At 39.1% G+C, this 108,969-nt stretch overlaps 6 protein-coding genes and 1 pseudogene across 6 annotated transcripts in view; 6 read left to right on the forward strand and 1 right to left on the reverse strand.

Annotated features, from left to right (window-relative positions):
• The window catches only part of LOC147338550 (uncharacterized), a 13,847-nt gene extending 13,709 nt beyond the window's left edge, over positions 1-138 (forward strand). Inside the window, exon 5 of the mRNA XM_086302365.1 lies at positions 1-138. This exon is cut by the window's left edge and continues 752 nt beyond it. The gene's annotated coding sequence lies outside the window, so the exon portion shown is untranslated.
• A 9,719-nt stretch (positions 139-9,857) lies between these two features.
• On the forward strand, positions 9,858-24,317 carry LOC147338551 (adhesion G protein-coupled receptor G2-like). The gene is made up of 13 exons (XM_086302455.1): positions 9,858-10,169; positions 10,297-10,360; positions 11,156-11,300; positions 11,785-11,904; positions 13,331-13,438; positions 13,583-13,628; positions 13,800-13,894; positions 15,383-15,525; positions 15,795-16,063; positions 16,141-16,237; positions 16,767-16,896; positions 17,781-17,937; positions 23,740-24,317. The coding sequence occupies exons 1-13, from the start codon at positions 10,037-10,039 to the stop codon at positions 23,832-23,834; spliced, it is 1,602 nt and encodes a 533-aa protein (XP_086158581.1). The 5' UTR covers positions 9,858-10,036; the 3' UTR covers positions 23,835-24,317.
• Positions 24,318-32,269: 7,952 nt separating this feature from the next.
• LOC147338552 (adhesion G protein-coupled receptor G1-like) lies at positions 32,270-48,957 on the forward strand. The gene is made up of 14 exons (XM_086302632.1): positions 32,270-32,351; positions 33,594-33,712; positions 35,813-35,888; positions 36,047-36,188; positions 36,894-37,013; positions 37,703-37,828; positions 37,951-37,996; positions 40,433-40,527; positions 43,033-43,151; positions 43,376-43,644; positions 43,732-43,819; positions 44,109-44,238; positions 44,396-44,552; positions 47,614-48,957. Exons 1-14 carry the CDS (start codon positions 32,344-32,346, stop codon positions 47,706-47,708), a joined length of 1,590 nt encoding a protein of 529 aa, XP_086158758.1. The 5' UTR covers positions 32,270-32,343; the 3' UTR covers positions 47,709-48,957.
• A 555-nt stretch (positions 48,958-49,512) lies between these two features.
• LOC147338553 (zinc finger BED domain-containing protein 5-like) lies at positions 49,513-50,454 on the forward strand. Its single transcript, XM_086297619.1, has one exon. The coding sequence runs from the start codon at positions 49,513-49,515 to the stop codon at positions 50,452-50,454; it is 942 nt and encodes a 313-aa protein (XP_086153745.1).
• A 114-nt stretch (positions 50,455-50,568) lies between these two features.
• On the forward strand, positions 50,569-72,149 carry LOC147338554 (adhesion G protein-coupled receptor G5-like). The gene is made up of 15 exons (XM_086297631.1): positions 50,569-51,159; positions 51,665-51,808; positions 58,255-58,384; positions 62,839-62,914; positions 63,055-63,196; positions 63,465-63,584; positions 64,335-64,460; positions 64,583-64,628; positions 64,961-65,055; positions 67,249-67,367; positions 67,709-67,977; positions 68,054-68,150; positions 68,428-68,554; positions 68,726-68,882; positions 71,481-72,149. Exons 1-15 carry the CDS (start codon positions 50,569-50,571, stop codon positions 71,573-71,575), a joined length of 2,334 nt encoding a protein of 777 aa, XP_086153757.1. The 3' UTR covers positions 71,576-72,149.
• Positions 54,337-54,451, reverse strand: LOC147338555 (5S ribosomal RNA; annotated as a pseudogene).
• A 14,356-nt stretch (positions 72,150-86,505) lies between the features above and the next one.
• On the forward strand, positions 86,506-99,169 carry LOC147338556 (adhesion G protein-coupled receptor G5-like). Its single transcript, XM_086302722.1, has 14 exons — positions 86,506-86,581; positions 87,149-87,282; positions 91,209-91,266; positions 91,490-91,634; positions 91,805-91,921; positions 93,966-94,091; positions 94,244-94,289; positions 94,459-94,553; positions 95,392-95,507; positions 95,811-96,079; positions 96,160-96,256; positions 96,513-96,642; positions 97,825-97,981; positions 98,106-99,169. Exons 1-14 carry the CDS (start codon positions 86,574-86,576, stop codon positions 98,198-98,200), a joined length of 1,593 nt encoding a protein of 530 aa, XP_086158848.1. The 5' UTR covers positions 86,506-86,573; the 3' UTR covers positions 98,201-99,169.
• Positions 99,170-108,969: the final 9,800 nt, after the last annotated feature.

Genomic DNA, 108,969 nt, shown 5'->3' on the forward strand with positions numbered 1-108,969 from the left:
TATAATGTGTGCTCAACTTACAGCACTGGTTTTGCACAGTTTGAACAGAACTTGTAAGAATTCTGTGATTCCTCACTGTTACTGTCATGGAGATAACCAGTAACTATTTGTGATTTGTTGAGTAAAAATATAAATGTTTGATGTTCAAAGCATCAAAGATGTTAAATAAAATACTTTTTTCGAAATTTAAGGTGGACATTTTTGTGTTACATTTAGTAATTTGAATAAAATCATGGTTTGTGTATTAAACTTAAAGAGTAGAAGACTTAATATGTTATTTTCATGTTAATTCTAGGGAAAAACATTTGTTCTTCAAGTTAAAACATTTTCTTCTACGGTAAAATATTGACCCTAGCACTATTTTTAACCGTAAAATAAACAATAACAATACCTTCTTACCGTTAAAGAAGAAAATGTTCCACCCGTAATTTTACGGTAGATTTCTGGCAACCACAGCTGCCAGCGTTTTACCGTAAAATCTACAGTTTGTTTTTTTACAGTGCACCTCTGCCTCCACTTTTTGTTAATTGATTTGAATCTTGTTCAGGTGTGTTGTCAGGCAGGCTGGTTTTACTGCTTTTATGTGAGGACTGATTGATTCTGATATAGTGCTTTCCTACTCTCCCAGAGTACTCAAATTCCTCTATACAACTTGCCAAATTCACCCAGTCACACCCATTGTCAAAAGCACTTTCTCTAAACATAGAGACCACATTGACACACACATTCATACTCTGATGGATGCATTGGAGAGCAACTTGGGGTTAATATCTTGCCCAAGGATACTTGGCATGCAGACTGGAGGAGCCAGGGATCGAACCACCAACCTTCCAATTAGTAGGTAGTGTTACGTAGTGATGGGCAGATGAAGCTTCATGAAGCACTGAAGCTTTTCATCCAATTGGTTCACCCCAGCGCCAAGCTTCTTGAAGCTTCATTTGCTCTAGCAGGACACCTACTGGACGTAAAAATATTAGTTGGCAAGAATTTGAAGTGTGACCTTTTGCACACAGCCTGTAAATGTCAACAACAAAAGGAGTGTGTAAAACATGTATATTGTAGCGATGGCAGTCTACTTTGTATATTTATACTGGCAGTATGGAAAATGATTATTTGGAAATGCTTAAAATGGAAATGATCATTTACTGTGAGGTGAGGTGTGGTTGGGGTGTGGACAGTGGTTGTGCTTTTGTAACGTTGAGGTATGGACAGCTACACACTGCCTGTTCACATTTTATTCTGTAAAAACTAAATTTTCACTGCTTTTATGGCCTTTTTAGTGGGGAGAACATAGCTAGGATTTAATGATTTAACAAATCTTTTAAATCCTTTGTCCTCCACAATGCTAAATGGCTGGGAGTCCTCAATCACCATGCTAACCAGGTCTTCATCTATTTGAGATTGTTCTCCTGAGGAAAGACAATAAAGACAAAGCACAAATATAACTGTCATACACGTAACTTATTACAGTTGTATAATATTGTTATATCATTTAGTAACATTACTGCATGCTATATTATCATGGCATTTGATGGCTCACCTGGTCTTGCTCAACAATCGGTGTTCCCCTTATTCTCATGCAAAGCTCTGTAGTGCCTAAGCATGGATGAGGTGTTGTTGTTATATCCCAGCTCCCTGGCACATAGCAAACACTTCACCTTGTACAAAAGTAAAGACAGCTTAACATGAATTGTATTGCACCATCAGTATTATGAAAATACATCTTCTGTAGAAATTTACATACCTTTTTGGGAGATATAAGATCAAAATGTTCCCACACAGGGGAGGACATCCTCCTCTTCTTAGCTGGCTCCATTCTCTCCTGACTTTCTCTCCTCACTCTCATAAACCTCCAAACTCTCACTAACCGCAACTCTCCATCAAAAACCCACATTTTGAATGAAGTCTGAGGGGTTTATATCGCTGTCATATCTCGCGGCAAAGTTCGAACCACTTCATGAACATCATGATCACATCTTTACGCACCCTGTCACTTTTTTACACCATGACATATATTTGGAAACATATTTGTTCTTTTACATTTATATGTATATTTATAACTACAGTATATCTCTATATTTAACTATTTATTCTAATATTTATGAATGAATGAATATTTCTGTACCATGCACTACTGATAGGGTACACTGTTGCTGCTCCTGCTGCTGATAGTGCTGGAGTGCAGGGCTGTGTTGATCTGAAACTGTGGACATTGAAAAGTCCATGGAAGAGATGGCAGCTTATTAACCCCTTAAAGCCGGTCGGAGCGGGCACGCTCCGTTTTGCGTAACTATTTTTAAATCCCTCTAGAACCGGAACCACGTAAGCTAGCACAATATTTTTTTTGCATATGAAACCGGAGGAGTTGTACTTACATCTTATGCCATCAGCTTGTCCTAGGTCACGGTTTCCTTCCACATATAGCTTTGCGAATATTGCATAAAAAGCGCTTGCAGCAACAAAAACATAATATTCAAGAAACACGCTTTGCTGATCCGATCAGCTGTTCGTAACACTTCCCACATTGAAACACATCAGCGCCAACGATCGCATGTCCGCCATTACCTGCCCGAAACCGGAAGTGACGTCATTTTCGCAGAAATGTAGTTTTTTACTTGTAGGCCTTAAAAGTCCATACTGGTGTTTTTATAAGTGATGTTTGACTTTATGCTTTTCTGAATAGTTGCTGGGATGCTTAGAACTCAAATTGCACTGCTTAAAATAGTTTATTTTCATGCACATGCTGTTTTCTTTGCAAATTTGCATCATGCATCAAACAAAAACGATTTTCAATTCTTTTGTAGTTTATTGCACTTTTTTGCAATTTATGTCGTTACTATGGACTTAATGCATACATATTATTAAAATATGGGCTATAACAGTTGTATTGCTGTGTAGCAACTTGAAATGCTCCCAAAAATGGCACTACAGCATGTAAAGATATAAAGTAAGCTCTGGCGGCCTTGGTTCTATAGTAGGTCTTAAAGGGTTAAAGTGTTATGAGATAACAATAAAATGCAAAGATTGATGTCAGCACTTGGAAACAGATTAGGCAACAGATTAAAAAAACTGTGAGACATAAACTAGGCTCTACCTGTGACTCACTCTTTGCATCTCTTTCTCCTTCTATCTATCATTCTCCACTTGCTATCCATCTAAGAACAAGGCACAATTTGCTATTGCGTCAATCTATTATTTAATTATCCACACTTAACAACTCTTACACCTAATCCAAAATTAAATAATGATGGAAAAATGACACAGAACCAAAACATTGTGATTAATAGTTAAATGAGATAGGCAGGCACAGGCAGGACTCCTTAAAAAAACACACATAAAAAAAATGCCTCAAGAAAAGGGCACTTGGCGCATCCCAGAGAAAAGTGCTCAAGCCCCTTCTATCTGTTGGTCATAGCAGTGACATACCACAATTTAGCCTCTAATGACAAATTTCTTTAAAATTCAGGATAAACTAGTTTATAAAAGGATAACTTAGTGCTTAATGTGTGAACAGAACAGTGTCTAGAACTCAGTGTAATATTTTTCAGTAGTTTAATGTTAGCCTGTATTTGCTGTACACCCAGTGGAAGATGTTAGAGTTTGTATTGTTGATTGTTATTTATGCTTAGAAATGTTTGACCCTTTGATCAGCAACACACACACACACACACACACACACACACACACACACACACACACACACAGGCAAGGTACTCTTTGTTTGTATGTAGACGTCGTATGTTAATGAACCTATGCATATTCATGTAACCTCAATAAAAGGACAGTGTATGGGAGGACGGACAAGAGCAACTGGGGTCAAGCGAAGGGACGGCGCTCTGTCCGGTCTCTCCCGTGCACGAGTAACATGAAGAACTTTACCTATTTGTGTCTTGCTTAGCAGTGTAATTATATTGTCTTCAACGTTCCAGCGGATGGGTTCAAGCTACAAACCTATCAGAAGAAGATATATATGTATTTTTAGGTTTATGTCAGCTTATGCTTCCTCTTTTTTATTCAAAAAATAATTTACATGTCAACAACTTCCTATAAACCTCTTCAGGGTTACTCATTTGCCTTTTTGTCACATCAGGTGGGCTCCGAATTCTCATTTCGCATAAAATAATTTTAACAGGGACTGAGCAACATGCAAAGGTAGGCTGTTTGGCTGTATTTATGTTAGAGATTTACTTCGTCTCTCTGAATAAATGCTAATATTACAGCTATAATATTGTAGATTTTTGAAACTCTGAATAAAAAATTATTATTCTAATGTGTAAAGATTTAAATTTTGTGAATGCCTATCTCTGTGGTTTTTGGAGGGGTTTAAGCCATGTGTACTTTTTTAAACAAACTGTTCCTTGTGCGTAAATGTTGTGTTATTTATTTTATTACACATATATTGCTGTAAGATAATTAGAATAATATATTTTGAACATGTAAATATAACTCAAATAAGAAGAGAAAACTGTCTACGAAATGTTTATCCTCAAAAAAGAGTAGGATGAAGTATACACTTTTTCTGTTCCTGTCCCCTTATTTCAAATTCCATTATTTACAAGTCAGTATTCAGAATTTGACATAATATAGTCGATACATCAAAATGAGGACAAGTCTTCAATAGAATACAATGAGACAGCTCAATCCCTGAGAGGAAAATTTCTTATATTCTTGCAATTTATTGTTTTTAAATATTCGTGCAAATTTTTGTATTGATGATCATTAACTTCATCTGTACAGGTGTTCCACACACTAAGTCTGTGATATTTTACATTTGTCCTTACCACTGGCTTGCTGAACATAAAGATTCCTCTTGGGTTATTAGTATTTGGCCTTATTTGGAACAAGTTCTGAATATTGTGAGGCAAAGATTTTTTTTTCTGCTTTGTACATTGATTGTGCAGTTCTGAGTTTAGCCAAATTCTTAAATTTAAGAATATTACATTTAATAAAAAGTGGATTTGATAGTTTTTTTTTAAGTGGTTTTATTTAAGTGTTACTTCACATCAGGCATCCCATTGCTAATATTATCATTATTAGTGGTGTAGCAGTTGTAGTATAAGGTGTAGAATTAGTATTAATATAATTGGCCTAACGGCCTTTGCCCTAGATGGGTTCAGTCTTGGACACCCCGCCTTTTCTAATCTTTGAAGCTAATATGGCCTCGTGTGTTTCCAATAAAATTAATTTGAACTCTGTTACAATATAGAAATTTGTTTTTGATTACCAATTAATAACAGTAACTTTGATAACTCGTGTCTGCTGTTAAACATGGTCATATAGCAATATGTATATAAAGCAGCAAATAATGTAAATATAAATACAAATATAAATACAATTTAATATGTAAATATTATAACACATCTCACACCTTTGAATGTGACCCATTTCCTCGCTTTTTGTGGAAACGGGAAGTATAGATCAGTGGCGTCAAACTCATTTGATGGGTCAGACCAGTAACACTCCCTTTTCTGTCAGTGTAAGGAAGTTACATACTTAATAATTTGAAATCTGTCAGCATGACTCTACCAGAAAAAGCTCTCGCAGCTCATTGCCCAGACTGTCCCGTTTTTTTGTTGTTGTTTTCTTCCTTTTTTTCACATTCAGGCCTGAGAGATTCAGTTACAATAGAATAGAATAGCATAGAAAACCTTTATTATCCTACTAATGAGAAATTTGGGTGTTACACAGCTCTTATAGCAAGAGGAATATGAAATATAGAAGGAAGACACAAAGTGGTCCTATATACATAAACAACCATTCATGCCAGCAACAGCTGCTGGTAAGAATGACCTGCAGTAGCACTCCTTCCTACGCTGTAGGCAGTGTAGGGACTAACGCGTTATTAACGAACGCGTTACAGTAACTACATTATTATTGTGGTAACGAGCACGGTAACTAGTTATTATGCCAAAATCAGCAACGCGTTTACGCTACAATATTAAAATAAAAGTCTATTCAGCATGAAGAGTGGGTATATACGATTATTTGTCTGTTGTCACTGGGTGGTGCTGAGGTCATATTCTGGGGTCAGCTTGTGTAAAGGAAGAAATACATGAGAAGTTTAATTCTCAAAGCTGAAATAAAATCTAATCCTTCCCCTCCTGACCGGTGCTTCAGGTTCTGAAGTTCTGCTTTTACATTTTTTCAGTCAACAGTTCTGCTGATGCCTGACATGCAATATACAAAAAGACAAAGCTGTCTAGACTAACAGGTTATCCAGGATAATATTTCACCTTTGATATTCAAATCAAAATTATAAAGAAGGAGACTCCTTAAATCCAAATCATTGTAATAAAAAGTGGCAGGAAACATCTTTGGGGTAGCTGTAGCTCAGGAGGTAGAGCAGGTCAGCTGCTGGTTGGTTGGCGGTTCTATCCCTGGCTACCCCTGTTTGCATGCCAAATATCCTTGGGCAAGATACTAACCCCAACTTGCTCTCTGATGCATCCATTGGAGTATGAATGCGGATGAATGATAGTTAGAAAGCACTCACCATAAAACAGTGCTTGTGTGAATGGGTGTGTATGGGGTGAATGTGGCGTGTTGTATAGAGCACTTTGAGTACTCCGGGAGAGTAAAAAAGCGCTATACAAGAACCAGTCCAAACTAGTTCACGCATTTTTTACTTCCAGGCTGGACTACTGTTTTTCATTATTATCAGGATGTCCTAAAAACTTTCTGAAAAGCCTTCAGCTAATCCAAAATGCTGCAGCAAGAGTGCTGACAGGGACTAGAAAGAGAGAGCAGATTTCTCCTGTTTTGGCTTCCCTTCATTGGCTTCCTGTTAAATCCAGAATTGAATTCAAAATCCTGCTCCTCACATACAAGGTCTTAAATAATCAGGCCCCATCTTATCTTAATGACCTTGTAGTACCATATCACCCTATTAGAGCACTTCGCTCTCACACTGCAGGCTTACTTGTTGTTCCTTCCTGTTGAGCCTTCAGTTTTCAGGCCCCTCTTCTGTGGAACCAGCTTCCAGTTTGGATTCGGGAGACAGACACTATCTCTACTTTCAAGATTAGGCTTCAAACTTTCCTTTTTGCTAAAGCATATAGTTAGGGCTGGATCAGGTGACCCTGAATCCTCCCTTAGTCATGCTGCAATAGACGTAGGCTGCCGGGGATTCCCATGATGCATTGAGTTTTTCCTTTCCAGTCACCTTTCTCACTCACTATGTATTAACAGACCTCTCTGCATTGAATCATATCTGTTATTAACCTCTGTCTCTCTTTATCCTGTCTTCCTTCTCCGGTCCCAGCAGATGGCCCCGCCCCTCCCTGAGCCTGGTTCTGCCGGAGGTTTCTTCCTGTTAAAAGGGAGTTTTTCCTTCCCACTGTTGCCAAAGTGCTTGCTCATAGGGGGTCATATGATTGTTGGGTTTTTCTCTGTATCTATTATTATAGGACATACTGAACAATATAAAGCGCCTTGAGGCGACTTTTGTTGTGATTTGGCGCTGTATATATATATTTTTTTATTCCTATTTATTCTATTTATCCCCTTCGTATATTTTATTTATATTTGTCTCTGTATTTATATATATGTGTGTGTGTGTGTGTGTGTATATATATATATATATATATATATAACATTCTGTAACTGTAACTTCTGTCGGTGCAGTGCTTTTGGAAACCGAATTTCCCAGAGGAACCCACCCGAGGGATTAATAAAGTTCTATCTTATCTTATCTCTTAATCTCTATAAATAGAATTGAATTGAATTTACCATATTTGGGAAAACTTTATCAAGGGTTAATCTAACAAAGGTTAGTTTGTCAATTTTCTACTACTTTACCCATATTTTGATTTGACTAGTGTATATTTTGGTAATAATTTTTCATTTGAATTATTATGGACAGGCGAAATGTAACCCGCTCTTGAGTAAGTACACCTCACTCTAGGTTCAGTAGTCAAGTATGAGTGCATGTGATGATAACACACATGTTTTGAGTTAACTCTAAACAATCTTAATGCAACAACAGATAACAATTGCAAGACAGAAATTACAACTGAGGCCTTCACTAAAAAGAAGAGGAACAAGAGAAAACTGTTCTTAATCTCTTGAAATGATGTTTAAAGGGTATTTGGTTAGTTGCAACTCCACCTTTCACTGGTCCTGCCCACCCACTTAAGATCAATGTAAATTAAGTTTGACACCACTGCTCTCTAGCGTTTATACTCGGGAGTTAAAGTGGGCTGGAAGGAGTTCAGGTGTCCGCAAGTTTTGGTTGTGGTACTTAAGAATCTAGCTGGAGATACAGAAGAAGATTCTGTTACACAGTGTGTTGCTAGCTAAAGGTAAAGCTGCTGTATTTAATGGAGAGAGAAAAGAGTGCGAGTTTAATTCATTCAGAGATCCAGAAAGTTGTAGAAAGACAGGACAGGAGAGGGAAAAGACAGGTCAGATTTAAAGATAAGCACTGCTCAGTGACGCTTGATAAACTGCAGGTTGCTGTCAATTGTAAAGACAGTATAAACAGTATAGTGTCAGTGTATAGGGGATGGACATCAACCATGATAGCTTGTGAAACTGCTGACATCCTGCACAAAGAAAAGCTGCTGGCAGATTCTTTGTCCAGGAAAATGCTGTGTAATTATATGACAGATTTTTGGAAAGAGGTGAAAGCTCTCAATAACTGTAAACCATCTCTACCATCAACTGTTGAAGGTGTTTCGGGGGGCAGATAACATTGCAGCATTATGGAGACAGCATTACAGTGCGTTGTTTAACTGTATAAAAAGTGAACCATACGAGGACAATTTTGACATGAGTAATGACACAATAAGTGTAAGGACACATGAAGTATATGAAGCCATTCATAGGTTATCTGATAACAAAGCTTCTGATTTGGATCACATCACTGCAGAACATTTAAAACATGCTAGTTTAAGGCTAGCTCCTCTTCTAGCACTCTGTTTCACTGGGTTTATGATTCATGGCATATTACCAGACTTAATGCTGTGTATTTTACTGGTACCAGTTATGAAGGACAAAGCTGCAAAAGTGAGCTGTTTGGATAATTATAGGCCGATACTTGCCAGTATTTTATCTAAGGTGTTAGAAAGAATCTTGTTTGACAGAATTAGTGTGTTCATCTCTTCTCTGTTTAATCTGTTTGGCTTCAAACCAAAGCACGACACTGACATGTGCATATATGCACTCAAGGAAATAGTCAGTTTGTATAGGGCTAAAAATTCATCTGTCCTCATGTGTTTCATTGATGCCTCTAAGGCTTTTGATCGAGTGAACCACAGAAAACCTTTTGATAAACTGAAGAGATGGGGAGTTCCTCAATACATCGTGAGGATTCTCTCTTACTTGTACGCTCATCAGAACATGCAGGTTAAATGGGGAAGCAGTATTTCTGCCCCCTTTGGTGTCAGCAATGGTGTCAGACAGGGTGGGATTTTATCCCCAATTTATTTATTCTATATGTTGATGATTTGTCCATACAGCTGAGAGCCTGTAACACTGGGTGTATATTAGGTAAAACATTGATAAATCATCTTATGTATGCAGATGACCTGGTTATTTTTAGTCCAAGCAGTGCTGGGTTACAGGATCTTCTCAATGTCTGTACTGAATATGGTGTGCAATATGACATAAAGTACAATGCTGTTAAAAGTGCTGTTTTGATATGTAGAACTATGTAGTACAGGAGGACATGCAGACGGTTGGTGTGAGAAAGGAGAATGCAGTGTGCCAAACCCTAAAGCAAGCAGTCAAATAATAATAATAATAATAATAATAATAATAATTGTTGGTGATGTTTCTCCATCAGTGCTGTTAAGTATTTTTCCAAAGAAAATTATCTGTGTCCTCGTAGACTTTAGACAGTTGTTAGAACCCACAGATTTCACAAAAATGTGTCTCTTAAATTCAAAAGTCTTATGTTTTAGTGCTTCTTAATAACACCTTAATCTCATCAGGCAGTATTTGCTTTGACGGAGGGTGAACTTCTTCCATAACCTAAGCCTATTATTGTTTGTAAAGCACAGATACTGTTTTAAATTAATTCTCTGCACTTCGCAGCATGAAGTGGTGGCTTCTCTTTTGGCTGGTGTTTTTCCTGTCACACCAACCTCCTGCATGTCGTAGTTCACCACCAGTCTGTAGAAACAGACCAGGTTCATCAGGTCAGTTTTCCTGCAGGGGCCAGTGCAACGGTAAGATGCTTTACTATTAATATTTAAGGCTCATGTTTCCATGTGAAACATTCTGTAGAACCTTTAATTAACTCAATGTTGTAAAAATGTGTATATGATTAATTAATTAATTAATTTATTATTACAGGCAGATGCTGTAAGGAAGTTTTAGCCAACATTTTTAAAACCGGAAGCTGTGATGACGCTGTCAAGTAAACACTTTCCTTCTAAATAACTTTTTTTGAGTTTTCTATTTTGAAAAACTGTTAGATTAAATATGTATATAGGAGCAAAATCAAAAGGGTTGAGATGGTAATGTGTTTCAGATGGTTTATGGCAGGGGTGTCAAACTCAATCAGACAAGGGGCCAAAACCCAAAGCACACTTTAGTTCGCAGGCAAACAGGATTTACTGAAGAGATTAAAACTGAAAGTTTTTTCTAACATAAATATGAACAAAAACAGGACAGGATACAATATTCTTTCTTAGAAAATGACTGAAATAACTAAAAAATACATCCTGTCAAATGTATAAAAATTTAAAATATGAAGGTGCTCCAAAAATGAAAATAAAAACAGGTCACTATTGTCCCGTTATACTGCCACTGTATCAGCTCCATTTGAACCTGTAAAAATGCAGTTCCGTCGTCAGCAGCAAATGGGTTGTGATGCAGCTTGAAATTTATTTTCTTTTTCTGGTTTACTTTCCAAAGCACAGTGTGCACTCATAAGTGCAGCTTTACTTGAAACTCCTTCACTGCATCAGCACATCAGTGATCATGCAAGTCTGCAATTGGCAGATTTCCTCATTCTGCTCACAAACTCTTTTCTCTGACTTAGTTTCTGCACCTTTGTAAAATACACCATGTTGCCAAACTTTAAATCTATTTTCCGGGATTTGACCTGCTGGCCTTGACTTTGACACCTTTGGTCTGTGGTGTGTAATTAATGTAAGATTTTTAATCAGAATGTGGCATTCTGATTTTTTTTCTTATCCTTTTCAACAAGTGCCATTAAGGAGCTGCAAGAGATTCTAGAGGAAGAAGAAATAAGCGGGGCCAGTTCATCAATTATTTCTGACACTGTTGTTGCCCTACAGTATAAACCCAATCGTACCTTTAGAGGCCTCGACATTTATGCCAGCGATAATCAGGTGTTTAAAAAATTATTTCATAGTGTAATGTGACAATGATATTTTAAGCTGTTCACAGTTTTTAGCAGCAAAACTGGCAATATCTGTTTTGTTTAAAGTTTTGGTCTTGAAAACTGCTGGGAATGGTTGAGATTGTTTATATCCTATTGATGTCCAAATGTGCATGTATTTTTAGTTACTTTTGTCCTTATTTTCCCTAAGCCACAAAACAGCTTGTTTGATATTGCTTTAGCTATGAAATATCTGAACATGTTCTTTATACTGTAGATTAAACTTTCCTGCTGCTTTGCATTTCGGAGTCTGTGAACCTTAATGACTTTCCTCAAGTTCCAGCAATTTGAGATCATTTGGACTAAAATGGCTGAAGAGTAGTTTTGGATTTCCATTAAATTTATAATGCATGTTTAGATATATGCTAAGTTGAGAATAATGTTACTCTTATTCACATCATCTTCCTGTTTTTGGCACGTTGATGCATATGCAGGTACAACCAGGCCAGTCTCCTCCCAGCAGCAGAGTGAGAGTTCAGCTGCCGAGTGAACTGCAAGCTGGACCAAACAACAAGATTGTGTTCTGCATGATTAAGTGGCCAGAAACATACCAGGTCAGAAATTAAACTCTGTTATACAAAATCTTGAATTTTATACAGACATAGATTTTACACTGTAAATTAAACTACAATCGTTTGTTGATTTAGCTTGTTTTAGCCAAGTAACATTACTAAAAAAAATCTTTTTACATAAGCAAACATTTGGTCCATATTTATTTTATCTTCCAGTCATTTAACATTATTTATTATTAAGAAACTTTTGTCTCACTATCTTGATAACAGACCTTCATCTGAGCACTCAAACCTGCCACCATTCAGCTCAAGTCACATTATTTAAAAACAAACAAACAAAAATATAAGCATATATACATAATTGACCCTTGACTTTAGAGAAGTAAAGCAGGAGACAAATAATAGATTTTTTACTTAGTGCAGACCTCTAGGAAACTAGAATAGCTAAAGTAACATCCACATAAAGGCCCCAAGGTCTCATAGTTTTTTGTAGTAAAACACTGCATTGTAATAAAATCAATTCTACACACATTACATGTCAATTGTTTAAAATTAGCTGCTTATACACCAAAAGTGCTTCAGCCTCAGCTTCATTTGGAAATATATGATAATTATCGGATAGAGTTGCTGGCAGAACAGTAAAGTGATTGCTTTTATGTTCATGTCAGGAAGACAGATGTGTAGATTTTATAAAGATTTATTTGGAACCTGCCGTGCCTCTGCACATCAAACTAGTGACAAAAATATAGCAATTTATTTTGAGTTAACTCGCACAGATATCTTCATGTGGAGAAACAGTTTTAAAACTGCAATGATTATTTACCCTGCTGTGTATTCAAAATACCTTTATGCCATATAATAGCATTTCTCCCAAGCTACAAATATTAATTCATATATGCAGTACATGAAAGCTCCAACACATGTAACAATGTACAAATAACTTTGTGTCCAGTACGTTATTGCCTCCATGATTTAATAAATGGATTGGATGTGTCTCATGAAGGAGCAATAAGTTTGGACTTAACATTGTTCTTTATGGTTTAATGTCTTCATATTTTAAACATAAAAGAATGTTTTGCCACAGGAACAATAAGTGAAATATTGTTAGTCATTTATTTATTTACATTAAATTAGTTTAATTTTATACATTAAAAGACAGCTATGGGAACTGCTCTAATCAGTAAGAGTTAATCAATTTGTTCAACTTTCAAACAGGAAGAGGATGAGTTATATATTTAAACGCAAATGTGCTGAAGGTCTTTAGCAATAATGCACAAAATATAAATGTGGTATATATTAAAGACACTTCTATGTATATTTTTATGTAGAAAAGTTGGTACACCAGGGAAAAATCACTACAACCTTTTAATAAAATGTAAATTACATTAAAATTATTTCATAATAGACAACAAATCTTAAATAAATATTTTCTCAAAAAAAAAACTGAGGAATATGTGTTTTATTGTAGACTGACGTTTATGACAGAAGACTGTTTGGCCTGAGTGTGCAGCGCAAGAGGATATCAGGACTACAGCAGCGTGTCAACATCACTATAAACCTAACCAAGGAAATAAATGTACTTAATGTTGTCATTTACTGCAGATGTGCCTTTTACAATATTATATTATTAAATATATTTTATCTTTTGTTTAGCAAAAGTTAATAAAAAAAAAAGTTAGGCATATATAGTATTTAAACATGCAATATTTCTGTGTCACAGGACACCCAAAAACCCTCGTGTCAGTTCATTAACTTCTCACCAAACAGTGAGTAACCAAGCATCACATCTGCCAAGAATAATGTAAAACATTAATATTTTTTAAATAACCTTCAGTCATTGTTGTTTGTGTTTTGTCTTAAGATCACAAAGCTGATCTGATCTGACTTGGATATAAAAACATCTTATGTATCACTGATCTCTATTTTTGATGTATCAGCTTTTAGTGAGGATGGATGCATTACTCTATGGACTCGTGGTCAGAATAATGTCACCTGTTCCTGTGACCATCTCACATACTTTGCTGTGCTTCTGGTAGGACGGACAATTTTTCATTCTAAAAAAGTGGAATTTCAGGACTTACATGTCTTTAGACTTGAGGGAAACTCGATCAACAAAATATAGACAAACACCTCAGTAATAAAATGGGAAATCTCTTTTAGCAGGTGTGTTGCTAACAATCCAACAATTTCACGCTGAGTTGGACACAGTTTAGCTATCTGGTTCTGATGCTTTGGTAAAAAGTTGTTGTGTGTAATGGCCAACTTCAGCCTTAACTCACATAGTCAAACTTTCTATTGTAATTCCTTTAAGCAGTTGTCAAATTTTTGAAGAATAACTTCTTGAAGGACATTCAAAGCTCTTTTTGGATGTTGTCTGCCTCTTGCTCCACTCTCTGTCAGGATGATTGGATAATAACGCTTCAATAATGTTGTGGTTTTTTCTTCTCTTCTACTCTTTAACTGTAGTAATAGTATCTTTGGAATCATTTTAATGCTGAAACTGTCAACACATAGTATTGCATGGACAAACAAAATCTGACAGTACCTTTACTGTGTTCATAATTACATCAACTTTGATAAGATTTTCAACACCACTGTGTAAACATAACAGAGCCCCCGCTGTGTTCTACAGACAGCTGCAGACACTCACTGTTGTATCTCTCTCCTGACCTACTCCATATAAAAAAATGTGAACCAAAAAATGTCATTCCTCCATCAGGCATGTTACCAGTGATTTTCAGTACAGTTCTTATGTAATTTAATGTGCATCAGCCTTTTCTGAAGAATTAGAAGCTAAATATAAAGACATGAGGTGTGACTCAAGACTTTCATAGTACTGACTTTACAGTATGTTTAATATATGTTAAAACAAAAAAGATTCATTTATACTGTACAACGTACAACACTCATCTCTTGCCAAAATGTTTCCTCAACTATAGTGTGTTATTAAGAGTGTAGCTGCACTGGGTGTGCCCTGCCTACGTCGTGTGATTCCTGATACTATCACTAGATGCCCCAATGTGAACAAAAGTAATCTTTTTCTGTTACAAATGCTCCCTTTACACCATGACTACAATCTTCATTCTTTTGTTAGTGTCATCTGTTCTCACGCACAGTTCATTGGCTCATTGATTTATCATTGATTATCTTATCTGTGACTTACTTTTCCTCATCTACATCTTTGTTTTACAACACCTAATTTACTGAAAACTTTCTGAAATAAAAACCGTGTTCAGGGTGTTGTGATTTTAATTTGATATAGCCAAAGACTTGAATGATGAAGAAAAGAAATACTAAAACTGGACAAACAAGACTGTATTTCCCCAATCACGTGTCTGTCTCCGGCTTATTTTATTGTATCGAACTGTACTCTTGCATACACCTCCTCTATTCCTGTTGCTTATTTTTTATTGACTTTACTGCTTCACTGTTTGCGTGTCTTATGTTTAATTTCTACTCACTGACTACTTCTCACAATCAAAATGCTGCAAAATAAAGTGAGTGTGTATTTTCTGCACAGCTGCCTGTTTCTGGCTCTGATACAAATGGCACTGGGTCCCTCTCACCTAAAGACCAGGAGATTTTAACATACATCACTCTGATTGGCTGCAGTCTCTCTCTTTTTGCCCTGGTCATCACTGTTTTGCTCTTCATCACAAATAGGTAATTAATTTAATGACATTCTTCATCCTTTCTGTCTCTGCTTTTGTTATTAGACTCCTCCTATCCCATTGACTATTCAGCATGTACTATCGCCTTCCAGTCCTGACTTTTTTAACACCACAGTCAATTAATAACCTTTTTGTCTTTTTTCTTTGTTTTAATCTTTGTTCCTTATCACATCATACATGTAGATTTGGTCTAATTGTATTCCAAACAGAATAATACTAAAAAAGATGTGACTTACCATGAATCACATCTGCATTTGCCAGAAAGGTCAGAGAAGATGTTTCTATGAAGGTCCACATCAACCTCGTGATTGCCCTGATCCTCCTCAACCTGCACTTCCTGCTAAGTTCCAGGGTGGCAGCAGTGTCCTCCACTGGGGTCTGTTTATACATGGCTCTTGCCCTTCACTACTCCCTGCTGACTACTTTCAGCTGGATGGCTTTGGAGGGATTTCATTTCTACCTTCTCTTAGTCAAAGTCTTCAACATCTACATCAAGAGATACCTGCTCAAACTCAGTGTGGTGGGATGGGGTGAGTGGAATAATTTAGGCATGAAGCTGTTTATCATCATCATCATCATCATCTAAATAACAGTTCTTGTTTTTCAGGTGTTCCTGCAGTCATTGTGTCAGTGGTGGTGATCATAGACAGAGGCTTTTACAGTCCTGTCTCTCTGGACGCATCTAAATCCAACAACACTGATATGTAAGGAAAATATCTCCAAGCATCTAAAATTGAATAAAGAAAATTTAAAATAACAATTCATATTTATTTATTAACTGTTGGTGTACGCATGTACAGTGTAGAGGGAAAAGTGTCATACAAAGGATAGGAATCAAACTCAATTTTACCAAACACTTATTTGCCTATATGGAGAAGTCTCTGGTATATTTCACCACATGCATCTAAATTATCCGTTATACCCACCCCCAAAAAAGTTAATTCTGTTCATCTGAATGTAATGTTTTCAGTAGGAGAAACGTTTCATCACTCATTCAAATGTGGGAAAGGCTGGGGAAACCTGCAGTCAGCTGAGACTGAAGAAGTCACTTGGATGAGTGACGAAAAGTTTCTTGCAATGAAAACACTACGTCCATATGAACAGAATCAAGCTTTTGGGGCGATTTCCCATCCTGGATGATTGGGCATGCATCAATACGCCTGCAATAAGATTTCTATTACAGAAAGTACTTCTTAACTGAAACATGGGTCATCTGAACTCCCTTTCTTTTAGATGCTATATAACCAATGACAAGGTCAAGATGGGGACTACACTGGGACCATTCATCTTGGTGTTCCTCTTTAACATGATCATGTTTGCGGTGACAATCAGACGAGTTTGGACTCTACGCAAAACCACAGAGGTACTGGGCAGTTTTGTGTTGCTATTGTCAACATGTCCTATGAAAGCTTACAAATAACAATAATGAATTAGTCTTATAAACAACTGGTAGTTTTATATAACAAGAAAAATAAAGGCTAACTCTAGTCATCACTATTGTTAATTTTTATTTTACATTAGTCGTTCCTTTTAAAGGATGAACTGTGGGATGGGTTGTCTGTTAGCTTTTAAGACCAAGTAAATTCTCAGAAAAAAATAAAGGAACACTTTTTATTCAGAGTGTAGCATTAAGCCAACTTGATGAAGTAAACTTCTGGGATACTGATCTGGTCAGTTAAGTAGCAGAGGGAGTGTTAATCAGCCTCAGCTGATTTGACGTTAATGAAATAAACAGCGAGAGGTATGGATGCCATTAGATATCAGGATATCCTTGATCCATTGTCAGACCCTAAATTGGATCAGTGGTTTCTTGGTTCCTCCTGGTGCATGACAATTCAAAGACTCATTTGGCAGCTCCTGAAGGAAGAAAGACCTGATACCATTAACTGCCCCCACACCTATCTGACCTAAATTCAATAGAACACCTCTGGGACATTATGTTTTGGTCCATCCGATGGTGCCAGGTTACAGCTTAACTGTCCAGAAGCTCAGTGATGCACTGGTCCAGATCTGTGAGGAGATCCTTAAAGACACCATCCAACATCTCATTTTTTTGCAATGAGATCTGTTGTGTTTTTAAAGTGTTCCTTTAAATCTTTTCAGCACTGTATTGTATTTTGTAGTCATTTATCTAAAAACAAACAAACAAAAAAAAAACATACTTTAGTATTGACTATTTAAACACATTTGTCTTACTGTGTGAGATTGTATATAATCTCCTGTGTCATTCTATATTTGGCAAATCAGTTTGGGCAGAGTAACCGTGACAGAGCCAAGAAAGACATTTGTACCCTGCTGGGAGTCATGACTCTGCTCGGCATTACCTGGGGCCTGGTCTTCTTCTCTTTTGGATACCTGACCACTCCTGGCATCTACCTCTTCTGCATCCTGAACTCACTGCAAGGTCTGTATAACCATTTTTATGTTAAGGCAAGGCAAGTTTATTTATATAGCACAATTCAACAACAAGGTGATTCAAAGTGCTTTACAGAGACATTAAATATTCTTGAGGTGGTAGTAAGCTGACTTTGTTATTGTCTTAATGTGTTTTTCTAAGTTTAGGTCTGCATCCATCACTACACCTAAATTTCTCGCCTGGTTTGTGGTTTTTAGATGTATAGATTGAAGTTCTCTGGTGACCTGTAATTGTTTTTCTTTGGCACCAAAGATTATTACTTCAGTTTTATTTTTGTTTAGCTGGAGAAAATTGTGGCACAACCAGACATTAATTTCCTCAATGCATTTACCAAGAGCCTGTACAGGGCCTCGGTCTCCTGGTGACATTGTGATATATAGTTGTGTGTCATCTGCATAGCTATGATAGTTTATTTTGTTGTTCTTTATAATCTGTGCCAGTGGGAGCATGTACATGTTAAACAGAAGGGGTCCCAAGATGGAACCTTGGGGAACTCCACATGTGATACTTGTCTGCTCAGATATGAAGTTACCTATTGATACAAAGTATTTCCTGTTTTGCAAGTATATTTTGAACCAGTTTAGTACAGTCCTGAAAGACCTGCCCAGTTCTCCAGTCGTTTGAGTAATATGTTGTGGTCAACAGTATCAAATGCTGCACTGAGATCCAGCAAAACAAAGACTGACATTTTTCCACTGTCTGTATTCAGACATATGTCATTAAACACTTTGGTCAGAGCGGTTTCAGTGCTGTGGTTCTGTCTAAAACATGACTGGAAGGCATCATATCAGTTATTCTGTGTCAAGAAGTAATTGAGCTTTTGAGAAACTCCTTTTTCAATGATCTTACTTAAAAATGGGAGATTTGAGATCGGCCTGTAGTTGTTCATTCATGTCTTGTCAAGATTGTCCGTTTTCAGTTTACCTGACACCTGACATTAAAGAAAGGTGGACGAGCTGTAACAGGTCTGACTCCAAAGCCTTTGAGACCTTTTTGAAAGAAACGTGTTGGCAGGACATCTAAACAGCAAGAGGAGTTCAGTTGACCTAAGATGTCCTCCAGGTCTTTGCTGTTAATAGGGTGAAACTGTTTCATGGTGTTTAAACAGTTTTTCGGTGGGCACAGTACACATCCTGAATCTGCTGTTGATGAACCAATTGCTTGTCTAATCTTTTGGATTTTGTCTGTGAAGAATTTGGCAAGGTCATTGCAGGCCATGGTCGAATGAAATTCAGCTGCCACTCACACAGGAGGGTTTGTTGGCCTGTCAACTGTAGCAGATAAGACCCGCGCATTATGACTGTTTTTGGTAATGATGTCAGAGAAGTAAAATCAATTAAGATCAATTCTGTCATGATTTTAGAGCTATTGTATGTCACAAGTTTCTGTGTGGCCCCCGCATGGGAAACGAAGTAATGCAGGTGGCCAGGTCATTTACAATAATTAAAAAATATATTATTTCATAGTGATTCGAGGTTTTGGAAAGTCACAGAATATTTTCAAATTTTAAAAATAGACTAAAGAATTCATAGGCTTCTAAAAGTCTACTGTATAATATTGTTTGCACTGCATTTCTGAGAGAAGCATATTACGTTTAAGGGAAAGCACTTTCTATTATACATGGAAAATAAATCCATTTAGCTCTCTCATGGTGAAAAACCCATGCTTCTGTTTATAGTTGCTAGTGTTGTATTCATCATGGTTATCTTGTGTCCCCTGTGTTTACTGTGTTAATTTCTGCCACCCTCTGTGTACTCATCCTTTTATTTCAGGAACCCTGTATTTAGTTTAGTCATGTTTCTGTATTTTCCATGGTTAGTTATCTCACTTCCTGTTTTATTTTAGAGTTTGTGTTCCTTGTTTGTAGTCATGAGTTTTACTTCCCTTGTGTTGTCTGATCATCCTGTTCAGCCATGTCTTGTTCTCCCCACCTCTCTTCGCTCCTCAAATCAACCTTCGGTATATATATTGTCACTGTCTACATGGATCCTTTTCAAAAAGCACCTGTTTCTGTTACTTGCTTCCCAGTGTTTTTGTTCTTCCTTTCTTTGCTCCTGCATCTCTCCTTGGCTTTATGTTCTAGTTAGTGTGTTTTTAAATCTGTAGACTTCAGTTTCCCTTTGTACTCATGTTAGTCAGCCTGTGGTGTTTTTGCATTGTACATGTACAATGACAATGAAGGTATATTCTATTCTATTCTATTCTATTCTACAACAACAACAACAACAACAATCTTTATTTATAGAGCACATTTAAAAGCCTTGGGCATACCAAAGTGCTTTACATAGAACAATAAAAAGGTTCAAACATTAATAACGAAAAAATAAAAATAACGAGTTATGTTCACAGATAAAAGCCACCAATAAGAATGACTACAGCACATGGGTAATAGCAAGATAAAAGCTGTAGCACCATAATAAAAGACACCAATAGAAAGATAGGAGGGGATAAATACATGAGGTCAATAGGTCACAGCAACCAAGCAAACAAACCAAACCAAACAAACAAACAAACCAGCAATTAAAAGGTGGAGAAGGCAAGTCTAAAAAAATATGTTTTAAGCTGTGATTTAAAAGAATGAATAGAATCAGATGCCCGGATGCCAATCGGGAGATTGTTCCACAGCACAGGTGCGACAAAAGCAAACGATCGATCACCTCTAGTCTTAAGTCGAGATCTGGGCTGAGCCAGCAGTAACTGTGACGATGACCTTAAAGCCCTAGCAGGAGCATAAGGGTTTAAAAGATCTTTAAGATAGCTGGGTGCAGTGTTGTTAGTAATTTTAAAAGTAAACAACAAAATTTTAAATTGAATACGATATTTGACAGGCAACCAGTGCAGATCGGCAAGGACAGGGGTAATGTGGGCAAACTTGCTGGTTTTAGTTAGAATGCGAGCTGCAGCATTCTGAACTGTCTGTAGTCTATGTAAAAGGGAAGAGTGGAGACCACAATAGAGTGAATTACAATAGTCTAGCCTCGACGTTACAAAGGCGTGGATGAGCTTTTCTAGATCTTTATACGGGATATAGCGCCTAGCCTTAGAGATAAGGCGAAGCTGGTAAAAGCTAGATCTGACAACAGCAGACACTTGTTTGTCAAGTGAAAAAGAGCTGTCAAAAAAGACACCCAGATTCCTGACAGTATCAGAGAGAGAGCTACTAAGAAAACCAAAGGCATCCCGGAGTTTGGCACGAAGGGCATTACTACCAAAAATCATAATCTCAGTTTTCTTATCATTAAGGATAAGAGTATTCGCCAACAACCACTTCCTGACCTCAGTCATGCAATCTCGGAGGTTATTCAGAGACAGAGCCAGATCGTCGTTTAGCTCAAAATAGAGCTGGATATCATCTGCATAATAGTGATAAGCAATATGGTATTTCTCAAAGATGGCACTTAAAGGAAGCATGTATAATGAGAAGAGGGTAGGGCCCAGCACAGATCCCTGGGGGACACCACAGCAAACAGGTACAGCTGAAGAAGAGGATGTAGCCAGATGTACCGTAGAGAGCCGATTGGAGAGATAGGATTTAAACCAGTCCAGGGCAGCGCCCTTAATGCCTACAGTGTGCTCTAGTCTCGCTAATAGGATATTATGATCAACCATGTCATTTATATTATTCTCATCAAGGTAGGTCTGCAGTTGGAGCAGAACCACCTTCTCAAGTATTTTAGCCAGAAAGGGAAGCTTAGAAATTGGTCTAAAATTGGCAAAATCACTAAGCTCAAGGTTACTTTTTTTTAGAACAGGTTGGATTATGGCATGCTTGAGAGCTGAAGGTACATAGCCAGAGAGCAAGGAGAAGTTCAATATGGACAATAAACAAGGTCCAATTACACTGAAACAATCCTTGACAATACGGGATGGGAGAGCATCATGTACACAGTTAGTATTGTTCAACTTATCAATTAGACGCTTCAGAGTGGAGAGGGAAACGGGTTCAAATTGATAAAAAGTGGCCGAAAAATCAGGGGTAGACATACAATCAGTCACCAGAGGAAGAGTAGATCTAAGGGATAAAACTTTATCTAAAAAATAGTTTGAGAATTTTCCACAAAGACCCGGGGAAGACAGCAGTGGCATAGAGGGACGGGGGTTCACCACAGAGTTAAAGATTTTAAATAGAATACGTGGATTATCACCATTAGTTGAAATAATTTTAGAGAGAAACGCCGCTTTAGCCGTTCTGGCAGCAGTTTGGAACTTCGAGCGGCTAATACGCAAAATATCATAAGAAGACTGAAGTCTATCACTCCTCCATTTCCTCTCATCACGCCGACATATACGTCGTAGAGCGCGAACAGAATCATTTAACCAGCATTGTGAGTAAGTACGAGGGCGTTTCATTTTGATAGGTGCAACAATGTTAAGAATCGAGGAACAGGTGTTTAAAAGAGTATTTGTAGAGTTCTCAAGTGTGAGTGGGGTAGAACAATCCAGCATACTAAGCGGGGAGTTAACAAAAGACGTAGTAAAATTGACCACAGTATCGGCATTAATAGTACGCGTAGGATAAAAAGGAGAGTTTAGGTATTGTCCAGTATCACCCAGGTCTACATCGAAGATGACCGGGGAATGATCAGAGAGACCAGTATTCCTAATTTCCTTAATGCAAATGGTATTTAGGCGGACGATAAACCACGACACACAAAGTGGTCCGAGAGCCAGTCAGTTCCAATAGCTGAACTTCAAAACTGGAATAGGTTGGAGAGGATAGCAGCCGTGCATCATGTTTATTTTTGAAAACCAAGGCTAAGCCACCACCTCTACCAGTTAGCCTAGGTGAGCTAAAGAAGGCACAGTCAGGAGGTAGAAGCTCAGAGAAGGAGATAAACTCACCCGGAGAAGTCCAGGTCTCCGTTAGGAATAGGACATCCAGTCCCGAGGTGAGAAAAAAGTCATTTAGGAGGAAGGCCTTATTTGAAAGAGACCTAACATTAAATAAGGCCAACCGAGTCCGGGGGGCCAGGACCTTAGAAGTAGCCCGTCGCAAGGAACACAGGTTGTTATGTTGAACACCGCGGCCAGACGGTGTTATCCAAGGTCGGGCAGAGTGGTAAGCCACTGGGCGAGCAGAGTAGGTTTGAGAGCCGACTGAGCAAATCCAACGGTGGGTTAGCAATCTAGCCGCAAAGCGGCTGCTGAGATAGTGGAAGAAACGGGATAGCTCACGGCTTGTAGAAGGGTAGTCCACAGCCATGGCTCTGAGATAAGCCTTAACGCGGACACGGACGCCACTCCTCCTACCCCGTTTCCTGAGGCGTTTCCTACGGAGCATGGAGAGAGGAGGATAGGTCACATAGGTAGGGAAGACAGGCATCAGGGGGATAGCGGCACCGGCGGTCCCAGGGCAGTCAGGTCGTTGAGAACAGGAAAACCGAAGATTCAGGAGCGTGTCTCTGTCATAAGTTAATAGTGTACAATCACCTAGAGAACATAAAACCAAAGATAAAACAACGAGAAGTACAACGCCAAGGCGGAGACGTGGTCGAAGACGGTCAGCCATGCACACCGGCGCCATCTTGCTTTTGACGTAATGACGTTTAATAGAATTCTATTCTATTCTATTAAACTATTCTATTAAATGAATGACTTACTTTAAGTTTCAATCAATCTGTCTCCAAGCGTCTGCGTTTTGGTCCTTCACAACTTACAATCTGCACATCCTGCAGATTCTGACACACAGATGAATTACTACTTTCATTTTCAAATGTGCGTACTCATTGCATCTCCTGTACACAGTCTAAACATTTACTTCTCTCCCTCTCTCATGCTTGTTCCATGCAGGTTTCTTCATCTTCCTGTGGTTTATGATGTCACTGAGAAAGGCTAAAACTGCAGTTACTAAGACAAGCAATGAAACACGAAGCACCAGCACCTAGCTTACACACAACTACCAATACCCCGAGAAGTTCCTTTGTGTGTGCTGTTGGAATGTTTAATGCTATATTAACTTGGAAACATTGTTGTATACATGAGTTCAAGAAGAAATTGTATCAGATAAGAGATCAGCTGACACTAAAAAAAATGTATGTGAATGTATTAAGTGTGAAGATTTTAACAGCTCAAATTTAGTTTGAAGTTTTCTTTTTATTGCAATAGACAGAGTTTTTGTGGCAAGCAGTTTATCTTATTGTTAGAGGATAGATCACCTGTCTCTTTTTACACTCGCTTTCAGAGATCAGAGGCAAAACAACATAAAATTGATATTTTGTCGCATTTTCACCAGTCTGCACATTAGATCTTAGTTTTAAATGAAACTCACCTGGCATTAGTTTAGTATTTTAAGAGGCTGTTATGTTGATTTATTGCACACACAGTATTTTGCTTTATTGTAATTGAACTGGTCTGAAAATTATTTTATATTAAAGCACATTGTGAATCACTAAAGGCTGTGGTGTTAGTAATAACAGTAATAGCTGTCTTATTACCTTCACCCTATGGACATTTACGAGTTACGGGAATTCTAAAGTGAAAATCTCAGTTTTGTTCAGTATCATTATCATATGGTAACTCATAGTTTAAAAATAAAAAGTGTACTAATTTAATGTTTACAACAAAGAATGTCAGAAAAAAACAGCGGTACCCTGCATATAGGTAGAGAACCCTTTAAAAAGTGTATTTTGGGTAAACAGTGGTCATATCACCACGTGGAACCGGTGGCTGCTCAGAGACACTTACAACATGAAAGGTTTCTTATTTACCCACACTTTGATAGCGTACGGTTACTGTACGTTAGTGAAAGACTATCTCTCCACACCATCACATATTCCATATGTACGGGGTACGACTCCCCTTGGTCGTGGCACAAGGATATTTACTTAAGACACTCCGGCACGCCCGGCTACACCCCACAGCTCATGTATAAAACAGCTGTGCAGACTTGACACCGGTGATAGTTTGATCAGAGGGCGTGTTCGAGCAGCCTGACAGTGGAGAGATAGTTTCTCACTAAAAGAACCAAAGCTACACAGTAATCGTATGTTCTCTAGCATATCAAGACTATCTCTCCACACCGTTACATATGTACGGGGTAACTCTGTAAGACACCCCGCGATGAGACAGTACAACCGAACCGCCGAGAGTGAAGGGTGCAATAAACTATTGACAAAGACGCGAAGGCCAAGCAGGGGGATTGGAGGCAGCAGTCTGCAGATGCTAGACTGGCCCGAACTGGTTGTGCAGGATGCAGGACCTCAAGTGATCAGCCGCTCAAGGTCAGCCCGGGAACCACGAGGCAGACCACCAGGGAGCGCAGCACACCGGGCTGCCAAGTACGATCCTGCAACATGCAGGCAATGCCAGACAAAGAGTCGGCGCTACAGGCTGAAGAACTCTTACTCACCACAGCGAGTGTAAGCCGCAAAGCGGGCAGCAGGCCAGGGGGGCACAGCCTATAGTAGCAGGTCAAGCTAGGGATGAGACCTGTCCATCCACAGAGCCGAAGCCGCCCAGTGCTGTTGACAGACAAGGAGGGGACCTGCTGAAGTGGAGGGCTGAGCAAGGCAATGACCCAAAGGTCCACCCCCAGCACTGTCACTACGTGCTGTCCGCAGACAGATGAGCCTCAAGAGTGAACTCGAACAAGATACTCAAGCTCAGTCACAAAGTCCCAGCTCCCTGAGTGGGCCTGTGCTGGACGGTAAGGCCGTGACACAAAGGCAATGCACCAAACAGGGAGCCAGCGTTGCAGGCTGGAGAGCTCTCACTCACTAGCTGAAGTGTCAGACACAGCGCGGTCTGACAAGCGTGTAAACCCGCAGAATCGGTTAGCATGCCAGAAAACAGGGGCGGTCGGCTAGGACAAGCCCTTGTGCACGCTCTCCAAAGGATCTCAAGCTGGAGCCTGGGGTGCCCAGGGTCCAAACCTTGAATCCCAGGAGCGCAGTGAGGAGGAAGGTAACTCACCGAGCCACTGAGTGGGGACCCTACTGGCTTCGCAACCCTGCAAGAAGCGATCAAATGCTTTCAGGAAACCAAGCACGGTCTCCCCCAGTTCCAAGCGTCAGCTTCTCTAGCCAGCACAGCATGCTCTGGGTATGTGGTACTTTGTTAATAGTCTTTTATTTATTGTCTTAATTTTCCTGTTTTTATTGTAAAGCACTTTGGTGTACCGCTGATCTTTTAAACATGCTATACAAATACAGTTGTAATGTATTGTAAAGTTGTATGCCCCTTTGGACACGTCTAACCCCAACAACACTGCAATGTAAGGAAAGCATTTGCAATCATGTAAAATGTAAAATAATAATTCACATGTATTTATTAACTGTTGGTATATGAATGAGAGGTTCTCTACATTTGCATTTTTCAACTGAAAAAGTATCATAAAAGGGACAAGTAGGAAACCCCATTTCACCAAGCATCTAATTTGCTAAAATTGAGACACTGAGCAGTTTCTGGTATATTTTACTACATGTACCTTAATCATCTGCAATAACATTTCTGTTACAGAATGCACTTTTTAATTTCACAGTGTGAGAGACTGAAACATGTATTATGTGCACTCCCTTTCTTTTAGATGCTATATAACCAATAACAATGGGGACTACAGTGGGACTGTTCAGCTTGGTGTTCCTCTTTAATATGATCATGTTTGGGGTGACAATCAGACGTGTTTGGATTCTACACAAAAGTACAGAGGTACTGAGCAGTTTTGTGTTGCTATTGTCAACATGTCCTATGAAAGCTAAAAAAAAAACCCCAAAAAAACCCAATAAGAAATTATTCTTATTAACAGCTGGTAGTTTTATATAACAGGAAATATTAAGACTGTCTCTAGTCACCCTTACTGTTTATTATTATTTAATATTTATAGCTTCTTTTTAAAGAAACGACTGTATGATGGGTTGTCTGTTAGCTTTTCTGACTAAATAAAGGATTAAAGGAACCCTCCTTATCACAATGTAGCATCAAGCCAACTTGATTTAAATGAACCTCTGGGATATCGAGCTGGTCAGTTAACTACTAGAGAGAGTGGTTAACCACTTTCAGCTGCTTTCATGTTAATGAAATTAACAACAAATTGACTGCTATTAGTTATCAGGATGAAATCCTAGTCTCCATTGTCAGACCCTAAACTGGATCAGTGTGTCCTGAGTTCCTTGTGGTGCATGACAATGTCTGGCATCATGTAGGGAGAAAATGCAAGCAGTACCTGAAGCAGAATTTGATACCACTGACTGGCCCATACTTGTCTGACCTAAAAATTAAAGGAACAACAATCTGATGCTCCCAGGAGCTCAGTAATGCCCTGGTCAAGATCTGGGAGGAGATCCCCCCCAGGAAAGTATCCATCATCTGATTAGTATTAGGCCCCAACATTGTCAGGCATACATGCAAGCAGATGGGGGCCTAAAAACTACTAAGAACCATTTAAAGTTAGTGCAATTAAATTTTTGCAAAATGGACTACCCTCTGACATAATTTTTTTGCTTTCATCTTTGGGTTCTCTGTGAATTCAGACTTCGATAGTTTAATCATTTTAATTTCTTTCAAACTATGTCTCATGATTTCATTAATAACACATTAACCATTCCATATCAGTATTGCTTTTTTTTGCCATTGACATCTGTTGTGTTATCAAAGTGTTCCTTTAATTCTTTTGAGCAGTGTATTATATTGTATTGTCATTTACTAAAAGCATATACTTAAATTCATAGACAAACACATTTCTCTAACTGTGCTAGTTTGTATCTAATCATATTTGTTATTTTACATTTGACAAATCAGTTTGGGCAGAGTAACCGTGATAGAGCCAAGAAAGACATTTGTACCCTGCTGGGAGTCATGACTCTGCTCGGTATTACCTGGGGCCTGGTCTTCTTCTCTTTTGGATACCTGAGCACTGCTGGTCTCTACCTCTTCTGCATCCTGAACTCACTGCAAGGTCTGTTGGCCTCTCTGGGTTTTTATTACTGGATTTTTAGTAACACTGTTTATCTGCATCTGAAACTCAGTTTTTAAAGCCTTACGATGTAACTACAGTCCAATGGCTCATGGTTTGCCAGACACAAAATATTTGAACTGGTCAAAAAGGAATCACTCCGAGGCTAACAAACATATGAATGGGTACATGAAGGTGAAAATCATACATTTTTCATAGCAAGTAATCCAAACCATCCAGCAGTGTATTAATGACTAACCTCGTGTTTGAGACGAATTATCTCAGGTGTTCTCCTGACTAATGTTTGGTCTTTTTTCAGCATCTTGTTCCTGCCATTCGATTGTATTTGTCTTTGCCCTCTCTTAGCGTTCTCTTAGTTAGCATTCATCCTCCTGCTTCACTGTGTTTATATTATCCTAACCATAGCTCTGTAGCTAGCCACCACGTAGCACACCATGATATACCAGCTAGCTCAACTTCATTAACCCTACAAATGTTGCTGCTGTTTAGTTTCTTTCCTTCATTTATGTCCAAAGTGACATCAGAGCTGTACGTTTTAATTTTTCAGAAATCTCTCAGTCAGAACAGTCTATATCATCTTTAAATGGAAACTAGAGAGCTAACTTTCTGCTAACTTCCAACTCCATTAAACTTTATAAATCCTGTTTTTTATACACATCTCAGAGTTAAATGACATTGTTAAAACAGCCACACTTATCATTTTATTAAAGATAAATAGACAGTTTTTAACTCTCAGTGATGCTGCAGTGTTTTTTGAGTTTGGAAACTCAAAAGGAGTTTGGACCCGGAAACAGATAATAAAGATTAGATAAGATAACCTTTATTAGTCCCACACGTGGGAAATTTGTTTTGTGACACCAGGAAGTGGACAGTGCAAAAGTTATATAGCAAAAATTAGATTACAATAAAAATAAAATACTGTACACAACTGTACAGAATAGAATAAAATAAAATACTATATGCAGTAGAATAATAGAATAAAATATACAATATGATAAAAATAGAATACAAATGCTGTATACATCCATCCATCCATCCATTCACTTCCGCTTATCCTTTTCAGGGTCGCGGGGGGCGCTGGAGCCTATCCCAGCTGTCATAGGGCGAGAGGCAGGGTACACCCCGGACAGGTCGCCAGTCTGTCGCAGGGCCAACACATAGGGACAGACAACCATTCACACTCACATTCACTCGCACATTCACACCTAGTGACAATTTGGATTATCCAATTAACCTATCCCCACAAGCTGCATGTCTTTGGACGGTGGGAGGAAGCCGGAGTACCCGGAGAGAACCCACACAAACACGGGGAGAACATGCAAACTCCATACAGAAAGACCCCGGCCTGATGGTGGCATTGAACTCAGGACCTTCTTGCTGTGCGGCAACAGTGCTAACCACCGTGCCACCGTGCTGTATACAACTGAGTAAAAATATAACTTTTTCAGAAAAAGAGTATTGCACTTAGTGTTATTGCACATGTGTGGATGTGTGTGTTTGATCAGTTGGAGTCTTTGTTGTGGAGTCTGACAGCAGTGAGGAGGAAAGACCTGTGAAATCTCTCTGTCCCACACCGTGGGTGCCGCAGCCACTGAAGGAGCTGCTCAGTGATGTCAGAGTCTCCTGCATGGGGTGGGAGATGTTGTCCATCAGGGATGACAGCTTCCACCATTCTCCTGTCACTCACCACCTCCACTGGGTCCAGAGGGCATCCTAGAACAGAGCTGGCCCTTCTGATCAGCCTCGAACTTAGGAGGGGGATAATATTGTTTCCAATGCATTTCTGTTTAAGGGAAAGAACTTTCTATTATACATGGTGCTTGAGTTTTTTATGAGAGAGAAAACAAATATGCTCAAATGATAAGTTTTCACAATTTATTATTAACCGGTTAGACCGGTTCAAATTAGTTTGACATGGCACCATGGAGTATGTCAAATGTTCCCCACTGTGTACCCTTCCTTCTATTTCAGGCATCTTGTATTTAGTTCATTCATATGTCTCTGTTTTCTCTAGTTAGTTATCTCACTTTCTGTGTTATTTTAGAGTTTGTGTTCCTTGTTTGTTGTCTTGATTCTTCTTCCCTCGTCAAAGTAGATGCTTCTGTTCCTCTCTTCTCAGTGTTTTTTTTGTTTGTTTGCTCCTCCCTAGTCTTGCGTCTCTCTTCAGCTTCATGCTTAGCTAGTGTGTGTTTTTAAATTCTAGATTTTTAGACTTCACTTTCCTTTTGTACTCACTCAAAAAATGACTCACTTTAGGTTTAACGCACTCTGTCTCCACATGCTTGTATTTTGGTCCTTCACAACCTACAATCTGCACATTCTGCAGATTCTGACACACAGATGAATTACTACTTTCATTTTCAAGTGTGCGTACTCATTGCATCTCCTGTATACAGTCTAAACTGTTTTTTCTCTTGCTCTTTCTTGTGCCATGCAGGTTTCTTCATCTTCCTGTGGTTTATGATGTCACTGAAAAAGGCTAAAACTGCAGTTACTAAGACAAGCAATGAAACACGAAGCACCAGCACCTAGCTTACACACAACTATGTGCTTCTGACATATTTTTTGTCCTTGTCTCAGTTCAATATCTCAATATAGGGTGGAGAGCCACCCTATCCCTAACATCACAACAACCCGCTACAAGTCCTCGTTCTCAAGCATCCATGAATCTTGTCTTCCTCTTTTCCTCTTACCTGGCAGCTTCATATTCAGCCTCTTTTTTCCAACATATCCACTACCTCTCCTCTGCACATGTCAAAACCATCTCAACCTTGCCTTTCTAACTTTGTCTCCAAACTGGTTAACCTGAGTTGTCCCTCTGATCTACTTCTTTGTTATACTCATGGTGAAGTCAGTCCACCCTGGTCACTCCCAAAATGGTAATGGTAAATGGCCTGTATTTGTATAGCGCTTTTCTAGTCCCTAAGGACCCCAAAGCGCTTTACACAACCTGTCATCCACCCATTCACACACACATTCACACACTGGTGATGGCAAGCTACATTGTAGCCACAGCCACCCTGGGGCGCACTGACAGAGGCGAGGCTGCCGAACACTGCCGAACACTGGCGCCACCGGGCCCTCTGACCACCACCAGTAGGCGGCAACGGGTGAAGTGTCTTGCCCAAGGACACAACGACCGAGACTGTCCGAGCCGGGGCTCGAACCAGCAACCTTCCGATTACGAGGCGAACTCCCAACTCTTGAGCCACGATCGCCCCCAAAAAAATCTCCCTGTCTACTTCTGGCTACTGTCTTTTTTTCAGAGCTGCTGCATCCAAACCATACATCACAGCAGGTGTCACGACCATCTTGTAACCTTCCCTTTCACCCTTTTCACTCTTGCTGCTGTCCTTATTTCACAAATCACCTGTGACACTCTCCACCCACTTCAGCCTGCCTTCGCACTCCTCTTCAATTTTCTTGTGTGTTGTTTGTTGCTTTGGATGATTGACCAAGTTATTCAAACTCATCTAGTTTTGCTATGTCTGCTCCTTACAGCTTTACTGTAACTGTGTGGGCACATCCACTTGAGATACATGTGGGATAAGTCTGGGTTTGTGCGGCCCACACAGCTTCAGAGTTCATCTGGACCGACCCACTTTGGGCCTGCACAACCTTTTTTGATGGAACATATTATTAAATAGGAAAAGGTCACCTAACTGTGACCAGCTTGTTACTGCATCTGCTTTTAATGAGTCTTAAATGCAAAATATTTCAATGAAATTACCAGGAAACGATTTATTTTTCCTTGTCCCTAGTCATCCTATTTTTACTCTAAATAGATGAAATGACACAAACACACAGTCATTAAAGGCATGCAGAGTAGACACACTTCAGATGTGTCCACTAGCCTTTAGCACGAAGCTTTAATTTAGGGTAATGACAATGTCAAGTTTCATCACTATGACTTTGTTGTTCATGCTTTGCAATGCAAATCAAGGTTTTTATTCAAAATGCAAAACTTTAACATGAAGAGATTAGATACAGCTAGTTTCTCACAGACTTTAACTTTGAATTTCATTCTTGTAACAACGGGAGGAAAATTCCAATATACATAAATTGTTCAGCTTAATCTCTTTTTGAAATCAGAATTTGGATCAGTTTTATTACCAATTTTATACACAAATAAGGTATTTGTCACAATTTCATGGTACTTCATGGTACTTTCTGTTCAATTTGACCTGCTTTAAGGGAAGAAGTAGCTTGAAAAGAATGTGTTTTAGTGCTGAAAATGTGAACAGTGTTCAGTATTATATTTTAATAACGTCATCCTGTATTTGCTGCATGCTCAGTAGTGACAAGGAAGGGAAGAAGTGTATTTTTAGCTTTCTAGCAAGTTGATACTTCCGCTTTCTTACTTAGAATGTCATTTACATTTGTTTCATCAACTTCCTTTACACCTCTTCCTATTCAGCTCTTTTCCCCCCCTGCTGTCACTTCTGCTGTGTTCTCGGTCCTGATGAACTGATTTCCACAGCAACATGCAAAGGTAGGCTACGCTTTGGTTCACTTTAAAGTACATTACACTTTTTGTGTTGATGCTAATAACAAGGATTAAAAAAATATACATTTTATTTCAATGTATTTATTAGGATTATTGGTAATATTACTAATAGTAGAAGTAGGAGGAGAAGAAGTTGTATAAGTTTTATTTCTTAATCTGTGTTTTTTTTTTTTTAATAAGTTGGTGCAGTCTCTAAAACTGGACATCTTTATATAGAAAACATCTTGTGGAGTAGCACTTTGACTGACGAGTCTTCAGGGTGATGGTGTGAGAGCTTTGGTGGCTGTCTCAATATCTCTACATTGACTAAAGGTCTTACTTTGTCAAATAGACCACAATGATAATTTAGCTTTAAATATCTTTGTAGTATTTGAATTTCAAATTGTTTAACAGTATAACATTAAATCGATTAGTGTGCTACAGTACAATGTAAGACGCTATGACATGGAACCCATACCATCTCACATGTGTCCAGTTAGAGGAATTTGAACATCTGAACCTGTTACTCATTTACAATCAGTTTGCTGAATGGTTATAAACATGTTGATACTGATAACATGTAATAAGTTCTGGTCTGTTACATTACCACTGCATTCATTACTCATGCTGCATTCCAATCTGCAGTAATAGGTGGTTTGCCCCTGTCTTTTGAATATAAGATGTGGGAACATTCCTTGAATTATTACACCTACTTTTAGTGGAAATGCAAAAGTATTACTAATATTTAAGAATGAAAACAATAAAGAATTAAGAATAAACATGTAGTTAAGGGTATGGGATGGCCATACATCAAAGGAACATTGACTTTCAGTTTGAAACAGGAGCGAGGGCAGTTTCCAAAGGTTTGATGACCCCTCCATCCACCGAGACCTCCTCTTGTGGCTCAGTTATATGGTTATATGGCTCAGTACCAACTTAAATCCCTTTATCCAATCATACATTCTGTAAGACAGTAAAACATAACACTTTTTCATTCCCCGTACTGTACAATCAAATTACCGTTTTTAATCAATTAGAAACCTTAACTGCAGTGGGAATGATTTTCTGTCTACCTTCATCATAATGGCAACAAAATAAAAAAAGACAAATAACATAATGCTTGAATAGCTTTGTAAAATAATGCTAATCTAAATGAATCAACTAATTTAAATCTGAAAGGAACTTTGACAACATTTGACGGAAAAGCATAGATTTTATTTTTCATTCTAAATGTGAGTCTCTTCACAGGAAGAAGAGCTGGATATTCTGGTGGCTGATGTCTTTTGTGTCTTATGAAATGCTTTATGAGAATTGGGTGTCAGGACAGGGTTCCTGTGAGACTATGTGCAATATAACATCTAACATAGGTAAGTTGTTAACTGCTGTAATAAAATAATTACTTAAATCTGGGGACAGCAGACAATTCAGCTTCTAACCCAAGAAACAAGGGGTGTGAGTTATTTACTTTTCCTTTTGCCTTTTATGAGTTTATATAAACTCGGCTTGTTTTCTGTCAGTCTTTTAGCTACATGTGTTTATTTCTCTCCTACTCCTACTCCTCCTCTTCTATTCTACCACAGCCCTAAAATGTCAGACATAAAATGCTATGTCCCTTTAAATCACTTTACTACACTTTAGAAGAAAGGATTCAATCCTCATTTAAATGTTCTTTAAATTTCTTTAAGTTTAAATTTCTTTAAGTGTTTTAGTTTAATAAATAAACTAAAACACTTTCAAATCACATGAGCCAATATTTTATTCAGAACAGAACAGAAATAACACAATAGATGTTTAAAATGAGACATTTTTCAGTTTTAAGCACAAAATTAGCTCATTTTAAATTTGATGATTGCTACAGGACATGTTTACAATAGTGTAGCATCTGCTCTTCTTTTCAAAACATTTTGAAGACGTCTGGGCATCAAGGTTTTGAGTTTCTAGGGTTTTGGTGTGGGAATTTGTTTGATGTAGTTTTCATTTAATGATGCACCTCTATAGGTGAAAGATTTGGAAAGCAAGCATAGCAATTCAGCACCCAGACTCTTCTCCGATGAAGCAATGCTGTTGTAATAGTGGCAGTATGTGGTTTTGCAATTTCCTGCTGAAATACAAAAGGCCTTCCCTGAAACAGATGTACTCTGGAAGGGATCATATGTTGCTCTAAAACCTTTATGTATTTTAGTTTATAAATCTTTTTATGAGGATTTTGTTTATATACAGAAAAAAGAACATATTGCAGATGACAGTTCCAGTGTCACTGGTGATGCCCTCCACTCCCGCCACCCAACAAGTGGCTCCAAAGCTAACCCGAATAGAAGGTGGTCCAAAACCTTTCAACATTCACTGTTTCTTCCAAAACACGCAAGTTGCCCATACTGAATGCATTTATTCCAACACATATCATCAAAGATGCTGACTTTTGAATTGAAAGCTGATAACACGCTGGAATGTCTCCCACTCTTTAGGCTGGAGGATGAGACGTCTGTGATTACCAACTATGTCAAATCTGGACTCATCTGGCCATAGAAAATGTTTCCATTTTGAAACAGTACATTTCACAGATATGACGCCGCCTCTCGATCATGTTCAAACATGGCTTCCTTTTTGCATGACAGAGCTTTAGTTAGTATCTGCAGATATCATATCAGATTGTGCTCATCGACAGTGGTTTCCTGGGCCCCTTAGTAATGTCAGTGACACAATCATGCCGATGAATGATGCAGTGTTGTCTGAGGGCCCGAAGACCATGGGCATTTAATAAAAATTTTCAGCCTTGTCCTTTATGCACAGAGACTGTAGCACCTTCAGTGTAAATGGTTACAGACGCATCTCCAGTTTCTCTGAATCTTTTGATGATGTCATGCATTGCAGATGATGATGTTGAGGAACATTTGAAGTATTCCACAATCTTTTAAGGTACTCTTTCACCTACTGAAGAGCCGCTGCCCATCTTTTCTTCTGAGAGACTCTGGCTCTCTGTAAGACATCCGTTTTATAGCTTATCGTGTTACTTGCTAGATGTTCTCCCAGCTGAAACGTTTTGATCTTTCTTGCTATTTCAGCCATTGTTTGTGACCTGTATCAAGCATCAAGTTTGAAATGTAAAATTTCTCAGTTCAGACATCTATTATTTATGTTTTGTTGTAAATAAAATATTAGCTTGTGTGATTTGAAAGTCTTTTGGTTCTCATCTTTGTCAAAATTTAACGAACATCCCTACTTTTCTGGAATTCATGTTTTATATACTATAACTGGTTTTGAACAGCCATTTTTCTTACATGGTGATATTGCATTTAAAAATGAACCTTTCAACTCTGCTTCTCACATCTCCATTCCCCTATAAATGTCTTCATAACGAAATATGAAATTGTATAATGTTTTAAGATTAAACTTTCATACATTCTGGGGACATGTGGGTGGTTTAATTGTACAAGGGTAAAATGTGTGTTCTTACATTTTCTCTACAGGTCGTAATCATACAGAGTGTTGTATGGATTATACAGACAAGGTTTTGAGAACTGGAAACCGCACTGACGCTATGACGTAAACATTTTAATTATTACACAAAATTTTCAGTATTTAAAACAAGATTTCAAATTTGTGTGTTTTTTTGTGTTTATTAATTATTTTGAAAAAAATTACATTAATTAAAGGATGTAAATCATTAATATTGTTAATATTTTCCTATCCTCCTCCCCAAGAGCCATTAGGACTCTAGAAAGTGTTCTAGAGAGAACAGAGGTGAATGTGAGCATGCAAGTGTGTGTCAAAACTTTTGTGGCGCTTCTGCACAAACCCAATGATACCTTTGGAGGCCTTAAAATTTATGCTGATGACACACAGGTAAAAAAAAAAGAACATCACATGATCCTATTGAACAATGGTTTGTAGTCAGACTCAAAGTGTAGCCAGAAATACCTACCAACTACTGAGCTGATATTTGGATCCAATTTTGAGGTTGGGTCAGATATTGGTTAGGACCTGCTTTTTTAAGGTCTGATACATTGTAATAGGTCTAATGTTCTGTTCAAGGTAATTATGGGGAACTTAATTACATCGAACAGGTAATTAACTCTTTGTAAAAAAGGAAATAATGGAAATAAACGTCAAACTAGGAAAGCTTTTATTAAATTTATGACAACGTCTTGGCATTACCTTGAGTGTTTTACTCCATTTCTATTTGTCAGCTCAAATCTGTGTGCAAGGAAGTGAAGAAAAATTCAGCCCACTTTTCTTTACACATTGTTTATTTCACTGAAGTCTGTGGGCATTAGTTTATGTGCAGATTAAGGTCTGGATAGTTATCAACATTATATTTTTATATTATAATTATTATATTTCTTATAAAATATTATATTTTACATTTTATTATACTTTTTGTGAAAAAGTTGGGAAAGTGAACTTTTAAATTCAGTTCACTTTCCAAACAGCAACACCATGACATCAATGTATTTTATTTACAATGTCAGTAGCAAGGGTTGCATTATGTTACTGCTATTCACATGCAGTTTTTTTCTTTCTGTTCTTGGCATGTTGATGCTGATACAGGTAACACCAGATGTGCCTCTTCTCAACAGTAAAGTCCTTGTCCAGCTGCCAAGAGAACTGGATGCTGGACCGAATAACAAGATTGTGTTCTGCATGTTTAAATGGCCTAAAATGAACGAGGTCATAAACTACATTTTCTTATATAACAATATGTAGGAAAAGGATTTGGTGAGCTATAGAACAATAGGATTTTTTGCCAATTTTGTATTTACACATTAAATTTAAACTACCGCGAGGTTTTGCTTGTTTTAGTCTAATGAAATAACATTTGGATTTCAGGTTATATTTTTTTCTTATTTTTACCACTTGTTAGGAAATATGTATTTCTAGCTAATTTAGTAATTCTTTAGTGTTTTTGGTGATTTTAGTCTTTAGGTTTTGTTACTGTGCCTCCTTTGTCTCCCTTGTGAGTGTCTAGTCATCCTTGTTTCTATTTTTGTGTATTTCCTGGTTTATTTTGACAGTCCTGTGTCCCGGGTTAGAGTATTCTGTTTTGCTTCCTCCCCGTCTTGTTTGTCAGATTAGGTTCAACTGTTTCTCCCTTCTGTTATGTATTCCCTTTTTAGCCTCTGTATTTATTGTGTGTTGACCTTTTATTGATTAATAAAATGTAAATTAGTACACATATTTTTGAAGGAAGCTGGGTACACAAGGAAAGAAAAATCTCATTTTTAACTAAATGTAAATTATTTGAATATCAAACAGTGCATCTAGATCATTGAGTAGTGTGTTTTTCCCCCCCGAAACTAATATTAAAACTGTCTTTGCAAAATTGTTAAACCAGCTGACAAATTTGCATTTTATTGTAGAGCATTTTTGAAAGCCCACATGAAGTATATGATCAAAGACTGGTTGGTCTGAGTGTGCAGAACAAGGAGATATCAGGACTGCAGGAGCGCATCAACATCACGATGGAGTTTACCAAGAAAATCGACGTAACTATGCTTTTTTTGATCATTTATTTCATTTCTACCTCTTGTTACTTTATTGCATAATTAATTGATACATATAATATGCTGTACATTTTGTACAAACATGAAATATGTTTGTGTCATAGGAAACTCAAAAACCCTCGTGTCATTTCCTTAATTATTCAACATGCAGTAAGTAACAAGCATCACATCTGTCATGAACAGTAATGTACACTGCTCAAAAAATAAGTAAAGGAACACTTTTTAATCAGAGTACAGCATCAAGTCAGTTAAACCTATGGGCTATAGGTGTGGTCAGCTAAGTAGCAGAGGGGGTAGATAATTTGGCATTAATAAAATTAATACCAGGTGTACTAGATGGATAATAATGAGACAAACTCCCAAAAAAGAATGGTTTTACAGTTGGTGGACACCGATATCTTTCCATCTTCATCTATTCTGTTTTTTCACTAGTTTTGCATTTGACTGGGATCATTCTCATTACTGTTAACATGAGGACATACATGAACCCTACAAAGGTTGCAGAGGCAGTCAAACTCCTTCAAGATGGCGCATCAAGACATGTCATTGCCAGAAAATCTGCTATGTCTCCCATCACACTTTGCAAGAGCATAGAAGAGATTCTAGGAGGCAGGAGGTTACTTTAAGAGAGCTGGACAAGACTGTTAAAGGTCCTTAATCCATAAGTACCACATGTGCCCTTTGTGTAAGGAAGAACAGGAAGAGCACAGATAGAGGCCTACAAAACGACTTCCAGCAGACCCGACATCCTCAAGTAGGCTCATTGATGCCTTTGTCCAAATCTGGGAGGAGATCGCCAGGGACACCATCCAGTCTCATTAGGAGCATGCCCCAGCTTTGTCAGGCAAGCACAGAAGCATGTGGGGGACATATGAACTACCAGTGATGGGAATAACGGCGTTACAAGTAACGGCGTTACTAACGGCGTTACTTTTTTCAGTAACGAGTAATCAAACTAATTACTATTCCTATCGTTACAATGCTGTTACAGTTACTAACAAGAAAATGCGGTCCGTTACTATTTTTCAACAAACAGACGGTTGAAGCTGTGTTCAGCTTACCACATCTTGTATCAGTTGCATGGAAGTAGCTGACTACATAAGTAATCTGGACGCTACAGCTTTAAGCAGCTGCGCGCGCTCCCGCGGACGGTGATCACGATCACTGTCTAGCACAACACCTGGAGCTAAGGGGGCAAAACAATCGCATGAGTGCTGCTGTTTGACTGAGGAAGAGTAAAGTAGCTGTGGTAAGCCAATCACATGACCACTTAAAGACAAAGCAACAAGGTGATTCATACCAGTTTATAAATTGCGTTGATAGGCCACATAAAACCAGAGTCATGATAAACAATAGATACGCGGTGTTTTTCCTCAATAGTTTCGCAGCGAGACCTCTGAGCAACCCCCCCCCCCCCCCCCCAAACACCCCCCCCCCCCCCAAAAAAAAAAAAAAAAAAAAAACAGGATAAGTTTTAGGAGTGACAGTGAGAGAGAGAGTAAGACAGCAGAAAAAGAGGGAGAGAGAGTTTTGAGATGTGAGAGAATTGTGACGTTTAGCGTCTTTGGAGTGTGTAGTTAATATGTTGTCTTGTGTAGTTAGTGTGTAGTGATGTGGATAGTTTTGTGTTGTGTGTCAGAACAATGAGGCGACTGCTGTCTCCAAATAGAAAAAGGAGTGATACACCTGCTGCTGTCAGGCCTGCAGGTATCAGGCTGTGATGTTCTCCTTTATAGTGGACATAAATTGTGTTTTTGGAGTGGAACAAATAACTTGTGTGGCATCTTATTGAATGCAGAACAGCTGGTTGTTCTGTAATTGAAATGGTTATTTAAAAAAAATCAAGGTAAAAGGTAAATTGATGAATTTGTTGTTTGCAAAACTTTTGCATAGGATTTTAAAATTGATCATTTATATTTGCATTTAAAGTTCTGAAATATGATTCATTAAACATGTTTGTGGTTGTTAAAATATAACTTTTTCTACTCTGATTTTACATTTTTTGTCTGATTTTAGATCAATTGTGTTAATACAGTATGTCTAAATGAAAAGATAACTGTAAATTCAGACACGTGAGGTTGTGCTTAAAAGGATGATACCAAACAAGGCAAAGTAAATAGTTTTTAAAGGTGAAATGTGGAGGGAAAATCAAAAGTAGTTTGAGTAGTTAAAAATGTTAACTAACTAACAGTTACTAACTTTTTTGGAGAAGTAACTAGTAACTATAATTAATTACTTTTTCAAAGTAACTTCCCCAACACTGCGAACTACTGAGTACCATTTTGAATTGGTATTCAACCCACTGTAGGTTTATATTTCCCTTTCTATCAAAAAATGTGGGATCTGTTCATTCTTAACACATTACCCAGTTGATATCATTATAGATAACCAGCGTGATTCTTTTCCCCCTCAAAATCTGATGTGTTTTTAAAGTGTTCCTTTAATCTTTTTCTGAGCAGCAAGACACCTATTTCTTTCATAAGTTGGACTCATTGGGGTTTGTGTTTTCACTCAGGGCCCCGACACTGAGTTGATGTTCAGAAATTTAATCTTTTGCATAATGGATCTGTTTGTTTTGTTTACCAGATTTTAGTGAGGATGGCTGCCTCACACACTGGACACGTGGTCAGACTAACATCACCTGTTCCTGTAACCACCTCACATACTTTGGCGTCCTCATAGTAAGATTGGACTCATTCATTATATAAAGAGGGATTCAGTGAACTGCAAAACAAAGTATAAATACAACATCTTGTAAAGAATTTGAGAGCTCTCTTGTCCTTCTGTCTGTCCATCTCTTCTCACCTATGTCACCAAACATTTATCTGAACTGCTTCAAACTTTGCAGCTGAATTTCTTGGGTCTCAAGTTAATGTGTTACTGAGTTGATGTTCATCAGATGAGTGGTTCTCATATAAGTCTGTTAAAAAAAAAGAAGAAGCCATTCTCCGTCAATTGGTTTTCCCCATGTATTTCTGGCACAGCATGCTTGGGAGGGGCACATTAACATATAGACATGTTTGTTTGGCTAGCTTCACAAGGACATGCCAGACCATTAATCAATCTACCTTAATTTTACCTCAAACCTTCAAACAGGCTTGTCAAGTGATGTGGGGCAAAAGACAGCAAGCTTAAAAAAAACCCCAGCAAAATTTAGTCATAGTGGTGACTGAAAGACGCACAGCTTCTCAGAAAGATAAGTGTTTTAGATTTCTTCTTTAGATCTTCGGTTTCCTCAGTTTCCTTTATCAGAAATGGTGATGAAGTATTAATAAACCCATAAACTTGCACAGCTACACACACATACAAACACCCACCCACACACACACCCACACACACAACAATTCAGGAAATCCGCATGTGATATAAATTTATAAATTAAAGTGACTAAAACATGGGTAACTGTGCGCTCATTGTATTAGTACAACTAATGAAAGAAAAAGCCAAAAGCATCTTTTATATGTTAGCAAATCTCTTTATCCGGTGTGTGAAAGTAAACAATGTAGTTTGCTCTCTGCATGCAAAGAAAAGAAACATTTTGCCATGTTACTGCACATGTATGTAATAAATGTGCAGTTTATATAACCTACACATTCATTGAATGTAAAAATTATGCATGAAAATACAGTAACAAATATGATTTGTTATAAATGTAGATACGTTAGTTGTGCATTTCCTTCTTTTCTTCTTTTCAGTTTGGTTTCATTCTTGATGGTGCCACCAGATGACACCAAACTGAAATGATTTCTTGTACAGAATGTGTTCTCCCTTCACCTGCTCTGCTCAACTTGTTTTCAATCAAATTACTATCCTGCCCTGGTCAGAGCATGGCAATGTTACATGCAACTGCTAAGGGCACAGTCTGGCTTGCGGCATAGCCCATCATTGCACCTTTATTCCTCTGACCGCACTTGAAAACACTGCAGCCAAAACTATCCACACTCACACAGAGAAAGTGTTTGCACTGTAATCACACACACAGGAAGTGTGCAGTGCTGTCTGTTATTGCATGCCGTTCCTGTATTGCTGCTATGTTGTATTGCTTTTCATGTTAATTGTTTGTGTGTGTTGCTCGTGCTTGCTTACCTATCGTTTGCCTCCGTTTGCCTCTGTTGTTATGATTGTATGTAGCATATTTATTTAATGCTTTATTTTATTTTTCAGATGTATTCAGCTGTTCTTTTAACTTTCTTTTTAGCCCTGCCCCCATTGTCTTCAAGGGACTTGTACCATTAGGAATAACAAGCATACTTATTAACTTAATGGGTTAAAGTTAAAGTTACAGTGTAAAAATAATAAGTAAGAAAGTATTTGCTTCTGGAATGTGACTAATTGTTATAATTAGGGTTGCACCGATACCCATACCGGTATCGGGTATCGGCCTCGATACCCCATTTTCTAAAGTACTCGTACTCGTTAAAAGTCCCCCGATATTGGGGACCGATACCACGGTCTGAGACCTGTCTATGTTTGAGCGGCATGTAAGGGGTTAATCACAGGCGCCGAGTAAATACCGAGTAAATACCTCTCAGCCCCATGTAGGAGTGTGGAAAGTGAAAGTCTTTGTAGCTCAGTGTCACACATTATAGATGAAAACAGAAACAGTCTGACTGAGATAATGCAGAAAAGCTACTTTTCTTAAAAAAAAAACTGCCACTCACTTATTCTCTCCATTAAGTGAGTTATCTTAGACATGATGTTAATACCTACCTCAGTTGCACTGACTGCCACAGTTCTATGTTGGTGGATGTTGTTAGTTTATTCAAATATTGTGCACTAAATAGCAAAGATGTTTATTAATGCCCCTTGTGTTGTCCAAAGCGGCAGAGTTTAAAATAAACTGAAAACAATACTTGAGTTGCACTGTCACTGTTTAATTTTTTTTTCATAATTATTTATTCTGTAATATGCTGCATACAACATGCTTTTCATTTTAAATAAATGCTCTTAATTCCAAACCAGTCCCTTGTTTGTTTGTTTTTGTTTGTTTTGGTTTTTTTTGTTAAATTATAGGACTAAAGCTGTTACCTGTAAATTTAAATCATGTTTTTATTAAGTACTCTGTATCGGTATCGGCGAGTACTGAAATGCAAGTACTCGTACTCGTTTCCAAAAAGTGGTATCGGTGCATCCCTAGTTATAATACAAATAGTGAAAGATGATATAATCACGTGTTTTCTCCACAGATACCTGATCCTTCCATCACAAAGAAAGACCAAGAGATTTTAACACACATTACTGTGATCGGCTGTAGTATTTCCCTTTTTGCTTTGGTCATAGCCATTTTGCTCTTTATTACAAACAGGTAATAAATTCATTTTTCATATTCTTCCCATCTTCATCAGTTCTTCCACTCGTTTTTAGTACCTCCTGTAATCTCATTTGCTTCAGTTCCTGTCCTCTTTTTCTGAATCATCTCTTACAGCAAATGCTCTCTTTATTCTGTACTTATCACTTCATCTTTTCTTTCTTCTCTTTTTACGGCCTACTATTTCTCCAGTTGTGATACAGTATGTTTCTGTTTGACAGAAAACTCAGACAAGATGTCTCTATGAAGGTCCACATCAACCTTGTAATTGCTCTGATGCTCCTCAACCTGCACTTCCTGCCCAGTCAGGCAGCGGCAGCAGGGTCTTCCTCTGGACTTTGCTTATACATGGCTCTTTTACTTCATTATTCCCTGCTGGCCACTTTCAGCTGGATGGCCTTGGAAGGTTTCCACTTATATCTTCTCCTGGTCAAAGTCTTCAACATCTATGTCAAGAAATACCTGCTCAAACTCAGCGTGGTGGGATGGGGTGAGTGGAATAATTTTAATCAGGAACCTGTCATTATCAATCTGGAAATGGTATGGTGAATAATCTTTTTTTTTTTTTTGGCTCCAGGCGTCCCTGCAGTGATTGTGTCAGTGGTGGTGATCATAGACAGAAAGTTTTATGGTCAGGTTGCTCTGGAAACATCTAACTCTACAATGTAAGATTTGCTAGCATGTAAATTCAGGAATAGTAGTTTACATTTACTTATTTACTTATTAATTGTTTTACACATGGGTTTTTGTATACATGCATGTTTATTTTTTTAAGGGAGAATCAGAAAGCTTCATTTCACCAAGCATCTAACTTGCTAAAATTGAAACATTATTTCCTTTGTAGCCCTGGGGATGCTTTTACTACATAGATCTGCATTAATGTGTCTTTTACAGAGCACATTGTTAATTTTTCAGTTTGTGAGGTTAAAACATGATCTGCTCTTTTTTTAATAGATGCTATATAACCAATTCCTACGTGAAAATATGGACTACAGTGGTACTGTTCAGCTTGGTGTTCCTTTTTAATGTAATCATGTTTGGGGTGACAATCAGACGTGTTTTGATTCTCCACCACACCAGAGAGGTAATTCTGTAGTCTTAAAAGAAATATTTAATCCATCAGTGTATCCATTTGAAACCCAAAACCAGCAATGAATGAAGTATTTTTTTTATGACAATTCAAGGTCTCAAACTTAAGATTGTGTGTAACCTGGTATGTCATTTTATATTTGGCAAATCAGTTTGGGCAGAATAACCTTGAGAAAGCAAAGAAAGACATTTGCTCCCTGGCTGGAGTCATGACTCTCCTCGGCATTACCTGGGGCCTGGTCTTTTTCTCATTTGGCCTCCTGACCACTCCTGTCCTCTACCTCTTCTGCATCTTGAACTCACTGCAAGGTCTGTAAACACACACAATCATAGCGGCAGAGTTGACAATGTGGATTGCGCCCACAGAAAAACTGTGATTAAAGTTTCTAGAAACTAGACATATTGCCATTTTCACAGTTTATTAATTCAACAAACAGGGTTCTCAGTCATATGTGCTAAATCTCGCTTTGTGGAAGTGCATGTTGGAGGATAGAGTTCTGGCCCAGACTGTGGAGATATGGGACTGCCACTGGTTGCAGAATCTCATCTCAATATCTCTGTTCCTTGACATGGATGAAACTGATGACAAGGCTTGCTTTTCTAGTAAGGGAGCTGCTGCCTCACAACATCACACTGATTCCACCAAACGCTGTCACCCATGGTGCAGCAATCAGCACATCATTCTCTGTGTTTGCTCCACACTTTCACTCCATGCCTTAGGCAGATTCAGGACACATTGCTGAACATAACATTCCTCTACATGATTACCGCCCAGTAGCACTCACCCCCCATCATCACTAAGTGCTTAGAGCGACTGGTCCTAGCACACTTCAAATCCTGTCTCCCCCCCACCCTGGACCCCCACCAATTCGCATACCGCCGGAACAGGAGCACAGAGGATGCAGTCTCCATCACAATGCACTCTGTCCTCTCACACCTGGACAACAACAACACCTACGCCAGAATGCTGTTTATAGACTTCAGTTCAGCATTCAATACAATCCACCCCTCACAACTCATCAGGAAACTGACAGACCTGGGCATCAGTTCCCTCATCTGCAAATGGTTACTGGACTTCCTGACCAACCGCCCCCAACATGTCCGGCTGGATAACCGCTGCTCATCTACCATCACAATGAACACCAGTGTACCACAAGGCTGTGTGATGAGCCCTTTCCTCTACTCCCTCTTCACCCACGACTGCAGACCTGCTGATGGTTCCAACACCATCATTAAGTTTGCAGATGACACCACGGTGATTGGCCTCATCAGTGACAACGATGAGGCCGCCTACAGGGAGGAGGTGGATCGTCTGGCTGAGTGGTGCGACAGAAACAACCTGCTGCTTAACACCGAGAAGACCAAGGAGCTCATCGTGGACTACAGGAGGAATGCTGACCCACATCCACCCATCCACATTAAGGGGACGGCTGTGGAGCATGTGAGCAGCTTCAAGTTCCTGGGAGTCCACATCTCCGAGGATCTCACCTGGACGACCAACTGCTCCAAGCTGGTCAAGAAGGCTCACCAGCGCCTCTTCTTCTTGAGGACTCTGAGGAAGAACCACCTGTCCTCAGACATCCTGGTGAACTTCTATCGCTGCACCATCGAGAGCATCCTGACCAACTGTATAACAGTCTGGTACGGGAACTGCTCTGCCTCAGACCGGAAGGCGTTGCAGAGGGTCGTGAAAACTGCCCAGCGCATCGCCGGAGCACCACTTCCTGCCATAAAAGACATCTACAGGAAGCGGTGTCTGAAAAGGGCTGGGAAAATCATCAAAGACCCCAGTCACCCATCACATGGACTCTTCACCCTCCTGCCCTCTGGGAGGCGCCACAGGAGCCTCCGGACTAAGACCACCAGGTACCGGAACAGCTTCTTCCCCACAGCTGTCAGACTCCTGAACTCTGCCTCCTGACATCTGACCCACGTTAAACTCATGGACTGAACATACACACACCCACAATGGAGAACTGTACCCTCAAACACAATAATAACATGGACTGAACCACCACTCACAACCACTAGCACTTTATATAGCCTCTGTAGAAACTATCTACACCCTCACTTATCTTAACTGCACTACTGTATAGCTCTGTGTAAATAATCATTCTGTACATTCGATAATCTTTAATCCTACAACTGTTTACAACTTGCATAGTTCCCATTTCTGTATAGCTGTATATCCCAGATTCTGTAAAGTTATTTATTTCATATTCTGTATAGTTTTTCATATTTATATCCTGTTCATAGCCTGTACATAGCTTGTACTCACTACAGCCTGTACATACTTATAGTTATAGAATATTCACAACATACTTCATACCGTGTACATTATAACATACCATAATAGACCCATTTCTGTAATATACTCACATATCTATATTATTGCTAATATATATTGTAATATATCTATATCACTATAGCACTTCTGGATGGATGCAAACTGCATTTCGTTGCCCTGTACCTGTGCATGTGCAATGACAATAAAGTTGAATTCTATTCTATTCTATTCTATTCTATTCCAGTGCAGATGTTGCTGACACCAGCTTAAACAGGCTGGACTGTGAAGTTCAGTCATGTTAAGCCCTGTGAGTCTGGGATAGGCGGCTTTCAGCCTATTCAGGATTGTCTGAGGACAGAGTTGTCAGCCATATTGTCCTGCAAACTTTGCCTTGAAAGTCTGTCTGCAGTTCCCAAGTGCTGACAGAATGAGGACACAGTCTTTTTGTGGTGTCGTCTTCTTTGGACGCCCACTTTGTTGGTATTGACAAGTTTTTTTATGGGTGGACACACATACTCAACTCTGCTGCTTAATACACAAATGCATTTTCCTTATAGATACCATTTAAGGGGAAGTAATAGTATAAGACTTGTGAAGTTTAGGGCGCACATAGCTCAGTAGGTAGAGTGGCCGCCCCCATGATCGGAAGGGCGGGGGTTCGAATCCACTGAGGTATGCTTGCTCAGAGGTATGCATTTGACCCATACCTCTGGGCAAGGTATGGGTCAAATGGAGAGAGAGTGCTTTCCCCATGGGAATCAATAAAATCCACATTATTGTTAAATGTCTGCCGTGTAATAATAGACTGTAAATGTGATGTTACTTTCCATTATAGGGGAGACATGAACTCTCTCTTCTGCCTAATGAGGACCAATGAACTATTTAAGATTTTTGTTAAAAATCTGTTTATGTTGACTAAAAGATAGGTAAGATTTTGTGTTGGATATGGATACACAGTGACTTGACAGAGATTTGACACAGATGCATTATTAGAGCCAATTTCATGAACTCATCCTTTTCCCATCTAAACCTGAACATCTCTCTCTCTCTCTCTCTCTCTCTCTCTCTCCTTTGTGACTGCAGGTTTCTTCATCTTCCTTTGGTTTGTGATGTCACTGAGAAAGGCTAAAACCTCGGCTACTAAGATGAGCAGTGAAACACGCAGCACTAATAGCTAGTAGCAACACCTCCATAAGAGTCTGTGTGTGTTGGTATAATTCATATTGTGATACAGTGTCAACATGATCATTTCTTTTTTAAATCATGATGTTTATTTATAGAACAGCACAGCAGAAAAGGCAGCTGAGCAAGTGTGAACATTAATGTTATGTTTGAAGTTTTATTGATGAAATACATGGAGTAAAACATTTGTGGTAAGGAATTAATCTCTCGTAAGAGCAACTTAGAGGATGGTTTTCCTATGCATTGTAAGCTTTTCCATATTTGAGCAGTTTTCTGCCTAAAGTCAGTCATTTACATACATGCATTTATAGAATGTTTTATAATTATCTCAGTTATAATTTCTTATTATTTTAATGTATATTAAACAGCAAATTTGTATCTGAACATATATTCTTGCATACCTTGAGTGCCAGTATTAAAAGCATAATCATGTTACTGCATGCTTGTTTAGCCCTTGACAGGAAAACAATTATGGTTTACCGAGTTTATGACTAAAACTGTAGATATCAATCCACGTTAAACCAATCAGATCTGAAAAGTTCCAACTTGACTCCTTAAGAATCAACTGATATTTATTAATTTGTAGAATACAATTCTAACGTAATGCAATATGGTCAGAAAGATTTTTACGTTCATCAACTGATAAAATTTAGAGTTAAAGCCATCTAATGCCAAAATCTTGTTTTATTGTCAGTGGCTGGGTCTGTGACCCAGCATTCTCAGTTTATGTTTTTAATTTCTTTTGTTATATTTTGAGATAATGTTGAGTTCTAGGGTTATTATTAGTTTGCCTTGAGTTTTAGTCTAGGTTATGTTTCACCTAGTTCTTCTTTGTTAGTCAGTCATGTATTTCTTGTCTGCGTGTTTCATATCGTCAAACCTGTGTTATCATGTCTACGTCTCTCCATGTTTGGTTTTTTATTTTGACAGTCTTGTGTTTCCATGTTCAATGTATATGCTTATTTTTACTTTTGTCCTGTGGTGTCATTATGTTCATTCCAGTCAGCTGCTTCCCCATATGTGTATTTCCACCTCCTCTGATCACCTCCTGTGTGTATTTAGTCTGTTTTTTAATTCAGTCTTTGTCATGTCGTCTGTGTTCCTTCCTCCCATGTGACGTCAGGTTAAAGATTTCATGATTCTGTTCATGTCACTTTTTTAATAGTTAGTTTTCTCAGTCTAGGTTTCAGTTTAGCTTTTCCCTCGCTTTGCCTTTTTTTGTATTTCATGTTTAATCAGCCATAATAAACGGCGCTCCTTTTGTCTAAACTCAGGTCCGTCTCCTTCCATGTCTGCACTTGAGTCCCCCTTCTCACTTCCTCTTCTCACTTTGTCCAAAAGACAAAACTCCTAAACACAAACTTAACAATGTAGTGTATGCTGTACAGCAGGGGTGCTCAATACGTCGATCGCGATCGACCAGTCGATCGCAAAGGTAGTATTGGTAGATCGCATGGCATTAAAAAAAAATAGATGCCAGCCTATCATCCATCCCGTCCCTTGATTGATACAGGGAAGCCAGTCAGATGACATCGGATTTTTTCTGACGCTTAGGTCGCTGCGCATGCGCAAACAGCGGCGCGAAGTGTAGTAAAACTGACAAGCTAGCCAGCGAGTTAACTCCAATTTTTAGCTCTCGGTTTTTTCTCTTAAACCTAAGAAAAAGTTAAAAATGAGTGAGGGAGCTGGACCAAGTAAGAAGACAAAAACGTATCACTTTCATACGGAATGGGAGGAGGACTTTTTTTCACAATGTCATTTTCGAAGTGCGTTTGCCTCATCTGCCAGGCTGCCATCGCAATGCCAAAGAAGGGAAATGTGGAGCGCCATTTTCGAACTGTTCACGGAAAATACGACACTACATTCCCGCCGAAAAGCGAGCTAAGAAAGAAAAAGGTGAAGGAACTAAAATCCCAGTTGTCCGGACAGCAGTCATTTTTCACACAACAAACTTCAAAAGCAAAAGCCGCCACCGAAGCATCGTTCCGGGTGAGTCACATCATCGTTAAAAACAAGAAGTCTTTTCAAGATGGAGAGATGGTAAAAGAGGCATTCGTTGAAGCAGCTGACTCATTGTTCCGAGACTTTAAAAATAAGGCAGAAATAACATCTTCGATCAAAGCTCTCCAGCTGTCAAGAAGTACAGTTACACGGCGCTGTGAAGCCATGGCGGAGGATTTAACCCAGCAACTTTGGAAGGACATCGGAGATTGCCAGTGTTTCTCACTGCAGTTGGACGAATCTACGGACGTGAGTGACACAGCCCAGGTGTGCATTTTCATTCGTATGGTGTTTACTGATATCACTGCAAAAGAAGAGCTATTAACAGTCCTGCCCATGAAAGAACAGACGCGAGGAGAGGACATATTTCAGTCGTTCAAAAACTTTATCGAGAAAACCCAGCTCCCAGTGTACAAATTGGTGTCTATTACCACAGATGGAGCACCCGCAATGGTTGGCCGCGTGAATGGATTTATTGCCAAGTGCAGGCAGGACGATGCTTTCCCGGACTTCCTAAATTACCATTGCATAATCCACCAACAAGCGTTATGCGCTAAAATGCTCAACATGAAGGAGATCATGAATGTTGCAACGAAGATCGCCTGTTCTATTCGCGCCAGATCTCTTCAAAGACGGTTATTTCGTGCACATCTGGAGAAGGCTGACTGCGACCACTCTGAGTTGTTGCTACACACTGACGTGAGGTGGCTTAGTCGAGGGAAATTCCTGCAAAGATTTTGAGAGCTCTGTCCGGAGATTAAGGAGTTTTTCCGTGTAGCTGGACAAGCAGAATACATGCAACTTAATGACGGTCAGTGGCTGTTAGACTTGGCATTTTTAACCGATCTGACAAACATGTTGAATGACCTTAATCTACAGCTGCAAGGAAAAGACAAAACAGTGATCAACATGATCAGCTCAGTTAATGCTTTCAAACGAAAGATGCAACATCTCTCTTTAAAGCTGCAGCGCCATGATTTGATTAACTTTCAAAACCTGGCGTCAGAGCTGGAGATGCAAGGGATGGCCTGTTTGCAACTTGACAGTGCACGCTACACAGAGCAGATTGACAATTGTCTGTCAGAGTTTGACAAACGCTTTCAAGACTTTTCTTTGCTCGAGCCAGTCGCTACCTTCATGTGCTATCCTTTTCGGGAACATGCTGATGTCGATTCACTCGCATCAAAAATTGCAAAACTATTTCACCTGAACTCTTCTGGAGTGGAAGATGAGATTTTGACACTACAAGCCGACATTGAGCTGAAGTCCAGAGATCATGGACAGTTCTGGAACTTACTCACAGAAGTAAAGTACCCCAACATGAGGAAATGTGCTGCCTCTTTGACTGCATTATTCAGCTCCACTTATTTATGTGAGTCTTCATTTTCCCACATGAACATCATTAAGTCCAAATACCGTTCCACCATGACTGATGAACATTTGGAAGTGTGTTTGAGGCTGGCCGTCAGCAGCTACTGTCCGGACTATGCATCCCTGGCTGATTCAATTCAGTGCAAGTCATCAGAGTAAACTCAGGTAATGACAAAAAATTTACATTGTTAATTGTGTTGTGAAATATTGGATATTGCGGTTATGCATGTATATACATTGTAGATATAAAGAATCCTCAATATATTTATAAATAAGTATATGTTTTGGATTTTTGTAGTGGGTAGATCATTTTGACTTGGTCATTTTATAAGTAGCTCACATGCGGAAAAAGTGTGAGCACCCCTGCTGTACAGTGTAGCGAGGAATGCCCAGGCCTCTACATTAGAGAGACCAAACAGCATAAATGTTTAACTATATACAAGTGTACACTCATACAATACACACATAAAACAATTTAAACCAAAACAACTGCAAGCACCCTATGGTTAAGACCTGATAAATGATAGTATAAGCTAAATGCTCAGCTTATATTATATCTGTGTGACAAATACCTTAACAGCGGCCTCCCATGGACGAACATGACAGAGCCTGCCTGAAACTAGGAGGAAAAACTGAAACGGGAGTGGCATTCAGGGAGGGAAACGTGGGTGTACGGGGCGCGGGAGCCAACCCTGATGCGCGGCCTGTGAAATGCTACCCAAGGGTACTCTGGGACACCCGGGGTCCGGAGCTGCCCCGACGGGGAGCACGAGGGTTAATACCTTACTCTTGCCTTAATCTATAAAAATGAGAACAAGGCTTCAATGTTCATGTTGTGCATTTTCCATTGTTATACCCCTCCGACTTGTCTTCCCCATGTGATGTTTGTGTAATGTATGTATGGTTGGAAGGGTAAGATGGCGCTGGCACGGCTGGCTGCCTTAACCCAATTTCCCTCGGGATGAATAAAGTATTATCAATTAATCAATCAATAGAACACAATGAGATAGTTCAATCACTGAGAGGAACATTTACTATATTCATGCAATTAATTGTTTTTAAAAAATTGTGTTAATTTTTGTATTGATGTATTTTTCTTAACTTCATCTGTAAAGGTGTTCCACTTAGGGCTGGGGATCAATTTTGATTCCTATAATCGATTTGATTCCGATTCACAAGGTCCCGATTAAATTCAATTCACTTTTGAATCAGACAGTCAGAAATATTATAATTCTAATCATTTATCAGTACATGTTCATATTTTTATATCTATGTATAAAAACAAAGCTGACACTTTGATTCAAAGTAACTGAGGATAAAACACAGAAAAACATGAAGGAGACCTCGCCTGGCTTTTTATAGATGCCAGTCAGGCTTGAAAAACACCATTTTCAAGCCTGACTGGCATCGTGTTCAGTAGCATGGATTGAATCCATCGCCATCTAAGTATATTTGGTAAGGACAACAATTTAAGGATGATAATATCAATCAATCAATCAGTCTTTATTTATAAAGCACTTTTCATACAAAAAATGTAGCACAAAGTGCTTTACATAGTTAAAAGCAGCCCACCCCACCCTCCAACTCACTCCCCACACTCTCATTAACATAAATGATAAATGATGTGAATACACACATATCCCCCCTCCCCCCCACACACACACAATAAATCAAATATATAGTACAAACAAGAAAAACTTAAATTGCATTGTTGTTCAGTGTAATTCTGTGACTTCAACCTTTAGCTAATGTATAATGTTTGACATTTTATATAAATGTGACTATAAAATATAGTCAATAATATTAAAAAGGTGCTGTTACTGAGTGAAACTTCCAAAGATTTCAGGTCTGGATTTAGCCCCAGTGCTATGCTGGACATAAGCAACTGTGTTAGTGTGACGCCCTGCATATTTAAAGGATTGGAATAAACTTCTGTTCTTACTGAATCTGTAACATTGCCTTGATCTGCCTACATCATTTTTTAAATAGTTTATGTTGTTAAATGAGTTTTGTGTCACTGTGCACAGAGAAAAACTCACCTGATGTAGTGGTAATGCGTTATTCACCACTAGATGGAGACAACCTGGCACAGGTATTTTCCCTACACACTAAATTTCACACTGAAAAGCATTGGTGGGAATTTTTGTTTACATAGTAAGCAAAAGAAAAAAATGTCTTGAGGTCTTTCCAGTGTTTTCAAAATGGTGTTTTTCAGATGCACGTCAAAATTTCATACAGACAAACGCACACACAAAACAACAAAATATGTCAAATTACATGCACGTCTCATTCATTTTTTGAGAATTTCACCACTTTTCGATTTCATGGAAAATAACTTGTGTTATTCATGACATGATATCATTTAAAATAACTTTGTCAGGCCAGTGAATAGCTGCCACATAAGTATAAATCTAAATCATGCAAGTGTAATATAGAAAAAAACACAAACAGTTTTGCTGTTTGTTCATAATAAATGGGTAGGGGTTAGTGAGTCTTGCGCAAAGAGCTCTTCCACTGATGTAGTAATGTCAAATTCTTCAAGCGTTACATCAGTATCACTGTACATGCACAGAGCACCTGTAGATGTTTTTGTGCAAACACTCACAATTGTTTATGACGTGACTATTGCAGCATTAAGTATGCATTATAACTGTGCTGTCATGTGCAGCTATTAAAAAAAGTAGAAACTAATCAATATCCTTCACTCTAAATTGTTTTTTAAAACCCAATAAATGGGTTACAGTATCTACCCCGTTTTCGAGGAAGCCTCTCACTTACGGCCACATCAGCCTGTTCTCATCTGATCTCTGAAGCTAAGCAGCCCCCTGCAGGTCCTGCATAGTCGCGTCACCTTCACCTCGCTCCATGTTAGAAACTCCATGATATCGTGTTCCCTGCTCAGGGTAGCACACTGATGCGCATTTATTCAGTATTCCTCGGGACCGCAGTCGGCAGCCAATAAGAGTTAAAACTCGTTGCACAAGAGTGTCAGGTTGACACTGTGCCCGGTGCACACTACAAGGTTAACAAGTTCCTCTCTACTGAGCCCAGACGGACTAGCCACAGACATTTTCTACATTTACAGAATAAATAAGTTTGTGTATTTCCTAAATATTTCGTTCTTGTTGTTTTTTTGTTTTGTTTTGCACAAAAGCGAAATGCAATCAGGAGCGTTGTCATGAAGCTTTTCCTGAATCTGCCTCCACTGAGTGAGCAGCGGCGCCCTCTGCAGTTTGTGTGTGGAAGTGCAAAAGCTTGCAGCACCTTGTATTCCCAGGCGGTCTCCCATCCAAGTACTGACCAGGCCCGACCCAGCTTAGCTTCTGAGATCAGATGATCAGATGTTCAGGGTGGTATGGCCGTAAGCGAGGGAAGCCCGCTATAAAAGACCATTTATAGGGCGTGTTCAGGGTCAAAATGTCAGGTTTGCGGATACCGGACACACCAGCGCATACTGGGGATGGCATAGGCACCAATCGGTTTTCTATCGCCCATTTGCTGGGAGTAAGGGCGCCCTCCGTTTGCGAGGTGCGCAAGAAGAAAATAAATATACAATTTAGGACTCGGGGTAAAGGGATCAATAAAAATTTATATTTTATAGTTTGATGATTTAAAGTCTCACACACAACACGTCGAAAGGGGAGGGAGACCTGCTGCTTCCAAATAGATCACATTTCATTTATAATGTTGTAAATCCAAGCCCATTATGTATTCATGATTTGAGTCCTGGGTTGTGCAAAATCCCAGAAATAAACCCTAGACAAAGTGAATCTGTGAACTAAGGTGTAGGTCTATTAGGTTATGTTGTGGTGATTTTCGAGTTGGGGAATGGGTGTTCATACTGGAGTGCAAAATTAAAACCAAGATGGACAAGAAAAGTTCAAATCCATCAGGTGCTCAGTTTAGAAAAAAGAGAAAAGAAGAGGAGAAGCGAGCAAAAGATGCAGGTAAGCAGATGTGTCATTGGATAATGGCAGGTCATCCTGAAACAATCAGAGTCAGAACACTTTATTAATCCCAAAGGAAATAATGTGGGTTACAGTTGCTCCAAGAAGAAATGGTAAAAATAGTAACAGTAATAGACTAAACTACAAACAATACAGTATGTTACAGATTTTAATATTAATTAGTCATTGTCAATTATTGATGTGTCCTCTTCTCACTGTATGACAAATTATGATGGCTGTTTGGTAGCTGTTTTCATACTATGCATACTCTCTCTTCATATGTGTGTGTGTGTCTTTTCTCTACTTGCCTACTTGCCTACTGGTGTTGGCCAGAGGGGCCGATGGCGCGATATGGCAGCCTCGCTTCTGTCAGTCTGCCCCAGGGCAGCTGTGGCTACAACCGTAGCTTGCCTCCACCAGTGTGTGAATGTGAGAGTGAATGAATAGTGGCATTGTAAAGCGCTTTGGGTTCCTTGAAAAGCGCTATATAAATCCAATCCATTATTATAGGACCGCCACTGGATAAATGTATGGATCAGAGTCTCTGGGTGGCATCCAGGCAAGATGGGCTTAATTTTTTAGAGCCACGTCAACTGAAAGAAAGAGGACTTGACTACAGTATTCCTTAAAGCTTTACTGTGACTCTTTGGGCACATGCATTTGAGACTAATGTGGGATAAGTCTGGGTTTTCCCTGCCCATACAGCTTTAGAGTTCATCCCACCCACTTTGGGCCTGTGCAGCCATTTTTGATAAAACATATTTATTAAATAGGAAATGGTCACCTAACTGCGACCACCTTGTTGCTGCATTTGCTTTTAATCAGTCTCCAACAGCAAAATAATTTGATACAATTACCAGAAAACCATTTATTTTTCCTAGTCACAAGGACATGTCATCCTATTTTAACTCAAAATAGATGAAACAACACAAACACACACAGTCATTAAATGCAGATAAACCTCAGATAGTATCAGGTTCCATCGCCTTACAGCACCAACTTTTTTGTTCATAATTTGCAATGCAAATCAAGGGTTTTTTTTTATGCAAATGAAAAACTTTAACACCAAGCTGTAAGATTAGATATAGCTGTTTTCCCATTGGCTTTAACTTTTGACTTTTAACAACTGGAGGAAAATCACACTGTGCATAAACTGGAAATTTGTGTTCATTTTAATTTTGTTTCTCAAAATCAGAATCAGTTTTATTTTCAATTTTATACACACAAAACTTAATATAGTACTGTGTTCTGCTGTCCATAGTCATAATGCAATTTTCCTGATATTGATCAATGACTTGCTTTGAGGGGAAAAAAAGTAGCTTTAGTAGTTTTATTGCTGAACATGTGAACAGGGTAAAGCATGGCGATTCAACTACGAAGTTAGTTGGGCCAGATTTTCAAACCGAGGAATTTATCTGGGCCAGATATTTTTTTTTGAAGCCAGTAAGCAGCAGATCATGATCAATTTCAAACCCACACAACTGTATTGAAAAACAAGTAATTTTTTTATTCCTATTCCCCTGTAAATCTGGTGACCTCTCACAAATGCACACCAAAAGGTCCATTTAAAAAAAAGGGAGCTATAACTAAACTATTTTTTGCACATTTGAAATAATAATAATATTAACAAAAAAACATTTTGATAATTCCCTTTCAAATTAAAATAAATATTTCGCTGACCACTCACTTTTCCTGCCATGGATGGAGCCCCATCCGTCACAAGTATACAGACACGCTTCATATCCAGACCATTTTCCTCAAAAAGAGCTGAAATCTTCTCAAATATTATTTCGCCAGCTGTGTGTCCCTCTAATGGTAGCAAGCCGAGCAATTTCCCATCCAAAAAACGGACATATACGCAAAACTGTGCATTATCAGTTCTGTCTGTGATCTCCTGCTATAGACATTACATCAGTTTTCTTCAAGTCATCTAACAGCATTTCAAACTCGTCTGACGCCAGAACTTCAACTCTACGAATATTTGAACTGTCTGACAGGGGTACGTTTTTAATAGCAGATGTCACACTTACTTTCATTTTTTCATCACTTTTCACCGCATCCACCACAGCCAGCATGCAGTATTTCACTGTTTCAGAATCTGTGAAAGGCCTTTTCTTCTTCGCCAAGAAGCAAACATGAAGGAAAGCTGCTGCAGCTCTCTCTTGGGCTGTACAGGACCCTCACCATGGTAGCACAACTCCGGTTGTAAGATTATTAAACTCGGTAAAATGAATAAGTATTTGTCAGTCCAGGCAGGGTTAAACCGACAGTTTTCATTGTCAATTTTGCGCTTTTGGACTGAGAAAGACATGCTGTTGTCGCATCATATATTACGATGATTGTTTAATATGTTTACATCACGGTGCATTGTGGGTTAAATATTGCTAGGCTACTAGGAGTGTTGCATTCACAGTCTACACTACGCTGTAGGAATTTTTAATTTTTTTTTAAAATTAATTATATTTTTGCGTTTTCTCTGTGTTTCTGCCAGGACCACAGGCAGGGCCACTCGCAGGTTGCTTCTGGGCCGCATTTGGCCCGCGGGCCGCCATTTGAATAGGCTTGGGGTAAAGTATAATATTTCAATGACGTCATCCTGTATTTGATGCATACGGAGTAGTAACAAGGAAGATTAGAAATGTATTTTTTGTCAGTGATACTTCCTCTTTTTTACTTGCTCAGAATAGCATTTACATTTGTTTCATCAACTTCCTTTGCAGCTCGTCAAATTCACCCCCCCACCCCCGCTGTCACTTCTGCTTTGCTCTGTGTCCTCTATTAACTTAGTTCCACAGCAACATGGAAAGGTAGGGTATGCTTTGGTTCACTTTAAAATACATTTTAATTTCTGTGTTGATGCTAATAACAAGGGTTGTTAGTGTTATTAGTGTCATTCGACTTCATACTTTTTTTGTGATTTGTGATTTTGTTTCAGTGTATTTCTTAGGATTACTGGTAGTAGAAATAGGAGGAGTAGAAGTTGAATTCGTTTTATTTTTATACCTGTGTTTTTTATAACTTGGTACAGTCTCTAAAACTCAAAATCTTTATGTAGAAAACATATTTTGCATTGTTCTGATGATGAGTCTTCAGGGTGATGATGATCTACCTTCAGCATAATAGCAACAAAATAAATTTTGTGCTAATCTAAAAAATTAAGACATTTTAATCAGAAAAGAGCTTTGACTGAAAAGCATTGCCTTTTTTCCATTCTAAATGAGAGTCTCTTCACAGGAAGAAGAGCTGGATATTCTGGTGGTTGATGCCTTTTATGTCTTATTACATGCTTTATCAGAATTGTCTGTCGGAACAGTATTTCTGTAGGACTGCATGCAATATATCAGCTACAATAAGTAAGTTGTTATATTAACTACTGTAACAAAAGAATGACTTTATTACTGGAACAGCCAGACAATTTAGATTCTAACCTAAGAAACAAGGCTTATTCACTTTTTCTTTTTGCCTTTTATGAGTTTGAATAAAGTAAACTCAGCTTGTTTTCTGTCAATTTTAGCTACATGTGTTTCTTTCTTTTATACTATATAAAAAGTCTGTACACACTATATTCTACCACAGCCCTAAAATGTCACGTCCCTTTAAATTACATTAAATTACGTTACTACACTTTAGAAGAACACATCCTATCCTCAGTGTACTGCCTGCAACTACTGTAGACACTACGTCATCCTTTAAATTTGAAAAACATTATTACTGAAAGACTCATGTGAAGTCACATGAGCAAATATTTTATTTACCACAGAACATAAATAACATAAAAGATGCTTAAACTGAGAAATTTTACAATTTTAAGCACAAAATTAGCTCATTTTAAAATTGATGTTTGCTACAGGTGCATGTTTACCATGGTCTTCTTTTCAAAGCAGTTTGAAGACCTCTGGGAATGGAGGTTCTGAGTTTTTGTAGTTTTGGTGTTTGAATTTGGTCTCCTTTTTGCCTGCTGAAGAGTTTGTAGTCATCTTTGACATTGTTTTCATTTAATGAGGCAGCAAATGTTCTGTATAGGTGAAAGATCTGGACTGCAGGAGAGGCAATTCAGTACCCGGAGTCTTCTCTGACAAAGCCGTGTTGTTGTAGCATTATGCAGTTTTGCAATGTCCTGCTTTTTATTAGGATTTTTTTCATATACAGAAAACGGAACATTGCAGATGACAGTTCAGATTAGAAGTCCATTGACAATGGTAATACAATTTCTGGTGATGCCCTTCACTCCCACCACCCAATGAAAACAGACAACCAGTGGCTCCACTGCTAACCTGAACAGGAGAGGGTCTAAATCTTTATATATACCTTTATATGTTTTCCAAAACATGCAAGTTGCCCAGACTTAACACATTTGTTCAACACCATAATAAGACCAGCAGTCTTAACTAAGTATAGGTCAAACTCCAACCTTCCTTTCATATCAGAAATTCTTGAAAGAGTAGTTGTCAAACAGCTAACAGATCATCTGCAGAGGAATAGGTTATTTGAAGAGTTTCAGTCAGTTTTCAGAGCTCATCGCAACACAGAAACAGCTTTAGTGAAGGTTACAAGTGATCATGTTGTGGCCTCTGACAGTGGACTCATCTCTGTGGTTATCCTGCCAGACCTCAGTGTGGTGTTCGATACTTTTTTTTCCCCTGCCTGTCCTGTTTGGTTCTTTTGCCATCAGAATTATTGTCTAAAGGTAAAGAAAGCTTTTTATTTTCACTTGCTTAACACGGGACAGACTTGACTGGGGGAAAGAAAGAGGGAAAGAAAAACAGCAGGGAGGAGGAACAGTGATAAAGGGCAAAAAACAAAAACCAACAAAACAAACAGACAAAAAAATACATCTATCAATCACCCAGATCTCCTGTTGAGAGAAAAAAGAGAACACAAGCAAAAAAAGAGAGCAATATAATAAACAACATTTATGTGAATATAACAGTAAATACTAAATATTTAATATTATTGTACAGCACGTGACATTGAAATCGCACAGTGTGCTTTGAGGTAGGAGCCAAAAAGGGTGTAGTTTGTGTGTGTGAGCACCCGTGTGTACACCTGTGAGCATGAGCGCGCTTGTTTTTAAAAGGTTCCTTCATGTAATGATCTGCTAGAGGGTGAAGGGAGCCACAGCCCCGTCCTCCAGGCCATGAAGCAGGTATGGAGGAGATCCTGTGGTGTTCGATACTGCAGACCATAATATCCTATTAGACCATTTACAGCATGCTCTAGGTATTACAGGTACTGCTTTGCAGTGCTTTTTGTATCATATCTATTTAATAGACTCCAATTTGTTCATGTAAATGGAGAGTCCTCTTCACACACTGAGGTTAATTATGGAGTTCCACAGGGTTCAGTGCTAGGACCAATTCTGTTTACATTGTACATGCTTCCCTTAGGCAGTATCATCAGAAGACATAGCATACATTTACACTGCTATGCAGATGACACTCAACTTTGTCTATGATCCATGAAGCCAAAGAACACACACCAATTAGTTAAACTTTTTGTGTCTTAAACACAAAAAGACCTGGATGGCCGCTAACTTTCTGCTTCTAAATTCGGATAACACTGAGGTTATTGTAGTCTGCCTTGAAAATATAGTATCTAACCAATATGTAGGACTGCTTTCTTCCTTTTGTGCATTATCTCTAAAATTAGAAATAGCCTGTCTCAGAGTGACACTGAAAAACTAGTTCACGTACTTTTCACTTCTAGGCTGGACTACTGTCAATATTATCAGGATGTCCTAAAAACTCCCTGAAAATATGAAAATTGTCATGACCTTTGATCAAAGGCCATGACAATTTGCATATTATTGATGAAGGAACTGCCCACACAGCCCATTGTTCATTCAGGTGGCTCGTTTCAATCACTGTGCAAATATACACAGGTTGGAGAAACTTGCAGTCAGCTAAGACTGAAGAAGTCACTTGAATGAGTGATGAAACGCTTCTCCCACTGAAAACATCCAGATAAACAGAACCATCCTTTTGGGGTAGTTCATGAATTTATTACTTCTAGCCTGGACTACTGTAATTCGTCATTATCAGGATGTCCTAAAAACCCCTGAAAAGCCATTAGTTAATCCAAAATGCTGCAGCAAGAGTACTGAGAAGGACTAGAAAGAGAGACCAGATTTCTCATACATTGGCTTCCCTTCATTGGCTTCCTGTTAAATCCAGGTATTTAATTTTGATTTCAATCCATAATTGAATTCAAAATGCTGTTCCTCACATACAAGGTCTTGAATAATCTCTCCCCATCTTAGAGCATTTCGCTCTCGCACTCCAGGCATACTTGCTGTTCCTAGAGTATTTAAAAGTAGAATGGGAGGCAAAGCCTTCAGTTTTCGGTTCCCGCTTTTATGGAACCAGTTTCCAGTTTGGATTCAAGAGACAGACACTTTCTCTTCTTTTAAGATTAGGCTTAAAACTTTCCTTTTTGCTAAAGCATATAGTTAGGGCTGGATCAGGTGACCCTGAATCTTCCCATAGTTATGCTGTAATAGGTGTAGCTGCTGGGAGATTCCCATGATGCACCGAGTAGTTCTTCTTCAGTCACCTTTCTCACTCACTATGTGTTAATAGACCTCTCTGTGTTAAATCATACGTGTTATTAATCTCTGGCTCTTCCACAGTATGTCTTTTATCCTGTCTTCCTTCTCTCACCCCAACCGGTCACAGCAGATGGCCCTGCCCCTCTCTGAACCTGTTTCTCCTGGAGGTTTCTTCCTGTTAAAAGGGAGACTTTCCTTCCGACTGTTAATTGCTAGGGGTGATATGACAGTTGGGTTTTACTCTATTTGTATTATTGTAGGGCCTACCTACAATATAAAGTGCCTTGAGGCAACTCTCTTTGTACTTTGGCGCTGTATAAATAAAATTGGATTGAACTGAACACTTTCCCACTTTGAGACAATCAATTTCAAATGAGTTTTGGCCATGACATCGCTTCTGAAACATGTTTAAATGTGGCTTCTTTGTTGCATGATAGAGGTTTAGTTGGCATCTGCAGATGGCAGATTGGACTGTGTTAATCGACAGTGGTTCCTGCAAACATTCCTTGGCCCACTAAGTAATGTCAGTGACACAATCATGCCAGTGAGTGATTAATAAACATTTTCAGCCTCGTCCTTTATGCACAAAGACATCTTCAGTTTCTCTGAATCTTTTGATTATGTTATGCACTGAAGATGATGAGATTTGCAAACCCTTTGCAATTTGATGTTGAGGAACATTTGAAGTATTGTACGATATTTTTACACACTCTTCCATAGATTAGAGAGCCTCAGCCCATTTTTACTTCTGAGAGACTGCCTCTCTAAGACATCTCTTTTATAGCTAATTATATTAAAGACCTGATATCAGTCAACTTAATTACTTGCTAAATGTTCTCTCAGATGAAACTTTTTCATCTTTCTTGCTTTTTCAGCCATTTGCTGCATCATGACATTTTTTGCTGAACTGTAGCAAACATCAGGTTTGATTTCATTTGAAAGTCTTTTGGTTTTCTTTTCTTTTCTTTTCATTTTTTTTTTTTTTTTACCAAATTTAACAAACATTCCAACTCTTCTGGAATTCAGGTTTTATATATTACAACTTGTTTTAAACAGTCATTATTCTAACATGGTAAAATAGCATTTAAAAATGAACCTCTAATGCCTTCCTCTCACATCTCCATTTCCCAATAAATGTCTTCATAAAGAAATGTGAAATTGGTGTTTTGGGATTAAACCTTCATATATTCTGTGGACATGTGGGGTGCTTTAATTAAACTGTACAAGGGTTCAATGTGTGTTCTTACATTTTGTCTACAGGTCGTAATCAGACCGAGTGTTGTATGAATTATACAGATAATGTTATGAAAATGGGAAACCTCAATGACACTTTGAGGTAAACATTTATAATACATTGTGTGTGTGTGTGTGTGGGGGGGGGGGGGGGGGGGGGTTAACACTTGACTGTTTTCTACATTAATAAAAGGATGTAAATTGTTAATATTGTGTTAATATTTTTGCATTCTACTCCCCAAGAGCCATTTGGACTCTAGAGAAGGTTCTAGAGGGAACAGAGGTGAATGGGAGCATGCAATTGTATGTAAAGACTTTTGTCGCTCTTCTGCACAAACCCAGTGGTCCCTTCGGAGGCCTTGAAATTTATGCCAATGACACAAAGGTAAAAAAATAAAAAATATTCACACAATCTTATTGAACAGTAGTTTGTAGTCAGACTCCACATGTAGTCAGAAATACCTTCCAAGTAGTGATGTACAGAGCTGATATTTAGATCCAATGTTGAGCATGAGTCAGGTATTGATAACGACCGGCTTATTTAAGATCTGATCCACTGTATTCAATCTAATGTTGTTCTGTTCGAGGTAATTTTAGTGAACGTAATCTAAACTAAATCTTTTTCTATTCTTGGCATGTTGATGCTGATACAGGTAACACCAGATGTGCCTCTTCTCAACAGTAAAGTCATTGTCCAGCTGCCAAGAGAACTGGGTGCTGGACCGAATAACACGTTTGTGTTCTGCATGTTTAAATGGCCTCAAACAAATCAGGTCATAAACTACACTTCTTATTTAAAAACATGTAGAAAAAGGATGTGGTGAGCTATAGAATAATACGATCTTTGTATTTACACATTAAATTTAAACTACTGCTCATGGAGCTTGTGGGTTTTGCTTGTTTTAGTCTAATAAAATAACATTTGGGTTTTTTTCTTTTTCTTTGTCAGGTTATATATTTCTTTTGTTTACCACTTGTTAGGAAATGTACTCCTGTTTATTTTCACATCATTATAAAGGTGTTTTAATCAAATTTACATGTCCTTAACAAAGGAGGGATGTATACACATGGCATACAGAAAAAACAATCAGATTTTAAAATCCCAGCTTAACAAGCCTATCAAGCTTACTTTCACCAGCTACACCTAACAGCCAATAAAATTAAACCCTGAATTTGAAGCTTCTGAATTTGCTGGATGCTTGAATTATTTGTCCAGCGGGGAATTTGTACTCTTTAGCATAGTGACATTATTTTATTAACACATGAAATGTAAAATTAGTACACATATTTTTGAAGGAAGTTGGGTACATCAGGAAAGAATCATCACCTTTTTTTCTTTTTTTCTTTTTTTTTTTTTTAAGTCACCTTTTTTTCTAACAAAATGTAAATGAGTTGCATATCAAACAGTGTAAGTAGATCACTTAGTAGTGTTTTTCCATTTAACACAGAAGATTCAGAAAATAATATTAAAACTGTCTTTGCAAAACTGTTAAACCAGCTGACAAATTTGCATTTTATTGTAGAGCGTTTTTGAAAGCCCACATGAAGTATATGATCAAAGACTGGTTGGTCTGAGTGTGCAGGGCAAGAAGATATCAGGACTGCAGGAGCGCATCAACATCACGATGGAGTTTACCAAGGAAATCGACGTAACTATGCTTTTTTGAACATTTATTTCATTTCTTACCTCCTGTAATTTAATTGCACAATTAGTTGACACATATAATATTCTGTACGTTTTGTACAAACATGAAATATGTTTGTGTCATAGGAAACTCAAAAACCCTCGTGTCAGTTCTTTAATTATTCAACATACAGTAAGTATCACATCTGTCATGAACAGTAATGTACACTGCTCAAACATTAAATAACGGAACACTTTTTAATCAGAGTACAGCAACAAGTCAGTTAATCTTATGGGACACATTACCCATTCCACTTGATTATAGATATCCATCACAATTTATTCCCCCCTGAAAATCTAATGTTTCCAAAGTGTTCCTTTAATCTTTTTTGAGCAGTATAGCGCAACAATATTTTCACAAGTTAGACTCATTGTGGTTTGTGTTTTCACTCATGGCCACCTAACTGAGCTGATGTTCAGAAATGTGATCTTTTGCGTAATGGATCTGTTTGGTTTGCTTACCAGCTTTTAGTGAGGATGGCTGCGTCACACACTGGACACATCATCAGAATAACATCACCTGTTCCTGCAACCACCTCACATACTTTGGTATCCTCATAGTAAGACTGGGCTCATTTAAAGAGGCCATTGTTTGTCCATTGTTCTTCACTTCTATCAACAAACACTTATCTGAACTGCCTCAAACTTTGCAGCTTCACAAGGACATGCCAGACCATTACTCACTTTACCTTAATTCTGCCTTCAAACAGGCTTTTCAAGTGGTGTTAGGAAAGAGACCGCAAGCTAAAAATAAACTGCAAAGTTTAGTCATACCAATGGGTTTAAAAGTCACACAGCTTCTCAGAAAGATAACTTTTTACAATATCTTATTTAGATCTTCAGTATCCTTTAACCTTTAAAGGTTGAGACCACAAACCACAAAATTGCACAGCTGCATTTGGTAGCCGTGCACGCTACCACACACACACACACACACACACACACACACACACACACACACACACACACACACACACACACACACACACACACACGCGGACACAGAGTAACTGACTGCTTGCATGTGAGGTCTTTAGAAGTAATAGTTATAGTAACTAATACACAGGTTACTTTGCATTCATTGAATTAGTACAACTAAAGTAGGAAAAAAGAAAAAGCATCTTTTATATGTTAACAAATCTCTTTTCTAAAAAAAACCGTCTAAATAGAGACATTCACTTAATTTCAACATTTTCCCTTTCTTTATAGTTCAAGAAGATCATTTCTTTATAACTCTTTTTGAACTGTTTTATCTTTGGTCATTGCTTTAATTCCATATTCAAACTGTTCTACAGTTTCACTCCATGAACAGAAACAAAAAGCTTTTTCTTGCAGTACATACCTTTCCTATATTGAAGTTACAAAAACCCCTTAAATTATAACTTCTTTCCAAAAAAACATACTCTGAATATTATTGCAAAAATAGTGAGTTTGTATGATCCCCATAAGCTGCATTGTGGATGATTCGAACTACTCTTTTTTGAAGAGTACAAAGTGAATGTAATGTTTTTTAAGTTTTTCATCCATTATTTTCCCCAGTAATCAATTTTCACCGACTCTTTCAATATCAACACCAGTACTATTTCCAAATAACATAATTTTAGTTTTATTCAAATTTAATGATAATTTGTTTTTATCCAGCCAGAACTTTACTTTACTTATTTCATTAGTCATATGATCCAATAAATTCTGCTTCCATAGTGTTTCTTTTTTTTAATTTTGTTTTTTAAGTGTTTGATGCGCTCCAATGGCACATGCATGTGGGTTTGGTATACAGCCTTTTGAATCTTTCTCCTTTCATAAAATCACATTTGATTCCTCAGTAATCTGCAGTTTAATGTATTTTTAATTTTTCTGGAGGGAGTAGTGAATATCTATGTATCTATCAGAATCATTTATCATTTAGAATCATTTATTTGGCCAAGTTTGTGCGCGCAAACAAGGACGGTTCACTTTGCTCTCTGCATGCAAAGGAAAAACAACATTTTTGCCATGTTACGGCTCTTCTATATAATAAATACACCGTTTAACCTACACATTCACTGAGTGTCAAAATTATGCATACAAATAAAATAACAAATATAATTTGTTATAATTGTAGATACATTTGTTGTGCATTTTCTTCTTTTCCTTCTTTTCAGTTTGGTGTCATTCTTGATGGTGCCACTAGAAGACACCAAAATAAAAAGATTTCTTGTACAGAATTCTACCTTCACCTGCTCTGCTCAACTTGTTTTCATTCAAATTACTATCCTGCCATCCTTGAAAACAGTGCCAAACTGTAACAGTGCTGTCGGTTATTGTATGCCTTTCCTGTATTGCAGCTATGTTGTATTGGTTGCTCGTGCTTGATTACCTACACTTTGCCTACCTTAATTCTGTGTATTTCATTGCATGTTATTGTCTGTTGTTATGTTATGCTTGTTATGATTGTATAAAGCATATTTAGTTAATGCTTTATTTTATTTTTCAGATTTATTCAGCTGTTCTTTTAACTTTCTTTTTAGCCCTGCCCCCATTTTCTTCAAGGGACTTGTACCATCAGAAATAAGAAAGCATACTTAATAACCTAGCAGGTTAAATAAAGTTACATTTGCAGTGTAAAAAAATAATAAGTAAGACAAGTATTTGCTTCCAACATGTTGTACCTGTTGGTCTGTTGACCTGTCATCGAGCAGAAGGTGAAAAGGCTTCTGACTAATTGTTATAATACAAATAGTACAAGATGATATAAACATGTGTTTTCTCCACAGATACCTGATCCTTCCATCACAAAGAAAGACCAAGAGATTTTAACACACATTACTGTGATTGGCTGTAGTATTTCCCTTTTTACTTTGGTCATAGCCATTTTGCTCTTTATTACAAACAGGTAATAAATTCATTTTTTCATATTCTTCCCATCTTCATCAGTCCTTCCTCTTTCACACTTTTAGTACCTCCTGTAATCTGATTTGCCTCTGCTGTTGTCCCCTTTTCTCAAACATCCTCATACCTTTGACATATGAGTAGCCTGTTTTTATCTTTCAGTTGCCTTAAAACATACTGAAATCTTCCTCCATTCACTGGCATTCACTGATCTTCTTACATCAAATGCTATTCTTACTCTATAAATAACTCTTCATCATTTCTTTCTTCTCTTGTTATGGTCTACCATTCCTCCAGTTGTGATACAGTATGTTACTTAACACAGATCAATTCTCTGTGTGACAGAAAACTCAGACAAGATGTCTCTATGAAGGTCCACATCAACCTTGTAATTGCCCTGATGCTCCTCAACCTGCACTTCCTGCCCAGTCAGGCAGTGGCAGCAGGGTCTTCCTCTGGACTTTGCTTATACATGGCTCTTTTACTTCATTATTCTCTGCTAGCCACTTTCAGCTGGATGGCCTTGGAAGGTTTCCACTTATATCTTCTCTTAGTCAAAGTCTTCAACATCTATGTCAAGAAATACCTGCTCAAACTCGGCGTGGTGGGATGGGGTGAGTGGAATCAATTAGGGAGGGAGCTGTCATTATCAATGTGGATGTAGATATTAATTAATTAATTTTGATCAAGGTGTCCCTGCCATGATTGTGTCAGTGGTGGTGATCATAGACAGAACGTTTTATGGCCTTACCCCTCTGGACGCATCTAACTCCTCCAGTACTGCAATGTAAGATTTGCCAGCATGTAAAATCAAGAATAATGATTCACATTTTCACATTTACTTATTAACTGTTTTGCCAATCAGAGTTTCTGTAAACATGCATGTTGGAGAAGCAGAAAGCTCCTTTTCACCAAGCATCTAATTTGCTAAAATTGAAACATTAATTCCTTTTTAGCTCTGGTGATGCTTTTACTGCACTACCTGCATTAATGTTTCTTTTACAGAACGCATCATTGATTTTTCAATTTTGGAGGTTAAAACATGATCTGTTCTTTCTTTTTAGATGTTATATAACCAATGACAAGGTAAAGTGGACTACAGCGGGATTGTTCAGCTTGGTGTTCCTCTTTAATGTAATCATGTTTGGGGTGACAGTCAGACAAGTTTTTATTCTCCACCACACCAGAGAGGTAATTATCTAGTCTTAAAAATAATATATGAGTAGTAATCCATCAGTGTATTCATTGGAAACTATAAACTAGCAATGAAGTGTTTGTTGTTTTTTTAAATGACAATTTAAGGTCTCAAGTCAAATTTAAAACTGTCTGTAACCTGCTTCTATTCTATATTTGGCAAATCAGTTTGGGCAGAATAACCTTGACAAATTCAAGAAAGACATTTGCTCCCTGGCTGGAGTCATGACTCTGCTCGGTATTACCTGGGGCCTGGTCCTTTTTTCATTCGGTCCCCTGACCACTCCTGCCCTCTACCTCTTCTGCATCTTGAACTCCCTGCAAGGTCTGTAAACTCTCACACACACACACACACACACACACACACACACACACACACACACACACACACACACACACACACACACACACACACACACTTGACACGGATGAAACTGATGACAAGGCTTGCTTTTCTAGTAAGGGAGCTGCTGCCTCACAGCATCACACTGATTCCACCAAACGTTGTCACCCATGGTGCAGCAATCAGCACATCATGCTCTGTGTTTGCTCCACGCCATGCCTTAGGCAGAATCAGGAGACATTGCTGAACATAATGTTCAGGATCCATTGCAGATGTTGCTGACTCCAGCTTAAACAGGCCTGACTGTGAAGTTCAGTCATGTTAAGCCCTGTGAGACTGGAGATTGACTGTTTGCAGCCTATTCAGGATTGCCTGGGTAGAGTTTTGTCAGCCATATTGTCCTGCAAACCTTGACTTCAAATCTGTGGAAGGCAGTGTTGGGTAAGTTACTTTAAATTAGTAACTTAGTTACATTACTAGTTACTTCTATCAAAAGTAACTCAGTTACTTCAAGTTACTCGTTACTTTCAGAGTAACTAGTTACTAGGGAAAGTAACTTTGGTTTTACTCAGAATTCTCTTGTTAATGTGTTGCTTCCGTAACTGGATACCCAGCAAGATTGCCAGTCTTCTAGCTTGCTTACTTGCCACAAGTGCACTGTGCCACCTACCAACAGAAAGGAAAACAATAATGTGCACATTTCCACGAGAGAAATCCCACGCCTGATTCTATCCTAGCCTGCTTTTTACATCCAACACAAAAACCGCAGTCGTGGTGCTTTCGATTGTACTCAGAACTCGGAAATGCTGCCTTCTGAATAGGAAGATGTAGGTAACACCAGACTGCAGATGAGCTGCATACAGGGCTGGACTGGGACAAAAAAATCATCCCGGGCATTTTGACTAGAGACCGGCCCACCATTATAGGAAAAATCATAAAGCCTTTGAATGAAAACAAACACTGTTGTGACAGTGATGTACACTGTTCTGATGGTATATATGTATCAATTTATCAATCGTTTGTTGTAAGATTCAGATAATTATTTTTTAAAAGCGAGACATTTTAAATGGGAATAAGAAAGAAAAGTATTTCTTTGTGCCCCCCTTTCCCTTTTAATGCCCTACATGGATCCCTGGCAACACTTTGCTAGACCTGCCCCTGCACAGTTACCAGCTGTCAGCTACTTAGAAAAGGATCCTGGTGTTATTTGTCTCTCAGAAACAGTTCATAACTTCCCTTCAACTCATTCATGTCACCTAAAAGGTAAACCTGTTTCTCCATCACAGCTCTGATGATTCAGTAAGGACATCTCCTGGTTTCATCTTCATGTTTCCCTCTCACCACATAACCAAACCGACATCATGACCAGCAGGTTTACAGCTGAGGCTCCAGCAAACATCAACTGATACTAGAAATTAATATTAAATAAATTCTAACAACAGCTGATCAAGCTTAAACGTGCTGCTGTTGTTTAGCGCGAAATCCGCTGGTTTCCTCTTTCTGGCGCAAAGTGGGCGATAAACAAACGAGAGAAAAGCCGATCAGCTGATCACTGATCAGTTTCATGACTGAAGTAGGGGAGGGTGAGAGGATGAGAGAAGAAGAGGCAGCTGTGCAGCGTAAACACAGAATAACTCCAGCTTTGTGTCTTTTTCATTGTAGCTGAAGTCCGGGACAAACTGTGTTTCTTTTCACCTCAATACGAAACGCATGACATTTTCTTTGAATACGAGACGATTCTGTTTTTTACTGGACGGTTGGCAACTCTAATAATTAACCTTATGAACAAAATAAAGTTCAACATCAGTAACATAGCACCACCCAGCTGTATAGAAACTCTGTCATGCTAGCTAGCACGCAGTACGAAAAAGTCAGCATAACGAAAATAAACTCCACATAAACTTGGTTCATATCTGACCCAGAGAGACTGCAGGTTATAACTTCTTACCTGAAGTTCAGTTCACCTGATACTCTCGGACCAGCGGCCGAGAGTATCAGGTGTCTCTCCTCTTGCCTCCCTTTTCTTTCATCCACCTGCTGGCCTCCACCACTTGCTAATGTTATTGAATCTGTGGAAGCTCCGCGATAGCCACCACACGAAGTAACGAATAACGAGCCTATCTAAATCCCAGTAACGAGTAACGCGTTCCCGGTTTTGGCATAATAACTAGTTACTCGCTCGTTACCACAATAATAACGTAGTTACTGTAACGCGTTACTTAATAACGAGTTAGTCCCAACACTGGTGGAAGGCTGCCTGCGGGTCCCAAGTGCTGACAGGGAGAGGAAACAGTCCTTTTGTGGTGTCCTCTTCTTTGGATGCCCACTTTGTTTGGTGTTTTTTTATGGGTGGACACACATACTCAACTCTGCTGCTTAATACAAAAATCCATTTTCATTATAGTTACCATTTAAGAGGAAACAGTAGTATAAGATTTTTTTATTACATTTTACATAACATTAAAAAGGAAATCTCACTAGAGTTAAATTTGACACAGATGCATGATTTCATGAACTCATCCATTTCCCATCTGAACCTGTACATCTCTCTCTCTCTCTCTCTCTCCTTTGTGACTGCAGGTTTCTTCATCTTCCTTTGGTTTGTGATGTCACTGAGAAAGGCTAAAACCTCGACTACTAAGATGAGCAGTGAAACACGCAGCACTAACGGCTAGTTTAAACACTAGTAGCAACAACTTAATAAGAGTCTGTGTGTGTCGGTATAATTCATATTGTAATACAGTGACAACATGATTATGTCCTCTTTAAATCATGATGTTTATTTATACAACACCACATACAACAGTTTATTTATACAAGGCAGGTGAGCGAGAGTGAATATTAATGTTATGTTTGAAACTTTATTGATGAAATACCTAAAATCTTTGTGGTGAGGAATTAATCTCTCCTAAGAGCAACTTAGAGGATGTGTTCCCTTTGCATTGTAAGCTTTTCTATATAGCTTATAACTATATGGTTTATAATTTATGTCTCCCATATTTCCAACAACCATATCCATAGTCACATTCTGTGTATGCTACCATTGTATATAGTGTATTATCTTACTCATTTTATATTTTTTTATATTTTATTTGTATTTTTTATATTTTCCTTCAGCTATCTGTACCTGATAAAGCAAAAATTTTGCCACCGTGGGATCAATAAAGTCTTATCTTATATATATATGTACATTATAAGTTTGTATCTGAACATATATTCTTGTATAACTGTGTTCCCAATATTAAAAGCATAATGCTTGTTTTGCTGTTAGGAAAACTATTCCGTTTTACTGAGTTTATTACTAAACCAGAAGTAACATTAAATCTATCAGATCTAAAAACAGTTCCAACTTGATTCCTTAAAATCAGCTGATTTTTATTTATTTGTAGAATACGTTTGTAATGTAATGTAGCCAGACAGAATTTTCCTTTCATAAACTAGTAAAATTTAGAGTTGTAGCCATCTAAAGCCAAAATCTTGTTTCATTCCCTCACATCCTTTTTGTCTAAACAACTTTGAGCATCAACATGGGATGTATCACAGTTTTAGTATAAAAACTGCACCATTTTAATGCCTGTAATACCATTAGTTAATATAAACAAACAAATATGTACGCTATTTGAACTTTAAGATAATTTATTGGAGAACCCTTCAAAAGGTACATTTTGGGTGCAGTCCCAAGAGTCACATCACCAATATCGTGACCGAAATTAATTATGACATTTTTTTTATTTTTTTACCTACTTTTGATATCATGCCAATATTTTCATTCTCTCTGTATCTAAACAGTTTTCTAATATACTTTTATATGTGAGTCCGTAGTGGCTGTCCAGCCTTCTGATACTGCCATTTCTTGATGAATTTTAAACAAATGGCAGAATTTTTCTTTTTGAAAAAAAAAAGAGAGAAAGAAAAGAGAGAAAGAAAAACACCTCGCTCCCTAACCTTTCTGTATTATTAGCTAACAATTCACAGTGTATTGATTCGACTAATTATCCACATCTGAGACATTCTGTTCAGACTCACTTGGCCCAGAAAAATTGTCCCCCTGACTTAATAACCAATTATGATGTGTAAGCATGTTTTCAAATTCCTCTGCCCCCAACATGTCAGTCTCAATAATTCAATTCAATCATAGTGCTGAATTGATGCTTTTGACCCTTTTTACATAAAGTGCCACTCTTTAATGAGCACAATTGAAAAGTGTACGTAAAAAAATAAAATAAAAAATAAAGACTTTTATTTAATCATTTTGTTCCTAACAATGTATACATCCTGGACAGGGAGGAGTGCTGGTTGGGAGGAAGGTGCCTTCATTTTGCTTCTTACAGTCCTGTGAACTATCTGTGAATGGCAGACAGAGGAGGAAAAAGGCTTATAGTGGGTTGTATGTGAGGCTGGACACTGGTCACAGACAGAGTGATTAAGCTGGAGAAGATGTACAGCAGATTAAGGTCGTTAAGGATAGAGATGGAAATATTTTAATGAACGAAAGAAGTGGAAATGTGGAAGAGAGCCCGGAGAGGTGGAATTATTCCTTGGAGACAGGAGGTATGCTCAGAGGTGGGAAGAGGAATATCAGTAGAAGAAAGATTAATTATTATACTGCACCGTTGTTATTATTAGGGATATATTAGAACTTAAGTAGCAAATCTGTGTTTAAAAATTCAATAGTCAAGATCACTGAATATAAATATTTTGGGATTTGATTAGATAATCATTCATCCTTCTCCTCTCCACTAACCTTTGCACCTTTATCAAAGGTCACCACTGTAAATAAAAATATATTCTCAATGTCTGGTTAAATGAATAAGATATACTTATGTAATAAATAAGTATATAAAGGGTATAGAAAATTTGTATTTGTAGTTTTTAAAGATTACAGTTAGTAATGAAAAACAAACCATAAATTAGAACCTGTGGGTTTTAAACTAATGTAACACCATTGTGAAGATTTATTCACCCTTTATATAGGACACAATTTCGATTCGAAATATATAAACATATCAGATAAGTATGGCATGACAATATAAGTGCTACAAGTCATTGTGAATGTGTATTTTCTCTACAGGTGAGTGCTTCCCTCTCAGAAAACGACCTGAAGATATTAACAGACATTACTCTGATTGGCTGCAGTCTTTCGCTTTTTGCTCTGGCTGTCACCCTTTTGCTCTTCATTACAAATAGTTAAATTACTCGTCTTTCAATGATTTATTTCCAAGATAAATACTGTCCACTTACCATGTTGTCCTTGCTCCCAACAACTCTTCAGACTTTTTTACTGCTCTTTTCTAATGCCTTTGTCTTTCTCTCCTTCAATTCATTACTAAAAGGCAATGCAGGAGTGCTCTTCTGCTATTTTCCTCCTCTTTTTGCAGAAAATATAATGCCTTCATCTTTAATACTGTCATCTAGGCTTTCTTTCCTTACTTGATGATTGGCCTAATGTTCTTCAAACAATGACATCACCTGACAGGAAACTCAGACAAGATGTTTCTGTGAAAGTCCACATCAACCTTTTAATTGCTCTGGTGCTCCTCAACCTGCACTTCCTGCCTAATCAGGCAGGAAGAATGTTCAAGAATGTAGGTAAATATGTGTGATTTGACATTTTAATAAAAAACAAAAATCCATTTGTTTTACAGCTTTTTTGTGAAACAGTAAGAAAATTAATGGATAGTAATTATAATTATAAGTTTTACTATTTTTTCTGAATTTTTGTAAAAATGGTAAATTAGAACATTCAACAATAATTTAATTTTAACATTAAAAATATTATTTTGATTAAAGAAATAGTGGTGGCTGTAGCTCAGGAGGTAAAACAGGTCAGTCTTCAAATCAGAAGGTTGGTGGTTGGTGGCTGCTCAAGTCTGGATGTCAAAAATCCTTGGGCAAGATACTGAACCCCAAGTTGCTCTGCAATGCATCCATCAGAGTGTGAATGTGTGTGGATGTTGGGTAGAAAGCATTTAGCATACAAAAAAAGTGCCTGCATGAATGAGTGTGAATGAACGAGGAATGTTGTATAAAGCACTTTGAGTACTCGGATAGAGTAGAAACAACAATAATTATATCATAGCATTAAAATATAGCTTCAATCAAAAAGCTTGCATCCACCTGGCTTAATAGTGGATTAAACACTATAGAAATAAAAAAAAAGATTTTGGTAATTACCAGTTCTGTTAATTTAGACCAGCTGTAGCATAAACCCTGCACTGGGTGTGGTCTGAATATGTTAAACACTGTTAAACAAACCAAATAAGAAATGTGATTTCCCTCATTTGGCAAGAATGTTGTCTCTGAATTTAAAATCACTTTTCAAAGTCTCCTTCTACCAGTTTCAGATGTTCTGTAATCTCCTGTGTCACTGTATATTTGATAAATCAGTTTGGACAGGTCGACCTTGACAGAGCCAGAAAAGACCTGTGTACCCTGCTGGGAGTCATCACTTTGCTCTGCCTTACCTGGGGGGCCTGGTCTTCTTCTCTTTTGGCTATCTGACTACTCCTGGCCTCTACCTCTTCTGCATCCTGAACTCCCTCTGCAATGTCTGCAAAACCTGCTTCTTTGTTCAATTGGTGTTCTGATAGTAACTGAAATGACTGATGATGAGTCCACCTAATGGGACATGAGGGTACTGCAGATGCATAATGAATGCTTATTCACAATTAATCAAAAAACATTTTGTCTTCACATTTTTTGCTCATTTTAAAAAGGGAAAAATGTTAAAATTTTCGTTTGCCATAAAAAAAGAACAACAACTACAAAACCAAAAATCTATTTCACTCCAATGTGTTGATCAGAGATACAACCCATATATAAAAGATATATATAAATCTTATAAAGTTTGTATCTGTCTTGTGTGAAACTTGTATGAAAAGCATACAATAGAGAAAACAGATATAAGATCCCTTGAAAAATTATGTAATGAAACTTGTATGTTTTGGATACTTACTCAAACAATATATGAAAGTGGCCACTTTCATGAGTAAATCATGTAGGTTTTTACTATTTCTTTTCCATATGGGAAGGTTTTGGTGTAAATCAAAAATAAAAATAAAATAACTGTTTTTGCCAGAGTATTTAAAAGTTGTAACTACTGAGGTATACTAATGTCTGCACTTCACCTATTGTGTATAGTGACATTAATGAATGAAGTTCATGAGTGTTGCTTGTAAATAAACAACCTACCTTCCTAGGTGGGAAATTAATCCTCTCCTTGTCACAGTGGAATTTATCCAAATTGTATGTTGTGTGTAGAAGGCAGTTAGGGTACTATTGTCCTTTGTTCTTACCCACATAGCAAGGAGGTCTGGCCCAGATCTGGTATCAAGCCGACACTGCTGGTTGACTTCTGGCATGATAAGACTTTTACCTTCTTGCTTTTTCTTTGCCCCCCAAAAAAGGAATGTACAAAACGAAGGAGAACAATGCCGGTCCGTACAAAGACAGACTTGATGAAAAGTCAAAGAAAAGATGCGAGGAAAAAATCAAAGGAGTGAAAGGGTTAGACCCTTACGAGCACACAGAGTGGACAAAAGACATTAGCGTGCTGCCCAACTTTCACCACGCTCATATTTATAATTATATGGTTCTTGGAGTGAGTGCATGCATTCATGAAGTTTTTAGTAACTTCAGGTCACAGCAACAAGCCCAGATACAGTTTACTGACGGATGGGTACAGGACCTCGAAATGTATCTAGTAGAACAAAAGACCATCGTACGAACAAAGGTAAGTTTACCAGTCTCACAAATCGTCTTCATAAATACACATTCGTTAACCGTTTATTAATAGGACCTTTGAGCTCAACGGTAATTAATTAGTAGTGGAAATAATTTCTGGTATGCGTTACAGAAATGTAGCAGTGACAACAATATTGTATGCTGTAATCATACTGGGCAATTAGTGATACAAAAAAACTATTTTATCCTGTGAATAAAAGTATATGTTTTTGTCAATGTACCATGGTAATAACAGAATCGAAACGCAATATTCTGTCAGGACAATTCACTATTTATGCACAATAAACAAAGGAGCATAGCGCGACAATTTCTGTTCAGCGCCAGACAGAGCCCTTCAGTAATAGTAATAAATCACATTCATGTAGTTGTAAAAAGCATGAAAATATATTAAGTAATCCAAAGTATTCAGAATACGTTACTCTCATTGAGTAATGTAACAGAACACGTTACAAAATACATTTTGGGGCATGTATTCTGTAATCTGTAGTGGAATACATTTTAAAAGTAACCTTCCCACTTCCCACTGTTTGTACTTACTCCTACTACTGTATATCAACTCTTATCTCCACTCCTCACTCATGTGTCCACTCTTATCTTCCTTTCTTGCTTGAATTTTTTCGCTGCATATTCCTGATTGATTTGTGGATTTATGCATTTAGTAATTTTTTTTATTTTATTTCAATGCTTTAACTCTTTCTTCATTTTCTCATTTTTACTTCTTATCAAAAATGTAAAACTTCTTCCCAAGAACGATATGACCCTCGACAACAACCCAGAACTTGTCACTTGCCAAAGACAGCTTCTGCCCATTCTGAGTGGACACACAGAGAAGATATACCCGTGAAGATTGACATCAATTTTGTAATCACCCTGACCTTGCTTAACCTGCATCTCCTGTTCAGGCACACAGTGGCAGCACTGTCCTCCAATTGGGCTTTTTGTTTTGCAAGGCTCTTGGCTGTCACTGCTCCCTGCTGGCCAATTTAAGTTGGATGGCCTTGTAGGGGTTCCACCTCTGCCTTCTCTTTATTAAAGTGTTCAACAAGTTTGTCAAACGATTCCGGCTCAAACTTAGAGTGGTGGTATGAGGTGAGTGGAACAATTTCGGCAGGACGGTGTTTGTAAACATCTGAATGACTGCTCAGTTCTTGTGTTTCAGCTGTCTCTGCAGTCATTGCATCAGTTTCAGTGACTGATAGAGAGGTTTTTATGGCTCTGTACAGTTCTATAAAAACAAAGCAATGCAAGGAATACATTTGCAAGCATGTAAAATCTTATACCTGTTTGCTGTTTTGCATTTACATCAGAGTTACATCAACACCTACGCCAGAATGCTGTTTATAGACTTCAGTTCAGCATTCAATACAATCCACCCCTCACAACTCATCAGGAAACTGACAGACCTGGGTATCAGTTCCCTCATCTGCAAATGGTTACTGGACTTCCTGACCAACCGCCCCCAACATGTCCGGCTGGATAACCGCTGCTCATCTACCATCACAATGAACACCGGTGTACCACAAGGCTGTGTGATGAGCCCTTTCCTCTACTCCCTCTTCACCCACGACTGCAGACCTGCTGATGGTTCCAACACCATCATTAAGTTTGCAGATGACACCACGGTGATTGGCCTCATCAGTGGCAACGATGAGGCCGCCTACAGGGAGGAGGTGGATCGTCTGGCTGAGTGGTGCGACAGAAACAACCTGCTGCTTAACACCGAGAAGACCAAGGAGCTCATCGTGGACTACAGGAGGAATGCTGACCCACATCCACCCATCCACATTAAGGGGACGGCTGTGGAGCGTGTGAGCAGCTTCAAGTTCCTGGGAGTCCACATCTCCGAGGATCTCACCTGGACGACCAACTGCTCCAAGCTGGTCAAGAAGGCTCACCAGCGCCTCTTCTTCTTGAGGACTCTGAGGAAGAACCACCTGTCCTCAGACATCCTGGTGAACTTCTATCGCTGCACCATCGAGAGCATCCTGACCAACTGTATAACAGTCTGGTACGGGAACTGCTCTGCCTCGGACCGGAAGGCGTTGCAGAGGGTCGTGAAAACTACCCAGCGCATCGCCAGAGCACCACTTCCTGCCATAAAAGACATCTACAGGAAGCGGTGTCTGAAAAGGGCTGGGAAAATCATCAAAGACCCCAGTCACCCATCACATGGACTCTTCACCCTCCTGCCCTCTGGGAGGCGCCACAGGAGCCTCCGGACTAAGACCACCAGGTACCGGAACAGCTTCTTCCCCACAGCTGTCAGACTCCTGAACTCTGCCTCCTGACATCTGACCCACGTTAAACTCATGGACTGAACATACACACACCCACAATGGACAACTGTACCCTCAAACACAATAATAACATGGACTGAACCACCACTCACAACCACTAGCACTTTATATAGCCTCTGTAGAAACTATCTACACCCTCACTTATCTTAACTGCACTACTGTATAGCTCTGTGTAAATAATCATTCTGTACATTCGATAATCTTTAATCCTACAACTGTTTACAACTTGCATAGTTCCCATTTCTGTATAGCTGTATATCCCAGATTCTGTAAAGTTATTTATTTCATTTCATATTCTGTATAGTTTTTCATATTTATATCCTGTTCATATCCTGTACATAGCTTGTACTCACTACAGCCTGTACATACTTATAGTTATAGAATATTCACAACATACTTCATACCGTGTACATTATAACATACCATAATAGACCCATTTCTGTAATATACTCACATATCTATATTATTGCTAATATATATTGTAATATATCTATATCACTAAAGCACTTCTGGATGGATGCAAACTGCATTTCGTTGCCCTGTACCTGTGCATGTGCAATGACAATAAAGTTGAATTCTATTCTATTCTATTCTATTCTGGATCTTTGCATGTTTAAATAAGGATGGTGCATGCACGCATGCATGAGTCACATGCATAATTAACATTTTCTATTAAGAATTCATTTTTCATTGTTTCAGTGTGAGGGATTATATCATCAGTCATCATTCCCTCTATTTCTTTGTAGATGCTAGATGCCTGTCATGAGGCTCAGATGGTGACTAAGGTAGTGTTCAGGTGGGTTGTTCTAGGTTGTTCTCTGTTTTGTGATCATCCTTGAGATGACACTTACATGGTACATGCTAATGTTGTCATCTTTATGTATTGAAAAGTATAGTTATATGTAACGTTTTCTCCATCAGTATACCCCTTTTTGCTCATTTTTATTATTGACCACATCTTCCAGGATACACACACTTGATGATAGGTTGTCGAATCTGTCAAAACAAAAAGTACCAAGAGCATCAAGCAGCAAGTTAAAAAGAACCGCTAAAAAATGTGACACTATTGATGTATTGTGATGTGCAGACAACAATATTTTCCTTGAATGGCAGTTTTAGCAGTCACTCTTGAAACACAATTTAATGTCTGTTAGTTTCATGTTGTAATCTGCTGTGGCATTTTCTGTTTGACAAATCAGTTTTTGTATGGAGCCAAGAAAGACATTTTTACCCCACTGGGGGTAGGGATGGGTATCGAAACCCGGTTCTTGTTGAGAACCGGTTCCCACTGTTTCAATTCCTTGGAATTGTTTGCTATTTTTGCAAACGATTCCCTTATCGATTCCAGTCGCCCCGAATGATGTCACCACATTGCGGAGCGTCGCTTACCTGGCAGGAAACATGGCTCAAATGCTCAAAAGTTTGGCTATACTTTACGAGAACGGATGACAACAGGGCAACTTGCAATACTTGCAAAGTAGATATTTCATTTATCTATCTATTTCATATTTCCACGAATATGCAAAAGTATTTGCTCACAAAACACACGATGACCTTAAATGAATGTCGTGTTTTTAATTCCGCTCCGGATTCGTGAATCTCAACCCAGCAGCAGCGCCAACGTTTGCACGTGCTCTCCCGTTAATGCGGCAGGTAAATAATCAACTAACAGTGCATATTATGTTAGCGCGATCTGCCTTATTACAAAATCTGCCATTACTGTGCATTTAGGTGACCATGATGAGAGAGACAGACAGAGTCTGGCTCAGATGCTGGCAGTTGTCGCTGCAGTCTACCAGTAGCGTCTCCTTTCAGGCCAGGATAGATGAATGTCACCGAGCAGTGACTCAGTTTGTGGTCAAAGATTTGGACCTATTTGCCACAGCAGATGCCCCCGATTTTCAGTAAGTGAATGTGTTTAATTGTAGGCAGGGACATTACTGGATATTCTTGTGTAGTTGCTACTGAATAATTTATGTTATACTTTGTTATTGCTACAGAAGAATATTTATTTTATTATTTTACATTTACAATTTTTTTCCCGGGGACCCTGTGACACCCCATTGAAGAGCCGTAGGCTGGATCTCTTAAGATCTCACTGCTGGGTTTGTAAGGCCATGTTACTCCTAAATTTCTATCTTGTTCAAAGAGAAGACATAAAACAAAGTTCTAAGCTATTCGACCTTAGTGTTCTCCTTTTTTAAAAATAAGAATTGATAAGAGAATCGATAAAGAATTGAATCGTTAAACAAAATCGAAAATGGAATTGGAATCGTGAAAATCTTATCAATACCCATCCCTAACTGGGGGTCATCACTCTGCTTGGCATTACCTGGGGTCTGATCGTCTTCGCTTTTGGCTACCTGACAGCTCCTGACCGATAAATCTTCAGCATCCTGAACTCTTTGCAAGGTCTGAAAAATGTTTGTCTTAGTGTTCAGCTCAGTTGTATGTAAATAATATTGCAAACTAAGCAAGTGCTGTGTGTGTGTGTGTGTGTGTGTGTGTGTGTGTGTGTGTGTGTGTGTGTGTGTGTGTGTATGTATAAAAAAAAAAAACACCCAGCACGCCCCTGCGGGCGGTTTATCCTTCAAGCTCGGGTCCTCTACCAGAGGCCTGGGAGCTTGAGGGTCCTGCGCAGTATCTTAGCTGTTCCCAGGACAGAGATTTCCGATGTTGTTCCCGGGATCTGCTGGAGCCACTCGCCTAGCTTGGGAGTCACCGCACCTAGTGCTCCGATTACCACGGGGACCACCGTTACCTTCACCCTCCACATCCTCTCGAGCTCTTCTCTGAGCCCTTGGTATTGGCCTCTATATATATATATATATATATATATATATATCTGAATCCATCCTGTGGATGTGAATATATTGCAGATATATGATATATTGCAAACATAATTCAGAATAGATGAATGAGAGAAAAACATGTCATGAAAAAACTACATCATATATAACATAAGAATGGGAAAAAATTTAGACATTCATAATTTGTGAATGTTTACTGTTTATAGTTCATTACAAGCAATGCTTGTCAAGTAAAAAGTATAAGAAATTTATCAGGAACTTTTAGAATTGCAAAACATGTTTATGCAGTGGAATTTTGCTAAAAGCAGGCTCCTCTGTCTACAGAGTATGGAAATCATTCTATGAGGAAAGAACATGACAGAGGCTAATGCGCAATATTATAATGGATGGTTCCACATGAAGATTTTGCTTTGTTTAGGGATAAACAGAAAACTGCCACTGTTGTTGTATCAGTTTGTAGCAACTACCTCTAATAATAATGGTTTTTGCTTAAAAATAAAATAGCAAGATGGAGACAGAAAACCTTTGTGGCAGCAACTTTACTCTTCCCACACTCAGCACCTCCACTTAACACTTTGTTCTGACCTCTCATGTGACTAAATTGAGAATGTAGAATATGGAAAAGAATACGGAAATCTGAAAAACATGCAAACACCAAATGCAAATGCAAATGTGCAAATCGTTAGCTCTGTAAACACTGCAAAGACACAGCAGTTTCAGTGTTATTCTGTAGCTAATGCGGGAGACCTCAGTTCCCAAGTCGCCACCTCGGCTAACCAGACGCCGCTGGACCGGCCTGTGCGTCCACAGACAGGAGGGTTGCCACAACATGAACAAAATTAATTTCCACAGGTCCACTAGGTGTCAACCTTTGATCCTAAAATGTGTCTTCGCTCTAGTGCCCTTCAATTCACACATTAACCGTCACTGTCACCATGTTCCTATTTCACACAATGAAACACACAGAGAGCGCGTCTCACACGCAGAAACACACACAGAAACCTCTGAGCTCAACTTACAGTTTCTTGCCACAAAAGACAGTCATAGACAAAGTTAAATGTAGAAGGTAACGTGGGCTGCAACTCTAGTCTCAACGTAGAATGTTTTTAGTATCTTGCTAGAGCCAGTTCGTATGACACTGGAATTCAGCCTCAACTTATGATGTTAGTATCTCGTGCCGAAAACCAGACACCGACAATTTAATGTGAAAATACGTGTAACTCAGCGAACAGATTAATTTAGAATTTCCAATATGAACATTTGGTATTTTTGATACAACAGGCTGTGCTTACCTTTTTATATTTGGACCGGTCCTCTGCTCGCCTCGCCTCACGATCTCACCACAGGCCAAATCGGCCTTCCTCAGCACACCAAAGATCCGGGTCGCGCAGCACCAAATTGTTAAAACCTCCCAATTGTTTTGATCTTTGGGCTGAAGGAAGGACAATACTGTATATAAATGGTGTATAAATGCTCAATCAACAATCTTTTATTCCATACTCAACACTTTATGAGCATAAACCATCCGGAGGAGAGATGAGCACGGGAGGGTGTCTGCCTGATCCCGAAGTGTCTCAGCGTTCCTCAGATTCTTATAGCTTCCGCCTCCCCTCCACCTAGTCATAAAACCTAAACATCTACATTCTTTCTCTCTCTCAGTGAGCCTGAGTTATGACCTTGGCTCCCTGTTTTTCTGCTTCCAACAAAGGTGGGGGTGAAGCTCCTGTGGAATGTGTTCTGTGCTCTCTGCACACAATATTCTCTTCTTAACTCAGCAGTATGAAATGTCATGAAACAGTGTAACTCATTCACAGTAAATCAACAGTATAGGATAATACAAACCTATCTAATAAATCTAATGATTTTCACATTCTTTTTAATTCAGAAATATAATGCAAACTATACTACATACTGATTATACTCTCTATAATAAGAAGTATAATGCGTCTTACAGCAATATAATGATTCACTGTTTGATACTTGAGACGGGCGATTGTGGCTCAAGAGTTGGGAGGTTGCCTTGTAATCGGAAGGTTGCCGGTTTGAGCCCCGGCTTGGACAGTCTCAGAGGGCCCGTGGCGCCAGTGTCCGGCAGCCTCGCCTCTGTCAGTGCGCCCCAGGGTGGCTGTGGCTACAATGTAGCTTGCTGTGTGTGTGAATGGGTGGATGACTGGTTGTGTAAAGCGCTTTGGGGTCCTTAGGGACTAGTAAAGCGCTATACAAATACAGGCCAATTAACCATACTTGGTGTTTTCGCTGCATTATTGTAGATTCTTAACCTTACAATATAAAGCATGTCTAAACATAACATATACAAATAAGGTTGGAGAAACCTGAGTGGTGAAACGTTTCTTTCTCCCACTGAAAACACTGTGTCTAGAAGAACAGAATCAACCTTTTGGGATATACATATTATATGACATATATAAATAAAACTGAATTTAAATAATGACCATTTTCATTCATCCATCCTTCCTGTTGTTATACAGTGAGAGGCAGGGACGGGTCTGCTACAGGGATAACATATAGGTAGAAAAATATTCATGCCCATACTCACATATATGTTCAAATTAAAATTGCCACTTAACCTTCATGCATGAAGCCACAGGACGCACAGAGACAGCTGGAGACCCATGGTCCTAAGTGCATATGAGAGCATGAGGGTGGGGATGGATGTTTGTGTCTGTAAAATAAATTCATAATTATAATAAAGGTCAATCAAATGGACCAATATGGCAAGGCCATGATGATCCACTTGGTAAAATAAATTCGCTTGGCATCTTTCTTGGCCTTAAGACAACAATTCTGATGGCTAAAGATCCAAACGGGACACAAAAAAAAAGAACTGCTTTGAAATTCATATGAGCTGTTCGCACTAAAGTAAAAATCACCATCACTTCATACGGATACCCTTTGGGCGCCAGCTGCGGTCGCAAGGCTGGAGCCGAACAAAAACACCCTGATACCGACTGTGTTTAGTCTGTTCCTTCCCATTCCATGCAAGGCCACCTGGGTTGGCTGGAAGACTGTTTACTTAGCCTGGCAGGGCGAAGGACACTGTCTCAGCTGAACTCTGGACACGCACACACATACATATACACTGATATGCACACACTCCTCCCCCCTCCCTTTCCAAACGCCTTCGACGCTTATTCCCTTCCGATGCTGACGGAGACCAGCGCACGCAGGCCCGGATGTACTGTCTAATTAGGCTGTCTCTCACCCTTTACCCACCCCTGTTGCTTGTCATGTGTTTCTTTGGTGTATTAAGAGTTTTTTTTTTTCTCATGTGCTATGTGCAGATGTGTTTTTTTCTGCCTGGGGTTAGCTTCTGTTTCTGGGGATGAGAGTTGGGCATTCCCCCTTACCTTCTCAAGGTAAGCTATGTTAGCCTCCCATAAACCTTAAAGTGCACTTGAAAAGCTCGCACAAGCTTTTCAAGTGCACTTTAAGGTTTATGGGATTTTTTTCCCTTTAGAAATGTCCTGCATAATTTGTCTCTTTCCACTACAAGACACTTGCTTTATCTAAAACATAATCATATTCAAAGTAATCCAAAATTGGACTCTGGCGATTTCTCCCAACTTTTACTGACATGATTCTACGTGGGACGGAGCAGCAACACAGACGACTCGACTAACGTACTTGCCACCTGCTGGCATAATGAGACACAGCATAAAAAAAACCTGGAAACTACACTTCATTTTCACCCTAGACACACACACATCAATGAAAACTAAAATGGTAAATGGCCTGTATTTGTATAGCGCTTTACTTAGTCCCTAAAGACCCCAAAGCGCTTTACACTACATTCAGTCATTCACACACTGGTGATGGCAAGCTACATTGTACCCACAGCTGCCCTGGGGCGCACTGACAGAGGCGAGGCTACCAGACACTGGCGCCACGGGCCCTCCAACCACCACCAGTAGGCAACGGGTGAAGTGTCTTGCCCAAGGACACAACGACTGAGACTGTTGGAGCTGGGGCTCGAACCGGCAACCTTCCAATTACAAAACAAACTGCCAACTCTTGAGCCATGATTGCCCCAAACTAAACACATTTTCGCTCTAAATTCCGTTAAATTTAGTTAGTTTTGTTAACACTCATTACAGTTTTAGTTAGTTTTCCTTTTTTTGCAAAGTCTTGTTTTTATTTTTATTTCCGTTAACGAAAAAAAAATTCACTTCTAGTTTTCGTTATTTCGTTAGTTTTCATTAACGATAATAACCTTGTGCATTTCTACAAGATGTTTGATATCATCTCTGTCAGGTTGATTCTGGCATTTTATAGATGTAGAAAGCCAAGCCAGTGTGCAAACTGAGGGCCCTTTTCCCTCAATCAAACTTGGATTAAGATACTGATGTTTTGCAGAGAACTTGTTTCAGCTTCTTTTTCTTCCAGATTGAATATATCTTTATGTAACTTGTTCTCTTATTGGCTTATTTCAACAACTGTACAAAAACATATGACCAGTGAATTGCTTTCAAAATTGAGATAAACTAACTTCTAAAAAACATAACCTGTTGCTGAATGTGTGGGAACAGAATTTACAGCATATGCAGTTTCCAGTTTGCTTCAGTTATTTGACATCAGCCTGTATTTAGTTTAGGATCAGTGCCAACAGAGGGAATATTTTACTCTCCTGTCTGTTAACACTTCCTCTTTCTCTCTCAGACAGTAATTTACATCTTATTTCATTTCCCATTACCCTGCTCACTTTCAGCATGTTTAACTCATTTGCTTTTTTCCTACCATCATATCACCTGTGTTCTCTATTCATTTCAGAAGTATAAATAATATTATTTAAGAGACCCAGCAACATGCAAAGGTAGGATATGGTTTGGTACTCTTTGCATAAAAAGATGTTTAGCTTCATTATCAATATTGGGACTGCAAAATATATATTAGCTATTTAACTAAGCACACAAAATTGTTTTGTGCGAACACATAAAGCTGTAGATGAGTGTTTGCTCTTTGCTGTGTCTCTTTTAAAGACTTAGATTCACCATTGCTAAAATATATCTGTCTATCACTAATGTTCCGCATGAAATGGAATGAGATAGATTAATAACACCATGTGGTTTTGTCAGATTGTTTTATGCACTGCTATGTAATAAGACCTCATCTGCAGCCACTGGCTTTTGGTTGAAAAAAGGAAACCCATAGTTGTCATTTGTTATCATAATTACAATAATAAACGTCCACTTAAGTATATGGGGTCACCTTATATGAAAGCTATAAACACTGTCTGCTTGAAATGAGAGACAACACAATCTCTTGTCTTGTCTTCATCCTAGACCTCCTTTTGGCTTGTAAATTGCTTTCATGACAAACATCCTTTTTTTGTTAAGCAGAGACTTTTTTTAAAAATAGATTAATTTTCTCAATTTCACAGGATTAAGTGGGGGATACTTTGGTGGCTGGTGTCTTGTGTGTCTCATGACATGGTCTCTGTAAACTGTGCATCAGAAACGTCTATCTGTGGAAACTCTAGTTCTTTTTGTGATCCACATAAACACATTACCATGAGTAAGTATTTCCATGTATTTATTGAAATTCCTATTGCTAACAGTATAGGAACATCCCCTTACTTTAATACTGTTGTTTTTTGGCATAAAGCAGGTCTAAATGCTAGCCTATAAATTCTCTGAAACTGTCAAACTGCTGCAATACATGTAAACTCACCATTAAAACATCTTAAAATATGAAAGACCTCCTCACAGATGAAAAGGAAGTACAGGCAAAAACATACCATACACTTCTTGTGACTAGCATAAATAATCAAAACACAATGAATCATGGTCTGTAAATTCTAACCAGCATACTAATGGAGCTAAACAGGAAACAATACAAAATCAAGAAATAATGAGAAAAAAACTGAAGTGGAAGAAAATAACTAACAATCTAAACAAAAACCAGATAATCACAAAATGCAAAAATCAAAGCAATTAACAGTTTCACCTCCAAGCAAAATATGCGAGATGCTCAGCTATTGTCTGAAAGACTGAAAACAAGAGGCCTTATACACTGTAAACATAGGAACTGATGATACAGTTACTTATATGTCCCACCAGGCCTCCTCTCGGTGGGACATGCCTCCACCTCAGCAGGAGGCATCCTTGTCAGATGCCCGCAGCACCTCAACTGGCTCCTTTCGATGTGGTGGAGCAGCGGCTGTACTCGGATGACTTCTCGCCCTAAGGGAGAGGCCAGCCACCCTTCAGTGGAAGCCCATTTCCACCGCTTGTATTCGCAGTCTCGTTCTTTTGGTCACTACCATGACCATAGGTGAGGGTAGGGTTGTAGATCGACTGGTAAATTGAGAGCTTCGCTTTTACACTCAGCTCCCTGATTGCAGACGGCATCACTGCAGCCGCAGCACCAATCTGTCTGTCAATCTCCTGCTCTCTTCTCCAATCACTCGTGAACAAGACCCCGAGATACTTAAACTCTTCCACTTGGGGCAGGAACTCGTCCCAAACCCAGAGTGGGCTCTGCACCCTTTTCCGCCCACTCCGGGTCAGGGACGAGCTCCTGCCCCAAGTGGGGCATAATTATAGAGCTAATGTGAATTCAGCTAAGGTATGCTGAATCTTTAAGCTGGATGATTGTTTGCTTTTCTCCGACCTTTTGTGCTCACATTCTAATACATTTTTATAATTCTACATTGTCGATTTCTACATTCTAATATAACCCAAGTACAGCCGGATTCCTAGTAATGTCTTTTTTTTTTAAAAATTTGACAGGCAATAGAAAGAGTATATGATAACAATTCAAATACCACACAATAACGACATTAACCCTTTAACTAACTGTTGAGATCACCATTCTTCATCATCATCATCATAATCGTTTATTTGTATAGCACTTTAAGAACACACCAGGCAGACCAAAGTGCTGAACAACACAGATCAAAACAACTACCAAATTAAAAATACCATAGAATCATTAAAAAATAGACGCTTGTCTAATATGGAGGGGAAGGTTATTCCAGAGCATTGGAGCCGCGATTGAAAACGCTCGGTCTCCTCTGCATTTCAGCCATGACTTAGGGCCCGACAGCAACAGCCACTCAGCTGAATGGAGCGAGCGAGGAAGAACGTGCTTCAGCAAATCAGATAAGTAGACAGGAGCCAAACCATTTAAAGATTTAAAAACCAATAAAAGGACTTTAAAACGAACCCTAAATTCAATGGGAGGCCAATGCAAGGAGGCCAGAACCGGAGTGATGTGATCGAATTTCCTACTACCGGATAAAAATCGTGCCGCCGCATTTTGCACTAACTGCAGGCGTGACAAGGTGTCCGACCCAACCCCTATTAAAAGGGAATTACAATAGTCTAGACGTGAGGTGATAAAAGCATGAATAAGAGTTTCCAAATTTGTCACGGTTTGCCGGGGCAAGCCGTGTGGAGTAGTAGAAAGGACCCAAAAGGCGGCAGCTCTGGTGCAGGTGAATATTTATTTACAAGGGTGGGTACAAACAGCAATGGTGGGAAAACATGAAACCGGAAACCTAAACTGGGTAAACTAACAACACAAACCAGAAATGAAGATGCAGGGAGGTCCGGGGAAATACATACGGAGAGACGTAGGGAGACCGAGGGGAAACAACACAGACGAACCAGCAACTACCATGACAGAAGACACAACTTAAATACACTCAGAGAACACAGGGAGATTACACACAGGTGGGGAACACAGCTGGGAGTGATTACGTGACGAGACTAGGGAGGCAAACTGAAAACACTCACATAAGACGCAGACCTTCACAATAAAACAGGAAACACATACACACAATGACACAACACACCAACTTAACACAGACTGGGGGACACAGAACATAGGAACATGAACCACGAAACAGAAGAGTACAAACACCCAAGGCAACCAAAACCACAGAAAACTAAACATAAACACGGAGTCGCAGACTCCAGACCATGACAAAATTGGGTTTGGAAAGGAAAAGCTTAACCTTTGATAGGCGTCTGAGGTGATAAAAAGCTGATTTTACCACCCCATTTACATGACCTTCAAAAGTAAGCGCAGAATCAAGTTTACCACCAAGATTAGTGATTGAACTTTTCAGATGGGAGGTCAAATCACCAAAATCAACATCTGGAGAATCAGTAGAGCGATGCAGGCCATATAAAATTGCTTCCGTTTTGCGATCATTAAAATTCAGAAAATTATTTGCCATCCATAATTTAATATCGCTAAGACAGTCAAGCAGTGATTGACATGGGGAGGTATCCAAATGACTAAAAGGCAAATAAAGCTGACAGTCATCGGCATACAAATGAAATGACACTCCGTGTTTACGAAAAATCACACCAAGAGGGAGTAAATACTGCGAGAAAAATAATGGCTCAAAGATAGATCCCTGGGGCACACCCCAAAGCAGAGGGGCCACAGAGGAAGCGGGCAGCCCCAGCTTAACACAAAAACTCCTTTTGGAAAGATGTGATTTTATCCATGACAATGCCAAATCAGAAATTCCCACACAGTGGTGTAAGCGGGAGATCAGCAGGTCGGGGTCCACTGTGTCAAATGTAGCTGTTATGTCCAATAACACAAGCACAGCATATTTACCACGATCAGTAGCAAAAAGAATGTCAGTCATAACTTTAACAAGAGCTGTCTCCGCACTGTGAAAGGGCTTAAAACCAGATTGGAAGATTTCAGACAGTTGCGAGTCATTCAAGTAATCCAACAGCTGGGTATGTACAATCCTCTCCAAGATCTTGCTTAAAAAGGGAAGCTTGGAGATAGGTCTAAAATTTGACATAACAGAACTACCAAGGCCAGGTTTCTTAAGTAAGGGGTGTATGACTGCATGTTTAAACCCACTAGGAACTTGACTGGTTAACAGACTAGTATTGATAATTTTCAGGATATAAGTCTGCACTTTAAGGTTTATGGGATTCATAAACCTTAAAGTGCACATCCATACAACTGACAAAAGTCAGTTGTATGGATGTGATGTAATGAAATGAGTGTCTGCCGCTCACATGGACTGTTTCTGTCTGTTACTCTCTGAACTCTTTGTAAATGCAAGGTAAACAGCAGTATGCTGTTGAATATAAAGCTACAGATGCATATACAGTCTAGAACAGAAGTGAAAACAGCACAGACTGTACATTAGCTACAACACTAAAAAGCCTGTTTCAAAAACAAAGAAAAAAAACCCTGAATCAAGTGCCCTTGAACTCTGTTGGAGGCTATAGCTCAGGAGGTAGAGCAGATCATGTGCTAGTTGGAAGGTTGGTAGTTTGATTCCTGCCTCCATGTTGCTGGGCCAGAAGCTAATCCTGATTTGCTTTCCGATGAATTGATTGGCATATGAAAGTGTGTGACTGTTATATAGAAAGCACTTAAGCATAGAAAAGGAACTCTAAAAAGTACTCTCATATATATGAGGGTATATGATATGTATCCTTTTTTTTCCTTAACAGCTGAATTCTGTTTGATGAATACATGCAACTTTTCAAGGGGCCCTGAGGACACCATCACGTAAACATTTACATTTTTATGATTTATTTTTTGTCTGTGTTCCTTTCTGTTTCTGAGTTTAAAAAAAAACTCTTAGATCTAACATTTATATGAGAGTAAAGTATAAAGAATTAGTAGAGTTGAGATTTAAATTATATTCAAGAACAACACGTTCTATGACATGAAATCACTGAATAGTTATAAATCAAAATGATTCATATTATCTTGTCCGTTTTTCTCTAAGGTCCTTAATAAACATGGAAAAGTTTCTTCAGAACACAGAGTTAAATGGAAACACATTGATCGCAAATCCTTTCTGCAATTTAGTGGTCCTCGTGTACCAGCCAGAGGCCCGTAAACACATTGAAATGTATGCCAGTGACACGAAGGTACGAAAAAAGAAAGAAAATATTCTTAGTGGCAAACATGAAGTCACTCGCTGGCATTTTTTCATTTTTCTGTCTTGACTGAAATTCACTACATTACCAAAAGTATTTGCATCACTCAAGTGATGCAAAATATTTACATACAGTGTTTTGCTCTGTTTCTGATGATATAGGCGGGCGTGGCTCCTCTCCCCAACAGCACAGTGAGTGTTCAACTACCAGCAGAACTGGTTGCTGGACCAAACAACAAGATTGTGTTTTCCATGTTTACATTTACTGAAACTAACAGGGTAAGACATTACACTTGGTTATATAAATGTATAGAAAAGGATGTGAATAGCTGTTGTTTAAGATGTGTTAAAATTGGGTGGCTGTAGCTCAGGTCAACTACTGATTGGAAGGTTGGTGGTTCGATGAACGTGTGTCAATGGTAGTTAGTAAGTACTTAGAAGCATAGAAGACCTTTGTTGCGTGAATCGGGTGAATGTGGCATGTTGTATAGAGGGCTTTGAATACTCCGGGAGATTAGAAAAGCACTATATAAGAATCATTCCATTCCATTTTAAGAGCATCTATACCAGGGGTTGGCAACCCTTAACCCTTTTACGCAAGATGAAGATGACTTTGTAGTGGAAAGCACAGTTCTTCATTTCCTACCATAGAAGAAAGTGGTTAGTCAGAAACTCCACATCCTTCGCAGAGGTCATTTTCACACCTTCAGGGACCTTAATTAGAGGGGTCGACCAGCTCTCTCCCTGTGACTTGGGCCCAAAACATGACTCCATCACCTCCTTGCTGACGTTGCAGCCTTGTTGGGACATGGTGGCCGTCCACCAACCATCCACCTGGACCATCCAGGGTTGCATGCATCAGTGAACAAAACTATTTAAAGATTAGTCTTTATATACTTCTGGGTCCACTGCAGCTGTTTCTGCTTGTGAACATTGGTTAGGGGTGGCCAAATAGAAGGTTTATGCACAACTGCAAGTTTCTGGAGGATCCTACACCTTGACGTACGTGGGGTTCCAGAGACACGAGCGGCTTCAAATATCTGTTTGCTGCTTTGTAATGGCCTTTCCGCAGGTGCTGTCTTAATCTGATGTATTTGTCTGGTAGAAACCTTCCTCGTTGTGCCTATATCTGCACAAACCTGTGTGTGCTCTGACTCAGCTACAAATCTCCTAACATTATGGTGATCACGCTTTAGTTTCCATGAATTATTTAAGGTTTTCATTACATGTCCAAGGCATTTAACTATTTCACGCTTATCAGCAGCAGACAGATCCTTTTTCTTTCCCATATTGCTTGAAAATGGTGATCTGTTTAATAATGTGGAATATCCTTCTTTTGTAGTTTTTCCTTTAATTGGGCTCACCTAGCAAACAAAGTCACTTTCATCAACGCAGGACTGTAAGCTGTCATCTGTAAGGCATGAGCGGTGTTTGGTTTTAACATAGCTCATAGTGGAAAATAGCAGTTCACATACATATGTGTATCCGAAGATCGTCATGAATCTGAATGCATATTTCTTCATGTTTATGTGTTGAGGATGGCATTCCATGTTTCAAACACAAGTTAATAATTTTATTTTAATATTTCAAGATCACACTAATCTTCCAATTTAGAACTACAATTTTAAAAAAAGAACTAATGCAAATAAATTTAACTTTAATTAAATTATTATAATTTATTTTGTAAAGTCATGCGGAGCCACAGTATAAGGACGAAAAAGGCTGTGGAGCCGTGGGTTGCCGACCACTGATCTATACTAATTCTGTCTATTGTTTACACTGTATTATTTAACTACCATGGTTGGTTAGTTTTGTTTGTTGTATCCCAAAGAGATTAAAGAAATATTGCCTCTAAATAGCACTTTGGCTTGAAATCAGTTTGTCGCTGCCATTAATTCCATTATTCACATTAATACCAGGCCTCAGTTTTTTATGTCTGTGCAGTTCTGCCAATAACCACAAATACACATAAGCTTTGAATAAAAGACACTAGAAACACATACATATATTTTTTATTGTTTTAGAAAAACAAAAATTGGTCACTATACTCTTTGGTCCTTCACGCCAATATGCTAGAGGAATATGCCAGATGTGCAAAGTGAATGCTCTTCTGCAGTTACTGTTTACAACAATACACCAAATGTAAATCAATATAAATTTAAATTAACTTGTAGGAATTTAAGTACACCGGTAAGAAATAACCATCACTGGGGGTCTTTTTCCTTTGGATACTGTAAAAGCCCTTCAGAATAGTGAAAAAATCTTACATGATGCATGTTTTAAACAAACCTTCCCATTAATATCAATGTGTCTTGTATTTTAGAAAATGTCTGAAGTGGCACGTGACCTATATAATCTAAAACTAGTTGGCCTGTTGGTACAAAATAAACCTAGATCAGGACTAAGTGAACGTGTCAACATAACCATGGAGGTTACCAAAAATATAAATGTAAGTGCAACTTCATTTCATCATTTATTCCATTCATACTTTACATATTATAGTATTAAATAACATGGAATGCATTGTGTATGTGACTAAATATATAGCATATATATATGCATGTTATGCATAACATAACATGCAGTATAATTGTGTTACAGGAAAACCAGAATCTCTCCTGTCAATTCTTAAATTTGTCAACAGGAAGTGAGTAACCAGTAATCACATTTGTGATGAATAGTAACATGTGACACAAATATGTTATTTTATGAATAGGAATGATTGAGGTTCATGGTTTCAATAGGGACCTAAAAGTTGAACTGTAATTCATTGGTGGCATCTTAACTATAATGGATCTCTTTGTTTTGCTTACCAGGTTATAGTGAGGATGGCTGTGAAACACTTTGGACACGTAACCAGAGTAATGTCACCTGTTCCTGTAACCATCTCACGTACTTTGGTGTACTCCTGGTAAGACTGGACTTGTGCATTATATAAAGAGGAATTCAGGATATACAAAAACAAATATTAATACAAGAGCCATTCATTTATAGCAAAACAAACAATCATTTAAAAAAAAACCATCTACTATCTACTAGAGATGGACCGATCTGATATTACGTATCGGTCCGATACTGACCTAAATTTCTGGATCGGACATCGGAGAGAAATAAAAAATGTAATCCGATCCATTAAATATCACGAAAGCACTCCTCAAAACGTACGACATGGCGTAACTCTGCTCATAACCATAGCACGTCGGAGCAGTATGCGTCACGTGATAGAGCAGCTGTGGCGTGCGAGACCTGTCGGTGGTCTGGTTGAGCCTCGCTACCAAACCGGCATTTCATCTCCTAGAAAGTTATCCCAGAGAGAAGTAAAGCAAGTGTGTAAGTTCATCTCTGAATGTTTGTAAAGCATTCCCACCTTAAGCTTAACAACCGATATATGGAGCGACTGCCTCTCTCTCTCCCTCCCTCTCCTGTTGCTGCTTCAATCATGAAACTGATCAATGATCGGCTGATCGGCTTTTCTGTCGCGAGTCCGTCTCTCTTGTTTGTTTTTGGCCCACTTTGCACGAGAAAGAGGAAACCAGCGGCTGAACAACAGCAGCATGTTTACGCTTGATAAGCTGTTGTTAGAATTTATTTAATATTACTTTCTACACCAGGATACTTTTCTACGTAGCTGACGGCTGGTAACTGTGCAGGGGCGGATCTAGCAAAGTTTAGCCAGGGGGGCAGGTAAGAAAGGGGGTAAATCAACAAAAACATTGATAACTTTATGTAAATATGTATTTTCTCCACAGGTTTCTCCACATGTGTCAGAAAAGGACACAATAATATTGACGTATATTTCCCAAATTGGTTGTAGTGTCTCTCTTTTTGCCCTTTCCGTTGCAGTTTTGCTGTTCATCACAAATAGGTAACTTTTTTGATGATATTCTTTCAACATTCGTCAGTCATCTCCCGTCTCACATATTTAGTATCAGGCTCTTCTCACCAAACCTCTGCTCATTTCTTTCTGTCTTGTTTGTTGTTTGTTTTTGTGAATTTACATATTTATTCATTACTTTAATAAAAGGAAATACATTCTTTTCGCAACAAATTCTTTCTGGTTTATTATGTTAGTAATTCTGTCAACCATCCCATCCTTCTTCTTGATATGGCTTTCTTCAATGACATGACCACTAAATTTGCCACTTACTCTGTCTCCATTGTCTAACAGAACACTCAGACTAGATGTTTCTATGAAGGTCCACATCAATCTTGCAATTTCTCTCATCATCCTCAACCTGCACTTCCTGCTAAGTTCCACAGTGGCAGCAGTGCCCCCCACTGGGGTCTGTTTATACATGGCTCTTGTCCTTCACTATTCTCTGCTGACCACTTTTAGCTGGATGGCTGTGGAAGGATTCCACCTCTACCTTCTCTTAGTCAAAGTCTTCAACATCTATATCAAGAGATACCTGCTCAAACTCAGTGTGGTGGGATGGGGTGAGTGGAGCCATTTAAGCAGGAAGCTGTTATTATCAGTCACATAACATTTAAGTGACTGCTCGGTTCTTGTGTTTCAGGAGTTCCTGCGATCATTGTGTCAGTGGTGGTGATCATAGACAGAGGTTTTTATGGTCCTGCTGTTGTGGACAACTATAACTCCAACAGCACTGCAATGTAAGGAACAAATGTGATTGCATGTAACACCTCAACATAATTAAACTGTTTTGTATGTGCATTGGAGTTTCTGATAATACAATACAATAAAAGCTTAAAAAGGGAAAGGCATACAATCCTATTTAACCTAACATGTAATCTCACAATTTGACTCTGAATCTCAGTAGTTCCACCTACATGCACTCTTACTATGTGACTCTAAATCACCTGGGCAGGTGAGAGATTAAAATATGAACTGTAATCACTTTCTTTGTAGATGTTATATAACTAATGACACGGTGAAGGTGTTGACTACAGTTGTGCTGTTCGGCTTGGTGTTCCTCTTTAACGTGATCCTATTTGTGACAACTCTCTGGCATATTTTGATTCTCCGCCGTGTCAAAGAGGTATGGGTTAATCTTTAAATCTTTATAATGCATCTTGAAAAGTTTATGAATCTCCACATTTTTCTCATCGGCAATCCCTTTGAAAAGGCCACAAGGAACACGTGTTAAACATTCAGTAGCATCTTTATTTTAAAGGTAAATAAAGTGAAAGTGGGTTACCAGTCATTTAGTTTTTCTGATAAACATTTATCCATCTTCTAGTACATTTCTAAATTGTGTAATGGGTTAGGTATAAACTATTCCTGAGTGTAAATGCTCATCCTTGTGTATTCCTATCGATTTTCTGTCCTTAGTAATATTGCCTGATTACTGTAACCTGTGTTTAATGTGTCAGCTAATCACACATGTTGTTTTCCTAGTGTTTAGTGTTGATTTTCCCATGTTTGACTTTTTTGGAACAGTTTGGAATATGTTTTTTCCCTGCTTCTCACTGAGAATATTTGCCTCAAAGGATACCTTCCAGTGTAATGGCCACTGCCTATCTTGTGCCTAAATTAGTTTTTTACTCCTTAGCCATAAAAGGCTGATGGGGTACTGACATCACCCTGTTGGGCACATAGCCAGAGAGGTGGATGGCATGGACACCCAAGTTTGTGAATGCCAAAATTCAATAATGGGGTGACATTGGGTTTTGAAATTGGCACTGTAGGTGTAGCTACTAAAAATCTTGGACAAGTTCAAACCCTGGTGACACTGACCTCAATGTCAGAGCTCAGCCTTTCTAAAAATCACTTAGGATTTACAACTTTATACCATAGGTGTATCTACCAGGAGGCTGATGGGTAGCACTGGAATCGTATAGTATTTGTATAATTTTACTGTTTTTTACTTACTACCGCTGTGTGCGAGATACCTCTTCCTTGTGTCAAAGTGCTTGCTTGTATGTTATCAACTTCCATTTAGCATGCTGTATGAGCGAATGAAAGAGTCTAAAGATAATACACAAACTGAAAGAGATGTGATCTCATTCACTAGACAGGAGGCAGTTTTAGTGGTTACTGTTCAAACACATTTAAAAGTCATGTTAGCTTCAAGAGCACAATTTTACATAAGCTGAATAAGAGACATGCTTTCCCTGATGAGAAGAATAGTGACAACGAGTTATAAAACAGATTTCAAGTTCTCATGCTGCTTGTCAGATGTTCTATAATGGGATGTTTCATTTTATGCTTGGCAAATCAGTTTGGACAGCGCAACCGTGACCGTGCCAAGAAAGATATTTGTACCCTGCTGGGAGTCATCACTCTGCTCGGCATTACCTGGGGCCTGGTCTTCTTCTCTTTTGGCCATCTGACCACTCCTGGCCTCTACCTCTTCTGCATCCTGAACTCATTGCAAGGTCTGCATAACCTGCTGAAAGATGAAATACTTGCTTTCAATTTTGCCATGAATGTTTGTAAAGTGTATGAACGAACTGTAACCAGGCACAGTCTTTACTACTTTCTCTCCTTTGTGTGATGCAGGTTTCTTTATATTCCTGTGGTTTGCGATGTCACTGAGAAAGACTAAAAATCCCCGTGCTATGCCAACCAGTGAAATGGCTACAACAAGCAAGTAGTTTGAACAACTACCAACTCATCAAGAAGCTCCCATGTTTGTGTAGTTTATAGGTAATACTGTAAGATGTTCCTACTAACATGTGCTTTCATTATTAATAATATGTCATGAAAAGAAGTGTAGCAAATCCAAATGCAGACTCCAGAAGCAGACGTAATGAAACGAAAAACAAGCCTTATGTGGCTGATTTAAAGCCAAAAGAATGAATCAAAACACTCAGGTCAACAATGAACATCATGCTGTTGTAAGAAAGTTGTAAAGTTTTTGCCTTGCAGGACGAATATAAGCTTACATAAGTGATATTAATCAAGGTTCTATATAATGTGATTTACATTAGTAATACTGTTAATAGGCTACATGTATAAATATACATCAGTGTAGGGTTTCTTTTCTCAGCTGTCACAAATTGGAAGATTCAGGAATTTATTTTACACTAACTGATTCCATATGTTCCTTAGTAATGAAGTGATGATTTTTACTGGTTGTTCTCATTCATATGACTTGCACGAATTACCACAACAAGAGCATTCTGGAGTAAACCAATATATCCCATATGGAAAAGAAATAGTAAAAACTTATATGATTTACTCATGAAAGTGGCCACTTTCTCATTACTTTCATATATTGTTTTAGTAAGTATCCAAAACATACAAGTTTCATTATATAATTTTTCAAGGGATCTTATATCTGTTTTCACTCTTGTATGCTTTTCATACAAGTTTCACACAAGACAGATACAAACTTTATAAGATTTATATAGATCTTTTCCAAGGAGTCTAGAATAAGTGTCGCCAGATGTATCAATTTTCTTCTCCTAATTATTATTATAAACCTTTCCTTGATATGATGACGTTTTCCACTGAGGTCAAGAAAAATACACCTTCTGCATTGCCTACTGATGTGATTTGGTTTTGGAAAGTACCTCACCTGGTGCTGGTTTAGTCCTTTGTAGTGTCCTTTGTACATCTGAACGAGCATTGTTAATTCACTAAATGCTGTGACATTAATATCAACAATAAAAGAAAATTAAAATTGTTTATGTAACATGTTTGTCAAGGGTGTAAGTGTGTGGCAGGCAGAGGTGTGGATCCAAAACACATGACTCTGCAACACAGAACAATGGCTTTAAAGCTGGTGAAAAGGGCAACAAAAACAAAAGGCAAAAATACCAAAGTAAACTGTACCAGACGTAAAATAAACTCACTCACTATAAGCTGAACTGAAGGGAAACAATGAGGATCTTCAAGGTTCAAAACACTCAGTAAACTACAAAATCTGAAGTTTTGTTTCATTTCATTCCAGTTTCAACAGGTGGCGTACCTGCTGCTTCTAGGCACTCCGAGGTGTCAGGAAATCTATTTTTGTTAACCAGAGTAAAATGTAATTAATGAATTAATGTTTTATTGACATTACCACTTCTATATATTTAACCTTTATTTATACAGGTTGTCCCAATAACATTCACGATTTACAAGAGGGCTCTGTTTCAGACATACAGATTGTAATTACACCCATGTGTAAAAGAAAACAGTACCCTATATCTCATTATTTTTGCTGCAGATTGTGAAGCCCAATACAACACTGGAATCAAAAGTGTAATCAAGTAAATATGATATAGAAATTTGAATAGTATTTAAATACATTATTCAAATGATTAGAAGCATATAGATGAAAGAAAGAGAGATACTGCTGGGTGAGCTCCATTCACTCACATCATCAGAGAGTGTTATTTATGTATTACTCACATTATTTATTGTATATTGCCTTGGTGCCACTGGGTTTTAGCATGTCTCAATGTCTCACACATTGATGCCATTGAACAGCCGGATTATTTTATCTCAGGAAGTTGGGGGGAAGCAGACAATTCAACAGGAACAGTCTTTTGTCTCTTCAACCACTGTAAGAGGTAGCAAGGAAGTGTGAACTTTTCTTTGGGAGAAGACCAAAGGTGTAAAAACTGCCTTTTGTTTATCTCAGGATGGCTAAAACATACCCTCTTAGATGAACCTTGGCTAGATGTAGAACAAGCACTTTGCAATAATCTAGAGATCTCAGACCTACCATTTATCAGCTCAAACATCCAACGACATGAATGCTTTAAAAGCATCAACATCAGCTCTTCTCTGACAGCATGGTGGGAGTTTCTAAAATTTCTAAAAAGCGTCTTCATTAATCCCATGCAAACGTACACCTATCTGGAACAACCCTGACATATTACAAAACAATAATATGATAAACTTTTCAGATTGGAGTGATAAAGGAATCAAATATTTAGAACATATACTAAAAGGAACAGAATTTATTTCATTTGACGGACTAGTTGCACAATATGGGATCAACAAGAAAAGATTTTTAGAATATCAACAAATTAAATCCATAGTAAAAAAGAAATTTAAACCGGGTCAAGTTGAACTACAAACACCACCAAGTGTGGTTCAATTTCTTACTCTTAAAACCCCCAAATTACTATCCAAAATATACAGAATGCTTTCTAAAACAGATGAATCAATATCACTTCCTATTGCAAAATGGGAAGCGGATTTATCAGTTAACTTAGACCAAAACTTCTGGTCTCAGATTTGCTTAAAAACCTTTCATCTAATTAGAAATCCCAGTCTTCAATTAATTCAATACAAAATATTACATAGAGTGCACTATACAGGTCATCGGATGTTCAAGATGGGCTTTACGTCTACCAGCAACTGCTCACACTGCCAAACCAATTCACCGGACAATTATATCCACGCTCTTTGGTTCTGTCCACCAGTTCAGAAGTTTTGGCGCGAGATATGTGAAGACTTATCGAAGTGTCTGAAATGTAACATTCCAACTTCCCCCTTAGTGTGTTTGTTGGGCAGCTTAGATAATGTCACTTCAGAAAAGAATATCGCCCATATGGTTTTCACTGCCCTATGCATAGCCAAGAAAACAGTCCTCATGAACTGGAAAAATAAAAATAATCTTAATTCTAACCAATATAGAAATTATCTATTAGATTACATTAGTCTTGATACAGCCTCTGCCACCACATCAGATCAATTGCTCTGGGCTCCTTTGATCAGCTCCATCACCTAGAGGGGGTGGGGGGTCATAGTTTGGTCCCGCCTTCACTGTTGTGATTGGTGTGGGGGTAGGGACAGGCTTAGGGCGTCGGGGTGGTCCCCGGAGGCATCTTCCGTGGGGGGCTCAACCCGGGGTAGCGGTCATGTCCGGTTAGGGGCTCTGTTGGCTCTCAGGTGACTGTTTCCTCGCGGCTGCGTGCAGCAGGGCTAGGGGAGGGTCTGTGCTGACGGACGTGGGTTACTGACCTGGTAGCCTGGCTGCCCCTGGGTGGGTCCGGGATGGGCGTGAGGTTCTGGGGGTGCTCCGTCTCTGGGCTGGGGCCCGGGCCTCGGGGGCTTGGGTCCTGGTTGGTGTGTTGCCGGGGTTGTGGGCGGGTGGGTGCATGGGGGCCCAGCCCTGGAGCAGGGTGCCGCCGGTGCATCGAGCCACCTGGGGGGCTCTTCAACTGGTGGGGAAGATTGTCACATCTTGCAGGAGCTTTCCTCTCCTCAGGGGCTCTCTCTGCAGGAGGGGGAGATACAGGAGAGGTGGAGGAAGATCTCAGCCTGGGTGTTTATTGTCTTATGTAGTCTGGAAGATGAGTGGATGGTGGGGTGGGTGCAGTTTTCTCTGCGGTGGGGTTGGGTGGACTGTCCCGGGCTCTGTGGGGCCGGGAGGCACTGCTGCGCTGGGCCCCGGTCTGGATGGGCCTGGGCCCCCTTTCCCTGGCGGGTCACGGAGTATGGGGGTGCCTACTGGGGTCAGCGGGGGAGCTGGCCCCAGGGAGGGGTCACTTGCCCCTCCCTTCCTTCCCTCCCCATCTCCAGCTGCCTCCCTCTTCCCGCTCCACCACAACCACCCACACATGCAGGACCTTGGAGTAGGGGTATGTCACCAGGGTGCAGAGGAGGCTAACCCCCCCCCCTCTGTCCCCTTCTGGCTGCCTCTGCCTCAATTTTATCCCACAACTTAGACATTCACATTACTCACACTCTCATTACACATACATATAGGATCTTGGGGGTGGGCACGATACACGGAATCCAAAGTACCATCAGGGTGTACACCCCACCCCTGGCGTCGTTGCCCACCTCTCAAGGTTAAATACACGTAGACATTGAGGGCTAGCAGGAGGGACCATGCGCTTACCTGCTGCTCTCTGGCAGGTAGCTCCATGCCCTCCTGGGTTTTAAATGCACCTTAGAACACACATGCATCAACACTACAATGAGCGGGTGGAGGGAGGTTTGGAGTCTTCTCTCACCCCCATTCTCTGCGACCTGCTGGAGCGGGGGGGCTAGGAGGAGGAGTTGGCCGTCCGACTGCGGTCTGGAGTGTGGGGCCTTCCTGCTGCTGCGGAGTCGGGGCGGTCTGCCTCCCCCCACCGCAGGGAAAAGGGTAACACCACCTGGGTCTGGGTGCAGTTCCCCCCTCCAGGGGCAAGGGTACCTAGACCCGGTTTGTAGAGTACGCTTGGGGAGTGTGATCGTGTGTACAGCGTCTCTTTATGTCTGTCTCCACGTTGGTTGAGTGTGGAGTAAGTGCATATGAGAGCATGAGGGTGGGAATGGATGTTTGTGTCTGTGTGTGCCTGTATTTCTGTGTCTATATGTCAGGTTGGGTGTCAGGCGCCACCTCTCTGGGGACATCTCAGGCCCTCCAAGGTTTGGAGGCCTATCTCCCCCTACCACCACTTCCCCTGCCAGTGGCAGACTCCCTCAGACATCGGTGCGTTGGTGGTTCTTTGTGTCCGGGGGTGGGCGTCCAGGTACACACCGGCTCACTCCTTGGCAGCCGCTTATCGGGGCCTGGAGCCTGGGGCTCGCTCGGGCCACTTCGGAGGTGGGGTGCCCCCGGCCTCTCGGCCTGGGGCTCGGTCACTCAGGCGCAGCTGGCTGCCGGCGGAGCTCACGGGCGCGTCACTGCAACTCCCCCTGGCTTCTGCTCCGAGGCTGCTGAGTGAGCCCTCATCTGGGACTCTCCTCAGCTCTTTCCGGGACAGTGGCGCGGCTGCCCCTCTGTTGGTCTTCCTTGGTCTCTTGTGTTCTGGGGGCCTCTGGATGTCTGGAGTTTTGATCTCCTCCATACCTGCTTCAAGCCCTGGAGGACGGGGCTGTGGCCCCCCCACACCCTCTAGCAGATCATTACATGAAGGAACCTTTAAAAAACAAAAAACAAGCGCGTCCATGCTCACAGGTGTACACACGGGTGATCACACCCACAAACTACACCCTTTTTGGCTCCTACCTCAAAGCACACTGTGTTCTGTTGATCTTATGTGCTGCACAATAATGTTTAATATTTAGTATTTACTGTCATATTCCCATATATCATTGTGATGTTGTTTATTCTATTACTCTTGTTCTCTTCTGCTTGTTTTCTTTTTTCTTTCTCAGCAGGTGATCCAGGTGATTGATATATGCATTTTTTTTTTCTGCTCATTCTGTTGGTTTATGTCTTTTGCCCTTCTCCCCGTCCCTCTTCTCAGCTGTTTCTCTTTCCCTCTTTCTTTCTCCCCTTCTTTCCCCCAGTCAAGTCTGTCCTGTATTCAGTAAGTGAAAATAAAATAAACAATAAAAGGTGAATCAAATGGACCATTACGGCAAGGCTGGGATGGTCAGTTTGGTAAAGTAAATCCGTTGGGCATCTTTCTTTGCCTTTAGACAACAATTCTGATGGCAAAAGAGCCAAACGGGACAGGCAAAAAAAAACCCAAAAAACTGCCTTTTGTTTCTGTAGAAGGTATTTAAACCCAGGGCTGTGCCAGGTTCAGCAGAGACTTTGCCAGTTGTTTGCCCCGCGATGCCTTCTCTCACCGATCTTGGGTTTTTGTTCTTTTTTGATAAAAGGATGTTAGCTACGCTCACCATTTGTCTGCAAGCATTATTGAATGGAAAACTTCCACAACAGGATGGCATCACGAACAAGATGGTCCATGTGGTTGGTGAACAACGGTTCCCGGGACGGGCTCATCACCCCTGAGGGAAAAGGTACCTTTGTCCTCCCGCCTGTTGAAGTGAGGAAATGGAGGAGCCTCTAGACTGTGTGTTTTAGCCAACACTGAGACATTCGACTCTGAGGGGACTCCTGCAGATGGGTGAGCTGTAGCTAACTTATGTACAGTCCTGGAGACTTTTTGTCTGGCCGCGGTGGAGTACCTGCAGACTCCGGAGTTCGAGTCTCTGTAGGAAAAATCCTCGGGTTCGAGTCCCCAGGCCTGTGTTTGGTTCTGGGCCATCACACGAATGGTGGTTCGAGTCCACTGTTGATAATCATTTCCGCATACCGCAATGGGTTAAGTGACGGTATTTTAGCACTTTTCTGCCGGGAATGGAAGAAAGCCATTGCAGAGGATGCTCTGAATGTAAAGGGAAGCTTGATCCAGCGGGCGTTCCAGGGACAAAGCTCAATATCTGACTATGTCAAGAAATGTGGGTAAAAGTATGTTGTGTTAGATGGCAGAGAAGGGTTTTGTGGGAAAGGGTTCAGCATGAACCAGTTGAAAGTTAGAAAAGCAGTTGGAGAGAAAGAAAAAGAGATGTTTCAGAAGTGAGTTAATAGGTTGATGTGTGGGTGAAAATTTTTAAAAACAATGGTGTAAAAACAATGAAAAATAGGAAATAAAGCAATGAAAACTAAAGAAAAAGAAAGAAAAGGAGAGGAGACAGTGTGGAAGTGTGTGAGAGGGGAATTGTCTCCAACTAGTGGGAGAAGGTGGTACTGCAGTCACCAGCTACCCTTGGTGCACACAAAAGAAACAAAATAGGAGTGTTATAATATTATGAAGAGCAATGTTCCCTCTAATTTTTCATGTGTCTGAGCGAATGCACAAACTCCCTGAGCGGTCCCTTGGACCACTGTGAGCAACAGCAGATGTGTGCACTGTGGTCACGCCAGCATCGAATCCGTCCAAGTTACATGGTTTATTAAAATAATCAAATTACAACATTTACATTTATGTGAGACTACCTGTGTGGTTATAACAATAAACACAGCATCCTTTTCTCTTTATGTTTAACTTTATGAATTGATTTATTGTGAGCAACACGAATGTTTGCAGTAAAACAGGAACTAACACACAGAGAGAGACTCAGACACGTGGGCTTGATTCTGAGACCAGAGAGAAACAACATGAAAGCATGACAGACCAGAGAAACAAAGGAACGGAACACAGAGAAGACACTCAGACAACTTGGTATTAGTATCTTTCCCAAGGATATTTGGTATGCAGACTGGAGGAGACAGGGATCAAACCATCAATCTTCAGATTAGTAGGTGACCTATTTTACTTCCTGAACCACAGCCACCCCCGAATAACTGTATCCGGTATATATTGTAAGTGGAATCATGTGTGAAGAGATTTCACCTCCACAAACAGCAAATGCATGGTTTGTGACACAGGAGAATTGCACTGTTAGGTGATTTAGTTAATTAATCTGACCTTAGCACTGCTGTTATGTTGCAGGTCAAATTGATCCACTTTAAAAGTTAAATAAAAGTGCAGGTTTAAGGGTTCAGATGTGTCAAAAGCTAATGTGAGACATATTTCACCACAAACAAACAAACACACACTCCCTATTGACCTCTTGCAAAAATAGGGTTGTTTTGACTTTTGATGGGACCCTTTTCCCCTTGTGTGGGCAAACTCCACCTACACTTAGTGGAAACTCACCAGGAAAGGAGCAAACCATATAGAGTTTTACAAAATGAGCAGCAGATGTAAACAGCTGACAGCCATGGAGGCTTTGATCACAGAAGAGGAGGATGTGTCTAAAGATAAAGACCATGTTGAGGTTGCTGCTATTCAGGTAGTCTTGTTCATTTTGTTAAATTGGAAGGAGCTGGATAAAATGCATTTACATGTGTTCTAGGGGTGTGTGTGTGGGGACTGGTAACAAATGGGTCCAAAACAGAAGGATAGGAAAACAGAGGTGTTTAGTAAATAAAATAGTTTTTATTATAGATAATCTTAACTAGAAGAGCCGGCAAGGCCGTTCTTCCAATTACACTAGAAAAAGAAAGAAGGTCGCAACAACAAATAACACAACCAAACAAAAAACTCGACATCACGAGGAGGAACTTCCAGGGGCCCACAGGCCCATCATGTCACTACCAGCAGCTAGCTTTACTGCGGCTGAGGCCCACAAGCTCACACTACTCACATGAAGCAGCTACACTCCCCACTACTCCCCACTGCTCCCACTACTCCACACCATAGGCTCTCTTCTGACACAATCTGGAGACACCAGAGAATACCACCCTGCCTCATCCAGTTCATCCCCAACTTCTATGACCTCAGAGAGGTGATTGCTGACTGGGCCCAGGTGGTAAACAAGCCCAATGAACAGCAGCTGTGTCCTGGGAAGAGAGAAGAGTGAGAGAGAGACAGAGGGGTGGCGCAAGAGAGGAGGCGGCAGAGAGAACACCACACTCACACAAGAGTAGTTTCAGGAGGCCCGTAACACATGGATATACATGAATATATCCTCGCTCGGGTCTGTAGGTCAAAGGATACATCAACTTTCAGTCTGTGGGATAATGGTGTGCAGATAAATACTGGAATATCAATTCCTCCGATACCAGATATTTATTCTCTAGAATTGATTCTCATTTTAAAATATTCACATTTTAATAATTTAGGGTACATTTATACTTTAACATTAACGGAAAAACAGTGAAAAGTAGTTATATTATCGGGTTCATCGGAATGATTGACAGAAGCTACTTGACAAACCTGTCACGGTGATATGTAAAATACAGCTGTATAAATGCGTCACAGCTCACGTGTGCTTCCAGGTGCAGCGGGAGAAAACGTGGAGCTGGAAGCACGCGTGTAGCTGAATTTGGAAAGTGTTGACGTTCTGTTGACATTTAAACAACAGGGACTTCCTCGTATGATAAATATTACAGAATCCCATTTGTTCAAATTTACATTCACAAATATGGTTATGAAATTAGTAATTAGTAAATAAATACATGCTACAGTACATAGCTGTATTAGTTTACCTTGGGGGTCATATGTGTGTCCCTGCCATCACATGGATTCAGTTGGACTAGATTTAGTCAGGTAAAGATGTAGCGTAGAGCATTTAAAGAGCATTACGTAGGTTGGGTATCATTAAAATATATGCAGTAGCTGTAAGCTACAACTCATAATATTTCATACATAAGATAGATCAATATAACCTGTATTGATAAAATGTTTCTCAGTTGTTTTATGATTTTCAATCAGTCACACTCATTTTTCATTTGAAAATTTAGGTACTTACTTTTCATGTTTTTTTATTTCTTGTATAATAATTCTTTCTAATTAATAAGAACAAGAAGTCTGATGTCTTTTATTCATTACAAAAGGTATACATTATAGTATACTGTATCATCGATGCCATCCTGAATTTTACTTGCTATCAGATCGGAATAGAAATCAGTATTGCACGTCACTGGCAGCCAGAGAGCAGCAGGCGATAGAGATGCTTTGGGTTTGTTTAGGGGAGCTGTTAGGTGTCCATGTTTTTCAACTGGTATTTCTTTCTATATTTTTTTTTCTGTTTTGCAACACAGATTCTCTTTGGGGTTGCATAAGGAAGGTTGTCTGGTGTTTAAAAAACTCTAACAGCTCAAACACAGCTGGCGAATGACAAGGGACAAGCCATAAATGGTTTGTCCAACCTGAAAAGAGAAGAGAGTAGTAGAGATAGATATATGTTGATAGTTCCGCCTCTTGTTTCAGATAGTTTACATGTCATTTTATGAACTTGGCAGGAATCTTTCCAAGCGGAGCAGGTTTACTCATTTGCATATATCCTGCTGTCACATCAGGTGTGTTCTGGATTGTTTTCAGGTGAAATCATTTCTACAATGAGATCCAAAAAGGGTAGGCTATCATGTTGTTGTCCTTATATTAGAGAGCTCTTTTAGCTTTGTGTATTGTCCTTTAGTGTATTGAATTAGAGTATTTCGTCGTATGTGTTTTTATGTGTCCAGTACTAGTTTATGTGTAACTGCGGTTTACTTATTGATGCCTTTTTTAGTGAGGAAGTGGACAGTGCATCCTCGGTTTTTTAACATAAAACTCATTGTTGCATCCCAAATATGATCTCCTTAGACTAATTTTTAGTTTTAGTATCCTTATTTTCCTCTGACTTGTCTCTTCTGTGTCTAGGTTCTAGATCTAACATAATGTAATGGAAGTTTGTTAGGCACAACCACCACAAGACACAATACTGAAAGACAATGGCACTACACATATTCCTTAAAAAGTAAACTTTTAGCACTTACTTCAGATATCCTGCTATCAATCGGCAACTGAATGAAGTCAAGCTTGCTGTGATAATTCACTGAAAATTACGTCTACAGCCGAAATTCTCATTTAACGTAACTTATATCAATGTGACATTTAATTATTAGATGTCCATTCAACATCCTTCCTGTTCTAAAGGATTACAACCACAATACAAATGCCATACAAATACACCTGGCTGCAGGAATACAGATTGAAATCTGTCTGGAGATTCTCTCTAAATTACAAAGAAGTTACTTGCAAACTTCCAGCAATCTCTCTGAGAGGGACTGCAATCAGTCCAGGTCAGACTGTCACTCTTTGCAGAATGGTGGCTATCAGGTGGTCTGTGCAATTGCAGTGTGATCAAAAGTGGTCATGAGTGTTCAAGAGCCTCAAGTTCTGGGCATCCACCAGTTATAATCTGCTGGAGAATGTGAAAACATTAA

This window comes from Aulonocara sp. 'chitande type north' Nkhata Bay, linkage group LG1, assembly GCF_057382095.1.
Source record: "Aulonocara sp. 'chitande type north' Nkhata Bay isolate Kocher_YH1m ecotype deep benthic linkage group LG1, A_spYH_male_GT1.1, whole genome shotgun sequence".
In the NCBI taxonomy this organism is placed as follows: Eukaryota; Metazoa; Chordata; class Actinopteri; order Cichliformes; family Cichlidae; genus Aulonocara; species Aulonocara sp. 'chitande type north' Nkhata Bay.

Bases quoted from the DNA above. Each gene is read 5' to 3' on its own strand.
- LOC147338553 (XM_086297619.1), top strand. From the start codon at position 49,513: ATGCCAAAGAAGGGAAATGTGGAGCGCCATTTTCGAACTGTTCACGGA.
- LOC147338551 (XM_086302455.1), top strand. From the start codon at position 10,037: ATGAAGTGGTGGCTTCTCTTTTGGCTGGTGTTTTTCCTGTCACACCAA. The intron at 11,301-11,784 runs GTGTTTAAAAAA...ATGCATATGCAG, and splicing joins TTTATGCCAGCGATAATCAG to GTACAACCAGGCCAGTCTCC. The intron at 13,629-13,799 runs GTGAGTAACCAA...TTGATGTATCAG, and splicing joins CATTAACTTCTCACCAAACA to CTTTTAGTGAGGATGGATGC.
- LOC147338556 (XM_086302722.1), top strand. The intron at 94,290-94,458 runs GTGAGTAACCAG...TTTGCTTACCAG, and splicing joins CTTAAATTTGTCAACAGGAA to GTTATAGTGAGGATGGCTGT. The intron at 97,982-98,105 runs GTCTGCATAACC...TGTGTGATGCAG, and splicing joins CATCCTGAACTCATTGCAAG to GTTTCTTTATATTCCTGTGG.
- LOC147338554 (XM_086297631.1), top strand. From the start codon at position 50,569: ATGTTGAATGACCTTAATCTACAGCTGCAAGGAAAAGACAAAACAGTG. The intron at 62,915-63,054 runs GTAAACATTTAT...CTACTCCCCAAG, and splicing joins AACCTCAATGACACTTTGAG to AGCCATTTGGACTCTAGAGA. The intron at 63,585-64,334 runs GTCATAAACTAC...ATTTTATTGTAG, and splicing joins AATGGCCTCAAACAAATCAG to AGCGTTTTTGAAAGCCCACA.
- LOC147338552 (XM_086302632.1), top strand. The intron at 35,889-36,046 runs GTAAACATTTTA...CTCCTCCCCAAG, and splicing joins AACCGCACTGACGCTATGAC to AGCCATTAGGACTCTAGAAA. The intron at 37,829-37,950 runs GTAACTATGCTT...TTTGTGTCATAG, and splicing joins AGTTTACCAAGAAAATCGAC to GAAACTCAAAAACCCTCGTG.